General features: G+C 31.5%; 5 protein-coding genes across 8 annotated transcripts in view; 3 read left to right on the top strand and 2 right to left on the bottom strand.

Annotated features, from left to right (window-relative positions):
• LOC143082742 (uncharacterized) overlaps nt 1-20,135 on the top strand; it is a 26,783-nt gene extending 6,648 nt beyond the window's left edge. The window contains exons 5-14 of the mRNA XM_076258578.1: nt 148-210; nt 1,312-1,372; nt 3,141-3,386; nt 4,456-4,956; nt 6,240-6,346; nt 9,907-11,148; nt 14,027-14,057; nt 14,615-14,901; nt 17,658-17,685; nt 19,489-20,135. Of these exons, the coding sequence (XP_076114693.1) occupies nt 148-210; nt 1,312-1,372; nt 3,141-3,386; nt 4,456-4,956; nt 6,240-6,346; nt 9,907-11,148; nt 14,027-14,057; nt 14,615-14,901; nt 17,658-17,685; nt 19,489-19,847 (2,925 nt within the window). The 3' untranslated portion in view covers nt 19,848-20,135. The remainder of the gene's footprint in view (nt 1-147; nt 211-1,311; nt 1,373-3,140; nt 3,387-4,455; nt 4,957-6,239; nt 6,347-9,906; nt 11,149-14,026; nt 14,058-14,614; nt 14,902-17,657; nt 17,686-19,488) is intronic.
• A 3,773-nt stretch (nt 20,136-23,908) lies between these two features.
• On the top strand, nt 23,909-47,034 carry LOC143082740 (uncharacterized). Of its 2 annotated transcripts, none has more exons than XM_076258575.1 (14): nt 23,909-24,002; nt 27,134-27,285; nt 30,357-30,432; nt 31,503-31,614; nt 33,355-33,502; nt 33,923-34,240; nt 35,243-35,473; nt 38,037-38,179; nt 38,530-38,598; nt 38,788-38,889; nt 39,276-39,359; nt 40,233-40,447; nt 41,219-41,691; nt 42,245-47,034. In XM_076258575.1, the coding sequence occupies exons 2-14, from the start codon at nt 27,145-27,147 to the stop codon at nt 42,338-42,340; spliced, it is 2,208 nt and encodes a 735-aa protein (XP_076114690.1). In that variant the 5' UTR covers nt 23,909-24,002; nt 27,134-27,144; the 3' UTR covers nt 42,341-47,034. The 2 variants fall into 2 exon arrangements, with proteins under 2 accessions (XP_076114690.1, XP_076114691.1); XM_076258576.1 differs by lacking the exon at nt 23,909-24,002 and adding an exon at nt 24,095-24,176.
• Nucleotides 47,035-55,077: 8,043 nt separating this feature from the next.
• Nucleotides 55,078-66,431, bottom strand: LOC143082746 (uncharacterized). Its single transcript, XM_076258586.1, has 3 exons — nt 66,143-66,431; nt 58,514-58,858; nt 55,078-57,633 (listed from the first exon to the last, which is right to left on the bottom strand). The coding sequence occupies exons 1-3, from the start codon at nt 66,331-66,333 to the stop codon at nt 56,985-56,987; spliced, it is 1,185 nt and encodes a 394-aa protein (XP_076114701.1). The 5' UTR covers nt 66,334-66,431; the 3' UTR covers nt 55,078-56,984.
• A 69-nt stretch (nt 66,432-66,500) lies between these two features.
• LOC143082745 (cytoskeleton-associated protein 5-like) lies at nt 66,501-122,796 on the top strand. Of its 2 annotated transcripts, XM_076258584.1 has the most exons (46): nt 66,501-66,586; nt 67,986-68,060; nt 68,546-68,739; nt 69,525-69,651; nt 73,527-73,606; nt 74,428-74,599; nt 75,081-75,216; nt 75,636-75,733; nt 80,564-80,677; nt 83,892-83,996; nt 85,776-85,865; nt 86,406-86,570; nt 88,137-88,265; nt 89,182-89,325; nt 89,844-89,873; nt 90,628-90,714; nt 91,168-91,278; nt 91,882-91,974; nt 92,444-92,629; nt 93,699-93,790; nt 94,200-94,257; nt 95,095-95,220; nt 95,637-95,773; nt 96,722-96,896; nt 98,742-98,855; nt 99,341-99,469; nt 100,061-100,255; nt 101,221-101,448; nt 101,878-101,988; nt 102,681-102,830; nt 105,070-105,273; nt 106,380-106,515; nt 106,827-107,017; nt 107,413-107,543; nt 108,168-108,341; nt 109,561-109,687; nt 110,572-110,751; nt 111,178-111,365; nt 112,112-112,187; nt 112,663-112,851; nt 114,895-115,020; nt 115,502-115,594; nt 117,009-117,165; nt 117,722-117,849; nt 118,901-118,966; nt 119,755-122,796. In XM_076258584.1, exons 2-46 carry the CDS (start codon nt 68,004-68,006, stop codon nt 119,866-119,868), a joined length of 5,913 nt encoding a protein of 1,970 aa, XP_076114699.1. In that variant the 5' UTR covers nt 66,501-66,586; nt 67,986-68,003; the 3' UTR covers nt 119,869-122,796. The 2 variants fall into 2 exon arrangements, with proteins under 2 accessions (XP_076114699.1, XP_076114700.1); XM_076258585.1 differs by lacking the exons at nt 66,501-66,586; nt 67,986-68,060; nt 68,546-68,739; ... (1 more) ...; nt 73,527-73,606; nt 74,428-74,599 and adding an exon at nt 74,628-74,759.
• Nucleotides 122,797-122,912: 116 nt separating this feature from the next.
• On the bottom strand, nt 122,913-130,419 carry LOC143082747 (uncharacterized). Of its 2 annotated transcripts, XM_076258587.1 has the most exons (7): nt 129,877-130,418; nt 129,369-129,458; nt 127,697-127,765; nt 127,059-127,142; nt 126,068-126,130; nt 124,717-124,779; nt 122,913-123,745 (listed from the first exon to the last, which is right to left on the bottom strand). In XM_076258587.1, the coding sequence occupies exons 1-7, from the start codon at nt 130,058-130,060 to the stop codon at nt 123,207-123,209; spliced, it is 1,092 nt and encodes a 363-aa protein (XP_076114702.1). In that variant the 5' UTR covers nt 130,061-130,418; the 3' UTR covers nt 122,913-123,206. The 2 variants fall into 2 exon arrangements, with proteins under 2 accessions (XP_076114702.1, XP_076114704.1); XM_076258589.1 differs by lacking the exon at nt 127,697-127,765 and having other exon boundaries at nt 129,877-130,419.
• Nucleotides 130,420-144,179: the final 13,760 nt, after the last annotated feature.

The raw sequence follows: 144,179 nt of genomic DNA, 5'->3' as shown, positions 1-144,179 counted from the left end.
ACATTTATCAAACGCACAATTATCTTTTATTGAGTTGATACGTTTGTATTCGTGTAATTACGTTATTTGTAATTAGAAAGTTTAGGTCAAATGAAAAACTGTATTTTCATGTAGTGAAATTAGCGTATATAATATTCATAATCTTAGGGAAAGACACCATATGATCTGGCAGTAAAATATAGACACGAACAGGTGCAAACACTGATTCAGGTAATATTTCCTATATCATGAGGTATAGAAGGAAACATAATACATCGCATTTATTATATATGATTGATTGGTTTATGCTTGTTTGTCTAAAAGAGGCAATTGTTCCGTGTATATTAGGACGAAACAAAGGACAAGGTACGATAATCATCAGAGTACGGCCCCAATCTATTACAATATATGAATACTGTAAAGTAGTCTTACTTAGATGAAATGCATAGATAAGGAGGTATGCTGTATAAGAGCTAGAGGTAGAAAGTTAGCGGAGGTTTAAATTGTCCAAAATATTTCGATGCGTATTACTGGCCAAAATAGTACAAATAAATGATAAATGTCATTCAAAATATTTAAATTTTGGCGTATGAGTTTATGTATTGCACCTACCATACGAGTTTTTCAGGTTGTAAAGGTTTTTTTGTATTGCTTTTTTTCAAATTAGAAACAATGATTTACGCATGAAATCTTTTCGTTACAATCGTTAAACCAGAAAAGTGTTATGACGAGACGATTTACTATAAATCTTGCTACCTAGGTGACAGGTAATTTTGGATCGTCGGTAGTTGCCAAGATTTTTCGGAGGCTTTAAGGTAAAAAATAAATGTAAACCACTTCTACCGTTTCATTAGAAATAGTAAGTAATCTCCCTTCACAAGCAAGTTAAGGTTGACATTAACCAACAAAATCGGTTGCCAGTATAAGTTGGATACTTGTTGGTTTTTTAAATATCTAATTTTGATCGTAATCGCTAAGAAAGTAGTATTTATAATACTTCAATTTAATTTCGCGTCGAATTGCTATTATGTTTTACTGTGAACAAGTTCATGTTACTTAATAGTCATGTACATCAGTAGATATAAAACCAGCTGTGGTTTAATCCATCATTTTCTACATACGAAATGCATGCACCAAGTCATGAATATGACAGTTGTTTCCCGTTCGTGTGATGTGTTAACTTTGAGTTTTTGATTTTGCCATTTGATAAGGGACTTCCCTTTTTGAATTTTCTGTGATGTTCTTTTTTGTTGTTGTTTTACTTATTGCTTTTTGATCAATAATTTGTATATATATTACACTTTGATATTTTTGTTCTTGTACTGTATACAGGATTTTAAGAGTAAAACAAAGACAAAATCAGTCAATTCAGCCTCAAACACGCCAACCAAACGTAAGTGTATGACTAATAAATGAATCTTCTGTTTTTAAGCTGAGTGTGTTTATTAAGTTATATAATGATTTCTGCAAACACACTTTTAAGACACAATAATGTAGACTTTAAAGAGAAAGACATTTTACTTTCATTTGGCGGAGTTGCTAATTGTCGATATACAACCTATTGTATAAACAACGTTTTTCATTGATAATTTCAAAAAGTTTTTTTTCAAATCAAAGATTCACTTTGAAATAGAAATGCAAACACCAAAAACCATTATAATGATAAGTTTAATAGACGTCGTATATGTTAATACAAAGTTAAGATGTAATTATGCATTTCTCTTATGGATAGAAAACTAATTCAATACCTTTAGAAATAAACGTTAAAGTGTTTTGATTAAACTCGTTGAGGCCTGGCCTGGAGTCGGGTGTGTCTATTCTGTGTTGGTCATTGCATTATGTATTCGTGTTTGTTTTCTGTAATGAGTTAATACTTCAGTTTCATTATGTATATCTGTTATATTCATTTGATAAAATTTACTGTTTGCAATAGCATTAATTGTTCTAAATAATAAGGATGTTCTTATCCCAAGCATAAAAACATAGCCGTATTTGACACAGCCTTTTTCAACTTTTGATCTTCAGTGCTGTACAACTTCGTACTTTTTTTCGCTTTCGATCTTTTATATCTGGGCGTCACTAGTGGGTCTTGTGTGGACGAGGCGCGTTTTTGACATATTGAATTTTAAACCTGATGCTTTTTGTTATTCATTAATCATGTGTTTCTTTGTCTAATACGTTCTCCTATTTATTTGTATTGTAGTCCTGTAATATTATGTTGTCATTTCAATGTTATATTCAACATTGCCATTAAAGTGCGAGGTTTGGCATGCCACAAAACCAGGTTCAACCCACCATTTTTCCTTTAAAAATGTCCTGTACCAAGTCAAGAATATATTATTGTTCGTTTCTGTGTATGTTACATTTTAACGTTGCGTCGTTTGTTTTCTCTTATTTTTGAGTGTAATTTCACATTGCGATAAGACGTGTCACGGTACTTGTCTATCCCAAATTCATGTATTTGGTTTTGATGTTATATTTGTTATTCTCGTGGGATTTTGTCTGATGCTTGGTCCGTTTCTGTGTGTGTTACATTTTAGTGTTGTGTCGTTGTTCTCTTATATTTAATGCGTTTTCCTCGGTTTTAGTTTGTTACCCCGATTTTGTTTTTTGGCCATGGATTTATGAGTTTTGAACAGCGGTATACTATTGTTGCCTTTATTTACGTGTGTTTCGTCTACAATATTCTGTTTTTAAAATAAATTAAATTAAATACTTGAGAATTTCAAATAAAGTCGTAACTGATATGGGGGAAAAACCTATATTAAGTCAAAAACAACAGACAACATCGTGGGAAAAACATAACAACGAAAAGACTAACAACAATAAAACATTTCACACATTACTAAAGATTGGACCAGTATCTACTCCACTAGTTTTACAAATCTTCTTACTCATTGAAAAAAAGTAAATCGTCAATCAAGTATTATTCGGTGTTAATACTTTAGAAGAAGTTTTGTAAGTATTAAGGTTTGATTGAAAATAAAAATATAGACTTAAAAAAGTTATGATTTTATAATTTTGATTACAACCTATACCATCTTCCCGATATCTTTGAATTGCTATTTTGAATAAATATATTTAGTTAAATTTGTTTACTCTAGTATTTATTCTACCCTTGTTCGATTCAAGAGCCATCTAATGTAAAACTATTTTCACAGATTTTCCGTTTCCTGGAATGAGCGATGAAAAGGAATTTATAAAGCTCATTTCTAAGGGAACATTTGAATCTTACGAAAATAGAGTTTTTTTGGCGGGTCCGTGTAATTCCGGCAAGAGTAGTTTGGCGAGCATCTTGATAGGCGAAAAAGTTGTAACCAAATGGCGCTCCACAGATGGTTTGATAATTTACTTTGGAAGAAATGGTATTTTGCTGAGCAAAAGGAAAATGATACCTTTACAAGAAGGTAAGAAATATTGAATTTGACTATTATGTAAATGTATAAAGTAAAACAAAAAAGAAACCTTTTATTTATACGATAAACTATTATAATTATTCGAGTGCCGATATCAGGTTGTATTACTCTGAAACTAGTTCTCCAGTCATAGCTGGGATTGGCACAACATTCTTTTGACATTTTGATTTTCCAATTCAACATTCTTATTTAATTGGTATACACATTGTTTGATAAGGGCACTATTAATGAGTAATATGTAAACCAAACACAGAGTTTTCTTTTTCTTTTACTATATTTTCTATTTATTTGTTTTCAAATATTATGTTCAGGTTAAAATGTGACTACTTTATAATTCACATACTGGACAATTAATTCATGAATTTCGAATATCACTTTCGTTCAGTTACAAACTAACGCGAATAGTTCAGTCGTTATATTCCGCTCAATTAGGATTATTTCATTCGGAATTAGCTCGGTATTTACCTATATCTCGATACAATTGAGCTGATTGTTTATTTGGCACCTCTTCTACACGGCACCAATCAAAATGGAGGATACGTGAGGATTTTTTTTTCGCGTCAGGCCCTCGCATATAGGAGAGATCGATTTCGGGTAGGGACTGAATTATTTGGGTTAGTTAAAAAACATGTGTAAAACAGGTAAATTGCGGATAACGCCCAACAATATACTTCGATACAAAATTATTGCATTAGAATTCATTAACATTTTTTTTTGTAATTCAACTAGTGTTACTTGACATCAAATTATTACCAGGTTAAAAATAATTCATGATTTGAATAATACTTTTATAAATTGCAAATTTTGAGTGTAATTCTACAGCAGCTAAGGGTACAACTCCCTTCTGTAATGTTTCCCTTAGAAGTTTTTTGTTTTCGTTGCTTGTTCGGTTTCTGGTGTCATTTCTTTAAAATGTCTTATATCATTAGCGTATTTGTCATATATGTTCATAAAATACATTTAATTTCATCTGATTCTCGTTAACTCATTTACGTAGTTTTACATTATTTGAATATGTGTTGTTGTTACTGATTGAATTACACTGTACGATGTATTTTAGGTAAAAATGAAATTATTTTGAAACTGTTGCGTGGAAAGCCAAATTTAATCATTGAAGATACTTCAGTAACACACGATATTTCTAGTGCTTATCGAGTTGATCATGTGAATACAGTACAGCCAAACGCAACTCAAATGCATACAGCAGATTTTATCAATGCAGACATTTCAACTGTAACAGAGATAAATGATACAACGAAATTAAAACAACAAGAAGTCAGTAAACCGGAAGATGAACACAGGAAAATATCACAACGGCGGCAAAAATCACATTATACAGGTGTATCTATCCATAAAGACGTCTTAAAACAGCTTAAAAAGGGGAAATTTAAAATGGAAATTGCTCCATCTGACCTTGTAGACTTTGGTGGTCAAAGGTCATTCGATATGACTCATCAATTATTTATTCAGCACAAAGGAACTTTTGTCTTAATATTTGATGGAAGCACAGGTTTATATGAACCACTGAAGGAATACCCACATGGCAATTTCACAGCGGCATGTACGTTTAACAACATTATTGTAATGTATTATCAAAAAAGATATTTGATATCTAGACGTTACTGAAATATTCAAAGATATTTAAAACAACTTTAAATAGAAAATATCTTGTAGATGTTAAAGTTTATAATTTTCATATTTTTTTAGGAAACAACTGCTAAATTCATGATTTGTCTTGATAATTCAACTCATTTATAAAGAATGTTCTTCCATAAAGCCTCGGTCACACCTTACCGGATAGCACGAACGGACGCCTAACGGATGAAAAGAAAAGTTGTCCGTTGACTAAATTGTTATCCGTTGGGAGTTCGTTGATGTGATGACCGAATAAAACGGACGTGTAACGGATGCATAACGGACACACACCGGATATGCAACGTACGAGAAACGGACACGTACCGGACAGAATGGATGTCGAACGTACATCCAACGGACGAGTAACGCATAAAACGGACACTTAACGCAAACGTACCGGATAAAACGGATGAACAAGATATACGGAAAAAGCAAAGGCGACAATAATAATACATGTAAATCGCATAAATATTCAAAATGTTTCTGTGTAACTGCTTTTTGGTTTGTTCTTCAAAATTTCGCCACAGGGCAGTGTCTGGCCTGAATAAGAACTGCTTCATTGTGAAGACGTGCCTATACTCTAAGATCGATTATGAATAATAAGAATTCATGAACCTTAAGAAATCTGACATACCAATAATTGGCATTTCTGACGCGAGATTTTCAATTTGCATTTATCCGTTTCAGATCCGTTCATCGTCCGTTTTATCCGTTTTACGTCCGGTAGAAGTCCGTTTCTCATCCGTTCAACATCCGTTTTATCCGTTAAACGTCCGGTAGAAGCCCGTTGGTGAATTTATCTTCCAGACCTCCAACGATTGTATAATGGACACGTAACGGATACAAAACGGAAAAGAAACGGACGAGTACCGTACAAAACGGACGCCTAACGGGCGTTCAACGGACATTTTATCCGTTGGACGTCCGTTCAAAGTTTTGAACATGCCCCAAATTTTCCACCGGACAGAACGGACGTCCACGGATAAAACGTACGCTTAACGGACATGCAACGGATATGGACGGACGTCTAACGGATAAGAACGGACATGAACGGATTGAAAAAAAGTTATCCGTTAGGCGTCCGTTCGAGCTATCCGGTAAGGTGTGACCGAGGCTTAAACTTCCATCATCAACTGTAAGATCATTTGAGGCAGTATATTGATAAAATATTTTCCCGGTTTTTTTTTATTTGCTTCTACTTTATTTCAGCAATACTTACTCATTGGGTCAATTCAATCCTTGCATATTGTGGTGACAGTGATGACAAAATGCCAATGATAGTATTCGCTGCTTCTCATAGCGACTATTTCAAAGATGTTTGTTAATATTTTTGTACCAAAAAAAAATTATGCAATTAAATACTTGGACATTCTAAAAAAGTTAAACTTTGTTCTAGCTATTTCGATACTGAGTTATAAACATTTAATAAGGCGAAACAAACAGATACAACAGAAGTTATACAAAAAAACTACAATATATTTTCGACACTCTTTTGGGTACAAAATTTAACATGGAATGAAAGAAACGATTTCAATGGCTGGTAAGTTAAGTTTGCACATTTTTTTATATATGATAATTATTTTAAAAAGCTGTTAACCCACTTGAGAGATGCGTCTTTTCTTCTTATAAGTCCCAAATAACTGTTATTCATCAAACTAAATAGTGTTCCATAAACGAGCTAGGTTTGTATATTAAGATATGCAATGTATATATACTTTTTAGTTTGTTACTTTTATATCGGCACTTATAATAATGTTACACTTTTGTGGAATGCAACTTTATTTAATGTATTGGCAGATGCGGTGAATTATCGTATAATATTTATATCGGTACCCTATTACTCATGGACTTATTCAGATGTCGAAATTCGGCTTCTCAAGGAATCAATCTATTTATGGTTATGTGTTTGCAGTTGCATATAAAAACGTCTTCTGATCACAGAAGAGAGGGTACGATGTTCTATGTGTACTGTCTTAAATTATTTAAAGTATTTAGTTTTATTCTGTGGTTAAGATGTCGAAATGTACTATTATATTATTTAATTGTGTATTTCTCTGTTCTGAATGTTCTTGCATTTATTTGTACTGTATTCATGTGTTATGTTGTCATTTTAGCGGTATGTGTAACATTGCCATAAAGTCGCGAGGTTTGGCTAGCCACAAAACCAAATTCATCTCGCCATTTTTGTTCTTCAAATATCCTGTACGAAGACGGGAAAATGGCAGTTGTTATCTAATAGTTCGTTTGTATGTATTTTGTATTGTCGTTTGTTTTTTGATGCATTTCAGTGTTTCTGTTGTTTCATTATTTTCCTTTTATAGTTGCTGTGTTTCCCTTTGTTTGAGTTTGTAATCCTGAATTGTTTTCTCTCAAACGATTTATGAATTTGGAACAGTGACATATTTCTGTTACCTTTATTTGTTGATTTGAGTCTATTAACGAAACGTTTAAAGATCAGTTTCTAATAAAAAATTATTACTATTTGTACAATTTACAATGTGGCAATATCAAAAAGGTGTATCAAATCAAGTGAACAATGCAATACTTATGTTATCACATTGTTTTTTAATTTGTATATATTTAAGATGAATTTGTGCGCGCTTTATTCGTATTGATTTACTTAATAAATATTTCTTGTCCTTGGCAGCCGTAGTTTGTTTTCATCTAACCATGGGTTGGGCGTTTATATGTGTTTACTTTATCCCGAGTGTAAGCGTGGTGTTAAATAGGAATATAAATGCCCAACCCATGGTTAAAAGAAAACAAATATATGGCTGCCATGAATTATTTTGATTATCATATGACAATTACGGTGCTTTTGTTAACCGTGAAAACCCTTTACACACATTATACTGTTTAGATGTTTCGTTTTACGTATTTAAAAACAGAATTAAAAAAAAAGAAATTCTTGAATATTGTAAGAGTGTACACGTTCATCTGATTTTTATTTTATTCAATTGTTGTCTAGTTTCATAATGTTTATTTTTTTTAAGGAGTAAGTCTGTCATACGTTGTTGAAAAGTTCGCCCAAATTTTTTTCGTTGCAACCAAATAAATATTTTTCTTTGATTGGCATAGTAAAATATTGAAATATAATGAATTCATGTTAAATAATATTTGTTAACAATTTTAATAATTCTAGTCAGTCAACTTATACAGTATAATGATAAATGAACTTACAAATCCTTTTTATGTTTTACAATTCGTACATATACAATATAAGGTTAATGTCAGAAATTTCTTTTTTTATTATGAGGCTGAGAAACTTTGGAGCTTTTACCGAGCACTTCCCCAGTTTTGTGCCAATTACAAACAAAAATTATATTTTGATGCCATCGATCTGTTATTGTTTTTATACTGAAACCTTAAGTAATGCATTAATAGAAGCTATTTTTAAAACTGTTTAACTTGGTTCACATTTCATCCCTTAATGAACCCTTGATAGTAGAAAAAGTGTTCCAAGATGAAATTGACATTGCACACAATATCAGTGTTACTATATTTAGGAAAAACACAGCTAGTTGCAGAATACATCATTTCAAGCTTGCTTTGATTTTCCTTTAGCATGCAACAGACGATTGGTACATACATACCAAAAAATAACAAAAATAATAATGAAGTTTTTATTAATTTATTATTTTACCATATTTGTTTTACAAATGAATTCATTTTTTTGTGTGATAAAATAGAAAGTAGGTCGTTTAAAAGGGACGTAACGCGGAACAGCCAATTTTCTGGACTGCGTTTGCGCTAAAGATAGGTATATTGTGATTATACTGGTTGACGATAATAGGTCGTCATATTAAAAATAGTGACAATTACGTCTGTCTCAGGTGTCGAAACCGATAAAAAAGAATTACGAGACCAACGGCTCCCAAAAAGAGATATTATACATTTACTGCCTTTAATGAGGTAAATATGTGGTTTGATTGACTTTTTCAAAATTGATCTTCACTGATGCCATCGGCCGAAGTGAATATATTTTTTTCAAAAGTCAATTAAACCACATATTTACCGAAACAAAAGACAGTAATTGATTTTATTCCATATTCTATGAGAAATGTATGTATTGGAAGTTATTTATCAAAACCAATTGTACGTCAAACGTTTGTTACCATAATGATACACGAAAAACACGCGACGTTTTGCGCGGTAAATATACTTTTTCCGCAGGTGAATATTCTTATTTATTCAAAATCCCATTCTTATTTATCTTTATTCTTATCCCATTGATTATATTATTCCATATTGTTAGAAATTTCATATGGTTTTCTATATAGACTGGATCTTGAATAAAAAGCATATTCCCCTGCTGAAAAAGTTTATTCACCGCGCAAAACGTCGTGTGATTTTACATGCAGAATTAAGGTAAAAACGTTTGTTGTAAATTTCATTTTGGTAAATATTTCTCTCGGAATATGGAATTAAACAATTACTGTCTTTTGTTTCGGTGAATATGTGGTTGTATTGACTTTTGTAAAAATAATACTCACTACGGCCGTTGGCCGCAGTGAATATCAGTTTTTCAAAAGTCAATAAAACCACACATTCAACTCATCAAAAGATTGTAATTGTATAAAATTTCACGACAATTAACCCCACCAACTGAATGCTTTGTACAGTTTTTGTGTCTTTATAGAAAATGCATCTCTTTGACACATTGCCGTGTAAATACCATATGTTGTAGCAAAAATTGAACAAGTCTCCTTAAATTGACAATTTTTTCATAGATGAGTATCTTAAAACGTAGTTTCTAAGCAGTAAAAGCCAAACCATTGTTACTGTAGAATAGTCTCTTTGATATGGCACTTACAATTTCCTAAATAGCTTGACAGAGAGATGCTCTTTTACCCTCCAAAATTTCGTATATTTTCAGAAAGAACTGAAACGAAAAACAAAAGAGTATACAGAGGAACTGACAAAAATGTTTAGCATCCATAAACATAGCAAACACATTGTATATGGCAGAGTATTTTTTATAAATGCTACTAATTCAAAAGATCTTGAAATTGAACATCTTACAGATCATTTGGTTGAAATTGCATTTCAACAGCCAACGTGGGGAGAGAGGAAGCCCATAGCTTGGGTTCCGTTAGAGTTGGTAATTTCCGAAATGAAATCGCGTGATGTCAAACTAATGACCAAAGCGGAAATGAAATTGCTTAACGAATCACACAACGATTTCGTACTGAATGATATTCAGTTTGAACACTTTCTAAAAATTCAACACTCCCTTGGCAAAATTCTCTATTTTGCCCTTCCTGGAATTGATGATTTCATTGTCCTGCAACCACCAGCTATGGTTAATATTCTGCGGTCGTTTGTCACAGATGAATGTTTCTGGCCAAAGCAAAAACATCTAGCAAAAATACACAAGGATCTTCATGATAGTGGTTCCATAAAGAAAAGTGATCTTTTCCAACTGTGGAATCAGAAGCCATTTACTGAGATAATGCCTGATGAGAAATACAAGGAATACATTCTGCAGGTTCTTATTCATCTTGATATTCTAATTGAGCCCAAACGTCAAGCGGAAAAACAATCTATAGCAAATGAATACCTGGTACCTTGTTTTGTCAAAGCTACAGCTCCAGCAAACTTTCTCGACATGGACGTTTTCGGAGATAGAACACTATGCATAGCATATGAAATGACTGATCTAGCTGTCCCGTCTGCCTTATCGTTCAAGTTAATTGCCGCAGCGTTAGTGGTGTGGCCATTGAAAGAAGAAAATGGTCGGCCTTGTCTATATTATCAGTCAGCTTTGATGAATGTTGATGAACGCAATGAACTTCGTATATTGATTGATGGACAGCATGTCATGGTGTATCTCACAAATGCAGAATCAATACATTTAATATCCCCAGATTTGGCGGCAAGTATTCAAGAATGTATTACATTAGCCTTGACCAGCGCTCTCAAGTTTTACCTTCATAGTTTTGGAAAGGTTACAGTCAACCTGGATGTCTCCCGCTTTTTCAACATTAAAGTTGGATTGATTTGTGACAGAGATGTTTGCCTAGTACCATTGTCAGATATTAAACTACAGAAAGAATGGACATGTAAGCACGAAGTAAAGCATTTAACGAAATATCCAATGTACTGGATATTTGACAAGGTAAATTATGTAATTGCAGTCTCACTCATTTTCTTCATAGTCAACAGGCTGCTTTAAAAATATTCAACCATTTCGGAAAATCGTTTGACAAAGTAATAAATATCATTAACAATCTACTGAATCAATATTCTAAAAACTTTTTTTACAAATCTGATACCGCCATCGGCCAATACAAGTGTTAATGATATAAATTTAGTTCGAGGCGTCACCATGTCATGCTTTGTTTCTAAAATGTAAAGCAGTTAATGTTAGTGTGCAATACATATCCGAAGACATTTACCAATTCCGAGAACTGTCCTTTGCTGCTTCCACGTCTGTTCATGTTTGTCTCGGTCATGTGGTCCCATCTTTTATGTGTTTGTTTTGCATTGAACATATGTTACTCCAGCGTAACTGTTACATTGTCGAACGGACCAATTGTCCTTAGGATTTTCTTTAAGACTTTCAAACCAACGTCAAATTTTTACTTGTTCTCAAAGGTCAGTTTGGATTTTGTCATCATTTTAAAACATCTGTCGTCCGCCTGTAACCATTTAAAAGTCGTCTCTTGTAAAAGCTACAATCAATTGAAATCAAACTTGTTCATAACAATCTTAGACTCTCCTGCACCAGTGCTCGATAATTTAACACTGCTTTTTACTGTTTATCGACAAAATCATACAAACTAATTTCTGGCCTTTTGTTTAATCAAAGTTGACCTCATTTGAAACAAAAAGACCTGATTAGTCGTTCAATTCTTATTATGACGTCACCTTGAGTTGTGTAGATTTAGATGTGTCATAGTATTCCCTTCTATTTCGATCAATTATTTGTGCAGATGTTAAAAAAATACATCATAAGAATTAAACTACAAGTAAAATGTAAGACACTGTTAATTGTAAAAAAATCAATTCTTAGTTAAATGTAAATGATTATATTCCTGCAATCAAACTTAAAAACATCTACCTACTAAGGTAGTTTTAAAATTATCTATCATTTTATGTTTAACAAAAGGTATATAAGTAAAATCATAAACTTACTGAACTCCGAGGAAAAAATCAAAACGGAAAGTCCTTGAACAAATGGCAAAATCAAAAGCTCAAACACATTAACATAAAATTGAGAATGGAAATGGGGAATGTGTCAAAGAGACAACAACCCGACCAAATAAAAAACAACAGCAGAGGGTCACCAACAGGTCTTCAATGTAGCGAGAAATTCCCGCACCCGGAGGCGTCCTTCAGCTGGCCCCTAAACAAATATATACTAGTACAGTGATAATGAACGCCATACTAATTTCCAAATTGTACACAAGAAACTAAAATTAAAATAATACAAGACTAACAAAGGCCAGAGGCTCCTGACTTGGGACAGGCGCAAAAATGCGGCGGGGTTAAACATGTTTGTGAGATCTCAACCCTCCCCCTATACCTCTACCCAATGTAGAAAAGTAAACGCATAACAATACGCACATTAAAATTCAGTTCAAGAGAAGTCCGAGTCTGATGTCAGAAGATGTAACCAAAGAAAATAAACAAAATGACAATAATACATAAATAACAACAGACTACTAGCAGTTAATTGACATGCCAGCTCCAGACTTCAATTAAACTGACTGAAAGATTATGATTTCATCATATGAACATCAGGCACAATCCTTCCCGTTAGGGGTTTAGTATCATACCATCATAACATATATGAGAAGAACATAACCCGTGTCATGCCAACAACTGTTGCTTGACAGTCGCATCAAATTTTATTATATTGAAAACGATGCGTGAACAAAACAAACAGACACAAAAAGGTGAAAATGTCAAAAATAGGGACACAGCAGTCAACATTGTGTTATCACTATTAAAACAAACAAATGTAACAAAGAGTCACAAAAACGCATACATTAAATTTAACAACCTCATCTTGCTTTTTTCTTATACGATTTTATTAATAAAATTAATGTCAAATCCACCAATAAAGGATTGAAAGATTTTAAGTACTAGGACCGAATCCTTACCCTGACAGTGAAATGGTTAGACTAACATTAACTTTGACGTAGAATCGCGCGATTGACGTCACACAGGTAGAAATAGAATATTTTTGTCGTTCAATGTATGACGGGATACATAAGAACAGAGTCGCGTTAAATGGATATCACAAAAAAAAAACCCGCCTAAACAGTAAAAGTAATATTAAAAAAATAGACAAATAAACGAATATTATAACACGTTATAAAGATGATAAAGAACGTCAGTATGCATAATCTATACTTTAATTTTTATAATAAACCTCAAAGGAGTGTAATTGGTCTGGCGTGGGATTTGTGATATACATTCTAAATGCCGTGTTTTTTTTCCACATTATCTTAAAGACTTGAATATACGATCAGGATTATAGACAATTTACCAAAATATAAGCAACTGGAACAAATAAGAAGTTGTTGTCTTTAATAAGGCGATTTTGACAAGTTTTAGCGCTTTCTCTTATATAACTGTAATCGATAAAAATAAAATAAACTGTCTCTGTAAAAATGACCTTTACAGCCTACTTGAGACATCCATTTGCTTCTAATGCTACTGAAGGGAATTCACAATTATGAAACTGAAATTGTCATAAATTGTCAGAAACAATTTGTCATGTGAGATCGTATGCGGTTAATAATTATTGATTGTTAACTGAAAATGACAAGAAATCTTTAATTGTTTTGCATGTGTTGGACTTTCTCACAAGTTCGTTGGGAAAGATAGAACGTTTGTAATTTTTATAGATGTCTGTTCCACAAATATTTGTTGAACAACCTTGGTCTTAATCTTTAATCATCCAGAAGTAGAGTATTACTTTGTTTTATTAGTTAGATATTGTAGTACACAAAATGCAAGAATTTCTCATTTGTTTTAAATTTCAGAAAAATGAACTTTGTTCTACAAGTTGTAGAGGTAAGATTTCTCTATGGCAGATAAAACTTGCATCACCTCATTTGTCTACTCACAAAGTGCAATCCTTTGGTTTGGTATATTCTGTCAGTCATCCGTCAAAAACTTTTACAACAATAGTTTCCTCTGAAATCCCAAGGCTAATTGAAAAAATTAATGATGTCAATCATCCTTAATTCAGTTTTCATATGTGTTTACAGATGATCAGTTTTTACTAACGATAAATCGAAGTGGTAAAATAAAGATTAGTCACAAAGGATAAAGAAAATGTGTCGTTTCGTTTATGTTAAATTGCTCAGAATGTAGATATTTACCAATCAGCTATATCTACCAAAGTTTTCAGACGACTCCTTTTGAGAGTTATTCTACTTACAGGCTTGTTGTTGGTCCACATTTTCCTCCTCTCATTTCAGAGATTCTCTATCATCCTGACATTACACACACAACAAATACATAAACAGAACTTTTTCTTTAAGTTTACCATTGATAATCTATTGTCAAGATAAAGGGTAAAGAAAAGTATTTGTAGCTGTATAGTTTCAGCTGTACTATATTTTTAGGTCTTGAAAGTGATGCCCTTAAATTGGCTCCAAAAGATCAACATTTAGTTCGATTAGCGAAACAAATAGAAGATAGCGTGTTTGAACAATTCCTGATTCACCTAGGGCTGACTTCTGCGGAATGGGAAGGAGTTGTATACCAATATGACAGAAATGGGGAAGTCGGCAAGAAGCTTATGGCATTGTACGAGTGGAAGAAGAAGAGAGAGGCAAAGCTTCAGTCAGTTGAATTGGAGCTAGTCTCTAAAGCTTTAATAGAAGTTGACAGGCAACATTATCTTTGCAAGGTTTGTGACATTTTTTATGCCCCCGCCATAAAAAACAATTCCAGGTCACAGACTCAAATCGAGGGAGAGACATAAACTTTAAGAGGAAGTTGGTTTCCGTTCTCTTACTTAAGTTTGTCTCAACCAAGTGTTATGAAACTTATACAAAATGTTGTTTGCAACAAAAACCGATCAAGTTTTAATTTTGGTGATGTCTATTTACCCGTTCTAGATTCATGCCCCTTTACAAATGGAAAAATTGCTGAATTGTTCGTTTCCGTTCTATAATTTTTTAATAAGTTAGCCTCAATAAAATGTTATGAAACTTATACAATTTACTAATTACCACAAAATACAGATAAAATTTGAATTGAAAGTGAAATGTCACTTTTACTGTTGTAGAGTTATGTTCCTTTGCAAATTGAAAAATTGCTATTTTTTTCGTTTTGGTTCTCTTACTTATGTTTGCCTCAACAAAATGTGTATAAACTTATTGACACTACTTTTTACCACACGATTTAGATCAAGTACTGGGTGGCATCCCTTTACACGTTCTTTAATTATGTCCCTTTATAACGTTATATGATATGCATCATCTGTACACATTCCCCATCTATAATACTAAACTTACGAGGTCCGATTTGTCAGCTGTCATCACGTAAAAACAACGAATCAAAGAATTCAACTTTATATACAGTTGGAAAAAAGTATTTCAACACCAAATTGAAATTGAAATTAAAAAAATACTTTTCATTTTATTGGGATATAATTTGGTAAAATAGAACTAGTTAAACATTATTTAAGTTTACCTGAGTTTAATCAATAAATATCGACTCAATATTTTTTTATCTGCACATGCAGCTACTGTACCCGTAAACAGCAAAACAGTTGTTTTTATCCTCTTTGTTTTCAACCCTTTAAATAACCAAATTTTTAAAGTTATGTGATTGACACCTTATAATGGGTCCTTGACAACTCTTAACTGCAGCCAGATGGCAGATTATCAGCACAAGGGAAGCAGGGATGTCGATGTAAAAACTGCACGTATTGTTGGTCATCACCATTTCACTATAAGTCGTTTTGAGAATAAATCAGGCAATAAACGCTGTTAAAGACATTTCAAGATAATGAAGACCCCCTATACCATTTGCTAAGGAAAATCAAGCATAATGAAGGTTGGTAAGAAGGAAACCCATTACATACAGGACAATCCTAAAAAGAGAGTGGTGGCCATACAGGAGCTTTTTAACAAGAACTGTTCGAGATCGACTCATCGCTACTGGTGATCGTGCGATAAGACCATTTCGGAGACCTTTGCTAACGAACAGACACACAGTTTTCCGTATACAATGTAGTGCAGAGCTCGCCAAAGTTGGAAATTAGCATCGTGGAGGAAGATTCAATGTTCAAATGGAATTCGGTTTATCTTCCATGGCACGATCGTAGCCCGGATTTCAACCATATCGAGCATATTTGGGACACTATTGGGCGGAAAGTGCGTGAAAGGACACCCCAGTTCAAACACATCATGAAATAAACAATGCCCACATCAGAAATGGTTGCTGCTACCTTAGCAACAAATTAGTCGATTTATGGCAGGATTCAGAAGACGTTTAGATGCGGTTATCCGTTTGAATGGAGGCTGCGCACAAAGTACTAATTCTTTGGCGTATAACGGTCAACCATGATATGAACAGTCATCTAAGGATTAATTTTGAAATGTCTGACATTGTAAAGTTCGACTACAGTAAAAGTTGTAAAATGCATTTTTTGGTACAAAAAACACTCCATTTTGGTATTAAAATTGTGGTTATATAAATCATTTTTTTTTCAAACATTTTTTGTTCGTTTCAATGCCAATGTTATCATAAACTATGTTTCAATAATATTGTACACATATTTTATTATATTTCATCCAAAAAAAGAGGCTCATTTTTCAAATTTTAAAAAATCAAGGTGTTGCAATACTTCTTTCCATGTGTATATATAACTAATATAGTACAAAGGTGTAGATTAAAAATTACACCACTCCAGGCCCTTTTGTTTTCCACGTAATTAATATTGCTAATAATTAAGAAGTTCCGGGTCGAGTCCGATACCGATACCAATAGTATATTCACCTGTTACCGATTACCTTATCTGTACGTTCCACATCTGACAGGCGCACCACCAAACGGTGTATTCAGGATTGATATGCTATATAGTAATTACACGGGTCATAATCACAGGGTTGACACTACTTAATTGTCAAATTTTATTTATAACTAATATAGGACAATGCTGTTGATTAAAAAATACTCCATTCCAGGACCTTTTGTTTTCCAAATAATTAATATTATCAATAATTGATAAGTTCCAGTTCGACGGGTTCAAACAGAAAGATTTGAAAGCAGAGAAAACTGTGTATCTTATAATCGGCATGACTTTATCAGATGACAATACTAATACTAAAATAAGGCATGCGCATAGTTATATACTTTAATTCAGTCACGGAACCGCGATATCACGGGTGTGTTCTAGTTTATCTAATTATTGCAAGACCACGAAATGTTCAAAATGAATGGAATCGACACTTTACGCCTCCGACTATCCGCCAAAGACATAACATATATGTAAGCAAAACGGCTGCTAATATCTCGGCTTCGAGATCCCAGTAATTATTTTTTGGAAAGATTTTAAGAACTTCACATTTTCACACATTCAATTATCACTGGTATTAGAACATTCTTAACTGGTTACGTTTATCACATACCTTTTGAGTTAACATTTTGTTTTAGATTGTGAGAGAAGATACCTGTCTTATAGGTAAGTTTTGTAAATAAGTTGTTAGGAAGTAGTAGACTACTTAAATGATTTATGGTTTTATACAAAATCCAGTGAAAGTTGAACGTCGCAGCGAAAACTATATCTTATTTTGGTTGGAATTAATATCCGAGTTCATTCATATTCTTTTCATAACACTGGATTTTTATCCGTTAAATGAATATAATCGAACGATGTCAACATGATGACCGTTTCTTCTGTTGTAATTTCGGGTCTGGAACTGAAAATTTATATATTTCTATTTTATAACCCTTATTGAGGCCTTGTATATGACATTTAAACGGATGATACAAAAAAAAAATAATAATCCAAAGAAATTATGTGTAATCTTAAAAGACTATAGTTTAGGAAAGGAATACAGGGTATCTCTAAATGACAATGATACATTATGGAGCGTCCTTATATACGCCGGTCCATGTAATGTATTCAAAATCTCCGTATGAATAAGACTGTTACTGACAGCGAATTACAATCACAAATCAAATTGATCTTCGATCTTATACTTATCTAGCTCATTTCTGTTTACTGGTTGCTATTAATAGAACGATGTTTCTTATATTTATACAGAAAAAGAAAAAAACCCTTATAGAATCATTTTTCACGAAAGATCTCAGCATTATTAGATTAAAATCAAGAAAACTGTTACGCTTAATTGACACTTTTGTCCATTTAGACATAAATTGTACCACAGTACTCTTGCTGAATCAAGAAAGGAGTAGGTTCAGTAAGACCCCTTTTTGGCCCCAAAATATAGCAGTTTTACAAAATTGTTAAAATGTAAACCTTTAGTTATTTATTGGACAGTAGAATGCTTCTACTACATAAATATGGGCGGTTTTTGACAATACAATGCACATATATCCGGTACTAGCACCATTAAGTCATGCTAAATTACTGAAATCCTCATAATTCTCGCATTTTAGTTAAATTTTAGACGGTTTTCGTGTAAAACGAAAGTGGCCGCATTCGTGTTCATCCTTAATATTGAAATGTAAGGTGTATTTTATGATATAACATAACATATATAAAGGTTGAGGATGAACACGGATGCGGCCACTTTCATTTTTACCAAAAACCATCAGAAAAGTGACATTTTTCGGCATATTAGGTAGATTTTTCATGTTTGAGCTTGAATCGGATCGTTTTTAATGACTAAATCTGTTAAAATCTTTCACATAAACTAATTAATTCAAATAAAATAGACACTTAAGTGTTTAAAAAGTGGTCAAAATCTTTCGTCAGATGAACCTGAAATTTGAGGCCAAAATCGGTCCTTACCGGACCTACTCCTTTAAAAGAAGTGAACATAAAACGGAACAAACTTTGGCTTCTAAAGTGCAATTGAATTTGTCTGATAAGTTTAGAAATAAAGATGTCGATTTAAAAAAAAAAAAAAAACATATTGTGTAAAAGAAGTTATGTTGGATATGGACAGAAATCATGACGTACATCTACGGACCCATCACATAATTGTCGTTAAGTTTTTAAACGTGCAGCTGCATGTCTCTAGCTATCATAACATGAAGATTCCTCTCGGGCTTAGAGGTCTGCGAACCTGAAAAATCAAAACGAAAATAAGTTGTTGCAGCAGTCACTATATAATTAACAAATAGCGGAAAGGGGGAAAAAGAGGACAACATTGCAGTCGAGGCACTTAATAATAAAATAAAATTGAGAATGGAAATGGGGAATGTACCAAAGAGACAACAACCCGACCATAGAAAAAAAAACCAACAGCAGAATGCATTCTATATTTCTTTAATTCATCATAAATTGGCATTTCAGACATTGCAGACAGTCGGTTACAAGAGATTCCTGCCGATGAAGTTCTAAACAGACTGCCAAAACACATAGGAAACTGTGTCATACAGCTTGGTATTGAGTTAGGACTCAGTTTCAATAGTATCGAGGAAACCATGCACAACCACTTTAAGGATATGTATAGTCAGATATATGACATTTTGAAGAAATGGAAACAATCAAGTAGAATAAAACCAACCATATATCTATTGATGGTTGCCCTCCAGCGTACAGATTCTGGTGGATTAACATTTTTAAGAGACGAATATTTCAGTGCATCCCTAAACAGTCTTTTTTCGGAGAGCAATAACTATGCTAGAACAAGAGGACTGATCATAGTGTAAAATGATAATTTATAGATAGTTGTTTTCAATAAGAAACATATTCAATCATTTTCCATCGATCATGGCAGGTGATGCACACAACACTAATTTTAAAAATCGTTTTCATTAGATACGCTCAAGACAAATCAGTATGACTGTACAACATTGAGATGCGTTAAAAGGTGGGTCTCCACAGATCAAAATGGTCTTATTGTCAAATTGGGATAAAAGTAATCTTAGTATCAGAATTAACAATTCGGTATCATTTATTTTTAAGTACCGGTATATTCAACAAATGGAAGTTTTTAACTACCTTGACTGGCTATACAGCCCTTGCACGCCGGTATATTGACCATTGTCTACACAGCGGATGATACATACTACTATCAGCAACATAATCAAATCGTGTGATAGAGATGCAGACCTTTGTTGCCAATTATATGGAGGCCCTTAATTTTCAGTAACTACGGCTTCTGCTCAATAGTTTAAGAATCTGATTTGTCAAGATATAAATATAACAATGTTGCGGGATATATGTCCCAACTGTCTGAGCAAATTTTAATAAAAGGTAGTGACGATTTGTCTGATGATACTGATTTAGAGCTGTATGAGTGTGCGTATCGATGTATCAAATCTTTAAACAGATTTTCTCGATAGCCCAATAGCTTATTTGCACTATCTTTTTCTTTGTAATCAAACATATTAGGTATGAAAAACATACATACACTTATATTATTTAATTTTTAATTTTTATTCTTTTTTCTTTTTTCTTTCTTTCATTTGGCCTGATTGTACTTAAAATCGTCTTTGCATATTTCTTATTATATATTGCTGAATCCAACATGTTTGTAAAGTCGTGTGCATGTGAGTAAGAATGAGCGAGTGATTGGATGGGTGTGAAGTCAAATTACATTATTCGTATGTCTTGCCCTGTACACATCGTCTTGTCTTGTCTTGTGTTAAACATGTTTGTACTACACTCAAAACTCTTCCAGTTAATTGTGAATCTGTATATATCTATGTTGAGGATATCCACACGTAGCCTCTGGCTGTTGGCAATTCTCTTTAAATAAATTAAATTTTCTCTATTTTTGTTTACTCCGTTTACAGGCGGACGATGTAGGACGACACTGGACAGATATAAACACACGTAAAAGGAGTAAACACAATATTTGTATATCTCATGCTTGTCAATGCTTTTATCATAATTAAAAGTTTTAAAAAGTGTGTTTTTGTTTTGTTTGTAGATTTTGCATTGAAAAACTATAGGCCTATTTCCATTTCAAACGGAAATGTCTTTGGGTATAATAATTATATTATGAGTAATTGATTCTAATATGACGTGCTTCTTTCGCTTTGTGAATAAACCCGTGATCTGTATCAGGAACATATATATTGACTATTCCCAGTCTATATCCAATAAAAAAAATTGCACATGCGTATATTGACTACTGCAGAATAATGAATTTTATCAAATTGGCATGCATTTAATATATTTGATTTTAAAAAACACTTCTAAACTCTTAAATGATGCACATGTTGTTACTAATTCATTTATTATGACTGTAATGTGTTGCATTTGGAAATTGACATATAGTTGACCTAGATACGACAACCGTTCATGCTGGCTTGTTCAACACTCCTTCCCCCCTAAAATCACAGTGCCAGTCGTTTGCTTCTTTACAACAAAAAAGGGAGGTTCATGGAAGAGCCTATTTCACTCCAAATTTGGTCTAGTTTCGGCATCCCTTTTCAAAATCCTACATTCGCATCTGGTGGCCCCACTCGATCAGGCGTACAAAAAATCTGCATTTTCAATTTTCAATTTGGATAATGCAAAAGTTTTTTTTCAAATGGAAAAAAGATGTTTGTAGCACAAATCCGTTATTACCAATATTGTCTTAGAGTAAGTAAGTAAGTAAATTTTATTTAGAGTCGGCATATATAATACATGATATACAAATACAAATACAAATATTTTATTGGCACAAATACAATAACAATAATTGGCAAAGGCCCATATATCAGTGCATTACAACAATGAATACAGCATAATAGTAGTTAAATATGTTATAGTGAAGAAGCTAAAATCTCGTTTCTATATACCAGACATTCATATATATAAGAACTAGTCACTTTCAGGACTTTTAAAGAATTACTATTAATATAATACATCATTTTGTAACTTTTCATAATTTAGCATGATATGTTATCATGGAACCTTTCATTCTACCATGTCAATTATTATAGTTGTATGTAATGCCATATAGGTCTTAACCATTTATTGTAAAAATATTTGTATTTGTATTTGTATTAATGCTACTATTAATATTTAGCTGATTTTCACTACAATAGATATAGGAAGATGTGGTGTGAGTGCCAATGAGACAACTCTCCATACAAATAACAATTTAAAAAGTAAACGTTAACATGTAGGAAGTATATTTAATATAATATTTTTAAAGTTAATTCTGTAGTTGGAAAAAATTTCACATTTCAGTAAAAAGTTATTTTCATCTCAGTCTACCTCACCTGATTTACATACATAACAAACTCGTTCATCGGTGTGTAATCCTAAATATCGCCCTTTTTCAATAGCAAGATTGTGTGCACTCAATCTTATTTTACACAGAGATGACCTTTCTAATATATAATTATTAGAATTAATCTATAATACATGTCATGCATACATACGGCAGTCTGAAAACATGAGCTCTTGTGAGCTCTTTAACAAGTGCTCTTTAATCGAGAAATTTACTTAAAAAAATCATGCAGTATCATGCAAATACTTTAAAATTGAATGCTCTTTTTTGTAAATTTATTGGGGTGTAAAGGTGTCAGACCACCAATTACTCCCTCCAATTTAGAACGTATGTAAAAGTAGTCCTACTTTGACACAAAATAGTGCTTTTGATGTCATTGTTTACTTAAACTAACAAACAAATTTGCAGAAATGAAACTTTTGGTGAAAGGGAAATATATTTAGACCATTTTGAGCCAAAATTCACTTGTCTATGAGTTTGCATTAAAAATTCAGGATTAATGCGCTACATAGTACACTAATTTAAGATTTCCAGAAAACCGGGAGTTATTTTGGTAGTACCTGTCTTTTCAAAATCAGAAATTTGTTACAAGACTTTAAACATTGGTTGAAAATTGGCATGTAGGAAGGTGATACATGTACAATTCAGGATATACCTGGTTTCCTTGAAGTTAAACTTAAGGTAAAATATTTAGAAAGCTGTGAAAATTGCAAAATTTGGTTGAACAGATAGGGATTTTTAATTGGTGGTCTGACACCTAAAAGCGTTGACCGAAGTAAATTTTGTATGAAGTGCGGAAGCGCTTCATACTTAAAATGTGCGCACGGTCAACGCTTTTACAACCCTATAAAGTTACAAAAAAAGCATTCAATTCTCTTTTTTGTAAATTTATTGGGGTGTAAAAGCGTTGACCGAAGTACATTTTGTATGAAGTGCGGAAGCGCTTCATACTTAAAATGTGCGCACGGTCAACGCTTTTACAACCCTATAAAGTTACAAAAAAAGCATTCAATACTTATAATTACATTTTTACCTATAGGATCATGAAAACACGCCTTTTATCAAGTTTTTATTTTATTTACCTGTGCACTTTATTGTGGGACCTCGATCGTGTCATCATGAATGAGAAGTTTTATTGAGTGATACAACTGCCTAAGGAATAACACATGATGTGCAGTTTGCCAATCAGAATAACGTATTGTAATGAAACATACATCTAATGTAATTATTAATAAATAAAAATGAAAAAGCATGCAAAAATAATGAAAGCCAATCAATTTTATGAGCCTCCGGCAGAGTCACTGAAAGCTCAACCCAGCAGAGACAACAACCGAATGATTAAGTCTGAAAAACGGCAAAAGAAACCATCAAGTAAGTGCCATACATTTTAAAAGATCAGTGCTTGGAAATTATACATAATAACATTAACAACCCCTATCTCGAAAATAATCCCTAAAAAATAACTATTATGTCTATTATCCCATAATCCCGACTCGAACTTGAACTCGAACGTTAACTTGATAGTTTAGTGCAGATTACGCACGTGATTGGTAAATGATTGGTGACCTTTGTGTGACCTATCTCTTATTTATCAAATTGTTTGCAGTTGTCATGATTGTGTTCATCCAAATTTGTAAGTAGACTGAACAGACAAAATATAAATTGGAGGGAGGAAAAGATAGGTTATTGATCACAGTAGGTCACGTGAGAATAAGTTAAGAATGCGCACTTTTACAAAACACAAAATTGCGCCATCGGCCATTATTTTCTACGATTGCAGACACATGTAAATAAACTGAAGAAAAAGGTAAACAATGATTTTATCGCTAAAACAATGATTTTATCGCTAAAACAATACAAACCTGCGAAAAATGATAAATAAATCTACTAAAAAGTTAAACATCGCAAAGATTGAGAGGAAGAATAGAATTTTTTTTTTTTTGGTGACAAGTCGAAAACAATTTTTTTCTTTCAATTTTAGCATTATATAGTGGCAGCTGAGGATTTGTTTTTGATCGGTTATTTATTTTTGTAAACTAAGAGGACAGGTTATTCATTTTCTGCACTATTGAAGCAAGATTTTTCATTTTCATTAAAGCAAGGGACTGATTATTTATTTTCACAACTATATTAAATTTTATGATACTCTAAAACATAATTTTAATGTATTAAAGTTTGGTTGTAACTAGCCTCTTTTAAAAGTATTGGCAAACATATTTTGCAGAGCGAAGCGAGGCAATTTTTTTTTTTGTAGGGTTTTGAAGCCACTGAAGACCCAAGAAGCTATAGAACAAATGACGCAAAATTATGCTTTCTGGGTGTTCCGAAGACCCTTTCTTAATCAGAAAGTGCAAGTTTTGTTTTAATAATTTTTTGACAATATTTTGGTCTCAAAGAAAAATGTATAAATTCAGTGTAAGACTTCAGTTTCTAGGGACAACATCAAAAGACCAATGTGCATCTCACTAACATGTTTAACCCCGCTGCATTTTTGCGCCTGTCCCAAGTCAGGAGCCTTTGGCCTTTGTTAGTCTTGTATTATTTTAATTTTAGTTTCTTGTGTACAATTTGGAAATTAGTATGGCGTTTATTATCACTGAACAGAATATATTTGTTTAGGGGCCAGCTGAAGGACGCCCCCGGGTGCGGGAATTTCTCGCTACATTGAAGACCTGTTGGTGACCTTCTGCTGTTGTTTTTTTCTATGGGCGGGTTGTTGTCTCTTTGGCACATTCCCCATTTCCATTCTCAATTTTATGATAAAGCAAAAATGGAATTCACATAGTTAAGTGTGTGGCTGCTGTTTTTTTTTTTTTAAACTCGTAATCAAGTTCAGAACAAAATTAAAATTACAAGATTACAAAAGGAATGCAACACTAACAGAATACAGAAGGGCAATCAATGAACAAAGACAAATAAATAAGAAACATTGATCCCGAAAAATCAGGGCTACGTCTGAGGGAAAACAGAACTTGCTTATTGCAAGGCACTCGCCGTGAACACAATTTGATATGGAGACAAGCGTTTGGTTTTGAAATTTCCTACATGAGGCATTTGCCTCAATGTAGTTACGGCCCTGTTAAAATAAGAGTGAGGTAAGGTTTCCTGAGACAATATACTTTAAGTTAAATGAAAACAATTTTCAGACATTTCAAGTATATTTAAATAATATTTATACTTTTATTATTTAAAAAAAATGGGAAGTGTTTCCTGATTTTTTTTGGGGAAAAAAATGAATTTATGAAGAATCTGATGCCATCTAATACTTTCGATTAGACCTGCTGAGTAATTTATTTTCAATACATTGCAAGTCAGGTATTAAATTTATTTTCAAACTGCCATAGAACAAACCATTTATTTTTGTGATTATCCAGGCTGAGTTATTTATTTTCAAAATCCTCCAGGCCCCCCCCCCCCCCCCCCCCACTGTGAAATTCTATCTGGGTAGGCAAACTATTGAATAGTTATTAAAAATATTTAATCTTTACAAATACTATGAAATAGAAATAGTGTATTTGAATTAAAGCTAAATTGTTAAAAAAAAATGTATTTTAATGGGAAATAATTTCACATATTGTCATTGAAAATGATATCCTGAAATATTCAAGTAAAAATCATTCTTTTAAAAATGAAATTATCATAAAACATATAAAGGAAAACCAGAAGTAATTTCAAAAATCATAATTGTTAAATATCATGATTAATTTAATACATATAAGATAAGGTAAGTAGGTAAAAGTGAGTTGTTTTCAGATCTCAGTACAACTATAAAATAAAAAGTAAAGGTAGAAATATAGTTGCGTTACTACTGTAAACAGTATTATGGAAGAATTTGAGTATGATTATATTTTAATTTTATTTTATAGTTTTGTCAGGGGACAAAGGTTTATTTGTTGATAATATGGATGAATCATAACAATATATTGGAACAAACGCAATTTCAACAGCTGGATAGTATTTTCCTGTGAAATATTATCTGTCATATTAAATCATGTTTTAAGTCATCTTTTTATATAAATGAATATAAAAAATAAGATTCAATGAAATATATCACTATAAAATAGATGCTGGAATATAATATTAATATCTTTAAAATAAAAATTGCTCATAATTACCTCCCTTTGATTGATAAATTATGCAAATTTGTTCTACCTTTTTGAAACATTTATAATCATAGTCAGGTATATATTGATTGCGAGTAACTAACAAGGTTCTGTGAAATATGGAACGGGTAATATATACCGGTACATACTATCCACATAACACAGATAGATTTTCACTCCTCTGGAAAAAATTTAACTGTGAAATACCATGTCTGGAAAAAAATTACTGGGACAAATTATCCCAAGGATAAAATTTAATTTTGGCACTTTCATTGGAGGCACCAAAAAAAACCAAAATAAAACTACAACCAAAATAACCCAATTTATGCTATACAAAAATCAAAATTTCTTATCGTAGTTATTGATCTAAAATGACAATGTTTTTTTTTAATTTGTTTATTATCTTAAACTTTAAATAGATAAAGAGATACTATTGGAGCAAAAATATTAGGCAAGACAAGCTGATCTATTAAAAAGCAACACAGTTGAAATGTCAGACCATTCCTTATTGGAGCTATTGCCCTTAAACATGTTGGATGAAGATTTAACAATTTTTTCAATTTTACCTATTACAAAATGTAGTAATATCTTTAAATCATATAATGATACAAACTTAAAAATTTTGGTTTATTTACACGTACCCTGTATGAATTTATTGCAGTTTTGAACTAGATGCGAAGAGAATCATTACCAATGCGTGTTAGAAGACGTCAATCTGACGCCAAATGGAGGGCCAGTGTTGCTACTTGCTATGAAACACTTAAACATGTTATACCAGATTGTGATAAAATATCAAAAAGGAAAATTTCAAAGGTAAGATTTTAATTGATAAACTATAGATCACAGTACAGCCTTCAACAATGAACAAAACTCATACAGCAAAGTAAGCTCTAAAAGGCTGTGAAGGGAGAAATGTAAAACAATTAAAATGAGAAACAAACTGCCTAATTTATGAAAAAAACAATACATGAAAAACAAATGTGATATACAGCAAATAAGGCCTAAAAAAAAAAGATATGTGTTTCCGGTATCATCATTTTGAAAAATAGGGTCGGTAGGTCGGAATTCTTTTTTTTTTTTTTTTTTTTTTTTTGACATCGTAAATGAAATCCGGAAAATTATCATGGTTTTTCCAAGTCCGGATCCGTAATTAGTTTCAAAAACCGGAAGTGTGCCATTTGCAATGTTTTTGAAGCACCTGCTGTGCAAATTTCTTGGATTTTAACCTATTTGGAATACCTTTTGACATTAATAAAATGTTTTACTGGCTTTCTATGCAAGTAGAAGTAAGAGAGAAAAAATATTATGTCATCTATCAGAAGCCTGTGTCAAAAACGGGGTCGGTTGATACAATTTTTTTTTTTTTTTTTTTGAAGATCCAATAAAAAAGTTAGGGTCGGGGCTAAAAAACAGGGTCGGTCGGGTTACCGGAAACATCGATCTTTTTTTTCTCGGCCTAATGAAAACCACTGAATTACATGCGCCTGACTAAGAGGGACAGGCACATACAGAACGAGACAAGGTTAAACATGTATACTATTGTCAAAACCTCCCCTAACTTGGGACATTGGTGTGCAATCATGTCCAAGATATACCCAGATGTCGATATTGTTGATATCAGCAATGTTGACACGATATCAATGTTTCATTAAAACATCCATGACACACAAAGACATACCAGTGGCGGATCCAGGGGGAGGGTTCTGTGGGTTGGAATCCCCCCTTTTTTGGAAGATCAATGCATTTGAATGGGGACATATAGTTGGAACCCCCCTCCTTTTAAAATGGCTGGATCCGCCACTGCATACTCAGATGTCGATATCGATATCAGATCAATATCGATTTTTGCTTAAGGGGGTTCGCGGGTCTAAATCATTTATATAGGATTTCTCTATATTTTTCTATAAATGAACTTCATCTTATAGTTAATAGAAAAATAAAATAAAAAAGTGGGGTCACCGTCCATTTGCGCTCACAATCTGCCTTCGAAAGAAGCATACATTTTTGTAAAGGTGTTTTTTTTCTGTTGAAGTAATAGGAGAAATAAAGGTAATATCGAAATAAAAAAAGAAATTTATTACAGAAATAGCTAAAATTTTACAGTAATTTAGTTTAAGTACAGCTTATATGGAAATTATATTAAAAAAGATAGGTCACCGATGAGTTGAAAAAGATATTTCAATTTTAGAGCCAAAAAATGGCATTTTTCCACCAAAGGGAGATAATTTGGAACTTTTTCAATAATATATACATTTTGAAAGTCAGCTGGGGCCAACACGAATTGATTGTTTTGAATGATTTTTGTACCATATGATAAAGTAACAACTACAAAAGGAAATGAATAAAATTTGTAATGAAAAACAAATGTTTGATTTTTTTCTGAAATTTTTATACCCTCGAGCCTCCTTAAAACATAAATGAAAAACCAAGAGTTAGACATACATGTCGATATTTCGGAGGCAGGTTAACAGTAGATTTTATAAATGGACATTGGGATGGAGTGTACAGAAAAATACTTGATTTGGAGTATAACTTGAGGAGTATAGGGACGCTAAGGAGAATAAGGAAAATATCTTGTGCCCTTCAAAGAAACAGAAAACAGTTTAAGTTTATAGTTTAGAGTGGTAGAGAACTTATAACAAACATTTTCATTTGTATATTGATTTTGAATTTATGATTTATTCACTATATATATATATATATATATATATATATATATATATATATATATATATATATATATATATATATATGATCAAGATTATGAGTGCTGAACACAAAATAAAACTATTTGATTAAAAAACAGAAAATGTAAATCTGTTACTGAATTGATTATTTAATGCATTATGAAAAAATTGGTTTAGAAAAGCAAGGGAATTTAAAAAAAATATAGGACAGTTCTTAAATAATGATAAAGACTGCAACAGAAAAGAGTCATTAACCTAAAAAAATATCATCAATATAATACTCTTACAAAAAATGCATACAAATGAAACAAATTAAGATATAGAAAACACGTTTTCATAAATAAAAAGAATAAATTTAAAAGGAATTTTCAAATGGTGATTTTGGGAGATGAACTAATGTACGAAAAATCTACACTTGCTTAAAAGGATTGCAAAGTAAGCATATTGAGAGAAAAAATTAGGAACAAAGCGAAACAAAAATTCTGATTTTGAATCAATGTTGTTGAAACTGACACTTGTTTTAAATGAATACAATTTATGAAAGTTAGAAATAAAAAACACATTACAAGGGAGTATTTAAATGTCTATATCGTATTCGTTATATACCTCATGGTGTAACTGTACAACTTTAAAACTAACCATAAAAATCAGTTTTAAAAAGGTTCAACTGATCAGATTAATACAAAAAAAAACCAAATAAGCCTTATTTACTGAAGCACTAACGAAATTATTGGTCTTCTTTTCTCTACTTGACAATGTATGGCAATTATTATACAAGTTCTTTAAAGCCTTCAGTGTCAAGTTGGAGTACATTTTTCTTACTCTTAGACAACTTTAAGTGAATGTTGCTTATAAATGTTGTGCTGCTAGCAGAGAATCAATAAAAATTGATGTTTACATCCTTGAAATTACCTACTGTGGTTTCATAATTAATATTCATTGGATATCAATTTTCGTGGATTTCGTGGTATCCAGGGAACCACAAATTCAAATGTCCAACAAATAACAAATTTTGTATAGGAATTTATGCAGACTTTTCAAAATCCATGAAATCAAATATCCACAAAAATTAGTACCCACCTAAATGAATGAATCCACAGTAACATTAGATTAAAAAAAAAATAGATTTGAAATATTAAATTGATAGACAGACAAAATAAAATCTGTACTTTAATTGTTTACTCTTTATATTTACAGGCCTTGATTTTGCAGGAAACAGAGAAGCACATAAATAATTTAGAAAATGTTCTTTCAGACATACTATCTGACAAAGGTAATATTCATGAATAAAAAATAAAATTAATCCCTTCATTGATTTATGATTTTCTGATGAATTATTATTCTTATGGAAGTATTTTGACAATCTTTTGGAGTGCAAATGATTGCATATGATACTATCAGATACATACTGAAGTTTTAATACAGAAATGCAATTCATTTGTGTGCATTTTCTTTAAGATATATTCATATAATTTTCAACCTGGTGATAATCTTTTATTTTTACAAATATTGAACATTTTTTGGTGAATTGAAAATTGAGAAGGGGAGATAATTCAGCTAATTTATTTATTAGCATGTACCTGCACTGTAAATTTATCTAGTTTGTGCTGTCAGAAGAGAAAACTAAGTCCAGTAACCACATGGTAATGGACTTAAATTATAACTTATATATTTGCTGTTCCAATGCATTTTGTATAAAGGCCTTTGTCTCATGTTTTATTTTATTTTAAAAATATTATTTGTCTACTAGCTCTTCCATGTAAACAAGATAGAAAAGTTTTGCCCCCCACATATTGTTGGTCTACCTTACATACACATTTCCAGTTTACATAAGATTAAAGTGAGATTGGGGTGATAAGGCAAAAAAGACATGTTTTGCTCCTATATATAGGGTCAACTGTAGAATAGAACTTGTTGTTCATGTTGTGATTTCAACTGGACTGTTTCTAGTATTATATAGGATAACACATACATTTCCTGTTATCTACATGAAGTGTGCAATTCATCATATTTAGGGACAAGGGACAAAATGCTGATTATTTAAGGTGGGTTTGATAGAATCTGTCTTAATTTTTTTCTAAAATAAATTGTTACAGTTACAACTGATATATTGATGAAATTTTTTTTGAAGAAATTGTCATTAAACATTAGGGTTTAGAATCTGTTAGAAACCCTGTACACACAACCTTTTTTTGTTAACCTACTCATAATTCTCCTAATAACTAGCAATACCATTTCTTTGTGATGACAAAATTCATTTACATTGTTTTAACTGTTTGCAAATAATTTGTTTTATTATGAAAAGCAAAAGGGTAGATAACTGAATATATATATCTTTTCCAGCTCGGTCTAGAGGTAAAGTTGTTTTATATCAGACAGAACAGGGACTTGTAGAAGCTAACATGGCTGATGTACAGCAAGACTTAGTCTTAAAGCAGCAGAATATGTATCTACAGTAAGTTTTCTCTTTAAAACTTTTGTTTTTGTTTTGTTTATTAAACTTTTTGAAGAATCTTTAGGCCAAATAAAAAAGTATTTGTGATTCCATGCAGTAACATCTGGAAAAAAGTTATGATTTTTTGTCGAGCCTGCAACTTTTGTTGCAGAAAGCTCCACATAGGGATAGTGATCCGGCGGCGGCTACGGCGGCGGCGTTAGCTAACTTCTTAAAAGGTTTATATTTTAGAAGGTGAAAGACCTGGATGCTTCATACTTTGTATATAGATGCCTCATGTTACGAAGTTTCCGTCAGTCACATGTCCAATGTCCTTGACCTCATTTTCATGGTTCAGTGACCACTTGAAAAAAAAGTTCAGAATTTTTGTAATGTTGAATTCTCTCTTATTATAAGTAATAGGATAACTATATTTGGTATGTGCGTACCTTGCAAGGTCCTCATGCCAGTCAGACAGTTTTCACTTGACCTCGACCTCATTTCATGGATCAGTGAACAAGGTTAAGTTTTGGTGGTCAAGTCCATATCTCAGATACTATAAGCAATAGGGCTAGTATATTTGGTGTATGGAAGGACTGGAAGGTGTACATGTCCAACTGGCAGGTGTCATCTGACCTTGACCTCATTTTCATGGTTCAGTGGTTATAGTTAAGTTTTTGTGTTTTGGTCTGTTTTTCTCATACTTTATGCAATAGGTCTACTATATTTGTTGTATGGAATGATTGTAAGGTGTACATGTCTAGCGGGCAGATGTCATCTGACCTTGACCTCATTTTCATGGTTCAGTGGTCAAAGTTAAGTTTTTAAGTTTTGGTCTTTTTATGTAATTTTATATGCCAAAGGTCAGCTATATTTGGTGTATGGAAATATATTATGATCTATATGTCAGTCCCGCAGATTTATTTGACCATGACCTCAATTGCACGGTTCATTGCACAGTGTTAAGTTTTTGTGTTTTGGTCTATTTTTCTTAAACTATAATAAGTAATAGGTCAACTATATTTGTTGTATGGAAGCTTTGTTAGCTGTACATGTCTGCCTGGCATGGTTCATCTGACCTTGACCTCATTTTCATGGTTCATTGGTCTTTGTTTAGCTACTTGGTTAATGTTAAGTTTATGTGACAGTTGTAATAAAGCTTTATACTTAGGACTATCAACATAATATCAATGATTAGTAAAGAAGGCGAGACATTTCAGTGTGTGCACTCTTGTTTTATTATTTTATGGTTTTTTTTTTACATTTAGTCTATGGAAGCAACATTGTGACTTTAACAGTGCTTAATCAAAAATGACAAAAATATCTTTAGGGTTTGCTGTTTTTTAGACAAAATAGTAGGGTAACTGGAACCACACATATTTTTATTTGGCCTTACATCAACTTCTATATATCAGTTCACCCTATATAAGTTCTACAATTGGAATAATTCGGAATTTAAAATAAGAATGTGTTTAATCTTTGTTTTCAACCTTCCTTTCATACACATGTAAGTTATACGAAGTAATCATTTTCTAACAGTTTCACATTATCATTAGCAAATATACTAAGACTTTCCTTTAATAAAAACTTTTCATTTCTTTAAATGACATTTAATGAAAGGATTCTAATACACTGAATATGTGTTAAACATACTATTAATATTTCTAATATCAAAATAAAAATTGCCATTATATGCTATCAAGTTTCATGAACAAATTGTCAGAATACATTTTTTTTAAATGATGTACATGTATTTTATAGCAATTTTGGACAAAGAAAGAGAAGTAACATTCCATCGGATATAGAAACCGGGATAATTAACCTCAGATCTACATACTGTCCTCTGACTGTTTTACCTACTGAATGTCTACAACAACAAGTTGTTCCAAGTACACCTAATGATGAACCAGTAAGAACTCAAATATTGTCAGTGGGGCATATAGGGTATAGGCCCACCTTCAATCTATAAAAACGATCTGTTTTTGGCATAAAATTGTCCAATCAAAACTTTATGTTCAGATTTATTTGTTGTTTTTTTTCTCGATTTAACACAAACAATTATACTATTTTGAATCTTTTACGAAAGCCTTAATTTGTTTATACTTCTGAAAATTACCAATATTGGACTCTATTGTTAATATAAAACTAATAAATTCTGTTCCTACTAATATTTAAATGTTAGCAAGATGCTTAAATTTTGCTCCAGTTTTACATATATGCAATAAAATTGGTTTGTTTGGTTTATTAATTCTTACAAAAATTAATTTAAAGCTTAACTTACGGGTTTAGATATAAACAATTTTAGTACATGTATGTGTATTATTTTCAGAATAACAGGCAGTTAGAAGAGAACAGAGAAAATATATTTATACCAGGCTTTAATCCTATTGTAAAACCCACAGAAAGAGTACATCTAACACATTTTCCATTCGAACATCTCCAGACTGTTCCTCAACAGGTCTCATTGCTGAAAACTCCAGTAAAATCGAAGTCAAGAACAGATCATGCTTCATCATGTGTTAAGAACTTTGAATACCATGCCCCAGGGGAAGTAACTCCAAATAAAGCTTATTCTTACTTATCTAGGACACCAAAGAATAGTCACAAACGTCAACATTACAAAACACCGGGGAGAATTTCAACAAAGGTAAATTTAACCTTTTAGGACAGCAATTTAATTTTGAATTAACAATAAACATATGTGTATTTATTGAGAGTCACACACCAATGGTCTGGAAATTTTCACTTACAATTTCTGTCATTTTTCAGCTTACTATAAATTCTAGCTGATTTTTAGAATTTTTGCCTGAATTTAAAACATGAAATCCCACATGTGTGAATGATTTTATAGCCTGAACAACATTTCGATTTGGTTCCTGTTTTTATCCAAAAAAATAAAGAATAATATCTGTTATGCAACAATTTAAAAGTAAAATAATTCATTTTGAATTACTTCGAATTTCATTCTCCTTATGAATTTGTGATGTGATTTTGAGAAAAAGAAATATAAACTGAAAATTGTTTGTTGATTATAGATTTTAAATGTTTTTAAAATCATCACCATGATTTAGCCTTTTTGTACTAATGTGGCATAAAATCAATCAATCATTTAGATTTTATAGTGCAGGTTTATTCTGATGTAAAAATTGCAGTAAATGACCAATATTTTCTTTAACAGTGTCATTTGGAATGAGATAATCACATACTATATTATTTTACTTGTTTTTGTTAAAATAGGGGACACTTATATGCATGCTTAGTGCATGTTAAACGAAAGCATGTCCCCCCCCCTTCCCCCCAACAGTAACAAATAATTGTGTAAGAAAAAGAAAGAAAACTTTTTACTTTCTAACCAAATTGGTGATAGCCATTGCTTAAAGTTTATCCATAAATAATTAATCTGATCAATATATAAGCATGTAAGTTGTCACCATGGGTAGCAATTAGGACTATGAAAACTAAAAATTGCAGGTTCTCACTCTGAAAAAACTAAGAACAATAACTTGATTGAAAATATATTTTTTTTTTTAGTTATATGTGCTTTTAACTGCTCAAAAACTGTCAAATATTATTGTATAAAAACCTTTGACATATACAAAGATTAAGATATCCCTTTCAAATATAAAGTACTATTATTTCTTTTATTCAGTTGAAACCTGAAACTTGCAGTAGATTTACTCCAGTCAAACATCCAGGAGAACTGGATCATGGTACACCTCAACAGCTTCCAAGTGTACCTACTGGTTTTACTCCCATAAAACTACCTACAGAATTTGGTACACCAAGTCAGTTTTCAGATGTCCCATTAGGATATACTCCCATCAAAATGTCAGTGGATTCCATGTTACCTGAATCACCATTCACATCTATTTGTATGAAGGTATATCAAATGTAAAAAAAAAACTAACATTATTACTTATAGTACAGGGGCTGCTCTTGTTCCAAAAAAGTTTAAGCCAAAAAATAAAAAAAAATATATTTTGCTCTTAATTTTTCTCTAAAATAGGGTATTGATGTTTACCTATTAATCCTGCGCTATAACTGGCTATAACATTGGCTCTAAAATGTTCCCTAGTTGTTTTGAATTTTTAAGTCTCCCAAACAAAGTTTGGAGACTTATTGTTTTTGCTCAGTTCTTATTATTTTTATTATTCTTCTTCTTCCTCTTCTTCCTCTTCCTCTTCTTCCGCCACTTTAAAACTAAACTTGTCCGCAGCATTTCTCTAAAACTACTTGTCAGATTTACTTAGGGTTTCATAAAATGTTAGACTTATATGTCTAGGTGAGCCATCAATCGTTCATTTGTGCATTGGGGTCTATAAAGGGGTATTTTGGGGGGCAGAAAGAAGGGAGGGGTTTACTATAGAACCCTATGGGATTTTATTTTCTAAAATTTTCAAATGAATATAACTTGAAAACTGTAAGTGATTGATACATGCAGTCTTCAGAAATGATTAAAGGACAATAAAACAAATCACATGAAATATAGGGGGAGTCCCTGGGGGGGGGTCATCCCTACCCCCTTCAATTCGAGAATATGCTTTTAACTTGTAAACGGTCCAGATCCCCACCCCTAAACCATATATATTCTTGTATGGGACAATAAAACTAATCAAATGAAATTAAATAAAAGTTCTTGGGGGTCACCCCCATCCCGTTCAATTTGAGAATGTACTATTATCTTGTAAACGGTCCAGATCCCCACCCATAAACCATATATATTCTTGAATGGGACGATAAAACAAATCAAATGAAATTAAATGGAAGTCCCCGGGGGTCATCCCCACCCTGTTCAATTTTAGAATGTGCTATTATCTTGTAAACGGTCCAGATCCCCACTCCTAAACCATATATATTCTTGTAGGGGACAATAAAACAAATGAAATGAAATAAAAGGAAAGTCCCTAGGGGGTCACCCCACCCCCTCTTGTTTGAAAACTTGTAAACGGTCAACATCCCCACCCCTAAACTATATATATTCTTGTAAGGGACAATAAAACCAATCAAATGAAATTAAATGGAAGTTCCTGGGGGTCACCCCCACCCCTTTCAATTTGAGAATGTACTATTATCTTGTAAATGGTCCAGATCCCCACCCCTAAACCATATATATTCTTGTAGGGGACAATAAAACAAATGAAATGAAATAAAAGGAAAGTCCCTAGGGGGTCACCCCACCCCCTCTTGTTTGGAAACTTGTAAACGGTCAACATCCCCACCCCTAAACTATATATATTCTTGTAAGGGACAATAAAACTAATCAAATGAAATTAAATGGAAGTTCCTGGGGGTCACCCCCACTCCGTTCAATTTGAGAATGTACTATTATCTTGTAAATGGTCCAGATCCCCACCCCTAAACCATATATATTCTTGTAGGGGACAATAAAACAAATAAAATGAGATAAAAGGGAAGTCCCTAGGGGGTCACCCCACCCCCTCTTGTTTGAAAACTTGTAAACGGTCAACATCCCCACCCCTAAACCATATATATTCTTGTAGGGGACAATAAAACAAATAAAATGAAATAAAAGTGAAATCCCTAGGGAGTCGCCCCCACCCCACTCTTGTTTGAAAACTTGTTAATGGTCAACATTCCCACCCCTAAACCATATATATTCTTGTATGGGACAATAAAACAAATCAAATGAAATGTAGGTAAAGTCCCTGGGGGTCACCACCACCCCCTCCTGTTTGAATACTTGTGAATGGTGGAGATCCCCACCAGTAAGCCATATATATTCTTGTATGGGACAAAAAATCAAATCAAATGAACACGGGACCATATGAATTGCGAGTTATGGGAGCTTTGTTTGGGAGACTTCGTAACAGCATCCTGTTACAATTACTTCTTGTTTTGCTTAAATCTCCTGCATCCTGAAAGGCATCTGACATCAATAATAATGGGTTGTGGTGTTTGAACATTTTTTTCACACAATAAAGCATTTATTTTCCTATTTTGTGTATTTTTCTTTCGATCTTATTTTGTGATAAATTTTCATATCATTATAGCTATTAGATATTAAAATTTATCTCTAGAAAGTAAGGGCACATGTGAACATCAACAACAAAATAAGGAAAATAGTGATTAATAGATTATCAATATTCAAACACTAGGCCTCATCTCAGGGCTGTCACCCTTTGATCAGATTATTGATGAGAAATACCCTCTTGTTTGAAAAACCAAAGATTTTCTATAAAATTTAACAAAAATTGTATGGAAGGGGTTCTTCATAGGAAAAGTGACTACCCTATTCATTTGATTTTGGAATAGCGGTAAATTAGCCTTTTTAATAACCGAAGTTACTGATTAATAGAGGAGATGTAAAAATTAAGAAACTCAAAATGTTCAATTTATCAGATATGGTAGAATTGTGTGATATATTTAATTTGAAAAGATGGGATTAACAAATATTTTAATCTTTAAACATTTATTTATTTTAGTCTTTAAGTCCTGATAGTAAGGAACGTCTTGACCATGAGTATGCCTGGTCAGAGCAGATGGGATTGACCAGTTTGTTATGTGACGAGACAATTGATCACATGGATCTTGGTGATGAAGATGATTTAGCCGAGAAAAATTCCAGGTAATTGTACATTATGTTTAAAAGAAACTTGATTGTCATTTGAAATAATTTTAAAAGTTCTATTCTAGGGAAAATCTACATACACCTTGATATATTGGATATTAGAATGCAAGTTCTTAATTATTATTGAGATACTTTGCTGGTCGCATTATTCGAATTTATCAAAACCTTGCAATGATATCTGAATTAACAATATTCATTTATTTATGAACAGTATCTGAATTTGAACTCGATAGGTAGCTTTAGACCAGTGGATAAAAAAATGAAATGGTATAATTTTTACATTTTCTACATCTTTGTATTTTCTACATTTCTACATTTCTTTATACTTAGCTTTTCAAATTTTTTAGGACACCTCAAAACAGTATTAAACCAAAGGAGAAAAGACATAAAATAGCTGAGAAAGGCAAGAAGTTCAGGTAATGGTTTGAAATTGTTTTATATACATAGCTAGAAACATATTTTGGTCTCTTGTGGACATGTCTCATTGGCAATCATACCACATCTTCTTTTATATATATATATATATCAATCTCTAAGGGTTGTGAATTGATTATCAGAAATACTGTAAATTAAATGCAAATTAAATGAGTATTGAAAAATTTCAGGTCATTGTCAAGTTCATCAAGTGGAGGTAACTCTGTCCAGACAAGCCACTCTGGAGGAAAAGGTAGAAATACAGAGGCTAAATGTAGAAGGCAATTAGAAAAGTAAGTTTTGATATTTTAGAAAAACAAGTTAATCTACAAATTTTTGTTTCTGACAAAACTATTTCTCTTTGATAAAGGTTTTGGAAATTGGAATACAAGTCAATAAATTGAAAACAGTTCTTGTTTATTCAATTCTATTTATAACAAATTTTTATTTATTTTCAAATATTTCAATCAACAGTATAAGAATATGTTACAAATAAGATTTATATTATTTAAATACTTTGCAGGTAGGGATAAAAAATATTGCTACTTTTCTTTAAAAGTGAATTATAAAAAAAATTAAATTAAACATACATTTTGTTTTTGCATTTGTTAGCTAAGAATTATAAATGCCAGATCTTTTCAATGGGAAACGTTGCATAGATGTTTTCTCCTATTTTCAGGTGCTTTACAGCAGAAAAAGACAGTCTGCCAGTCATTACAGGGGTTTTTGATAATACTGATACAAATTGCCTAGATTTTGATGGGTATGTCTCTTTTCCATTTTATTTTTCTTTCAAAAACACTGAACTAAGAACTTTGCTTTTGTAGTCAGGGGAGATAACTCTGCAGTAAAAAATCTACCAAAGGAATATTGAGCCATTTAGGTATAGAAAACATAATTTGGAAAGAAATATTTCCTCACATGTCTAATCCAATAATTCAATGTCTTACCAATTACATAAGTCATAAACCATTAAATGTTGCCTAATAAACTTTATTTCTATTTTCACACAGGAAACTGTTTTTTTTGGTTTTCTAATGGACATATTTATTGTGGTTACTTATTTTTGTGGTCTCTTGATTTAGTGGTTTAACACATTTAACTGAAAGAAAATCAATAGAAAATTTGTATTTTGTTGAACCTTTGAAAGTCATGTTTTACTCCAAACACAATCCATGAAAACACAAGAAACAATGAAGAAAATTCAATTTAGAGGACTTTAAAAAAAATAAAATCCAAACAACAAAAATTTTCCTTGAGCATTTTTAAAAATTGTAAATTCAGTAATGTTTGTGATGATTTTATTACAGCAAAAATTGTGACAGGAAATTAAAAAATCTCATTTTATATTGGATAGTATTAGTATGTGGTATTTCCTATTATCGCAATGATGAATTTCATTTTTGCTAATTGTTCAAGCAATATTTTCCAATTACAGTATATCAAATGGACAAACTGCAAAAAATGAATAAATAGAAAATGAATTTGTTTTTGTTTAAACTGCTAATCTATCTTAAGGAATGGCATTCATAGATATATAAGTTAAAATATTGAAGTAGCACACACCTAAAAATAAGACAGGTCAACATGGCTACTTTGTGTACATAGATATATAATATTTTTCGCTTCTTTTCAGATATTTCCTGTTCTATCAATTTGTAGCAGGTGATAAGGAGGAGACATTAAAGGGTGAAATGGCCAGTGAGGTATCACAGATGTGGAAGGAAATGCCTGAAGACACAAAAGATACATTTATTGCCATGGCAGCATTAGAAGGGTCACAGTCAGATTCTAGTCACCTTAGCGATGACCTTATAGAACTTGATGTCAAACCTTTTGATAAAGATAATGGTAAAAAATATCACTATATTGAAAGCATGTAAGCTGAGAATAATTCATTCTAGATTACCAGACCAGCACATAAAATATCACTTTATTGAAAGCATGTAGGCTATTATTCATTCTACTGGATATGAGGCACTGTGTAGCAAAAGATAATAGGAATCATAGAAAAAAAACTTCCCAGTACAACAGACCACATCAACCACCAACACCGAACTCTTCCAACAAAACTGATAAAATGTAGAATGGAAATGGGTAACATGTCAAGGCCTTTTATAGCTGACTATTCAGTATGGGCTTTGCTCATTGTTGAAGGCCATACAGTGACATATAGTTGTTGATTTCTGTGTCATTTGGTCTCTTGCGAAGAGTTTTCACATTGGCAATCATACCACATCTTCTTTTTTATTTAAACAACAAAACTGCTTGAGAAACACGACTTTACAATCTTCTTCTTTGACGATACTACTGTTGATTCATTTATTAATTATGGATACCAATTTTCATGGATTGAGAAAATATTAGTATTTTCATGGATACTTGATTCAGTGCTTAATAAATGCTGCATATAGTCTATAGAATATTTATTGTGTGTCGAACACTTGTTATACTCATCCACCAATACCATGATACTCTAAAAATAATTATAAATTTACAGTAACTTGTGACATTGTGAAGGTGTATGTAGTTAAAACATTTTTGATAACAGTCATAACCCAACAGTGCTATGATATATCATGAATTATTATTTATTTTCCTTGAAAACTCTTTCTATTTCAGATGATGTTCACCACACATTCCACAATGATGTTCACCACACATTCCACAATGAAGAAGTTAGACCCAATCAAGTTATGTTTTCAGTCAAACAAGAACCACAAATTCTCCTTCCACAAAGACCTATTCCCAAATCTTATCATTTCCTTTTACCAGAACATAATGTGCAAGAAGTTCCTCTTGGAAGAGTTGTCTTACCCAAGTTATGTGAGCAGATATTAGTTCCTGAGATTTCGGAGCAGGTAACTGTTCCAGATACCTCAGAAGCAGCAGTTGTTCCAGAATTCACAATGAACAAACCATATTATACTTTGAGTAAACCAGTTATGCAAATGCCTGAAATGGATCACATGATAGGACAAAATGTTGAGGTTTCTGCAGAGATGGGAGATTTTCAGATGGTACCAGAAAGCCAGTTATGTCACTTTGACAGGTCAAGAGCTAATGACCTTGGGTTCATTTCATTATCAAATGAGGTAAAAATTGCAGAAGAATTTAAGATTTCATTTATATGGCTAGCCTTAAAGCAGGAGGTGCACTAAGGGCTCTTTGTTGGTCTAAAAAATATGGCATATATTTTTAAAGTTTTGCACTTTTTCGTGTGCATTAAGTTCAAGTTAATGTGACCATGTCATGGTAAACTACCTAAATAAAACTGGGTTTAACATGATTCAGGGCAAATGAAAAGACTGATACAGACCATTGTCATCATGTCATAAAAAATACTACCGTAAATAGCCAATAGCAGTGTCCTTTTGGATGTGAAAACACATTTATATAACATCTTACTGCAAGAAGCTGTATTTTTACCTTTATATAACCATGATAAAAAGTACTGTGACTTGACATCTCTTGATTTTTGTTAAAATTGGTTGTACATTTAATAGTACTTGAATTATATTATTTTAATAAAAGTCGGATGACTGATACATTGGCCTCTGATACTTAATTCCTTGGGACAGATTGATCATGTATACATTACACAAGTGTTTTAAGTTGATTACATCAAATTTACATTATTTTTTACAGAACAGTATGAATGAAGAGTTCCAACATGTGTTTAGTCCACAGATTACAACAGAAGATCTGACAGAATGGAAAGGACAGATAGTGCCATTAGTTTGAAGTCATTGATTTATAGAAATGTTTGAATTGTATGGAATAAGTTGTACAATATTATGATATGCTAAGTGCTTAGTGCCGTTATCTTGAAGTGATAAATTTATAGAAATTTGAATATAAAACATACTCTATCATTATATGCTAAGTGGTACATTAAAATGTGCTATAATACATTACCATGCAAATTAAAAAAAAACCTTGATTATCTCCCTTCATTAGTGGTATATAAACTGTTCAAAGTAGGTCATAAAATCATGAATACTTATTAAACTTGTTAAAGGTTGTGAATTTGTCAAATTTTCTCATAAGGGTTGAAAAATATTTTTTTGTAAATGGGAGACAGGTAGGGGTTCAGAGGTATGGTAAAAACAAACATATATACTATTAATATCACTTTGAAAATCAATCTGACCAAACGATATCTCAAAATGTCAATCCTTTAACCATGAATTACACATCATTTCAAGTGCTTCATTATAAATCTTTCCACTGAAGTTTCATTCACAGACATGGCCAATATGAAAAAAGACAAGATAACACAAAATTTATTAATGATGAGAAAAATAAAATTATAATTATGAAAAATTGCTTTTTTTTGTATTTAAAGGACTTATAGATTGTGATAGGATTATTTTGTAGGCTATACTATATTGATCAGAGTTATGATATTAATGTGAAGATTTTTGTCTGAATATGTTGTATTTTATGAAGTAAATGATCATGCAAAAATCCACTGTGGATGTTGATTTTATTAAAACTTTATTTGTTACCTGTTGTATCAAGTTGATGTGGTAGTTTGTTTGTTGATACTAGTTTTATAAAACATCTGAAATTATTCTTGTAAATGACCATTTGTTAGAGATCATTATCAGGTTTAAATTTAAGATGCTTTAAAACTGAAGAAGACCTTTAGAAGGATTACGAAAAGTTGGAATATGTTTTCATTATAAAGAAGTGGACAGATAAATCCATGCTAGAATGCTAAGGAAATATGTTTGAAATTAAGTTTTTGTAAAGGGAGACTATCACTATCCCTATGTCGAGCAAAAGTTGCAGGCTCAACAAAAATTAATTCTAGAAATTTTTGGCTCCTCAGAGGTGTACATCCTTAAGTTAAGATATCCAATAGAAGTACTAATGTATCTTAGGACATTAAGAACAATCAGTCCTTTTGGAACAAATCATTGCTGAAGTGGTTTTATGCATAACAGCCCTGTTGCTTATAAGACTGAAACCTCTTATCTTACCTTCTCCTTTTAATTGTTCTTGAAATAAAGTATTTTGTTAAGTATTCTTTAAACAACTTGTATGTAAATAGTGAATCTTAGACTGTATAGAATTTGAAATTGTAAAATATATGAAATTGAGTATATTTTTTTATAGTTGAGAAAAGGAAGACATTACCCTAAGTTTTAAGAATGATAAAAAAAATGTATATTTTATGATAGAATTGAAGTTTACCCTGCATAAATTGGGTGTTTTACAAAAAGCATGCTATTAAAGAAGAGTATACTATATCATTAGAACTGTGATTTTCTAAATATTGGTTCATTTAAAAACATATCAGCTTCTGATAAACTGATATTAAAGCTTCCAACTCTACAGAATTATGTTTTAAAATTAGGATGAAAAAATATAGAATATAGATTAATTTCTATTATTTATCATGTTTATAGATGTTAAATGTTATATTAAACTATTAAATGAATTATATTGAGCTTTTTATTCTCTGAATAACTGTTTTTTTTTAAAAGCTTAGAAAATTTAACATTTACATCTTAATCAAGATATTATGGTCCATGGACACAGTTATCTGCCTTTGGTTTGTTATCTACAAAAAAAGTCCCTAATGTAAAAAGTCTATAACTTGCAAATTTTTTTAATGCACTTTCCAAATTTATTCTTGATATTTCATGCATGAAATATCAATTAAGGGGATGAAATTACATTTTAAAAATGTAGGTGCTGAATCCTTATGTTAAGCAGTGATTAACAGGTTTGGTCTAGTTAAAAAAGTAAAAAAATAGTATGTCTGAAACTGTCAAACTGAATTTTAGACCCCCTTAACGCGTAATTGTCAATATTCTGAGTTAGAGCTGTTAGACTTTACACCATAATTTAATATTATTTGTCCCAATAGTAGTACATTTTACTGTAAAAATATTTTTGAGATGGAGCAGGTGCGATTATTTTAATTCAAATTTATTGTCGAAAAGAAATGCACTATGAAATAACTGTGTTCTCAGGCCTTATAAGGGAAAAACAAGCCAATTAAGACACAACTATAGGCGACCAAGATATTTTTTGGAATCAAAGATAAGGTAAGCTAATATTGTATAAATGTAATATAGAAAAAAATAAGGGTTTTATTTAATTTTTGATAAAGTTCAAAGAAGGCTTTGTTTGTATATAGATTTTGATATGGGGAGCTTTGGTTAAAATTGATGGTTATATATGTTTTTTGTCTTTGACTTTCACAGTTTAGGCTGACTCTGACTTTTACCATATATTTGCGTTGGTATTACTTAGGTCTCAAATAGAAAGAAAATAGAACTAGAATCTACTTAAATTTTGGTAAATAACCTTTCATGAGCTATTGAAAAATGGGTGTTATGGGGCAAAATATTTTCCCCGTAACATAGGGGAAAAAACATAATATCTGACAAAAAGTCTTAAGTATATCCTTAAAATATGATAACAGGAATTACAAAAATTATACAAGGTAACCTATCAATTTTTTATTTTTTCATTATTTATATGGAAAAGATTCCAAGAATACTTGTTTTTAAATTGCATAAGAAATATTGATAAAGAAACAGAGGTTGACTGAAATGAACTTGATCAGTGTAATCTACAGACTTGTAGATAATGGCAGGTTCCCGGGTGAGAAGATGTTTTTGTAGAATGGCATTGTTTGAAGAAAAGCAGGCTATTGTTTGTTGTTATATCTGTTTGATACTAGATTGATTTTGATAGAAATTGTTGGTATAGTTATAAAGGGTGAAATTATTTGTCCAAGTAATTCAGGATGAAATGGTTGAAATTTTAGTACTGTTAGGTGTATTTGATTTTGAGATTCCATTATGAATGAAATAATATAGCACAAAATGATTCTCTTTGAATCATTTGTGTCACCCACTTTGCCAACTTCACGTATCAATAATTTTATTGTTGTGCACTTATAATTTAAGTACGATTGTATGATTGTACTCAAAATAGCAACCTGTGTATGTATCTTATAAGCTGTATTGCTTTTTGAATTACAGCCGATTCCATTGAGTGTGTAGGCAAAGATACTATCTTTGGTTAGCTTGCTTGCAAGCTGAACAGTGAAGTCATTATTAGGTTAGATTAACTACCCTCCTTTAAGAGTAGACTAGTTCAACTAGTCTTTAGGACTAGGCTACTTCAAAAAAGGGTAGTATACCTTATCTAATAATGACTTCATGGTTCAGCTAGGAGGCAAGCTAACCAAAGATATTATCTTTGCCTACACACTCAATGGAATCAGCTGTAAGTATTATTATTGTAAACATTTTCTATGTTAAAGATATTAGCTCACTGAAAATTTGGAAATTATTGCATGCATATATTATTGCTATTTTTGAAGAATGAACAGAAATGAGAGTTAAGGGAGTTGGCTTCTCAGTTTCAAAGTAATTAACTTTTCAACACACTAGTTTATATAGATAGGGAATTAATAAAGAAATCCAAAGAGCAAACAAAATATATAGGTCACTGTGCTTGTTTTCAAGATATAAGCCATTGAAATTTTGGCGGGAAAATATTCTCTCTTGACTTTTCATAGCTTTATCTGCCATTGACAGGTTGAAGTTCTCAAAAACTGTTAAAAAGTAATTAAAATTTTATAAGACTTTTACAGATGGCATATCATTATACATGTAAAAGATTTACAAAAAGAAAAATGGGGGTCACTGGGCAAATTTTTCAAGGCATTCAAATGGGTAAAACCAGAGGATTCCGAAAATCTGACAAAAAATCCAAAACGTGACAAGCCAGCTTCCTTAAATTATTGCAATTTTAGAAAAAGCTACATATAGATATCAGAATGTGATTTCTTTATTTTGCAATACTTAAGGAGAAGCATTATTTACACTATTGAAAACCTTGCTATAATTTCTAAATTTACAGTATGTAGTTTCAAATTACTTATTACATAGAAATACATGATCATGTATGAAATATATTGTTTGCTGTCAAAGTATTATGTGAAATAGAATCAATTCATATGCAAATTTTGTATATTTATATGTTAATAATAATGTACTTTCTTCTTTTGCTATACATAAACATGTATGTATTTTCTCTCCTGTTACACAGTTTCTGAGGCTGGGCTGTATTTTGAAATAACAATCTAAACATCATCACTGTTCAATAGCTAATTCATTCATTTTTATCTTATGTAATTCAGATTTATGAATACAAGTCTAAAGGTACAGTTCATTGTTATATATTTCTAACAAGTACATCTCAAGTCAAAATTTGAATAAAAAACTTATTTTTTCCTGTATTATTTGGATGATAATGACTGTTATTGATAATCAACAGGATTGTTTTTATTGTTAAGTTTGTTGTCTCGGCACTATATTAGCCAGTTATATTTTTGTTAAATATTTGCATCCAAGAAAATGCATTTGTTAGTGAGTTATATTTGAAATAAACATTGTTATGATTTAGACAGTATTTGTTTGTTGTATTTTGAAGTTGGTGCATGGTTTGTGACTGAGTTTCTTATTCTTGCCACTGTCTAACTTTCAAGCCATGTCATCTTGTGCATTATCAGTTGAATTCTTTTTTTGAGTATATATTACATGAAATATTCATGAAGGATTTTAAAGAAAGCTTCATAAATGAAATTGCTAAAAGGTTGGCTGAAAGAGAAACTATTATCTGCAAAATAAGTTGGTTTATAATACAATGTATACCCTTGATATTGTGAGTTGGATATAAAAAAGAATAAATGCAATATGTAGTAGTCTGATATTTGTAAACTCATCCTTTTCACAGATGTTTCATTTAGATATAAGAAGATGTGGTATGAGTGCCAATGAGATAAAAGTAAAACCATTATAGATCAAAGTATGGCCTTCAACAGGGAGCTGTGGCTCACACCAAACAGCAAGCTAAATATTTAGTCTTCATTTTGGTATATATTAGGGACGCAGGCACATGCCAATTAGACTGTAAACGGATGCAATTTGTCTTTATAGATTAACATAACTAACAAGTGAAACTGCGAGCTACTGCTCACTGATGATACCCCCGCCGCAAGTGGATAATATTAATAGTGTAAAAATTTGCAAGTGTTCTGTAAACAGGAAGTTGTCGAGTGATGAATCTGAAAACGCATCACACGGTATAGCTGACTTATATAAATCCTGAAACCAAATTTCAGAAATCATTGTATTGTAGTTCCTGAGAAAAATGTGACGAAAATTTTCAACTTGGCTATCATGTGTAAAATCATACAAGTGTTCGGTAAACAGGAAGTTGTCGAGTGATGAATCTGAAAACGCATCACACGGTATAGCTGACTTATATAAATCCTGAGACCAAATTTCAGAAATCCTTGTATTGTAGTTCCTTAGAAAAATGTGACGAAAATTTTCAACTTGGCTATCATGTGTAAAATCAGACAAGTGTTCGGTAAACAGGAAGTTGTCGAGTGATGAATCTGAAAACGCATCACACGGTATAGCTGACTTATATAAATCCTGAAACCAAATTTCAGAAATCCTTGTATTGTAGTTCCTGAGAAAAATGTGACGAAAATTTTCAACTTGGCTATCATGTGTAAAATCAGACAAGTGTTCGGTAAACAGGAAGTTGTCAAGTGATGAATCTGAAAACACATCACACGGTATGGCTGACATATATAAATGTTGATACCAAATTACAGAAAGGGTGGATGTGTAGTTCCTGAGAAAAATGTGACGAAAGTTTCATGGGACGGACTGACTGACGGACGGACTGACGGACGGACGGACGGACTGACGGGCGGACGGACAGACAGAGGTAAAACAGTACGGACGGACAGACAGAGGTAAAACAGTATACCCCCCTTTTTTAAAGCGGGGGTATAAAAATATTAAAAAAAGTCTTAAAAGTTGGCTCAACTCAACCAAAAACCAAATTAGTAAAGCAAAGTTGATTTTTGAACCAAAACTACTGGAAATACATTTTTTGGGGGGCTTCTATGAAATGGAATGATTTAATATAAAGTCTACAGCTTCAGTATGATTATGTTGAGTTGCAGGGATTAAGCAAGTTTTATATGCAGCAACCCAGGTTCCAGACGTGGTATTCTACATTGTACAGTTAATGAGTGACCTTGACCTGTTCACCCAAAAACCCATAGACATCTTAACCTTCCCTATTTCAAGTATATTATCAATGTCTATGTATCTTTAAATAAGAAAGGACAACTGAAGCTACCATCAAGAAGTATGTTTTAAAAATAACTTCTATTTTTAGTAACAGTGATCTTGATAAATGCTAAAATAATCAGTTTCTACCCATCTGTATTAGTTTCATTTGTATCAAACTGAAGTATAAACCATCTGAATTTTTTTTTTCTATTTTCACTTAGTAAATTTAACCTGTTAACCCCAAATCATTGAGCTATTAAGTTAGCTCAAAGAACCTTCTGGAATCTTAAAAATACTATATAACATAAGTGACCTTGACCTGGTGACCTTTAATTCTAAAGGTTTATGTCCCTTCCCTTTACCATCCATCTGTACAAGTTATATTTCAAGCAAGCAAGGGAAACTACTATCTGAAAACATTTTTTACAAGTTTTCATTTAGTAACAGTAACCTTGCCCTCAACCTGAAAATCAATTGGCCTCTTCCACTTCCATTTATCTTTCATCTGTTTACATTTCATTCTATTTAAGCAATGCATTCTCAAGCTTTCATCCAAAATCCATATGTTTTTGGATCCACAGCCATATAGTGACTATATCTGCTTGAGAAACTTTCAGGGAATTAAAGAAACACAACTTCACAAAATTTGATGTCCAATCCATGATTAATTCCCTGAACTGACTTGAGTAGGGGTTCCATCAACCATCTTCTCTAAAACAATTTTCAAATGATGCTAGAAAATAACACTCAAGATGTGTATCTTCTGGCTTTTAGTGTTGCTTTCTTACAGACACTACCTTTATTTATAACCTATAGATATAAGAAGATGTGGTATGACTGCCAATGAGAAAACTCTCCATCCAAGATTCAATTTTTAAAAGTAAATCATTATAGATCAAAGTAAAACCTTCAACACTGAAGCTTTGCTCACACCAAACAGCAAGCTATAAAGGGCCCCAAAAAATGACTAGTGTAAAACCATTTAAACCGGAAACCAACAGTCTAATTTATACTACAAGAGTGCACACGCTTAAATGTCTCGCTTTCTTTACTAATCATTGATATTATATTGAGCTTTATTACAACTGCCACATAAACTTAACATAAACCAATAAACTAAACATTGACCAATGAACCATGAAAATGAGGTCAAATTCAGATGAACCATGCCAGGCAAACATGTATCAATTCATCCATACAACAAATAAAGTTGACCTATTGCTTATAGTTTCAGAAAAACAGACCAAAACAAGAACCAGTCTGATCAATGAATCGTAAAAATTAGGTCAAGGTCAAATAAAACCTGCACAACTGACATATAGGTCATAAAATATTTCCATACACCAAATATAGTTGACCTATTGCATATATTATCAGAAAAAGAGACCAAAACTCTAAAACTTAACTTTGACCACTGCACCATGAAAATGAGGTCAAGGTCAGATAACACCTGCCAGCTAGACATGTACACCTTACAATCATTCCATACACCAAATATAGTACACCTATTGCATAAAGTATAAGAAAAACAGACCAAGACACAAAAACCTAACTATAACCACTGAACCATGAAAATGAAGTCAAGGTCAGATGGCACCTGCCAATTGGACATGTACACCTTAGAGTTCTTTTCATACACTGAATATACTAGACCTATTGTTTATAGTATCTAAGATATGGACTTGACCACCAAAACATTAACCTTATTCACTGATCCATGAAATGAGGTCAAGGTCAAGTGATAACTGTCTGACGGGTAAAAGACCTTGCAAGCTACGCACATACCAAATATAGCTATCATATTACTTATAATAAGAGAAAAATTAACATTACAAAAAATCTTAACTTTTTTTTCAATTAGTCACTGAACCACGAAAATGAGCAGAGGCGGATTTAGGGGGGGGGGCCCAGGGGGCCCGGGCCCCCCCTTTTTGGGAAAAAATTTGGTTGCTTATATAGGGAATCACTGAAGCGTGACAGGAGTGGGCCCCCTCTTAGGTCAGTCAGTGGGCCCCCACTTATGAAAATTTCTGGATCCGCCACTGATGAGGTCAAGGACATTGGATATGTGACTGACAGAACTTTGTAACATGAGGCATCTATATACAAAGTATGAAGCATCCAGGCCTTCTACCTTCTAAAATATAAAGATTTTAAGAATTTAGCTAATGCCCCCGTAGCCACCGCAGGAACATTATCCCTATGTCAAGCTTTCTGCAACAAAAGTTGCAGGCTCTACAAACTAGAGGCTCTAAAGAGCCTGTGTCGCTCACCTTGGTCTATGTGCATATTAAACAAAGGACACAAATGGATTCATGACAAAATTGTATTTTGGTGATGGTGATGTGTTTGAAGTTCTTACTTTACTGAACGATTTTGCTTCTTACAATTATATCTATAACGAACTTTGCCCATTAGTAACAGAGAACTATATTTGGTAAAAATTTACATAAATTTACCAAATTAATGAAAATTGTTAAAAATTGACTATAAAGGGCAATAACTCCTTAAGGGGTCAATTGACCATTTAGGTCATGTTGACTTATTTGTAGATCTTACTTTGCTGAACATTATTGCTGTTTACAGTTTATCGCTATCTATAATAGTATTCAAGATAACCAAAAACGGCAAAATTTCTTTAAAAATTACCAATTGGAGGGCAGCAATCCAACAACCAGTTGTCCAATTCATCTGAAAAATTCAGGGCAGATAGATATTGACTTGATTAACAATTTAACTTCTTGTCAGATTTGCTCTAGATGCTTTGGTTTCATAGTTATAAGCCAAAAACTGCATTTTACCCCTATGTTCTATTTTTAGCCGTGGCGGCCATCTTGGTTGAATGGCCAGGTCATCGGACACATTTTTCAAACTAGATGCCCCAAAGATGATTGTAGCCTAGTATTTTCAGTGGAGATTTTGTAAAAGATTACTTAGATTTATGAAAAATGGTTAAAGATTGACTATAAAGGGCAATAACTCCTAAAGGGGTCAACTGACCATTTTGGTCATGTTGACTTATTTGTAGATCTTACTTTGCTGAACATTATTGCTGTTTACAATTTATCTCTATCTATAATAATATTCAAGATAATAACCAAAAACAGCAAAATTTCCTCAAAATTACCAATTCAGGGGCAGCAACCCAACAACCGATTGACCGATTCATCTGAAAATTTCAGGGCAGATAGATCTTGACCTGATAAACATTTTTATCCCTGTCAGATTTCCTCACAATGCTTTGGTTTTTGAGTTATAAGCCAAAAACTGCATTTTACCCCTATGTTTATTTTTAGCGGTGGAGGCCATCTTGGTTGGTTGACCAGGTCACGCCACACACTTTTTAAACTAGATACCCCAAAGATGATTGTGTCCAAGTTTGGATTAATTTGGCCCTGTAGTTTCAGAGGAGAAGATTTTTGTAAAAGATTACTTTAATTTACGAAAAATGGTTAAAAATTGACTATAAAGGGCAATAACTCCTAAACGGGTCAACTGACCATTTTGGTCATGTTGACTTATTTGTAGATCTTACTTTGCTGAACATTATTGCTGTTTACAGTTTATCTCTATCTATATTAATATTCAAGAAAATAACCAAAAACAGCAAAATTTCCTCAAAATTACCAATTCAGGGGCAGCAACCAACAACCGATTGACCGATTCATCTGAAAATTTCAGGGCAGATAGATCTTGACCTGATAAACATTTTTATCCCATGTCAGATTTCCTCAAAATGCTTTGGTTTTTGAGTTATAAGCCAAAAACTGCATTTTACCCCTATGTTTATTTTTAGCGGTGGAGGCCATCTTGGTTGGTTGACCAGGTCACACCACACACTTTTTAAACTAGATACCCCAAAGATGATTGTGTCCAAGTTTGGATTAATTTGGCCCTGTAGTTTCAGAGGAGAAGATTTTTGTAAAAGATTACTTTAATTTACGAAAAATGGTTAAAAATTGACTATAAAGGGCAATAACTCCTAAACGGGTCAACTGACCATTTTGGTCATGTTGACTTATTTGTAGATCTTACTTTGCTGAACATTATTGCTGTTTACAGTTTATCTCTATCTATATTAATATTCAAGAAAATAACCAAAAACAGCAAAATTTCCTCAAAATTACCAATTCAGGGGCAGCAACCAACAACCGATTGACCGATTCATCTGAAAATTTCAGGGCAGATACATCTTGACCTGATAAACATTTTTATCCCATGTCAGATTTCCTCAAAATGCTCTGGTTTTTGAGTTATAAGCCAAAAACTGAATTTTACCCCTTTGTTCTATTTTTAGCCGTGGCGGCCATCTTGGTTGGTTGACCAGGTCACGCCACACATTTTTTAAACTAGATACCCCAAAGATGATTGTGGCCAAGTTTGGATTAATTTGGCCCAGTAGTTTCAGAGAAGATTTTTGTAAAAGATTACTTTAACGAAAAATGGTTAAAAATTGACTATAAAGGGCAATAACTCCTAAACGGGTCAACTGACCATTTTGGTCATGTTGACTTATTTGTAGATCGTACTTTGCTGAACATTATTGCTGTTTACAGTTTATCTCTATCTTTTATAATATTCAAGATAATAACCAAAAACAGCAAAATTTCTTCAAAATTACCAATTCAGGGGCAGCAACCCAACAACCGATTGACCGATTCATCTGAAAATTTCAGGGCAGATAGATCTTGACCTGATAAACATTTTTATCCCATGTCAGATTTCCTCAAAATGCTCTGGTTTTTGAGTTATAAGCCAAAAACTGAATTTTACCCCTTTGTTCTATTTTTAGCCGTGGCGGCCATCTTGGTTGGTTGACCAGGTCACGCCACACATTTTTTAAACTAGATACCCCAAAGATGATTGTGGCCAAGTTTGGATTAATTTGGCCCAGTAGTTTCAGAGAAGATTTTTGTAAAAGATTACTTTAATTAACGAAAAATGGTTAAAAATTGACTATAAAGGGCAATAACTCCTAAACGGGTCAACTGACCATTTTGGTCATGTTGACTTATTTGTAGATCTTACTTTGTTGAACATTATTGCTGTTTACAGTTTATCTCTATCTTTTATAATATTCAAGATAATAACCAAAAACAGCAAAATTTCTTCAAAATTACCAATTCAGGGGCAGCAACCCAACAACCGATTGACCGATTCATCTGAAAATTTCAGGGCAGATAGATCTTGACCTGATAAACATTTTTACCCTTTGTCAGATTTGCTCTAAATGCTTTGGTTTTTGAGTTATAAGCCAAAAACTGCATTTTACCCCTATGTTCTATTTTTAGCCGTGGCGGCCATCTTGGTTGGTTGACCGGGTCACGCCACACATTTTTAAAACTAGATACCCCAATGATGATTGTGGCCAAGTTTGGTTTGATTTGGCCCAGTAGTTTCAGAGGAGAAGATTTTTGTAAAAGCTAACGCCGGACGACGACGGAGGACGGACGCAAAGTGATGAGAAAAGCTCACTTGGCCCTTTGGGCCAGGTGAGCTAAAAATGAGAAACACTTATGAACTGATCCTACAAACAACCACTAAACAACAGGTTCCTGACTGTTACGTGTTTGATATTGTATATTGAAGTTTTTACCAAAGCTCAAGGTATGTATTCTGTTATTTTTATTTTCAGTTTTGTTTCATGAGATAGCTTGACATATATGGTAGACATATACTATAGTGTTGATATTTTTTTTGGATTTTTGAATGTTGTGCTAGTATTGGCTAGAGGTATAGGGGGAGGGTTGAGATCTCACAAACATGTTTAACCCCGCCGCATTTTTGCGCCTGTCCCAAGTCAGGAGCCTCTGTTAGTCTTGTATTATTTTAATTTTAGTTTCTTGTGTACAATTTGGAAATTAGTATGGCGTTCATTATCACTGAACTAGTATATATTTGTTTAGGGGCCAGCTGAAGGACGCCTCCGGTTGTGAGAATTTCTCGCTACATTGAAGACCTGTTGGTGACCTTCTGCTGTTGTTTTTTTCTATGGTCGGGTTGTTGTCTCTTTTGCACATTCCCCATTTCCATTCTCAATTTTATTTTAAGTAAATAATCTATACCCTATTCACTTATTTGAAGTGCATTTCATTTGGCATTTTAGAAGCCATTTATAGCTTGCAATATGGTATAGGTGTTGCTCATTGAGGAAGTCTGGAAGGCCATAAGGTGACCTATAGTTGCTAATTTCTATATCATTTTGTCTCTAGGAGTCCCTTTGGCAATCATACCACACCTTCTTATTTTTATATAAAGCTATTACAGGATGTATTACCAATAAACATTGCCAAGATTTTTACCATCTATTCTCCAAGGACTTTAAAACAACTAATCTATAAATTGTCAATATCAAAACAGAGCAAACTTTTATTAGTTATGAATTGTGACATTGCCAAAATATTTCAGGTGTTTTTGGGAACAAAGACAAGTTATCATACAAATTGTTTATACTACCTGTCAAAAGTCACATAACTGTAAAAATTTGAAAATCATCACTTGATTTTCTTTCTAACATCATGAACATTCTGCAAAAGTAAAAATTCATATGGATTCATGAAAACATTGTCAGGTTATTGTAAAAGGTATGAAAAATAAACTTGATTTGTTGATTTTATATGTGCCTTATCTCTTTAAAGACTTATTTAAAAATATTTAAAATTAATAATTAATTTGTATTAATACAACCAAGCATTGTGATAAAATTTTGGTATCAACTTGTTTCAGCTTAATTAAGTTATTACAAGGCATAACTCCATTAAAATTATTCAAATTTGCACGGATTCTCAAACACATCCAAGACCTTACTGGTATATGCCTTTGACACAAGGCTAATAAAGATCTTGCTAGAATTGTACATGAAACAAGATCAGACAAACATCCAGGGTTTCCGCTGGCGGTCGCCATTTTCGCAATTTTCGAAAAAATAATAATTGTGGCGATAAAAATTCGTCATTTGCGAAAGAATTTGGCGAAAGAAATATATATAACAATTTATTTTCCTCCATCTTGTTTATTTACTTATCGGACTTTACCCGATCAGACAATATTCGGAATTCACCTTGACCTCATTAAGATTTGGACAGAAAATCAATAATCAGCTGATTGCATTTTATAGCTATCGACAACAAAGGACTAATTATTAAAGGTGTTGATTGAATTGTTTGACAAAATGGCTTCTGCTTAATGTCACATACAGAATTTATTTACCACTTTGCAACGCACGTGTTTGAAGGAAACTTTTGACGTCTTCTCTCCTTTTAAAGATAGTTTTGAAAAGAAAGCTGTTTTTGTGAAAAAATGTTCAAAAGCAAAAAAAAATTCCAATTTAAAACTTTAATATCCTTTGACTTTAATATAGGTTATTGAGTAGGGAGACTACTTTAAAGTCGTTTGAGTGACACACATGTTTCAAGCAAAGTTTTACGTCTTAACCTTTTCATTTAAAATGGTCAAGAAAAGAAAACTGTCTTTATGAAGAAATCTATCCAAAAGAGAACAACCCCTAGAATGAGAGTAACCCTTCAATGTAATGACTACACATGAAATGAGAGATCAATTTCATGTGATAAAAGCTTTTGTCTTGTTACAAACCACTTCTTAGTACAAAAGGGCACATCTGTATTTTTCTTTCAAAGAAACTTTCCCTACAACTATACTGGTGTTATATAATTAAAACATATCCATTAATTTTGTTATATTCCAGCAAGGATTTGTATACAAATCCTTGATTCCAGGACTTCTATCTTCTTTATTATTAAAAGTATAGTGGCCCCTCATTTAGAAAAGTTGTTTAAAATACAATGAATATTTTTTAAGTTAAAAAAAATTCTGTTGTTTTAAAGTAAAAAATTTAATGTTTGGTGTTTATTCATTAAAATGTAGTCTCTAAAATAAGTTTGAGAGAATAATCATAGACACAATGTGGCAAAATAATCTTATTTAAGGGAAGGGGGGGGGGGGGTAGAAAAAAAGTTAATTTTTAAACGAAAAATAGTTTTGTTACTTGGCGAAAAAAATATTGATGTCCAGGTAATACAATGTAATAAGAAAGAAATCACAGATATTTACATCATCATTTTGCCAAATATTTTGAAGTATGGGATACTTAAATCTGAGAAGACCTTGATCTGTTCACTATTTAGAAACATGATTAATGATGAAGACTAAAATTAATCATGATTTGTTGTTATATTAATTCATGTAGTCTTTCTCAGAATAAATCTTTTAATAATTATTTTTTAATCAGTTTAATAGAATTACATTCTTTCTTTTTTAATCTTCTTTTTAGAAGAGACTGTAAAGTCTTGACTATCATCTATATTAGAATGTCTTCTCTTTTTCTTAGAAATTTTCTCTGATGATAATGATTCATCTATACGTTCTTGTTTTATTTTCTTCTTTTTCCCAGTTTGATAATCAGTAACAAGATTGGTTTCAGGTATATGTTGTAAGTCTGATTCACTTTGGTTCAATTTTTCTTGCTTAATTTTTTTTCGTTTAAAACTACCGTCATTCATACTTTTGGACAAGAATTCATTTTCATGATCATTATTGTCATGTTTATGTTTCTTCTTTTTCTTTTTTTGACTGGTACTGTCTTCATCTGTTATATCCAAACCATTTTCGTATAAATCTTCTTCATTTTTGTGTTTCTTTTTCTTTTTATGTTTTGGTGTTTCTGAATCATTGTTATTATCTAAGTTATTGTTTGCTTCTTCATTTGTGGTCTTTTTCCTTTTTTGTGGTTTTATAAGAGATATATCTCCAATCCCACTATCTCCATTTGAAGTATTTGAATCTGATACAAATCCATCTCCTTTACCAAGGTCATCCTCATTGTCCTTCAAAGAACTGTCTGCTGTCTCTATACTTTTCTTTTTAGATTTCTTTTTCTTTTTCGGTGTTCTGAAATGAAATGAAAACAAAATTTTTCAATTAACTTAAATATAGTTGTAATCTATTATTAGGTATTTTGTAATATTGTTTTATTGGCCTTATATGTGTATAGTACACTATAAGGGTCACAAGTGTTATATATTAAGTACATTCTAAGACAATCATTAATACAATAATTAAGAAATTGAAAAATAATACAGTATGATACAAGGCAACATGTCAACACATCATCTTTGACTAAGTGATTGTAAAAAGCAATATTGTACATGTATATTAGAAATGTTCTATGTAAAATAGTTTTATTTTCACCCCTACACATACAAATGTACAATGTATATATATATAATATGTATGTACATGTACCTATATTTATGATGGCTTAAATTTAAAACTGTTAAAGTTGTGTGTATGCAGTCATCTTTTTGTTACTGTCCTATGATTTGATTGACTAGGAAAATAATAACTATCATTGACTATATTGTGAATGTTACTTTTTCAATAAGTAGTCCTATGAACTCATTTATTTTCGTGGGAAGTAACTTTGTGGACTGAGGAAAACATGCATTTCTTGGCTATATGATTTGGTGGTTTTGTAAAATTATGCATTCCTTTCTTCATGTTCTTGTAAATCGTAAAACATTAAAAACATTAAAATTCATGGTTCATTTGTACCCATATGCAACAAGTAAATTGATATCCAACCAATCCAAGATGTAGTCTTAAGCTACATGGATGTAAAGAGAAACTTAAAGAACATTTGATATTCACAAAGGAAAATCTGAAAATATGGATTTGAAACTGTCAATAATATGTTTTTAATTAAATATCACTCGATTTACACATCAAATACTTAATGTCTTTAAATATATTGATATAATTTAAAACTTACTTCTCTATGTGAATATTGCCTCTTAGTGATAATACTCCATTATTAGTATAAATGTTCGTCACTTTGAAAATAAACTCCTCTCCTATTTGCAATTGTGTGCCTTCCCATTCTGACTCCAGATCTCTTGGTTTATGTATGGAAGCATTAAAGCACTGATGAACTAAACAGCCAACATGATAAGTACTCTTTTTGTTGACAATTCCCTTTAACAAACACCCAACTGCTGGTCTGAACATGATAAAGTCTGCATTTACATTAAAATGGATGTAAGGAGATTCATCAAATATCCTTCCGACTGTTTCCAAGATTTTCACATTGTTATAGGCCATAAGTACTCCATCTGTCCTATTAATAGAAGGTTACACAATGTAAATAAATGTATGGAGTATTAATCTATGTTTGCTATTTTAAACTCTAAGAATGATAATTGAAACATTTTAAAGAAATTATCAGACAATTAAAGCATCATTGATAAATGTCTTTAAATGTTAAACAAGTTTTGCTACTTTTTTGTTTTTTTTACATCTGGAAAACATACTCAGGAGGGTTAGGCGAAACCATCATTCTTTTTTGCATTGCCTAACTAGAAAATGCTATAATGTGATCTATAGTTGTTCACTTTATGTCATTTAGACTATTGTATTTAATTGTGTCTCCTGCAATCATATCACATCATTTTATTTTAATACATGTACCTGTATGTACATGTTGTAGTATTACTAACACAACATCTATAACTCATTTTATTAGTTGTTGAACTACTTGTGAGCTATGTGTCTACTTCTTTTTCAACTGATTTGTAGTTTGTTCATATATAATGTGCTGTATATACACCACTGTTTGAGAGCTGGCTGTTCTACTCTGTTGCATTCATTTCGTATGTGCCTGTTCTTAGTCATGTTCATGAGTCTGTACTTTTTAATAACTCAGTGGTTGTCATTTGTTGCTGTTTTCAATATTTGGTTAATTTACATGAATGTTGTCGGTTCTTGTTTGATTCTTTTTACATTTGTCATTAACATTTCCAGTGCCTTTTAGCTATAAGATATTGGCCATGTTTTTGTCATTGTTAAAGGCCATACAGAACCTTTAGTTGCTTTCTACCTTATCATTTAATCTCTGGTAAAAACATGGCAATTGTACCACATGTTCTAATTGACTGAAAAAACTCAAATTGTTGCCACTTAAATTCATTATTAGCGAAAGAAATATGACAATATAACTTAATCCATCTTGTTTACTTTTTACAGGATTCTCGGATGTCACTTTACCTAATCAGACAATATTCAAAATTCACCTTGAATTTGTCATGAGTTTGAAAAAAATTCAATTATCAGCTGTTATAGTTTAATTTTATTTTTTCTGTGCACTTATGCAATGTAATCTAATAATTGGGGACGAAAGTGTATTAATTCAAATGGACATCTTAGTCCCATATTACAGTAGAAAAATCGATAATTTTTTTTTTTAAATCAGAACTCAAAAGCGTTAACTTTTTTTAATTCACGCATCTGCTCAGAAATTAAAATTCTTCTTCCTTTTTTCGGTCTCGTTTTCGTGGGACTTTGAGTAAAATATATTTTTCAGTCAAGTAAAATATAGGAAGGAACTCAATACCAATTTCATTTTTAATAGTTCTTTGATATGAAAAAACGTTACCTGATGATTTCATATCTTTGTTTACATTGAGTATGAGGTCAAATAATGTTACAACTAAAATCCAAATCAACAGAACCAAAATCAGAAAAGTCAAGGTATTTCCGTTTCTTTTTTTGAAAACAGATTTTAAAGTTAAACATGTTAAAAATATGTTTGAATTGAAAAAAAATCATAGACTTCATCCCCTTTCACAGGTAATGCCTGCCTCAAATTAGTTAAAGTTGTGACTGAGTTCGGAAATACGAAGATAGATTTACCATGTTTCTGGGACTATCATACTAACAGGACTGGAAACCATTACACCAATCAGAATATCTAAATCACAGTCGTTAGAACGAGACTTTACCTGCGCTATTTATGGATACGCCATATTGATTTGACAGTGACAGCGTGCCTTGATCTTATAATTTCTGAAATTATTTTTTTTATTTTATAGTTATTAGAAATGATAATCCTTAATATAAACATGATTACTGTGAAGTTTGTTTCCAGATCCCACATTTTAATATATCTGTAAAATTCATGAATAAATAGCTTTAAACTACAAAAAGCAATATTTAAAAAAAACTAGAGGCTCTAAAGAGCCTGTGTCGCTCACCTTGGTCTATGTGAATATTAAACAATGGACACAAATGGATTCATGACAAAATTGTGTTTTGGTGATGGTGATGTGTTTGTAAATCTTACTTTACTAAACATTGTTGCTGCTTACAATTATCTCTATCTATAACAGTACTTTCTGTGGAAAATGTTATTGAAAATCTTCAAATTTTAAGAAAATTGTTAAAAATTGACTATGAAGGGCAATAACTCCTTAGGGGGTCAATTGATTATTTTGGTCATACTGACTTATTTTTAGTTCTTACTTTGCTGTACATTATTGCTGTTTACAGTTTATCTCTATCTATAATAATATTCAAGATAATAACAAAAAAACAGCAAAATTTCCTCAAAATTACCAATTCAGGGGCAGCAACCTAACAACCGATTATCCGATTCATCTGAAAATTCCAGGGCAGATAGATCTTGACCTGATCAACAATTTTACTTCCTGTCAGATTTGCTCTTAATGCTTTGGTTTTTGAGTTATAAGCCAAAAACTGCATTTTACCCCATGTTCTATTTTTAGCCATGGTGGCCATCTTGGTTTGTTGGTCGAGTTACCGGACACATTTTTTTAACTAGATACCCCAATGATGATTATGGCTAAGTTTGGTTAAATTTGGCCCAGTAGTTGCAGAGGAGAAGATTTTTCTAAAAGATTACTAAGATTTACGAAAAATGGTTAAAAATTGACTATAAAGGGCAATAACTCCTAAAGTGGTCAACTGACCATTTTGGTCATGTTGACTTATTTGTACATCTTACTTTGCTGAACATTATTGCTGTTTAAAGTGTATCTCTATCTATAATAATATTCAAGATAATAACCAAAAACAGCAAAATTTCCTTAAAATTACAATTTCAGGGGCAGTAACTCAACAACGGAATGTCCGATTCATCTGAAAATTTCAGGGCAGATAGATCTTGACCTGATGAACAATATTACCCCTGTCAGATTTGCTCTAAATGCTTTGGTTTTTGAGTTATAAGCCAAAAACTGCATTTTACCCCTATGTTCTATTTTTAGCCATTGCGGCCATCTTGGTTGGTTGGCCAGGTCACCGGACACATTTTTTAAACTAGATACCCCAATGATGATTATGACCAAGTTTGGTTAAATTTGGCCCAGTAGTTTCAGAGGAGAAGATTTTTGTAAAAGTTAACGACGCCGGACGACGACAGACGACGGACGCCGGACGCCAAGTGATGAGAAAAGCTCACTTGGCCCTTTGAAATGACCACTACTATAATTTTGTTGGTACGCAAAATAATTTTTTAATTGATGACTACTTATCATATATATACTTAATGTGACATTTTTAGTGTTCAGATACATTAACTTTCATTTTAGTGGGTAATTACTCATCAATTGAGGTGCTCCTTAATTGGAGAAAGATTCTAAAACATAACTTTACAGAAAGAATGAAAACTGCAGTTTGATATATCTATATCTCTCCCCAATCTCAATAGGTATAAACAAGGATTATACAAATCCTTGGTATAAACTACAAAAAGAAACATTTTATTTTTTTTATTTTTTTTTTAAACCATTTCAATAATTGTTGGTACACAATTTTTTTTTATATAGAAGACTACTTATCATATACTAAATGTCACATTTTAAGTGTTCAGAAACATTTACTTTGATTTTAAGGTATAATTACTCATCAATTGAGGTGCTCCTGAATTGGAGGAAGATTCTAAAAACAGAACTTAACAGAAACAATGAAAACTGCTGTTTCTCTCCCCAATCTCATGTATCCCCATTGACATTGTTTACCGAAAAAAGTTGACCTATAAATTATCTGATTATAGACTCAGATTAAAGATTTGCATGTTGGTGTGTGAATCATCTACACTACAGCAAACATCATTAGGTTTACATTTAACAAATACGGATTTTAAATTAGTATACAAATACTGTGAATGATTTTTATAATGAATAAAGGATATCCCTGTGTAGTGTGGCATTCCAACAATGACGTCACTAGGTTAGATATTTTTAGAATATTTCGTAATACTGATTTTTCCGGACTGTAAAAGAAACGTATATAGTGTAAGGGAAAGCTCAATATACGATAATTTCACAAGAAACAGAAGGGAAATGTGTAAAAAATGTTTTTAAAGTCAATCTGTTCTCCTTGTCATCAATTTCAGTATGACATTTTGAGGGGGTTTCCAAACTATCAAAACAAAATGATTGAAGTGAGGGAATGATACTCTGGCCAATCCCTTTAGGGAATTGACGGCTTCAAGCCGTCTTTCCCCAAAAAAACAAAAAAGTAGGCCCGATGATGCACAGCCATATTGAAATTTTGGTGTAAACACGAAGTTCTCAAAAGTTTATAACAATGTGGCTATATTTTCATGAGACCAGGGTAACTTTTGTTATATGAATTAATTAGGAATTGAAATTGTCAACATTGTTTTTATTGCACACTTATTGTTTTCATCAGGATTATTTATGATCTGACAACCTTTGACACGTTGTTATCTTAGCGGTCAAGTAAAGTGCTGCATTTCGACTATATCTTGTTTATCATGTTTATTTTCAACATTACTATATGGACCATAATTTGGTATTCGGCCTTTGGTTTCTTTTTGTATCCTTTTTTATAAGTTCTAAAACTTTAACTTTTATTCTGTGGGTTGTGTTGGTGTTATAATAGTATTAATGGAACAATTGAGTTTTTCAAGAAAAAAATAATACATTTTGATTCACCGTTTACGTGACAGGAAACCAAACAGGAAACCAATCTTTATTTTCTTTATTTTGCACAATATATTTCAAAAGACATAAATGAACACCATTACTAGTGTTACTTGCTTCATTTTCATATTTAAAATCTATTTTTAATGTTAAATTAAAGTTTTTTTTAAACGCGACAGGAAACCATAAGAAACCGAAAGCATTTTTTAGTTTTATTTTATTGCAAAACCTGCTTAAAATAATCTGAACAGTATACTTTTTCTTAAAATCCATCTTATATGTAACAGTATTATAAAACTCCTAAATATGTGCTTGTTTTGAAAACAATTAGTACAATTTATTCAGAAATTTCCATATTTTCTTCATTGATACAGGATACCATAATCGTTGTATCTTGATGTTTTAGCCAAAAAAATGTATTTATATTTGGTTTTGAAATTCCAGTTATATACAATTTATTCCAAATCATTGGCAATGTAAAATTCTTTAAATCCAGTAAAGAAAAAAACTTTTAACTTGGAATTAAAATATTTAAAATAGGCACCATGTGATACTTGTGACCTGTACACCATCTACATGGTTTCCACATTTTAACCTACTTTAGTAGGCTAAAATCAATAAAGTACTTCCTTTCAAGTCATGCATGGTAAAAGTTTACTTCTCCTTTGACAAGTTTATTGCGTTTCTGAAAAGTGTTTGCAGAACATGAATAAAAAAAAATAATTAAAAATTGTGACAGAGATACCAACTTTGTACATTCCAAGTGTAACGGTATATTAACATGTATTTTTTATTAAATTATCTTTATTCACCTAAAATATCCAGTAATATTTACTGCTGAAGCAAAATCAATCTAACGAGCATCGGCACAATGATAAGAGACGTAATGTCTATTGAATTTTCCAAGGACCCTTTACATCGTTATCAGGAAACAAAGTGTGTTATAACGTCTGTCAAATCTGAAATCGATTTTGTCAAGTCATTGGGCATTTATTTTCACACAAGATCGTATGTAACATTATGCACATAGGAAAAATCTCTTTGAAAATTGTATTTTCCTTTTTTAAACAAGACGAAACAAGTCTACAGATTATGTTTGCTAACATCCCGTTGGAAACAAAAACAATGTTTAGACCTAGTATTTCATACATCCAGCCGTATGGGCGTGATCACATGTTAGTCACATGTTTCACGTATGACCGGAAATGATTAGAACTTAACGACAAAAACAATTTCAATAAAAAAAGGAAATAACTGGACTTCTGTTTCGTTTGAAATGTAACGCATAACGATGACGTCATTTTCTAACTTAATTATTACGAAGAACAAAACTAGAATGGAAATCATCTCTGATTTACCTGTTTGAACATCTCGCGAGAGTTCATATTTACATATTGTTATAAATAATTCTATTACAACAAAGCAGATTACATCATCTAAAATTTGCATTACTAAATTGGAAACCAAAGTAACGCTAGTGTTCTTACACCTGCTACAGAAATACTTATAGTTCTCAGCATTTTCTTCTGACTATTCTTATTGGTCAATGTTCTTAATTATTTGAAAGCAAAAGTTACGAATTTGCCGGTGAGGATTATCTATAAATCAGTCAGCGTTATGCACTTCGGAAGCGAAAAGTAACGCGAGAAACAACACAAAAATACGGTCGTATAATCTTTAAAATTTGTTAATTTCAATTTTTTTTCTAGGGAAGAGTAGCATACACTTGTATGTTGATAAAAATAAAGGCATCTTTAGATGTAGTTACAACTTTTCTTACAGTAATACACATTTTTATCACTTTTCTATAGTTATAGGAAACGAGCCCAATAGCAAATTATGGTCCATATTGACTACTTCTTAATATTTTTTCGTAAACAATATCTGTTTTTTGTATTAAACTAATTAGTTTATTACAGGGTATGAAATTAGCAGGGGCCCACAGGCCAATAGCCCCTCTAATTTAGTGTGGGCTGCTTTAATTTCTGCTTTTCTTGTAAATTACTATATTTCTATATTGACTATATTTGGGCTACAAAATTTAAGCTGTGGGCTACAATTGCCAAAGTCTTAAGTTCTATCCCTGTTTAATAATTATTCTTTATTTCAAGTCCACCAATTTTAACTGTTTTTCTATATATATGCTGACTTGTTCGCCGAAATCTATTGTTTACATGTACCGAATGCTAATTTACTACATGCCACAAAAAGCTGTCAACCAAAACAAAAAATCAATAATCTGCTATTGGGGCAATGAAATCTCAAAAGATCGTTAAGTTTCCAGACCCTTAAGTACGGTATGATAAATTTATAATACACCTTATCGCTATTTGTCCGCCATTACTGCATATCACACAGGTTCATGTAAAATTTTGACCTCATCAAACAATATATCTGACGCAACAATGGAAAAGTGATTGATGTATGCTCAAAAGTTCAAGCGGCCGGGTCAGCCGGGATTAGCAATAAGATGTATAGTCCCAGCCATGTTTACATTCGTAATTTGGACTCTGTAAATTCTTTTCCACTTTTACAGTCTAAATTTTAAGGTTAAAACAAGTTGTAACTGTAGAAAATTTCATTGCAAAAAATAAAAGTGGTCCACAGAAAATTCAAAAAAAAAGGGGGGAGGTATTCAAACCACTTCGAGTTCTTACCAGCTTGCAACTAACTGCAGTTCTGAGTTGAGATGTTCCCTCACTCCTTGTAAAATACTGTTGAAAAACTTCGGGGGTAAAACAACATGTCGCTTAGATGAAACTGCTTCAAGGTGGGAAAATGAGCTCTTTGAAATTAGTGATTTTGCCTCGGAAAATGTCAATCGTGTATGTTCCATGGAAGCTGCCATTTTTTTTCTAGAGTTCGCGAAAGTGTGTGACAAAATTTGGCTTTGTGAAAAATTTGTCAATGTTGAATATTTTTTTTTGAGTTAAAAAAAAACTAAGAATATTGATGTATAAATACTATTCTGAACTAATTAAAGTAAAATGATAAGTAATCCAAGTTTATAGATGGCGCCACGAAACTTCCGGTTGACCGAAATATTTACCATTCAAATCCAGCGCTCATATGAGATAACTAAATATTTTTATTGCATATATGTAAGTATGCTTTTGATTTGATCCCTACCAAATCACCACTTGAAACTGTTAGGATAAATTGCTTTGATATCCCCTTTTGTTTTTGCAGGTCCCCTTTTTTCTTACTTGTAAAGTTGCCAACTGTCATAATCTGATGTCAGTGATTCATAATATTTGTTTACTGTCAGATCATGAAATGAAATAAACTCACAACATTTGCAAATAGCAATATATGTTGTATTTTCTCCTGGAGAGGTGTTGACCTGATTTGTTATCTGCCTTATCATACAGTCTATAGCCTATACTATAGTCTATACACCTTATTGCTATTTGTCCACCATTACTGGACATCACAAAAGTTCTTGTAAATTTTTTACGTTATAATAGAAAATATCTGATGCCACAATGGAAATAGTTTGAGCGAGACAGATTCTAGGTTCAGTCGAGAATAGCAATAAGGTCTATTCCCGGCTGAACCGAAAATTTGTATTGCTTGAACAATTGACGTCATACAACAATTACTTTTCCATTGTGGCGTCAGATATTTTTATTATGATATAAAAAATTTACAGGAACCTGTGTGATGTCCAGTAATGGCTGACAAATAATTATGACATCTTGAAAGGCTATTATACTTTTTCGCTTTGACGCCTTGCACATTTTGCATTCTCATTGCTTTGCTGGGTTAGACATGGGGGATTCAAATGAATCTGAAGGAGAGAAGTTTTTTTTAGTTTTAACATTTTGAGCCTTAGGCGCTGTTCCCTTGTTTAGCCTCAAGCTAAGCAATCAAAATTCCTCCTGAGGTTTAAATGATAGAGATAAAAGCAATTATAGTTAACTTATTTATACCCTACAGTCTACAGAAATGAAAAAAAAAACCTCATACTTTATATTCATGAAAGGCCTAGACATAACAGATACAGAACAATAAAACTTTAAATTATAATAATATTAATGTGTACATGGTATACTGTACAATTTATGAAAAACAAATAATTTGAAATATGAACCAACAACAACCACTGAATTTAGGACTCAAACCTTGAGACAGTATAAACATAAATAATGTGGTGAGGTTAAACATGTTTGTGAGCACACAACCCTGCCCATGCCTGGTGTTGCATCACAACATAAGAACAAACTGTAAAAAATATTTTACTTAATAAATCAATATGAAGCACAAATAAACTGTAAAAGCACCTAGCATTGAAATACATGTACCCTCCCTGATTTCATGTTCTGGAATATGTCAGTCTTATTGACATATTGATTATTAATCACAGAGTTGTGTCATTGAAATCTTAATATTTACAAATTAAAATAGAATCATATTAATTACATGTAAATATCAGTATATTCCTTCAAAGCAATATTTTTTTCTAACATGTGTAAACATTCATGACATTGTATTTTCCAGGAGTATTATTAATCCATAATGGGAGATGACAGTGAATGGCTGAAACTTCCTGCTGAAGAAAAGTGCCAGCATAAGGTAAAATTAAACTTTACAAAGATATAGGTCATGTAGGTTATGCATGTTATATATACATATAAAATTTATGTTATCCCAAACTAAAACAAAAATTAGTGCACATTCAACAGAGTTAGAGTAACGACATCAAAAGCAATCTTAGAACAGTATAACTTGGTCATGTTAGTGCAATGCCAGTCTGCACCAAATTCTTTTCCAACTACAAGTCAGATGACCAATATTCAGACAACTTTCTTATGTTTATAAGCAAATATTTACAAATACTTACTAGTCAAAATGATATTCAATTAGTCTTGGACATTCATCTAGTGGTTAACACTAAATGGTGCAGACTGCAATGCCAAAAATATAAGTATCATTTTACCTTATGAAGGATTCAAACTGGCTTGGACCTGAGTTACCTACCAATTAGGATTGCAAGGGAAGTGTAAATGGAAGCTTTAGTGTTACAGGAGGAAATTAACTTATTTGTTTTTGTATTATAGACATGGAAAGCACGTCTAGCAGGATATGAAGAAGTTACAAAGATATTTAGCCAACAGACTGATCCCAAGTCTCCTGAATTCCAGCGCTATGCTGGCCTTATGAAGAAGTTTGTCACTGATACCAATGCTGTGGCTCAAGAAAAAGCATTGGATGCTGTTCTAGCATTTGTAGAGAATGCTGCTGTAGCATCCAGGTTTGATCATTTTTGTATAACTACAAGATAATATTTAGTTTTGTATCACCATCCTATGGTATCATGATATCTATGGATTTATTGCGATGTTTGATAGCTGTCTTGTTGACGAAGGCCCTAAATCTGAAATATCATAAATACTAGATTTCAGTTCAGAAATTATTTTGTTTCATCAATGATTGGTCAAATTAGTATCTTACAAAATTTCTTTGCAAACATATTAGCATAATTTCAGGACTTAGACTTTTACTTCGAGCATTTTAATCTATAGATATAAGAATTTGTCGTATGAGTGCCAGTGAGACAACTCTTAATATCCAATTCACAATTTGTAAAAGTAAACCATTATAGGTCAAGATACAGTCTTCGACAAGGAGCCTTGGCTCACACCTAAAGTAATGGTCTTATCTATTTAAAAAACTAGAAACAATTATGAATCACTTCAACAAACAACAACCACTGAACATCCGGTTCCTAGCACTAAATAGGATCCATATTCTTATTCTAATACATCTACACTGTTATTGACACAAAAATCTTTGCTTAAATTAACTGGATAATATTTTGTCTACTGTATTTAACATGATATAAAAAAATTGCAATGTTTGTTGAAGGTGTCAAGGAAATTAGTTGGTTATAGGGATTTTGGTCCCTACCTGGGAGTGTTAATGTTTTAATGATATTTTTATTTACAATTGGATGCATTTTTCTTTTGGAGACTATAGCATAACTATGAATGTGCGATAGTGACACAAGGTTTACAATATTTTACATTTTATTTCCAGAGTAACTGCTGATGTAGTAAGTGGTGTGATAGCTAAATGTCTGGGTGCACCAAGGCAAAAGACCAAAGATAAAGGAACAGAAATTGTGCTGATGTTTGTTGAAATAGAAAAACCAGATGTTGTTCAGGTAGTTACATACAAGAAGGCTATATTACTTTGATAAATGATCACTGATGATAATGATAAATTAATGCATGGTATATTTTATGTCCAGAGTTTGTCATGAAACATTATTTTGTGCACTAGTACCATTATTAGACTTAGACATTATAAACTTTGATTTGAATATATATTTAACAGTATATCATGTATATATTTTGTTTTTATTTCATGATCAGCAGTCAGGGGTGCTACTTAAACAAGTGATTTCATTATCACCTATTTCAGTGATTTTTTGGTGGAAGAAGACGTCAGGTCTTCTGAAGACCTATGGGACCGACTTTAAACTCATTGAACCTCCGTATGCCGCATTCGTTTCTGTGTATTACAATTTCATAACAACTTAAGATTCCTGACATCGATTTTTACACATGAATAAGCATCTGAATCATTTAATTTGTAAATTAGGTTTGAAAAACAATCACTATCGTAAATATGACCTTTTTATTTATGTAAATTAATAGATTTCATCCCATCCACATGAAATCCATGAACGTTATTTGTTTACTTGTAACCAGATGTTTTTACTGTAGATATTTGTAGTACGCATGCGTGGATTTGGTATCGGGACAACTCGCCCTGTTTACAAGTTCGTCCTTGAAGTTACGAATTTGCAATTTTGCAGACAAGAAGATTTTGTTTTTAATAAATAAAAAGGATCTATTTCTTATTAAATTGGTGTCTTTATTCATTGTTTTCCTTGTCATGTGAATTAGATGCCTTTCTACTTCAAATGGTTTGAATCTATTTATAAAATTATTCAAGACTCAGTTGACAAGAGCAGTACGTTACTGTTGGGAGAATTTGATTAAACTCTAAATGCTCATAGAATAAGAAATATAATTGAAACTGAATGTACCTCCTTCTGAATAATTTATTGCAATATAAATATAAATCCCTTTTGACAAGAGAAATCTGACTTTTGTCAGAAATATTTTTTTCACATGTGCAAAGGTAATCACGTGTGGCGGCCATATTGGTTTGTTTACAAATATGTGAAGAAGCCTGTAGAACCATGATCTAAACATAAATGGTCTCTGAAAGCGTAAACTTTATGCAATACTTTTTTTACCAATCATGATTATTTTCATAAATTTAAATTTGATTATTTAAAGAAATAAAATTATAACAATTACGATTTTAGATAAGAGATTCTGCTCAGACATGCTGTGATCTATTTAGTTTACCTGTGTGAAAATGTAAATAATTTGTTTACTAAACAAGTAAAGACAAACTATGGATGGAAGATAATAATTAACATAAATATTTCAGGACATTTGATTGATTGTAATAAATATAGGATTTAAAAACTGCAAGTGGAAACGAATTTAATCATTAGCTACATAATCAGCTGATAATTTTTCTCGCAAACACCGTGGTGATACAACTGATAAAAATCACTCCATCAATCCTCCAGCCCTTTCACATATTAAGCAATAGATCTACTTATTATTGTAGAATATTCATTGAATATACATTCATCGTCTAATTGAATATATCGGGTAATCGGATATTTTTAGCTGAAATTTTGGGTATCCGATTGTCCGGAGTCTACTGTACTACCATAAACATGATAAAGATAGTAAATAGTATTTTTTTTCACTAATTTATTGACATAATACTGGTTGTAACATATTTTATTTTTGTATTCAGGTTGGGACCCCCCCTCCCCCCCCCCCCCCCCCCCCCCCCCCCCCCCCCCCCCCCGCCCGCCAATTATGAGTGGTGTCCCTTTAATTAAAGGACTGTTCCTAAAACAAGGGGTCATTTTACTGTTGAAAATAAAGAAAGAACATTTTTAAGATTTTTATTAAACTCAAAAGTGGGAAAATTCTTATATTTGGAACAACTTTTCTAAATGAGGGGTCAAGTTAATAAAGAAGATATAAGTTTAGAAACAATAGAAAATTCTTTTGACATATTTTGACCATTTAGTACTTAATAGATGCATAGTTCTTGGGGGAAAGTTTCATCAAATAATATGAATAAAAATGTGCTCATTTTTTACAGTGGGTTGTAATGTTCTTCCAATAAGGTTACCCCTCATTTGGAGTGTTGTTCCCAACCTGTTAAAGGTCCATCTTTGTGTGCATAATTCAAAATTGGAAATTTCAACAAGCATCTAATATTCTTACGCAAGAAAATAAACACTGATCTGCTAGCTTCATCTCTTCTACCGATTTAATAACTAGAATCATGCAAACAGACTTAAGAAAAAGGCATGTAAGTTCATCATACAAATATGACACTTTTTCTAGACAATCCAGATCGTGCAAAATACTTCGCTTAAAATTGTTGTTGTGCACTAAAAACCCCTATGGGAACTTTCAAAAGTTGGCGGGTATGTAACAAGCCTTACTATTTTTATGCTCCATTTATGGGCATTATGTTTTCTGGTCTGTCCGTTCGTCCTGCTTCTGGTTATAAAGTTTATGGTCGAGGTAGTTTTTGATGAAGTTGAAATCCAATCAACTTGAAACTTAGTGCACATGTGTTCCTTATGATATGATCTTCTTAATTTTACTGCCAATTTAAAGATTTTACCTAATTTTCACAGTCCACTGAACATAGAAAATGATTGTACGGATGGGAAATCCATGTACTTATGACCTTTTCTTGTTTGAAGAAAAAAAACCCCATCATAACGATAATGGATCAAAGCAGCCTTGGTAAGTGGGGCTGCTTTTGTGGTAATTCAGGTATCTTTTATTCACCTTCTTCCACCTCAGAGCTATCAGCTCTTTGATTATATTTAGTAATCACCTATTTAAGGGACGACATCAAAAGTTCAATGTAGGATAAAAAACTTAATTCACATAGTTTTTTCACTTAACTATCAGACAAAAGTCAACAATATTAGGTGACCTGATTGGTTTTCTTTAGAATTAGAATGATTTATTTGAAGGTTAAGTTTTTGCATATTCAAATAAATTGTAAAAACTGGCAGGCTTATCAAGCAAATGACAATTTCTGCATGTACATAGTTGTTTTTTCATTGGAATTCTGGTCTTTTTACCAGTAAAAAAACCAAGCTTATGGGAAAAATATCCAAAAAATGTTATAAACACTTATTGAAGTGATTAGATTTTAACTTCTCAAAATACTTGTTTCAGTGATTTTGAAAAGTCTGTGCAAAAATTTTAAATATTTCACAGCCAAAATCACTCAAAGAAGTGATTTTGAAATCACTTGTTTAAGTACCATCCCTGATTGATCAGAAAGTACTGATTAATTTCTGTTCAAGGCAAAAAATGAATAAAAAGTTTAATAGAAATGGTGATTGGGGGTTGCTAAACATCCATTGTCATATGTTTTGTGCCTAATACTAATAGAGGAAATGTTGCTTTTCATGTTAAATTTTTTTGAAAAATATTATAGATCTATCAAAATAATCATTCAGATGTTTAGGAAGCATTTATAAGACAAGCCCCAGGTCAGTCAGCATGTGAACTAGTGCATTAAAACTTTAACAAGTACATAGAAGGGTTCTTATTTATATCTCATTAACATGTTCACATTCTAACTAAAGACATCTAAATGAAAAGATTTGGTCTCCAAAAATAGGCAGATGTCAATACCAAATGTCGACTGGAGTCTAAACTGACTGTGAATGATTTCAACAGACTTATCCTCGTGTATACTTAACTTTAATGAGAGAAAGAAAAAAAACCACCTACAGCCACTGACAAGTTTTATTTATTCTGGACTGAAGAGTTCAGTGGCAATTTACTTGTAGGTTCGTACTGGCCTTGTTAACTCTGCTCTAAAAATCATAAATAATAATAACAACAACTGTATGTGTTATTTACGGTCTAGAATGTATCTTTTTTATTTATCTTACAGGAGTGTTTATTGCAAGGAACAGAAAATAAAAATCCCAAAATAGTTGTTGGATCTATACAGTTATTGAGGATGGCTCTTCAGTAAGTTGTTGAAATTCTTTCCAAACAAAGGCAGATTTTATAGGTCCATTTAAAAAAAAAAAGATGCATTCTTCATCCACAAGGTTATTTATAAACTATCACTTGTACTTATGTTAAATCTTATGGATGCAGGAGAGCAACATTGAATACATCTATATTCTAAAGAGAGTTAATAAATAATTGATTTCTGACCCTAAAACAAGGTAAACATACTGACATATTTTGTGAAGTGTAATTATAGATTATCCTTGGTTATCTCAACGAGATTGATTTTTACCGCTTGAGCCGGTCACGGCGAAAGCGAGAAAACCAATCGAGTTGAGATGACCAATGATAATCTGTTTATCGCTATTTTACCTATGACGACGTTGTCAATTTATGTCAATTTCATTAGCAACGTCACGTGGCTCCTTAGTTTCTAGCGATAATTACCATCTCAAGCGAGTAGCATGATATGAAAAATTATCACAAAAAAAGATCAAAGAAAAAATGCACAAAATAGCGATAAAGATTATATTAGCCATGCAGATTTAAACATGTGATTCTCATATAACTTGTTTGATTTAAAAGGCATTTGATTATATTATTTATGCATTTATTTGAAGACAGTTTGTGGATTAACCAACACAAAATAAACTTGGCATTTTTGTCCATATGATGAAAATTAATTTTGAAAATTATGTGTTCCATTTTTCTTTCTGAAACTTGATCTAAAGTTTAAAAAAAAAACTAAATTTGTAACTTGTGTAAACCTTACTGAAGACTTGAAGCTGACATTACAGAAACAGGACATGATATGTAATAAATTTTGTTTCTTTCAGTGATTTTGGTTATAAAGTAATGCCAATTAAGCCAGTGATGAAAATTTTACCTAAACTATTGGAAGACCGAGATAAGAACATTCGTGAAGAAACAAAGCAGCTTGTTATAGAGATATACAGATGGATTGGCAATGCTATCAAACCACAAATGTCACATTTTAAACCAGTACAGGTCAGTAATAAGTTATAGAGATATACAGATGGATTGGCAATGCTATCAAACCACAAATGTCACATTTTAAACCAGTACAGGTCAGTAATAAGTTATAGAGATATACAGATGGATTGGCAATGCTATCAAACCACAAATGTCACATTTTAAACCAGTACAGGTCAGTAATATTTAATCAATTATTCAGTAAAATAAAGGGATGTTTCCTGTCTCTATATTATATTTCCAGCTTTTTCTATTTGTGTTAATGTATCTTTAATCATTACAGGTGACAAAATATATGTCTTTTTGATATCCTTTATGCATTTGTCAATAAGGTTGATTTTTACTTGGTTTAATTAAATGATAAATATATACCAACATTTAATAGATTTTAGCAATAAAAAATTCTACATTTGCCTGTTTATTTCATTTAATGATGTTTTTGAAGGGTTAAAGAAAAATGAATTGATCTTTCAAATTTCTGAACTTTTAATGATAGGTGACTGAGTTAGAAGGCGAGTTTGAGAAGTTAGGGAATGAGAAGGCACAACAGCAGAGATTTATGAGATCTCAACAGGACCTGAAAGCTAAGATGGAAGAAGCTGCTGCAACAGCAGGGGAGGAGGGAGGAGATGGTAAGGGCAGATAAGTTAGATACATGTTGTATTTTTTATCAGGAATTTATTGAAGGTGTAATGATATTATCTGAATTAATCACACAGACACAATGGTGTTCAAGCATAAAAAATCACTTGTAATAGAAGATTTCAACATCTAACTTTAATGAAGACTTCAACATTGAAGTAATGATATTTCAAGAAAAGTTGCTGGAAATTGCATTTCAATATTTGCACAAGTTTGACATTCCCAGAAAGATATGTTAATAATAAAAGAAGATGTGGGTAGAGAGCAATTCTGAAACACAAAACAGCCACACATTGCAACTGTCATCTCTTTTGGAGACTAGCAATAGTAATTACCACTCACATTTAGTACTAATATTGAACTGAGTTAACTATGACAATATAAAAGTGAAATGAATGATTATTTACAGATGGTGGAGAGGAAGAAGAGGAAGCTATAGATCCATATGAACTGATGCCATCTGTTGACATACTCAAACAACTACCAGCTGATTTCTTTGATAAAATTGTATGTTAATAATATAATTTGTATTTATTGGTCAGTTAAAGTTATAAGAAATTTCAAATTAAAAAAAAATAATGCATATATTTTTTTATAACTCAATGGATAGTTTTCATTGTAAAACTTATGTACATATATACTTTTTTCTGAGGAAAATTCTTTAATTTGTTCATATTTAGAAGAAGTTTACTTTATTTTAATTGCTTCCTTCCAGTAATTCCCCGACATATTTTCCGTATGCAAAGTGACCTCAGTGTGACCCAGTGATGTCCTCAAAATAAACTATTATCTGCTGATTGTACATGTTAAACACATGCTCAATATCCATGTTTTTTTGTTGATTGTTGACAAACAGGTGACAATCTTTAAACTTTTGCTTCAAAACACGAACTTTAATTACCTGCCATATTTTCACAACACTGACCGATTGAAAAAAAATTGATGAATATACGAAATTTATGCGAAAAAAATGATAAAATGCGCAGAGAAGACTAAGTTTATGATGTTTGTATGCATTGGTTCAAGAATTGGAATAACATTATTTTTCACCGGTCACTTGTTTCATATGACTTTAATATGCTTAAAGGGAAATTCCGCGATTTTTTACTTATCATCTAATTTTGTTCATCTTAACATAAAAAACACATTTGCAAAGTTTTAAATTTATATTCCTTCTAATAACGGAGAAAATCAAGTATTTGTAACTTTTTTGGTTGAATTCTCGAGTGGGTCGTGACGTTTTAGCCCGATTTGTTGAATTCTGGGAAAAAATAAAATCTGTTTAACTCTTATAGCTTATCGACAATATACGTAATTAAAAGCGCACAGCTGACGAATGGTCGTAGTTATTAACCACAATATAAGAATGAACGAAAATGAATATGCATATACCGTTTTGTATTGATTGAATTAAACTCCTATAAAATTATCTCTAGTAAATGTTTTCGAATAAATTTCATTAATTATTGTTGAGATTTTTTTCATAAAATATTTATTGAACATTTTTACTGATATTGAACGGAAAATATTTCAGTTCTATTTACCGTTATTGTTTTGATAATCATTTCAATGCAACTAATGTGTGAGCAGAGTGTGTACTATATTATTTTGTAAAGGTCACTGTATATTTCTCGGCTTGAGGTCAATTCGTTTACCTTGTAGCTATTTAGCCGCAGGTGTGAGTTCAAGCGTACACAGGTATGAATGTTGTTATTTGGAAAGGATAAACAGAAAGGATTAGAAAGAGAATACACTAAGATTTAATACACGATGAGAATAAAGATACAATAATTAAATTGTGTAAATTAATTGAAAATAAAATTCAGATTCATAATTCCGAAAGTGTATAAAAATAAAAGGAAACAATTTTGAATTACTTTCTTAGCGGCAATTGGCGTAAAGATTCAAATATGAAGTAATAAATAGTAGTTTTAATCTTTAATAAAAACTAAATGCAATATTTCCCAATTTGATATACCATTGCACATCTGTTTGATATCATTGACTTTACCGGAATTTCTTAACTTGTATTCAAATCTGGCTGTGTTTATGCTCATAAAACTATCGCAATTTTAAAGTTTTTAATTGAAAAAAAATACAACATACAACATGCATGATTTTTTATTAGTTTCTTTTTAACATTTCATTCTTACATAATTAAATTCATTTGACAATCATTTACACAAACTTTTTGTGAAAAGAATACCAATGATCTAAGCTAAGGCATTATTTTTTTTGAGGATTTTTGTACATTTTTTTTTTAAAAACTATGATAATATTTGTGCAATGTTGAACATGATAGCCGTCATTAATCCAAATAAGTAATACAGTAGTTGTAATAAAACTTATATTTTAGTCATGCATAACTGATACTGACGAATTTAGAATAGTTCGTCCATACATCGTTGTTCTTGAAACAATCATTATTAGTATACATGTAAGTTTCCTGACGTATAAGCGGAAATACAACCACTTGTACAGATAAACGACAGAATTACCATACAAGAATTTATAGTCAACACAACCAGAAAGAGTTCCCATCGTTGGACGGGGAATATGAAGGCTTCCAAGAATGAACAAGTGACATTTCTAACTCTGAACAGTTAGAAAACTGACTATCGACATCGACCGCTTGTTCTTGATATTTGAAACTGCATGCATATATACGTATACGTTAATGATGGTGATGAGTTCTTGCGTCTGACAAAAACTAAATTCCTTCATGGTTATATCTTGCCATACGTTTATATTGGTTTGTAAGGTGATTACTCAAAATCGTTATTTGAAGATGTAGATTCATTTTCAATACAGAAATTTCGTCTATTATATTAATTTTCACAAGTGTATACCACGGAGAAGCTCTGAAGGTACATTACTCCCATTTTGTTTGGGTGTGAACCATCGATGTAAGATGATGATGGTATAAAGAACTATGGGCGTCATGTGGCAAATATTACATGCATATCGGACCATGAGTTGTCAATCTGTATGAAAAGATTTCCAATACAACCATATTATTGAGAAGGAATGTTTACATGCTATACTCTCGTACTAGTATTACAGGGTTATTGTGGCGTCCACCTTAGACACACATCTTTTTAACGATGTTTAAAAAAAAGACAGAACCAATTTAATGTCATATTTCCCTTGAATACCAAGAAAGAAAAATAAATCCCGAAATTAATTTGAAACTTTGATACTCAATAGTTTCCCAGCAAAATATTCACATTCCTTGGGGATAATTAGTGTTCGTCCAGTGGCATATATAACAATTGTGATGACGAATTCCTTCCTTTGTTCGAGAACAATCTTATTGAAATATAAATCTGTGATTTTACTATGCCCACAACTTCGATGAACCAAAGCAAATTCTACATCGACCTGTATTTAAATCAAATTGGTTCTCTTCTTCTTCTTCTTCTTCTGGTATACAATAGTCTATCGACATTCGATGATTACATACTGTTGGCATACGTGGACTAGTCTATTCACAAAACTTTTACCCCAATTTATTCAAAATATATGTTTTTTTCTTAATATGTTCAATGTATACATGTATATATTTTAAATTGCGCTATAGTTCCGTAACTTTCTACCCAGTCGTATAAACGAATCGTCGACAAGTGCGTACATTTTTTTAAATCAATATTTCTGGTATGTTCCAATCTGTCCTTCACTATTGACAATGAGTATATATTACATTTTCCCAAATTCACCCTTGGAAAAAATATTTAAATAGATTTTAATTTCATCAAATCTTATTTTTTGGGTATTATTTATATTTTTATGAATAATATTCTTTACACCAGAAATGTAATTTATAAACAAGCGTATGAGTTTAGTAATGACAAGTAAGACAGAGATGTATATTATACATCTGATAGTTCAAAATGGAAAGTTATAAGTTATCCGCCGTGTACACTGATCAATACCTGCAGAGGTGAAACGATGCATGAACTTGCAAGCCCGACAGGAAATCGCTTGAATACCTGGACGTGTCACCTCACACCCCTAACAATACCTTTGGAAGTAATACCTTTAGCCATGCTGGTGATCAGATGAGGGAAGATCAGAATTTATTTGAAAAAAGTTTATTACTTTAAAGAATTATGAACAAATTAGATTTTCGAAAACATTTTTCACGGAACACTTATTTATGATTTCAGCTTTGACTTTTTACCTAATTCCAATATCAACAGTTTAAAAACAACAGACCATGGTAATTTAAAAAAATAAGAATATTTTCCGTATCAAGTTAGTTAGTCGGATAAAACAACCGTACGATTGACAAGATATCAACACGCAATTACGACTACATCGGTTACTGTAGTTTTGTTCCTTTGTGGTTTATAGACATATCGTTGTTATAAATCGGGAAAGACGACAAAATGACCGAACGCAGAGAATTGATACTCTAAATTTAAAATCGATGGTGATCGCTTATCTAGCGGAATTAAACTTTAATAACTATGAATTTGAGCATTTTTATACTGAATGAACATAATATCAATTTTTGATTTTTTTGCGCAGTTTCCCTTTAAAGACAATTTAAATATGTCTTTTTCCACAATCGTCAAAGAACAGAATTTACTTTGGAACTGGTGTGGGAGTTTGTGTCCATACTTGTTGAGAAAACATTTTATGAAAAATTACACAAATTGCACATATCAGTGCTTTTAAGAACGAATCAATCGGTTCTATCTTAAATTTTGTACAAAGGGAAGTAACTGAGTTCACAATATTGCTAAAATGTTGTGTTTCGTTGCTGGGCTTCCAAAATGTTGTAAATTACAAATTTTTCAAGAAAAAAATATCTCACAAACAGGCTTTGAAAATTTTGACAAATGCATGCTTCCAAAATGTCGTATGTGAACTTGAACATTTTTGTAAATAGCAGTGAAATAAAAACTTTGACATTTCTGGATTATATAAGAACTTAAATTATTTTCACAGAAATAAAGAAATGTATGATTATTTTATTCCCAAAGCCATTATACAACGATTTCCAAGTTTTCATACAACATTTGGGAAGTAAACTTGACAAACAACTGACATTGGCAATTTAGTAATATGTCTTATTTCAAACTTTTTGATTGGTCTAACTGTATGCTATTTTGTAATACCAAAGATTTCCTCCCGCCCAGACCATTGGCGTCAAAAAGTATTTTTAGCAAAAAAAGTCAACATTTTGGAAGCCCAGCGACGGTTTGTTTTATACAATGCAAATGTTTATTTTAAGTTCAAGTTTATATTAAAACAATTTCCTTTGTAAGTTCTTTCTCTTTATAGTCTTTGTTATATATGTTCATTTTTTAAAATTAATTATTTTCTTTACAGGAGGCAAAGAAATGGCAAGAAAGGAAAGAAGCTTTAGATGCTTTACTGAAATTAGTGCAGAATCCCAAAATAGAAAATGGAGATTTTGGTCCATTGGTGAAGTGTATCTCAAAGGTAAAACTTTTATCAGTCAAAATTTTGTTACTATGGAATTTTTTATTTTCTTCTTTTTGAATTTTTCATTCTGCCGCAAATTTTTTATGTACATGTAGATAATGAATATTTTATATATAGTATACATACACATTTACAAACAAAGGGTCAAATTGAACAAAGTACCAGTCCAAATGAAAGGGTTTGTGTTGCTTTTCAGATGCTTGTCATCTACTTTTATTTTCCTTCTATGCGCTTGTGACTTTTCTAAAACTGGTTTTGTTATTACAAAATTCAAATGAAGACATCTGTCAAACTGTCTGACCATTTGTTGATAGATCATTATATTGAAGTTTTACAGGGGATCACATAAATGTTTTTAACTGAACATGTGTATAAGATACTCCAGAATTACAAGTGAGACATTTATAAATATTGTGACAATAAACAAGAGCTGTGTATATCTGCTGAGCCTTTAATTAATGCCATGCTTTTATTCTCGAAATAACAATGATAATGATAATGAAAAATGTACTAAAAACATTTTTGGATTCTTAAAAAATGATCTGTTTTTGAATTGAAAAAGTATGTGTTTTTAAATGGGGTTGATATTTGAAGTAACAAAATTGGACCATGAAATTCAGGAATATTACATATAGCTTAGCTACTAACAAGGCTCACGCTACCAGGTGACTTGGGCGAAGAAGTCGCTTTCCCGACCGTCATTTCGCTTTCCCCGACCCTCAAAAGCGAAAACAAGTTGCCCTGTTGTTTCAGATACTCGCTTTCAGTCGCTTTCGTCATTGGATATTTTAATTTTTACCAAGTTAGTGAAACATCAATTTTTTATTGATAATTAAAGAAATTCAGACAAAAACGATTCATTTTCTTAAGAAAAGAGGTTGAAGCATTGTCTTTACAGTGTGTAGCAGGTTATTTAATAAAAAGACAACTTTTTATCCCTTCGTGCATTTCCGGTGCTTGTTGCTCAAAAACGTACATCAACCTAACTTTTGGCAGTAAAATAAGTTTGTTTCTTCATTTAAATGTGATAAAAGTTGCCTCCAGTAAATGTTTAATACATTTATTGCATTAAAAACGTAATGTTCCTTTCCAAATAGCTTGTCAAACATCGTTTATTTTTGTAAACTTTCTTGCATTCGTCCGCCATTGACCGTTTCTAACTACGGATCGAAACCGGACCAGCTATGACCGAAATCTGTATTTTTACAATAATAACTAGGAGGCATGGATGCAACATCTGACAGAAGAATATTGATCCCAAAAGGAAAAATTACGCATTCCATACCAGGCCTGGGGCCATTACATTGCAATGTAATGCATTACATTACAATTACTTTGTGATTCTTCCATTACAATTACAATTACAATTACATTTTTTCTCACATGTAATGCATTACATTACAATTACTTTGCCTGTGTAATGCATTACATTACACATTACTTTTTCAATATAAAAACAAAAAGCATTTCAAAAACAGAGGTATATGTACATATGTATACAGTGTTAGGGACATAGACTTCAAATACTGGTTAATTAATATGTCCATTGCACTTTATCATCATAAGTGGTTTAAATGTGATGCCATTAAGAGAACAGCGATAAGTTCTGTACACCTTTCCGGCAATACTTAAAAGCCTTTCTACAGGAGCTTATGTGTGGGAAATGGCTAAATACTTGATAGCTGTATTAACCAAAGAAGAAAGGCACACTGAATTTGACTTCCATTATTCCAGTGCATTGATTGAAATTTCTTCACATGGCTCAGACAAGTAGATGTTAACATCATGTACTGCACCTTACCTGTGTCTATACCCTTTGATTGAGTAGTAGGAGGCATGAAACTGAAAAAGTCACTTTTAAGTTTCTTAGGTGGTGGTAAAAAATAAACAAATTATCATATAATTTTTTTATTAACATTGATCACTTAATCATTAAGACATCAAGGATTTCAAAGGGATATAATAAATGTGTCATTAAAGGATTATCTTGTGAAATGCCTAAGGGTTCTGTGAGGACAAACATAAGTTGAGAAGATTTGATTGCAATAAAAACATTGTGATATTAATTAGGTGAAATAACAACACAGATAGGACCCAAACCACAGTTTGGTTTAAAAATGTTGTTTGATATATTCAATATTTCATTGAAATACATGTAAGGTGTGTATAGAATTATGTAATTTTCATCTTCATATTTTATTCATTGATCTATATAGTTTTGTTTGATAATTTTTTTTATAAGATTTTTCAAAGACCACCTAACACCAAAATATTCCCATATCATATTAAACAAATATCAGAAACCAAGATCAAAGACTTGATATTTTTTACAATTTTATATTTCTTACCTTAATGTGTGTTTTAAAGATTGATGTAATTTATTTAATACAGTAATTAACTGTGACAAAAATTTTATTCCATACTTTCTTTTGTTTTTGTTAATATTTTATTTTTATTATACAATATTCTTCAGTTTTACCAATTTGTAATGAAAAGTAATGTACTGTAATGGAGGCATTACATCAATTTTTAACTAAAGTAATCATTACATTACATGTAATTGTAATGCAGAAAATGTGCATTACAAATTACTTTGCATTACATCCAAAAAAATTAATATTACAATGCATTACAATTACAAATTACCATTACCCCAGGCCTGTTCCATACGCATTAAAAGACTTTTGGTTACATCTAATTGATTGGTGTATATAATTCCATATAATTCATACGGATTGTTTCAAAAAATTGATCAAAGTCAAACTCTGAGACTATTGTGCTAATAATAATATCAATATATTATGGCCCAGCTTAACTTTGTATATCTTTTGATGAGAAACAATGAATTTCATATTTTAATCAAATTGTAATTGATATATTATAATTTCTTTAACTTTTTTAGTGCTAGATATTTAATTGGTAGTTTCTCACAAGAACCTAAACTTAAACAACTTTGAATTTGAACAGTTACTTTAATTGTATACTTAGATATGAATTGAACAATATAAAAAGAACTTTATTTACATATGACCCTTTATACTATAGTAAAATATAAAACATTGTAGTGCAGCTCGCGAAGGAGCACTTTCAAATCCCACCACTTCTCCCTATCAGTTTTGAAAAGAGAAGTCACTTATCCCTATGATTCTGAAGTAGTGTGAGCCCTGAGTGTATTACATATAAGTACAATTGGCATTTTTTGTTTATCCAGGTTATTGCCAAAGACACCAATGTTATATTAGTTGGTATTGCAAGCAGATGTTTGACTGGATTAGCCATTGGTTTGAGGAAAAAGTTTTCACCTTATGCACTAAATGTAAGTGTGATAACAATATTTAACATATTCAGATGACTTGTCGTGGCAGGTATTTTGCAGCTGATAAAATCTAATTACTCACTTGGAATTTCTGTTCAGGGGGATGATGCTTCTGTGTTGAATAGGCTGAAGATGACAGTTACAAATTGAACAACTTGTCAAATTGTTTTCACTTTTTACTCACAATTTGATAGGTTTAAATTATATTTATTATACCCCATGCAACGAAGTTGCAGAGGGTATAATGTTTTTGACCCGTCCGTCCGTCAGTCCGTCTGTCAGTCCTGTTTCTTGTCATCGCAACTCCTCTCAAACCACACAACAGAATTTAACGAAACCTTTTCAGATAATAAGGACATACTATGTAGTTGTGCATATCGACGGGAAATTGGGATTCAATTTTTTTTCTAGGAGTTACGCCCCTTTGAACTTATTTACTTTAATGTACTACTGCAACAGTTTGTCATCGCAACTCCTCTCAAACCACACAACAGAATTTCACGAAACCTTTTCAGATAATAAGGACATACTATGTAGTTGTGCATATCGTCAGGAAATTGCGATTCAATTTTTTTTCTAGGAGTTACGCCCCTTTGAACTTATTTACTTTAATGTACTACTGCAACAGTTTGTCATCGCAACTTCTCTCAAACCACACAACAGAATTTCACGAAACCTTTTCAGATAATAAGGACATACTATGTAGTTGTGCATATCGACGGGAAATTGTGATTCAATTTTTTTTCTAGGAGTTACGCCCCTTTGAACTTATTTACTTTAATGTACTACTGCAACAGTTTGTCATCGCAACTCCTCTCAAACCACACAACAGAATTTCACGAAACCTTTTCAGATAATAAGGACATACTATGTAGTTGTGCATATCGACGGGAAATTGCGATTCAATTTTTTTTCTAGGAGTTACGCCCCTTTGAACTTATTTACTTTAATGTACTACTGCAACAGTTTGTCATCGCAACTCCTCTCAAACCAGACAACAGAATTTCACGAAACCTTTTCAGATAATAAGGACATACTATGTAGTTGTGCATATCAACGGGAAATTGTGATTCAATTTTTTTTCTAGGAGTTAGTCCCTTTGAACTTATTTACTTTAATGTACTACTGCAACAGTTTGTCATCGCAACTCCTCTCAAACCACACAACAGAATTTAATGAAACCTTTTCAGATAATAAGGACATACTATGTAGTTGTGCATATCGACGGGAAATTGGGATTCAATTTTTTTTCTAGGAGTTACGCCCCTTTGAACTTATTTACTTTAATGTACTACTGCAACAGTTTGTCATCGCAACTCCTCTCAAACCACACAACAGAATTTCACGAAACCTTTTCAGATAATAAGGACATACTATGTAGTTGTGCATATCGACAGGAAATTGCGATTCAATTTTTTTTCTAGGAGTCTCAACTCCTCTGAAAACACAACAGAATTTCATGAAATTTTGTAGATAATAAGGACATACTATGTATATTGACAGGAAATTATTATTCAATATTTTTTCTTATACAATTTTTTTTCTTATACTTATTTAATTTCTCCAATGACAATGTGGGGACATGGGGTATGTGAGCGTGCTCACTAAGGTTCTTTAATTTTTCATGGTTATATTTGACTAATTGATTATTACTGATGTTGAAAGTATAGGGAGAAAATTATTTAATATTCATTTATTTATGTCACAGTACTACTACACAGTTGTAAATACAAACATATGGTGAGAAAAAGTTAATATATATTTGTTATTTATTTACAGTGTATACAGATGATATTGGACAAGTTTAAAGAAAAGAAACCTGCTGTTGTAACTGCACTGAGAGATGCTAGTGATGCTATTTACCCTTCTGTAAGGTTTAGTTTTAAGTTATACCTTTTACATTGAAGCTTGAAATAGTTGAGTAGGTCCAAAACATTTTTCATCAAGTCAAAAGGCTTTTGAACTGGGACCTACTCATGTGTGAAACTCTTTGTGTAAAAGGAAAATAAAAAATGATCAACTCCGTACACTACTGTTGAAAGAAGATATTACATACCATGCATACTGGATCTTAATCGCCTTAAGAACAGTGAATATGTATTGTATCAGCTTTATTACATTAATTTAAATGTCTAAATAAAGACCTGAGAAGCCTCAAATCATGCAAATTGTCTTTTCTGTTGTTAACAGCACACGGAAATCTTATATTCTTTGATAGTAGTCCTTTTATATGTTTGTTTTATTATAATGTGAAGCTAATTTGGTATAAAGGAAATATATGAATGCATGTAACATGTAAATCTTTTTAAAAATAGAAGATTTTGTCAATAATCTATATTTATAATGCTTACACGATTATATTGCCTTTATTAGTTGAGAAATATACAGATGACGTTTATATTTTCACAGACAAATTTAGAAGCTATTTCTGAGGATGTGGTGGCAGCACTAGACAACAAAAATCCTCAAATTAAAACAGAGACAGCCTCGTTTTTATCTCGATGTTTTTCTAAGTGTACTACAGCAACTTTACCTAAGAAAATGCTCAAGATGTTCTGTACAGCTTTACTTAAGGTAGGTCAAATATTTTATTGCAGTATTACATGTATAACAATCTTTTTTTGGTTTTCAGTAGCATTTTTATATAAATGTAAATGCTGAGGCTTTTAGTTGCATAAATGCACAAATAATATTCTTTTTGAAATTAGAAAAAAATATACTTTGATAACTTGTTGATTTCAGAATTTGAACTCTTCCAATGTGAACGTAGGAAAGTATCTTTTTCCTCAAAATAGAAACGTTTGCGGTTCTCAGTATTTCATAGTAGGTTTTATTCATGTTTTGGCCAACAGACCTCTTCATACTAATGTGTCTAATATATTAGAGGTTTTCTGTCTTATGAATAATAGACATACATTAATAGTAACAAGGAATTTATTATTTAGAATGATGAAGGTATTTTAATGTTAGATTATGCTGTACTGGTTTTAAATTAGAAGTCCTAGAGATAATTTTTTTTCTTGCATTGAATTAGCTTACATTTGAACTTTAACGTTTTGATCAGTTATTCATATTAACACCAACACATACATCTTTTTCCTTGTCTATACCTTTTATTAACACCAACACATACATCTTTTTCCTTGTCTATACCTTTTATTAACACCAACACATACATCTTTTTCCTTGTCTATACCTTTTATTAACACCAACACATACATCTTTTTCCTTGTCTATACCTTTTATTAACACCAACACATACATCTTTTTCCTTGTCTATACCTTTCATTAACACCAACACACACATCTTTTTCCTTGTCTATACCTTTTATTAACACCAACACATACATCTTTTTCCTTGTCTATACCTTTTATTAACACCAACACATACATCTTTTTCCTTGTCTATACCTTTCATTAACACCAACACACACCTTTTTCCTTGTTTTATACCTTTTATTAACACCAACACATACATCTTTTTCCTTGTCTATACCTTTTATTAACACCAACACATACATCTTTTTCCTTGTCTATACCTTTTATTATCACCAACACACACACATCTTTTTCCTTGTCTATACCTTTTATTAACACCAACACATACATCTTTTTCCTTGTCTATACCTTTTATTAACACCAACACATACATCTTTTTCCTTGTCTATACCTTTTATCAACACCAACACACACATCTTTTTCCTTGTCTATACCTTTCATTAATTATAGTACTTGTATCAGAATTAAAAATGCTACTGTGGATGCATTAATATGGGGCAGGGATTACCCGTTTGATACTGCCCAAAAATGTAACTCTGCCTTGATAGTATTGATAGTATTTTCAATGTGAATACATGATCAATTTAGTTCTATTTTACATGTTATTTGCATCATTTTTGTGGTAGACTTCTTTCACTTTGTCTCTTGTTTTCATGTCATCATAGAGCAGAAGAATATATTAAGAATGTATTCATGTACACTGAATTATCATGATCAAAGGAAGTAAATAATACTATGAGAGAGTTGTTGGACATACATATTGCATGTGCATCTACAGGATTATTTAAATAGCTCAATTGTGAGATCTAATTTCTAATGTGGACATAGTTACAAAGAGTCTTGAAATATTTGTTATTGTAGACAATAAATGATACAACACCAGAAGTAAGAGAGGCTTCGTATGCAGCACTTGGTATGGCCATGAGAGTTGTTACCGAAAAAAATATCATGCCTTTTCTACCAGACGTCGATGCTATCAAAATGCAGAAGGTAATTTCTTACAGTAGTTTATGATAGAATTGGATCAAAATTTTTATGCCCCATTTATGGGCATTATGTTTTCTGGTCTGTGCGTCCGTCCATCTGTTCGTCCGTTCATCAGTCCGTCTGTCCTTCCGTTCCTCAGTTCGTCCGTCTGTCCCGCTTCAGATTAAAGTTTTTGGTCGAGGTAGTTTTTGATGAAGTTGAAGTCCAATTAACTTGAAACTTTGTACACATGTTCCCTATGATATGATCTTTCTAATTTTAATGCCAAATTAGAGATTTTACCTCATTTTTACGGTCCATTGAACATAGAAAATGATAGTGCTGATGGGGCATCCGTGTTCTTAGGACACAGTCTTGTTTGTGGAGGGTTTTAAAGGGCTTGTCCATTTCAACATAAAAACACTAGAGCGGATTTATTTAGTGGTGTTTTTTTTGCAGCATGTCCCGAAGATATGCATTCGATAAATTCAACAATTGTTAATGAACTATATACACAAAATATTCTTACTCTTTAGAATAAAACAACCACACACACATTTAAGAATGTGTGTCATACAATAGTTTAAAACTGGAATGGTTTTATTCACTGGAAAAGCCAATTCCTTAGGAATTGATCATACTAGTTATGATTTTGAGAAAAGTAATGTTATCTGGATATTTAAAGTTTATTGTAACTTCCAAATGAATCTGGATTCATGATCCGGTTTCCTCAGACTCACCATTGTCAATAATTCTACATAATCTTAAATTAAGACTTGTAAAATTGTTTTGATATGACTGATAATGTTTCAACTCACATATTTTAAATGGAATAATTGCATTTAAAGACTAATTGGTGTATGGTGGTTTTTTTTTTAACAGTTCTATAATCACACAAACACAGATACATTTTCAGTAATATATGTATACTTGATTTCAGATAAAAGAAAGCTGTGACAAAGCTGTGCTTCTGAATGCTAAAGGAGAACCCAGGTCTGGTGGTGGTAGTGCAGTCAGTAAACCAGCTCCAGCTAAAGTTCCAGAACCCAAACCTGTAGCTAGACCTAAGACTACAGCTAAGTCTGTAAGTACTAAGTTTAATGTAGATTTAATTACTGTTACAAAATAACTGTATTCTCTTTGTGAATACATCACCATAACTAAGTTATGAACAAAGCTAGAAAATGTGTTCATTTTTTTTTGGTAGATGAACAATGCATTCCGTATTTGATATTTTGACATGTAAATTCATATTTGAATCATTAATTAAATCAGATAAAACTAAAAATTTACGTCAAAACCTGTTTTGACATTAATTTTTTTAAGAAGTTCAAGTTTTAAAACAATTACACAGAAATATTAAGAAAAAAAATTGAAATATAATGTTTAGTGTGGATGAAGTACATTTCTGGTTCAATTTTGATGTACATGCTCATAGACCAAATCATGGTGTATTCATTAGAGGCATAGAAAGATGTTGAACCAAAAGTTGACTTACAAGACTAGCCAAAACCATCTAGCTCAACTTGAGGTCTCAATTAGCTGTGAATTTTAGAAAAAAAATGTATATAATACTTATATTTTTTTCTTCTATATTTTTAGGATAGACCAAAAACAGCCCCTGCAAAATCTGTAAGTATGAAGACTAAATGTATAATATTTGATTTGTTTAGCAGCGAATCGGTATTCATAGCTTCATTTTGTACCTGATGCTTGAAAATGTTAAGTATTTTATCTATACTGTATCTGTATCATTGCTTGTCATAGAATATCATATATTGGTTGATTAGGATACTTTTCTGAGTCAAAGACAAATACATAAATGAGATATATCTGATGTTCTTGTATACATGGTGCATAATAATTTCTGTGCAAGATAAAAGATTACAAACATATTATTATATACAATGAATAGTGTCAGAAATATCAAAATACTTCAAAATGAATCACACAGTTACATAAGATCAAAGTATCTGTAAGAAACTGCTTAATTTCCTTATTTACAGCAGACAAACTTACATGAGTAAAAGAAACTGGCACATATATCTCCATGCAGATGCTGCTTACATTACTTAGCATGGACAATATCTAACAGTTGTCCAAAGAATCTATGAAATTGCCAGAAGACGGTGTTATTCGCCAAATAAAAAGAGTTATGGGGTGTATTTAAATAAGATGTGAATGAGACATAAATCCAAAGACAAAAAAAGGCAAAACAACCTATTGGTATAAATCATATAGTTTGCAGTAATAGATCGCTTTCTATACAATGTCTAAGCTCTGAAATGGTTCATCAACTTAAGCAAAGACACAGTGTATCCCCATCCTCCAGATAGACTTATTTCATATTCATTTATATTTCAAGATGTCCTATATTTTATTTTAGACATCAAAGAAAGATGCTAAGGGTAAAGGTGGAGGAAAGAAGGGAGGTGCAGCAGCTGGCGAACTTCCTACAGAAAGTGTTCTCTCAGTAAGTTCTGTTTTAACATACCTATTTTCTTGGAGAAATCATGGATTTGTATCTTTTTATTTTATACTTTATGAATATACATGTTTATGATATGAATGGGTAATTTTTAATTTGACTGTTATTTACATTTGTTGTGAGGTTAATAAATAAAATCCTGAAAAACTGGTAGTCTTAAAAAAATTAGTAGTTATACAGTATTTAAAAAAATTAGTTTAAAAAAAACACTTATTGAATCATTTAAATTACTGAAGCAAATAGATAATCTTGGAAAGTATATATACAACATGGAAAAATGTTGGAATGCAGATTATTTCAGTTTCTCTTGACCATATAGTTGTATTTGTGTGATTATGCAAATTATTTTCTGTCACTATAAAGTCTTATATTCAAATAGTAATAATTGAGGGTACTAGGCAACACATGCACTAATATTATTGAATTTCAACAAATTAGGATGAAGCTGTAGAGGATAAAGCTGGTGCCGTGTTTCCTGGGGATACATTGAAACAGTTGACAAGTGCTAATTGGAAAGATAGGCTGGCTGCCATGGAAAATATCACACAGGTTTGATAAACAAATGTCAATATTTAATGTTACTAGCCAAAAAAGTGTTGTTTAAAATTAAGTTGTAAACAAAATACAAAAGATAGTATTCCATAAATGTAAATATGCTTAAGCATATTCAGTTAATACGTCTATCATTAAAAATAAAAAGTTTAACTATTTTTAAAAGAGGAAACAAATAAAAAGGGTTGATAAGTATAAACAGTTTTAAAAAATACATGTAATGTTATAAAGTGGAAAAGGATTAATATAAGTTGTCATAACTTGTTTCCCAATCCACTATCAATAAATATGTCTAAACTAAATAGTAGCAGAATTTTGAGTTAAGATAAAATTGATATACACACTGGGTTGTAGTTGCATATTTGATTTGGGAACACTTTTCTACTGAGGACAGTGTAACAGAAGCTTGATTAACCAAACAGATATTTTATGATACACACAACACACAAAAACCCCCAGTAAATTTGAGTATATTATCAAAAATGTTCATCAAGATATAAGATATACGACTTCTGTTAACTTGAATTAGCATCATAATAATAGGATACTTTCAAACCAATGTTGATGTTATAATATAAAGACGATTGTTTATTTTCGTAGACCATGAAGGGTATGTCTAAAGATGAAATACCATGTCAGGCTGTTGTCAAAACAGTTGCTAAGAAACCAGGTCTTAAAGATAACAATTTCCAGGTTAGTTCATCCCTTTTACAAAGTTTACAACTACTTACCTGATACACTTTTCAGCAATGTCTAAATTAAGGAGATTTTGAAATGAATATGAATTATGTTATTGAAATATTTAGATAGATGTAGTTGAAAAATTAAATCTTGAGAATCAATAGATTTCCAAAATGATACCTGCATTTTGTAAGTTGAGTTTTACCATTCTTGGTACATCATATCAAAAGAGTGACTTCAGTATCAAATATATACAAATCCAGATGTAAAATAGTGAATGATTCAAATACCTAAATTCTTTGATTTGACACAAAAATACCTACATATATTTGGAACTCAGCTCTAGTGCACAGCACACAAAGTATAAAATTTGAAAAATATCATATTCAAAGCAATCTAAAAATCAAAAATACTATTTTACAATATTTTCATAAAAAATTATGGTAACATAAATTAATTTTGCGAAAAACTTTTTTTTCAGGTTTTGAAGTTACGAATAGAACTTATAACACTTCTTGCGAAGAATGCCAAGTTCACAAAAGTATCTGCAGAATGTGTTTTATCAGACCTGGTTGATAAGATCGGGGATGTAAAGCAGGGCAAATCTGTACAGGAATGTCTCAGTTGTATTGCTGAGGCTACATCATTAGAATTTATTTGTAAAGAGGTACAGACTTTTACAGATAAAAATAATCATGAGTATAATCATGAGGATTACGTATGGAATATGCCCGTCAGCAATATTATTTTAGATAGGAACATTAAATTTCACACTTTGACTTCAAAATAATACACTATTGACAAGGTAGAATAATTAAGGAATGACTGTAATATTTTTTCTGTCTATGAAGAAATAACCTAAAAAATTTGGTGCACACTGAATAACGCGCGTAGCGGGTTATTTAACAGTGTGCACCACATTTTTTATGTTATTTCGAATAGACAGAAAAAATATTACAGTCATTTCTTATAATTTAATTCTAAATTCCATTTTAAACCGTAGAAAACCATGAAAAAACGTTGACAACGTCACTGTCACATGACTAAATTATGTCTATGGCCTGATAACAAAATAACGTCAGCCAATCAGAAGACACGTTACATCCAAAATTAAATTATATCCTGATAAGCAGTTATCCACAAATTTACATATACCCCGTTTCTTTTTTTCTCTATCCAAAAAAATTGAAACCCTTGAAAATAAATGAATTCACAGTATATTAAGTTACTTTAGGGAGAAAAGAGAAAACATATAATTTGTTGATATAATGTGCAAATCTCTATTTATTTCAGTCCTTTGTATATGATTTTCATTTCAAGTACCCTCAGGTGTATTTCAGACCTGACGTCACATGTCTTGTTTAGAAATACTTGATCCATTTGGTGATGTTTAGAGAATATACTGTGTTTTCATTTATATTTGTTGGATACCAATTTTCGTGGTTTTCATGGGTACAGATGAACCACGAAATTAAGTGTTCAAGGAATGATAAACAGGCTTGTATACAGACTTCAGCAAAACCATGAAATTAAATATTCACGAACATGCAAGTTTTCCCTAATCCACGAAAATTGATACCCACGAAAATAAATGAATTCACAGTAATGGAGGAGATTGTTTCGTAAATGACAATTTTAAACCTACCTTAGTGTGTTCAGTTTAAATGTATTAAATATGGTTAGGTTTTGAGAAACAACAATCCTTAGAATACATTATAAATGTTCTTCTATTATAGGTAATACCTCTAGGGTTTGAGAACAAGAATCCTAAGAATACAGCTGAAACATTAGTGTGGCTAGCTCAAGCTGTGAAGGACTTTGGACTGAAGTAAGTTTGAGAATCTATAAACATAAAAATAATAGAAAACAATTTTACTTTCCAACTTTATATTAAACTTTAAATAAAAAAAGTATTTGGACTAAGGACCTTTAAATATGATGTGGTAGAGTATATCAAGAGATTATCATAAATAAGTATTATAAATAAGAAGACCAATCTTTATAGTCACTATAGATTTTACATTGGCACCTTTAATTTCTCACATATATGAACCTAACTATGACAATAACCCTTGTCTGAACCATATGGCTTGTATATATTAAGTTCTTTGAAGGAAACAAAATATATTGTATATTATATTGAGTTGTTGTCTGTTTATGTCTATTCAGAACAACATAGAACAGAGTTTTGATAGACTTTTACTATAGATTATTTCAATTGTTTCAAACATTTTCAGGTTGAGTGTCAAACCATTAATAACCTATATAAAGAAAGCTTTTGCAGCAACTAATCCAGTAAGTTATGCTTAATATTGAATTTTTAAAAATGTTAAAAAAAAAAATTATATTCAGGACTGTATTTTCATCACTATTCTTATATTTTCTTAAAATGCACAAAGGTATTTATTTTAAATGCCAAATTTATGATAGAAGTTGGGCATTATGTTTTCGAGTCTGTGTGTTCGACTGTCTGTCCCGTATATGGTTTAAGTTTTGATTTAGTGTAGTGAACCAATAAGTTTAATGAGATAATTTCAACTTGAAACTTTAACATTTCATTAAAGTATACATTTTTAAAATATATGTCAAATTTGGTTTTCACTAAGATTAGTGTGAAAAGGGCATGATGTCCTATGAATACATATTCATGTTTAGGATACTGTTTCATTTTCAACACAAAGGACTTTTTGTATTATGTATCATAATTAACAATAGATGGCTTTACGCAAACACTTGATTACTCAACTTAATTAGGACAGTCATAAGTGTCCCTGAACTAGAATATATTATTGTTCAGAGGTCAGCTGAAGCTTCATGGTGCGGGATTTTTTTAGCTCTGTTGAAGACCCATTTGAAGAGTTGGACTATTGTCTGTTCTTTGGTCTGGTTGTCTTTTTGACACACATTTGAAATTTTAGCCATGGGTTGTGGGTTTATCTCATTAATTCCATGATTGCTTAAAATATACGAAAATATTCCCTGCAGGAATAGTATTTATAATGCAACAATTTTGGAGTGAAGTGCCTACTTATTGTTAAATTCAACATTGACCCATGAACAAACGTTATTGCATTGAAATTGCAAAAAAAACACCAAACCTACAAAAATGTCAGTGTCTAATTTCTGTTTCAGGCTGTGAGAGCATCAGCCATCACTGTAACCTCTGTCATCTATATGTACATGGGACAACAATTTAGGATGTTCTTCGAGGATGAGAAACCAGCTTTGTTGCAGCAAATTGATGCAGAGTTTGAAAAGGTTAGATTTTGTATTTTTTTTAGAAATAAGAGTTATTTTTGTATGATAAGTTTAAGCTGTAAATGTGAATATGTCCCATCAGAATATGATTAAAAGATCAGCTGAAGTCAGTTTCAGTAATGTGCAAAAATACATGTTCTGTCTGAATGAAATAGAAATATGAGATAACCTGTTTTGCTGTATGTAGATGTCTTTTTTTAACCTTTTTAGAGGTAAATTAATTATTAAGAGCACAAGGTACTGTGATACCTGTTTGAGGAAGAAAGATATGTTTGTTGAGTAAAAATTTATTATTTATCTTTAAGCAAGACAATTTTCAGAAAAAGATCATGCTGCATATATTTATATTATTTTTACAGTGATATATAATTTACCAACATAGCTGTGGTGCATCAATTTTTTTTCTGATATTTCAGGTGAAAGGTGAGAAGCCTCCAGCACCTACTAGAGGTGTGGTAGCAGGAGGTGAAGTGGAGGAGGAGGAGGAAGAAGATGAAGATGCACCTAAAGAGGAAGTTAATATGGCAGATCTAATTGATAGAAATGATATAGGGTACTGTCATCATAGACATTTTATGTAAATTCAGATATGACAAAAGTAATCATGGAACATTTACTCCTAGAGTCATAATGTCATCTAACTTTTGTGCATTTGGTGGTTCAGTTTGAATTTAACCCAGAACTAAAAATGTTAGCTGACTTTATCTTAAATTTACTAAATTTGAAATAGGTTCCATATTTTCTTATTCTTAATGAAGTATTTTTGTGTAATATCACAATAGTTTAATTGAAGCAGATGACCTAAAGATTCTATAACCTGCATTCTTTCACAATGTCGTTGATAAAACTAAGAGGAAACACATCATCAGTGGCACACAAGGTTCTATATAGTCAGTGAATGCAACTTAGCAAAGATTATGAAGTCAATGCATTTTGTCTGTGCATATAATACAGTATAAAATTTTTTTAGGTTTTGGTTATAATCATATTTCATTTATCTAAAAAGAGTCAAAAAAACAAACAGGTATGAGTTTTGAATAATATACAATTACTGTCTTTTGATGAGGTAAATATGCGGTTTTATTGACTTTTGAAAAACTGATATTCACTGAGGCCGACGGCCGAAGTGAATATCAGTTTTTCAAAAGTCAATTAAACCCCATATTTACCGAAACAAAAGACAGTAATTGTTTTATTCCATATTCCGAGAGAAGAACATGTATTTAAGGAATAACATATACCAAAATAAATTTAACATGAAAAATCTAACCATAACAAAGCGTGTGACGTTTAGCGCGGTGAATAACACTTTCTCAGGTGAATATGCTTTTTTATTCAAAATCCAATTCATATAGAGAAACCTACTAAAATAATACCAATATGGAATAAACTAATTTATTTAACAGTGAGACAAAATTTGAATAGTTATCTTTTGGTACATCTGCTTAGGAGAGTTTCTTTTAGTTCAAGCTATTTAACAGTTGCTGTCTTCTTTTTTTAGTGAAAAATTCACTCCAGAATTAATGGAATCATTGGTAGATAAAAACTGGAAGATAAGGAAAGAGGCTTTAGAAAAAATATCAGTCATATTAAAAGAAGCTAAGTTTATAAATGGAAACCTGGGCTCTTTACCAGAAGGGTTGAAAGTTCGACTGGGTGACAATAATAAAGTTTTGGTAAGTATGCTTAAAATATATTAAAACCATAATCTAGTAACATACTCTGATATCACTAGTTACATCAAAAACTTTAATTTCCTATAAAGGTCATGTTACTTCAGTAAACGAGTGTGGAGAAGGTAATTAAAGTTATAAATATACAGTTAAACCTGCTGTAAAGATCATGTTACATGTACTTCAGTAAGCAAGTGTGGAGAAGGTAATTAAAGTTATCAATATACAGTTAAACCTTCTGTAAAGGTCATGTTACTTCAGTAAACGAGTGTGGAGAAGGTAATTAAAGTTATCAATATACAGTTAAACCTTCTGTAAAGGTCATGTTACTTCAGTAAACGAGTGTGGAGAAGGTATTAAAAGTTATAAATATACAGTTAAACCTGCTGTAAAGATCATTTTACTTCAGTAAGCAAGTGTGGAGAAGGTAATTAAAGTTATCAATATACAGTTAAACCTTCTGTAAAGGTCATGTTACTTCAGTAAACGAGTGTGGAGAAGGTAATTAAAGTTATCAATATACAGTTAAACCTGCTGTAAAGATCATGTTACATGTACTTCAGTAAGCAAGTGTGGAGAAGGTAATTAAAGTTATCAATATACAGTTAAAGCTGCTGTAAAGGTCATGTTACTTCAGTAAACGAGTGTAGAGAAGGTAATTAAAGTCATCAATATACATGGAGAAGACGTTCTAAGTTGCAAAACTTGTGTCTAATCCTATTGTCATTGTTTTTGGACAATAAAATATGTTTAAACTATCAATATACAGTTAAAACTGCTGTAAAGGTCATGTTACTTCAGTAAGCGAGTGTGGAGAAGGTAATTAAAGTTATCAATATACAGTTCAACTTGCTGTAAAGGTCATGTTACTTCAGTAAACGTGGAGAAGGTAATTAAAGTTATCAATATACAGTTAAAGCTGCTGTAAAGGTCATGTTACTTCAGTAAACAAGTGTGGAGAAGGTAATTAAAGTTATCAATATACAGTTAAACCTTCTGTAAAGGTCATGTTACTTCAGTAAGCGAGTGTGGAGAAGGTAATTAAAGTTATCAATATACAGTTAAACCTTCTGTAAAGGTCATGTTACTTCAGTAAACAAGTGTGGAGAAGGTAATTAAAGTTATCAATATACAGTTAAACCTTCTGTAAAGGTCATGTTACTTCAGTAAACAAGTGTGGAGAAGGTAATTAAAGTTATCAATATACAGTTAAACCTGCTGTAAAGGTCATGTTACTTCAGTAAGAGAGTGTGGAGAAGGTAATTAAAGTCATCAATATACAGTTAAACCTGCTGTAAAGGTCATGTTACTTCAGTAAGAGAGTGTGGAGAAGGTAATTAAAGTCATCAATATACAGTTAAACCTGCTGTAAAGGTCATAGCTTTTTAGGGAAACCTGTGTTGACAGGTCACTTTCTTGTTTTTTCTGTAGTAGCGATAGTTATTGATTTTAAACCTAATTTTTAGGAATATAAAAAAAGAAGATGTGGTATGATTGCCAATGAGACAATTCTTCACAAGAGACCAAAATAACAAAGAAATCAACAACTATAGGTCACCATACAGCATTTAAAATGATCAAAGCCTATACCACATATTCAGCTATAACAGGCCCCCAAATGACAATGTAAAACAATTCAAACGAGAAAACCAATGACCTAATTTATATATGTATTATAGGAATACTTGTATTTAGACATATTAAGGGATTTTAAATATAAATGTTGTCATACATATCAGTATGACAATTGTCCAGTGATAGTTTTCTCATTTGAACATTATGGCTGTAATATTTGCCACTGTACATTAATAACTAGAAAGCATCAATCAATCTGTTTATCTTTTACAGGTTGGTTTGACCATAGGTATTTGTGTTACATTAGCTACAAACATGGGGCCACACTGTAAAGCACATATAAAAACAATTGGACCAGCCCTGCTTGGTTGTTTTGGTGATATGAAGGTATGTAATACTATCAATTACAATGTGTGTACTATAACAATCATGGAAAAACATTAATGCTTGATCAAAATGATAAGATTGATTTGTTTACATTGATATTTTAAGAATTACATTTTATGAATAATTGAATGAAAGATGTTTAATATATGTAAGAAGTTAGAACCATATTTTATAATATCCTTAACAAACAAATGAGGTATATAGAAATTACTCTGTCCTTCAGTCTGTCTATCCATGTGCCTTTTCAGTACACCTCCTGCTTAAGGGCTTGATGGATATTGATGAAAGTTTTCACAGTTTTTAGAACACAACCAGAAGTTGTGCACATATGAATTTAATCCAAGCTAACCATGTTAAAAGGAAGATAATCAAATATATAAAAAAAGAAATGTATTCTTTTGTGTGTTCAATCTTAGTTCTAGTTCATCTTAATCTGTATATTAATGATTTATTATAAAGAATTGAGATGTATATTTGTTTTACAGCCCCTCTTGCGTCAGCAGGCTGTGAATGCTTTGACATTGTGGACAGACCAAACATCACTGTTACCTTTAGTAGAATGTGAAGCACTCATGGATACACTCAAAATGGAAAATCCTAATCTTAGGATAGAGGTATACTTACTTTTATTTTATGATTGCTTGATATCTTTTTTATATTCCTTTGTTCTTGGTTACTAATAGAATGTCACCTTTTGTCTTTACAGAGATTTTAAAGTCTACATTTTACAGTTGAATACAGCTACCTAGTTATGAATTATAATTATATGTTAAATGAAATGTTAATCTTTTTAAAGGCTGAATGTCTAATTTGTTGCACAAGTTATTCAAATTCTGCTATGTTAAAAGTGATACTGGAAAAAATACAATTTAAACAATGTTTTATTATATAGTAACTCTTTTAGCATTAATATTCAATCAGATTCTTGTCTGTTTTATGACTAAAAATATGCATAAATATTAGAAAAATTAAGAAGGAATATTCATCTTGTCTTTTTTAATTCAATGTTTTAAAAGTTTGTTTCCATCAAATATATTTTCAAATTTTTCTTTTATTCATTTACATAGCAGGTTTTTTTCATGGTAGTTTTTTTTTTCACTTTGAAAGATCAAATAATGATTTAAGACTGTCTATTTAAATCAAATGCAAGTGATTAATCATTATTCAGTGTATTAAAACTCTCTTTCTGTCTATGATTAATACAGTTATTGGGATGGTTGACAGAGAAACTGCCAGATCATAAAAAGTTACCTGTAGAATTTAGAATGTGTATCCCACATCTCCTGTCGTGCCTGGAAGATAGGAATGGTGAAGTGAGGAAGAAAGCTCAGGATGCTGTTGTTCCTTTCATGATTCATACAGGGTATGACAGTGTCTTCAAAGCTACATCTAAACTCAAGGTAGGTCAAAGTACTTATATCTCCTATATTTTGTAGAAGGAATAAAACTGAAAATAGAACCAGCTGTTAACCGTTCAAATGACTAGAATTAATGTCATAATATAAAAAATAAGATGTGGTATGATTGCCGATGAGACAACTTTCTAAAAGAGACTGAAATGACACAGAAATTAACAACTATAGGTCACCGTAACACCTTCAAATAGAGTAAAACCCATACCACATAGTCAGCTATAAAACGCCCTGAAATGACAAGCATTTTTTCCTACTCAAATAGGATTCTAAACACAAGGTTCTTGCTATCTAACTATAATTATACTATATTTAAACCTTTTAGACTGTTTTATATTAGATATGAGAAGAAGGGGCACAAATAAGTACTCTTTCATTTTCCTGTGGCATGTCAATATTCTACAAGACCAACCAGAACCAAACGTAACTTTGTATTTAGACACTAAACATATATTGTTTTTATACTGAAATCAATAAAAAAATTGAAAAAATAAAAAAAAAATATGTAACAAACATTGTTAAAAAAAAGTGTTTGAAATTTCCCTCTTGGGGTACCATTTTAGGGTATTTCCCTATGAGCGTAGTCCAGGCGGTAAAACATTGACATTTTAAGAAATTAGAAAAGGAAAATGAACTTAATTAATAACATTTAATAAACATGGTATATAAATTACCAATTTGAAGACATAACAAGTTTAAATTCATAAAAGTTTGAACTTTGTTACTACATGTTGTCATGGTTGTGACGTGACGTTGTTGATGAAATACAGTAGTTCCGGTAAGTAGGCGGGGCTTATAGGTTAGTTCAGGTCATTGATGTATAAAGCTAACGTTTATACGTATAGCTTTATTTGTATAGTAAAATAGCTGATTGCAGTATAAAAATTTAAGTTTATTTTATTTGAATTATTGTGTTGCACTCGTTTCATATTGACTATATTTATTTCATGTAGCCTGCCTCTAAGGATCAGATTATGGCTATAATAGAGAAAGCCAGAGGTAATCTACCAGCTAAGCCAGTGAAGCAAGTCAAGAAAGCAGCTTCATCATCAGCTGCCAGTAAACCAGTCAAGGATGATTATGATGAACCAGAACCAGCTAAATCTAGACCTGTGTCTGCTGCACTGTCTGATTCAGGGGATGCCAAACCAGCAAAGACGGTAAAAGGGAAAGGAAAGGCAGTAAGTCACTATCACTTAAAATCTTATATTATTTTTAGACTTATAACAAAAAAATATTTTAATCTGAATTTTTATAAGGCAAACTTATATCTCCTAAATTCACAGAAAATTTATAATTTTTATAGCCTTTCCATGAGGATGATACAGGAATATATATCGCCCTGAAAAAATGCAGATATAAACTTGATTGATTGTTATGATTATGTCACAAAGTATTTAGGTTTTATTCTATTTTTTATTTATAGATATTTTGAAAATAACTGCAATATCACTTTTCTGTCTGCCTTTTTCAGTCTACCTTTGAAAATACAGTTGAACATGTGTGACTTGGTTCTAAGTTATAATTTAAGAAAAATTCTTAATATGTACAAAAGTAAAAAAATTTATTGGACCAAATTGACTAGGGAAAATAATTGTGTTAATTTCCAGGCTCCTCCACCAGCAACCAGTAAAAAGAAGAAGGCTGATGAGGATACAAGTCCATTGATGACACTTACTGAAACTAAAGAAAAGAGATTTAAAGAGGAAAAAGCTCTGAAGGTAAATTATTTTTCAGCTTATTCTGTAAGATTGAATTTGATTTTGAAACAATTGTCAGAATATTACTGTAGACCGTAAAATCAGAAATTTGCTTGTCTTTATTATTGCGTTTTTGAAGAAGGAATAAAAATGTGAAATTCTTTATATTTATTACAATTTCAGAATTTACTTTCAAAATTTCTAATGCTTGTTTGAATTCTTGTGATACCTATTCCTTCACAATAATAAAAGTGTCTCAAAAGATAAAAATTTATTTGTTCAAGACTTTTAAATATAGAAACCGCTATAAAAGATTGCAAGCTGTGACTAGTATTTCTATCCTGTTTCAAACTGAGTACTAGTAAAATTTTTGTTTGAGATAATGTTTTGCTGTTTATATTATACTCAAACTTATAAAACTGTTCTCTTTGAAATATTTTGGTTAAAAAAAAAAATTTGAAATTTGTAATATAGGACTTCAAAATAAAGACTGTTTTCAAACATCACAAGTAGAACTCTCTGTAAACACATTATCAACATTACAAACGATGTCTTATACAATAAGTGACTGTATAAAGCCAATATTTATACAGTCAATGCATTTTGACTGTGCACATAAAGTTTCAGTAAAGTTATATTTGATGACATTATTATGGAGCAAATCAAACATTTCTTATATAGTATTGTTGTTAATTTAATCTATCCATGCATAGGTACTCAAATGGAACTTCATTGAGCTGAGAGGAGAATTTATAGAACAGTTGAGGACTCAGATGGAGAAGAATTTTAACAAAACAATAATGGACCAAATGTTTCAAACTGATTTCAAATTACATATTAAAGCAATAGAGAGTTTAATGAAGGTAAATAACAAAACTTTCATTTTGCTTAAGTTTTTATTTGACCGCAAATAAAAATTTGGGATCGTATAATCAGTCAGGGGTGGTACTTAAACAAGTGATTTCAAAATCACTACTTTGAGTGATTTTGGCTGTGAAATATTTAAAATTTTCGCCCAGACTTTTCAAAATCACTGAAACAAGTAATTTGAAAAGTTAAAATTTAATCACTTCAATAAGTGTTTATAACATTTTTGGGATATTTTTCCCACAAGCTTGATTTTTTTATTGGTAAAAAGACCAGAATTCCATTGAAAAACCAACTATGTACATGCAGAAAATTGTCATTTGCTTGATAAGCCTGCCAGTTTTTACAGTTTATTTGAATATGCAAAAACTGGAATAATTTGTAGATCAGGACATAACCTTAAAATAAATCATTCTAATTCTAAAGAAAACCAATCAGGTCACCTAATATTGTTGACCTTTGTCTGATAGTAAGAGTAGTTAATGAATATTTGATTACAGAACAATTCCCAAGGGTACTTTTAAAAGCTTTAGCGCACTAACTTACTGCCCAAGTGCACTGGTGAAATTGATATCCATAGATAAAGGGATAATTGATTTATGTAGGAAAATTATAGAAAAGTTTGTGAAAATATGGAAAATCAATGAAATTAGCACTTGAAGATCAAAGAAAACACCAAAATCACTTTAATAGGTGATAACTGAATATAAAAAAATCACTGAAATAGGTTTATAATGAAATCACTTGTTTAAGTAGCACCCCTGACTGATAAAGGTATGACGTTGTCTGTGTCGTCCGAAGATACATTTGGTTTCCGGACAATAACTTTAGTTTAAGTCAATGGATCTCTATGAAATTTAAGAAGAAGGTTCAATAGCACAAAAGGAAGGTTGGGATTGATTTTGGGGATGATGGTCCCAACCGTTTAGGAATTAGGGGCCAAAAAGGGGCCAAAACAAGCATTTTTCTACTTTCAGGTTAATAACTTGTGTAAAAGTGTTTTAATTGCTCTAAAATTGTACCACAATGTTTAATACCACCAGTAGAAGGTTTGGATTCCTTTTGGGGGTTGTGGTGCCAAGGACAAAAAAGGGGCCACAAACAAGCATTTTTTATAGTTTCTTGACAATAACTTGTGTGTAAGTTCCATATCTCAAAAAGAAGGCTGGGATTGAGTGTGGGGGGTAATTGCCCAATTCGTGCAGGAATTAGGGACCAAAAAGGGGCCAAAACAAGCATTTTTAATACTTAAGAGTATTGATCTCTCTGAAATTGTACTACAAGGTTCCATACTACAAAGGAAAGGCTGGGATTCAGTGTGGGGGTAATTGCTCCAATGGGGGATTCAAAAGTTTGGGGGTTCTAATTTTAAGAGGTTCTCAAATTTTTTTGCAAAATTTGTCAAATTTCAAATTTTTGAAAATTATAAAGGAGAATCTTTAATTGTATTTCACAATAGATTTGTAAGATCTTGACATTTATTTTGTGTCAGAAACATATACTATGTCAAAATTTGATCACAATCCAAATTCAGACAGTGTCAAGCTTGAATATTTTGTCCAAATTTGCCCCAACTGTTCAGGGTTTAACATCTACAGTCATATCATGCTGTGCTCAGCAAAGCAATTTATTTTCATATTGTAAGATTTATTGGATTTGATTAAATGTAATCAGTAAACTTTGATGGATTTCCAATTTTAGCAAGTTTATGTTTTAATTTTTTCAAACAATAGTCATCAGAGGAATAATTTTAAGATGACTTATAATAATATCAAAAATGAATTAATAGTGGTCAGCATAACTTGATGGTAATTCCAGAAAAAAACCCAGAAAAAATGTATAAATTTCTGCAAAATATTGAAATTCTTTCTGAGAGACATGCAATATGATTTTCTCTTAAGGGTATCAGGGGTATCTCACTAAGGCCAGTCCATGAGTCTGCATTTTCAAAACTGGTGAGTCCACAGATGCATCAAGATTGAAATATTTTGTATTAACTGAACACAAATATCATCATTTTATAGCAAAAGTTTATAAGGGATCCAAATTTAATGTCATTTCATTGCTCTGTTAGGAAATAGAGACTAAAATATTACATTATATGGCAAAAAAATATTTTCTTCAAAAATCCTTAGCAAGAACCCTAGTGTATAAACATATACATATACATGCAATATGATTTCCTTTTTAGTATATAAACATATACATGTACATGCAATATATTTTCCTTTATAGTGTATAAACGCACTACATGACGAGACTGTTGGTAACCTTGACCTGATATTGAAGTGGTTCACCATTCGATTCTTTGATACCAACCCTAGCATGTTAAACAAGGCCATAGAATATTTACGTGAAGTATTCACTATGTTATCAGATGAAGATTATCACTTGGTGGAGTTAGAAGCCTCATCTTTTATACCATACCTCATTATAAAGGTAAACTTTATTTACAAACAGTTGATTATAATTAATCCCCCCACTTTAAAAAAAGTAGTGGGATATACTGTTTTACCTATGTCTGTACATCTGTCAGTCAGTCTGTCCCATGAATAATTTTCGTCGCATCTTTTTCAGGAACTACATCATATGGATTTCTGAAATTAGTTCATAGTTTATATAAGTCAGCTGTACTGTGTGATGGGTTTTCAGATTCATCACTCAACAATTTCTTGTTTACTGAATACTTTAATACATAATTTTACATTATTAAAATTATCCAGTTGCAGCGGGGTTATCATCAGTGAGTAGTAGCTCACAGTTTCACTTGTTTAGGTATTATAGATTCATATTTTATAACTTATGCTTTATGCTTGTAACACACTATATAACAAAAATGATCTGACAAGCTGACCCATGGTAACTGAAAGTAAACAAATAAACGTTAGTTCTATTTATAAAAAGTCAACAACATTCTGGTTACCTCAAATTTCCAAGGAGTTTCCTAACTTGATACTTTTCCCTACATGTGTGACTATTATACATCTCACAGTATATCAAGTGCAATTGGAAGCAGTACCTTCTTCAGAGTGAAGCCATAAGAAATGGTGCAGAATGTCCAGTGAGGTGTTGTCAATTTCGGAATTGAATCTGACAATTTATTATTAATTTTTACTTTCATATTTATTTAACAATAATTGTGACATAACTTCCAATTGACCTTCCTGTAACTCTGAATGAAACTCATTTAATGTACATCAGTGTTTGTAGCCCATCTTTGTATTGTTCTGAAGATACCACTTGAAGTGGCTAAACAGTATGACACAATAAAAGAATTTCCTTGCTGTAACCTGGATGTTTTCTTTTTTTATAAGATTTAATATTTGTGAGGTTTAAAACAGCTATAACACACTTCGGTATCCATCAAGATTGCTTTTCCAGCTTGTACTGCAAGAAGGTGTTCATTCACTTGACTTATTTATAAGTAAACTTTAAATAGTACAAAAGCTTAGAAAGAAAGTGTGACATTCCAATTTGATTAACTGCATGTATGTATTAAATTATATAGTTTCACTGATACATGTATGTGTATTTACTGACTGTAGGTTGGAGAGAATAAAGATAATGTACGGAGAGAAGTTAGAAGTATATTTAAATTGATATGTAAAGTGTATCCTGCTAGTAAAATGTTTACCTACCTTATTGATGGTCTCAAGTCTAAGAACTCCAAACAAAGAATGGGTTAGTACTTCATTTATTAATCTACACCACTCAATGTGTGCAAATTGTATAATAAGATAAAAGGAGAAATTATATTTAGTTCAACAAATCTAGCAAAGAATGAAGAAGTTAAATGGACTTTTTTAACAGGAGGCATATGTTGTTCAAGCATAATAGATATTTATTCAATTGAAACAAATCTTCCTTCAATATATTTAGTCCTTATTAGATCAGACTTGTTATGTTGTAGAATGTGTTGATAATATTTGATGTGGATTTGAAGTTTTAGCTCATGTGTTATTTAATTTATAGAAAGTTTTTTTTTTTTGTAGAGTGTTTAGAAGAATTAGGCTGTTTGATTGAAAGCCATGGTATTAACATCTGTCAACCCACTCCAGCTCAGGCTCTTAAAACAATATCTGGCAATATAGGTGATAAGGATAATGGCGTGAGGAATGCAGCACTCAATACCACTGTTGTAGCTTACATGATCTTACAAGATAAACTTTTTAAATTCATCTCAGTAAGTAGATATAAGTTGAATGCTGGAACTCAAAATGTTGAGAGGAGTATAATGTTTCATTAAAAGAAATTGGATTAATTTATTTGATATCAATGAATGCAGGAAAAATAAAGTCAAAACGAAACATTTATAAGAAAAAAAAATATATGGATATTTGTTTTATTAAAACCAAAAAACATGTGGCATTACCCATTTAAAACATTGCATGTTACAATGAAAGCCATATTTTTTTAAATAACTAAACTGTTCCCCTGTATTCACAAAAATCCACCAAAATTGAAATCCCAAAAGCAAAATAATGAATTCACAGTAAATATAAACTGGTGTTGCATATTTTTTGTGAATATTATGATGTCTTGGAAGAAATATATACAATTCTTTTTAAAAAATTTCAGTTAAAAGAAAAAGACCAAAGTATGTTGGATGAAAGAATAAAGAGAGCCATGAAGAATAAACCTGCTCAAGCTGTTGTTGAGGAACGACCTCGTACAGCTCCACAACAACAACCTCAAAAAGCTCCTTCACAGTAAGTTCAGATTCACTCTGTCGAAAATAAGATATAGTCAAATAAATTATTTGGATCTATTATAGTTTTGTTGATCATTGATTTGGTATTGCATTGATTCCAGTTTATGATTTAAACTTGAGAAACTAGTTATGAGAATATTATCTTGCCTTACACATGATTATTGTCCATATGTGTTTTAAAGGAAATATTTACAATTTCTCATATACAAAGAAAAGACTTTCACGCCTCTGATAGTTTGGTAAAGTTATCAGTGAATCAGTAATGCAGAAAAAATTACTATGAAATGTTTCTTGTAAACTTGTGAAATGTTTTACTTAAAAACTGCTAGAACATTAAAGGGACCACCCAACAATATTTGGGTAAAATAATAGTTCCTCAAGTTTTGTCTACTTATTTAGAATTGTTGACTAGGATAAAGAATGTGTATTACTTCATTAAAAAATGTCAAGAATCCTGTGTAAATGTATAGGATAATGAGTGGATGTAATGCAGGGATTATATAACATCAGAAACAGATTTTAGAGCTTGTATTAGCTGTATTTGATTCTGTGTTACTGTTACATGTATTGTCATGAAGCACACTTTCAGAATTCATTATTGCTGAATCTTCATTTATTTAAGATCAAATATGCAGAGGCCACACACTGCCATGCCAAAGTCTGCCTCATCTAACTCTGTGAAAAAAGAGTTTGCTTTAGAAGTTGACGATGACCAAATGTCTCAGCCAGAGATGCCAAAACTTTACCAGTATGATCTGGATGAATTGTTTCAACCTGTCTCACTGCCGTCTGCTGGGTAAGATATAAAACTTTACCAGTATGATCTGGATGAACTGTTTCAACCTGTCCCACTTCCTCTGCTGGGTAAGATATAAAACTTTACCAGAATGATCTGGATGAACTGTTTCAACCTGTCTCACTGCCATCTGCTGGGTAAGATATAAAACTTTACCAGTATGATCTGGATGAACTGTTTCAACTTGTCTCACTTCCATCTGCTGGGTAAGATATAAAACTTTACCAGTATGATCTGGATGAACTGTTTCAACCTGTCTCACCTCCATCTGCTGGGTAAGATATAAAACTTTACCAGTATGATCTGGATGAACTGTTTCAACCTGTCTGGCTTCCATCTGCTGGGTAAGATATAAAACTTTACCAGTATGATCTGGATGAACTGTTTCAACCTGTCTCACCTCCATCTACTGGGTAAGATATAAAACTTTACCAGTATGATCTGGATGAACTGTTTCAACCTGTCTGGCTTCCATCTGCTGGGTAAGATATAAAACTTTACCAGTATGATCTGGATGAATTGTTTCAACCTGTCTCGCTTCCATCTGCTGGGTAAGATATAAAACTTTACCAGTATGATCTGGATGAATTGTTTCAACCTGTCTCACTGCCGTCTGCTGGGTAAGATGTAAAACTTTACCAGTATGATCTGGATGAACTGTTTCAACCTGTCCCACTTCCTCTGCTGGGTAAGATATAAAACTTTACCAGAATGATCTGGATGAACTGTTTCAACCTGTCCCACTTCCTCTGCTGGGTAAGATGTAAAACTTTACCAGTATGATCTGGATGAACTGTTTCAACCTGTGTCACTTCCATTTGCTGGGTAAGATATAATACTTTACTTTTAAAATACTTTGCATTACTTTTTGATAGATAGTTGCAATAACATTAACAGTACCAATTCAAGGCCAAAATATTTGAAAATCAAAAGCTTATTAAAAAGATAAAGAGCTATAATCCAAAAAAGATACAAAAAGTATAGCAAAAGCCAGGCAATTATTCAAATTGTTAAATAATACTTTTTTCTGGTCACAAAATTTGTCAACACAAGATTCCTGTATGCATTATTTTACAAATATATTATTTTATGGAGTTTTGTTGCAACTGGATAATATATTATCTTGGTGCTATCATCAGAGACTGAGGCTGATTAAATCTATTACATATAAAGTGATTTGAAGTTTTTAATATTTTACACTTCTTTATCTGTTTTGTAGAAATAGAGCCAGACCAGCTTCACCTATGAGAAATATGAATTCCCAAGATGCATCATCTGCTGTTGCTATGGTGATCTCCCAAATAACTACATCAGATATAACAATGTGCATACAAGCCTTGACTCAGGTATTTTACTTACTCTCAGTGTTGCATATCTTAATTTAGATATAATTGTGCTTGTTCTCATGTTTATACCACTGCCATTGTTATCTTAATTTAGATATAATTGTACTTGTTCTCATGTTTATATGTTTATACCACTGCCATTGTTATCTCGTGATATCATGCTTGTCTTGAGTATCTATAAAAGTTGTGGGTTTAATCTCTGGAGTTGTTCAAATTAAATACATTAAAACGTGTAGTTGTCACTTCTCAGCTAAACATATAGCATTTATGAGTAAGAGTTAAAATAATGTATGTGAGTTGTGTAAGTTACTCCTTCAAACTGTAAATTTGCCAGAAATGTAACTTGCCATATTTGTAATAATACAAGACTGGGTTCATGAACACATGTTTATATTATCTCCAAAATTTGACCAAGGTGCATGTACTCTTTGCTGTTGAATAACTAGCATCAATCAATCAAACCACTTTCAGAATATGAAAATTGAAAAGTCTCAGAATAGAAATGGTTCTATAATGCATTAGGGATGGAGTGGGATTTTAATTTGATAATAGTGAAAAACAATAACTTCCCTTGTTCAAATGTAAAATGACTTACTGGGGATTCATTATAATTCATTGGATACCAATTAGTGTGGTTTTCCTGGGTACAGGTGAACCACACATTTAACTGTTCAACACACACCACATATTCTATCAGGTTGTATGCAAACTTTGGCTAAACTATGAAATCACATATCCAAGTAAAGACAAGTTTTCTGCACGAAAATTGGTACCCACGAATATAAATAAATCAACAGTAAAAATTATCAGTTGAGAAAATCTAAACAAACAGTTTTAGAGCTTTAGTTATAATGATATGACAACTTTCTGTTGATATTTCACAGATAGATGAGGTTCTTAAAGATGAAGAAAAGGCAGAAGTATTAAGTAACCATGTGGACCAGCTGTTACTGTCAATGTCCATGCAAATAAAGATGGTCTACTCTACACACATGAGTAGTGAATTTACCAGTAAAGATGATGTAACTCGGTTGTATAGGTGTTTACTTGGCACCCTATTAGCAGTAAGTCTACTCTACTCACATAAGTAATGAGTTTTACTAGTCAATAGGAGTATGGTGTATTAATGTGTTTTGCACTGTTAGCTGTTAGTTATACTGTAATTGCAATTAGAAATAATAATTCATTCTATTAAATTGTTTGATCACTATGGTAATATTAAACAGATAGGGTCATACATTTATAAGAAGAAATTAATTATCAAACTGAAATGGGCAATACAAAAAATTTCTGATATAGACACGAGTGAACCAACACCTGGTTAATCTACTATACAATATAATGCCTGAAGTCTTTGTAAAAAGCCATCAAATATATTTATTCATTGTCTTCCAAGCATGCTCCAATTTACTCCTTTGTTATTTTTTTCTGATGAATTTAAATGCCTCCTTTGTAGTTTCATATTTTCAAAATTTTGTTATATATCACAGATTTTCCAGAATTCATCCCTGGCAAAGAAAGCTTCTAAGGATGTGTTAAAAGATCTAGTCAATAGTTTAATAACAATTCTGTTAGATAATAGACTGACTAGTTTAGAGGAAGGAGCACAGGTCATACGTACTGTCAATGTTATGGTTGTGAAAATTGTGGAGCATGCTGATCACACGAGTGTACTAAGGTAAGTAAGGTCAGAGGTGATTAGGTCAAACATACTTATGTTTACCATTAATCATTTGACTAAATTTAAATTTGTGCTTAGGTTTGTGCATCTATCATAAATTATTTCTGCTCTCTAAAGTTTAAAAATCTTGTAGTTTGTAATAAGACTTTGACATGATCATTCAGCACTACTAGAAGATGTGTTTAATATGTACATGGAAGAACAAAAACATAAAAAGTCAGTAAAAAAATTGTTTCAAATGAGATTCAAAAACATTTTTTGCACAACCTTTAAACTTAGAAACTTGAAATTCCTATTCAACATTACTAGAAGGTGTTTCACATACATGAAAGAAAGATATGTTGATGATCATTGGTAAAAAGCATATATGTATAAAAGGGATGTATCAAGTTCATGGTGAAAAAAAGCATGTTTCCCACACTTTTTTGGTGAATAGTCCAATAACAAACTTGGTGCATGATTCTATATAAAAATCACCAAATTCTATTGATGTATCAGTAAAATTTCTGCCTCCTGTAGGTATAAGCTAAAATGTAAATGAAATAACTCTAACTACTTAAAAAAAATCATCACAATTTAGTTTTTTTCATGCTGCAGAATTTTTTGTGATTACACTCATCACTATTCGCTTGTTGTAATTAAGAAATCATTTTCTATAGCACGACTAATTTATATTGTGATCTACTTTTAAGGAAAATTGATGAGTTATTTACATCTTTACATGGTTATGTTTTTGTTTTCAGTGCATTGATCAGACTGTTACAAGATTGTGTTACAAGTGAAACATGTACTGTGAAGTTTATAGAATTAATTATGAAGGTATAGTGTTATAGCATAAACATTTATATATTACCTTCAAAATGACAATAAAATAATATTTGAGAAAGGAAGAGTATTAACATAAACACTATATAAATGATTGTTAATAGTTCTTAGCATTAATTATTCCGACATTTTGATGCCCTGACTACAATAGATAAGGGCATTATGGTTTCCTGTCTTCATGGTCAATCGTTCCATATCAGGCTCACGTTTTGGTTTAGGAGGCTTTGGACACATCAATTTGAAACTTAGTATACACATGTTTGGTATGTATTGAACTTTTAAAAATATATATGCCAACTTAAGAGTTTTTTACAGCAAATATCAAAGTTTTCTTAACATTTGAATGTGATAGTATGAGCAATTTATTGTGGCCTTTGAACACATATTCTTGTTTGTGACAGTCTTTTACAAATAATGATTTTACAAATAATGATAGATCAGTATTTTAGCTTTAGTTTTCTTATTTCAGTGCGTATGGAAAATGATTAGAATGTTACCAGATATAATAAATGATCTAAATCTAGACAGAATCTTACTGGATACACACCTCTTTCTTAAAGAATTCCCAAGTACGTCATGGAAGAATCGACCAAGTGATCTGCCATTGAGGACAGTTAAAACAGTATTACATTCCTTAGTCAAGTTAAAAGGGGCAAAAGTAAGTACACTTTGTAGATATTAAGTAATTAACCAAATGATAAAAGTGTGTTTAAATATACAATATTAGGCCAATGAAAGAAAAATATAAACTTTTTTGTATGAGACTGAGAAACTGGGGAAGAGCGAGGTTCTACCGAGCCCTTCCCCAGTTTTGCACCAAGTACAAAAAAATGTTTATTAAGTCTCCCAAACAAAGTTTTGGAGACTTATTGTTTTTGGTCAGTTCTTATTATTTTTATTATTCTTCTTCTTCCTCTTCCTCTTCCGCCACTTTAAAAAATGAACTTGTCCGCAGCGTTTCTCCAAAACCGCTTGTCAGATTGACTTAGGATTTTGTAAAATGGTAGACTAATATGTCTAGGTGAGCCATCAATCTTTCGTTTGTGCATTGGGGTCTATTAAGGGCTATTTTGGGGGGTAGAAAGAAGGGAGGGTTTTACTATAGAACCCTATGGGATTTTATTTTCTAAAAATTTCAAATGAATATAACTTGAAAACTGTAAGTGGTAGATACATGCAGTCTTCGGAAATGATTATAGGACAATAAAACAAATCACATGAAATATAGGGGGAGTCCCTGGGAGTTCATCCCCACCCCCTTCAATTTGAGAATATGCTTATATCTTGTAACCGATCCAGATCCCCACCCCTAAACCATATATATTCCTGATTGGGACAATAAAACAAATCAAATGCAATTAAAGGGAGGTCCCCGGGGGTCATCCCCACCCCGTTCAATTTCATAATGTGCTATTATCTTGTAAATGGTCCAGATCCCCACCCCTAAACCATATATATTCTTGTAGGGGACAATAAAACAAATGAAATGAAATAAGAGGGAAGTCCCTAGGGGGTCACCCCACCCCCTTTTGTTTGAAAACTTGTAACCGGTCAACATTCCCACCCCTAAACCATACATATTCTTGTATGGGACAATAAAACAAATCACATGAAATTAAATGGAAGTTCCTGGGGGTCACCCCCACCCCGTTCAATTTGAGAATGTATTATTATCTTTTAAGCGGTCCAGATCCCCACCCCTAAACCATATATATTCTTGTAGGGGACAATAAAACAAATGAAATGAAATAAAAGGGAAGTCTGGAGGGGGTCACCCCACCCCCTCTTGTTTGAAAACTTGTGAACGGTCAACATCCCCACCCCTAAACCATATATATTCTTGTAGGGGACAATAAAACAAATGAAATGAAATTAAAGGAAAGTTCCTGGGGGTCGCCCCACCCTGTTCAATTTGAGAATGTGCTATTATCTTGTAAACAGTCCAGATCCCCACCCTAAAACCATATATATTCTTGTAGGGGACAATAAAACAAATCAAATGAAATGTAGGTAACTTCCCTGGGGGGTCACCACCACCCCCTCCTGTTTGAATACTTGTAAATGGTGGAGATCCCTACTCGTAAGCCATATATATTCTTGGGACAAAAAATCAAATCAAATGAACATATGAATGGCGAGTTATGGGAGCTTTGTTTGGGAGACTTCGTAACAGCATCCTGTTACAATTACTTCTTGTATTTTTATGACATTAACCTGATATTGTTTTTAAACTGCAACTTAAACTAATACATTGATAGCTTTTTAAATCGTAACTCAAATGTCAAATTTATTTTCATCCCTTAGTGAACCCCTGATTGTGGAGAAAATGTTCCATGATGAAATTGACATTATACTATAGCTACATGTATGTTACTATATTTAGGAAATAAACACAACTACACAGGCAAAAAAAAAAAAAAAGATGGACTAAACTTTTTTTTTTTGTCCTTGTGAAAGGAAATATTAGTATATTTCATATTATTAATTGCGGATCTTTTGCCTCATAATATCTGTGAAAAAAAATTTGAAAACGTGTAGTTTTTTCCTGCTTGAATAACATTTCAAACCTATACTTGGAAAAATGGAAGATGAAATATTTTAGTTATATTCACAGATGTGCTCAGTATATATAAAAATAAGAAGATGTAACAATCCAATGACGTTGGGTAATTAATTTTGTAAATGCACTCAATCCTTTCAGATCATACAACACATGGGCTCAATTGAATCTGCTGAGAATTCTGAAGTAAAGGCATACTTACAGAAAATACTCCACAACGATCCTAACGCCAAGAATGAATGGAATGAAGAACAAAAAACTCCTAGGGTGGGTAGAAATATGATTGATTTATTGATACCACATGTTATAGAAGATTTATAATTATTGTAGAAAATGTAGATAGAAAATATGCAAAACTGAAATGAAAACATAAAATTCACCAATGCATGGTGTACAACTTTCATGTTATCAAACATGGGGACTGATATATTTTATCTGTTTGTCCAATACATATTTTCGTAACACTTTTGTCGAGTTATACTGGAAAGATTCATATTGTCTTCACATTAATGAGATGTAACTTGTGTCAGAGCATTTTTGTCTAGTGAAATTTATATGTTTGTCAAACATTTTTTTATGTACTCCTATACTTGTTCTTAGATACTTTGAGTTATGAATCTTGGTATGCGTAGGATGAAAATGCATGCAACCAGTTATTTTTCATTTATTTAAAAATTTTGAAATTTTTATTTATAAATGTGATTTTATGGTCTACATGGACTGAAGTATTTATGATATTTCATTACAGAGTACACAAAAACCAAAGAAATTGAATAAGAATACTCACGATATATTAGCCGAAATATTTAAAAAGATTGGGTCCAAAGAAAATACAAGAGAGGTAAGTTTTATAATAAAGTAAAGACTAGTCTATTTAAGGTGGTACCCAACACCTTGACTAAAATTAGTTTGCCACTTTTAATTATACCCCACACACGGATGTGGAGGGTATAATGTTATTGACTCGTCCGTCCGTCCGTATGTCTGTCCCTCAGTCCTGTTTCTTGCCATCGCAAGTCCTCTCAAACCACACAACAGAATTTCACAAAAACCTTTTTAGATAAAAAGGACATACTATGTAGTTGTGCATATCGACAGGAAATTGTGATTCAATTTTTTTTCTAGGAGTTACGCCCCTTTGAACTTATTTACTTTAATGTACTACTGCAACAGTTTGTCATCGCAACTCCTCTCAAACCACACAACAGATTTCATGAAACCTTAGATAATAAGGACATACTATGTAGATGTGCATATGGACAGGAAATTATGATTCAATTTTTTCTCACTAAAGTTCATTAATTTTCATAAAATTTTGACAATATATTTACTTTGACTCTTTAGAAAAAAATATAAAAATTTCAAAACAAGTGAACTAATCACTTTCTGGGGAAAAATTGGTTGGATACATAGCAGTTTGACAAACACTAGTTTTGATCATTGAGAAGTTAAATATTTCCTTAACAATACAATGTGATTAAAACGTTTCACTGATTTTACAGAGTTTTCTCCCTGTAGTGTTAGGTACCACCTTAAGGATACAGGGTGAAGATTATAAATTCTTTGCCAAACTGTGAAATTAGAAAATTTTGTAATTAGTTAAAATATATTATTTGTGGACCTACAACATTTGCATAAATAGTTCTATAAAAAACTTTTTTCTTCATAAAATGCATATTATATATACACCCAAATGGAATACATTTCATGCTGTGACTACTATATGAAAAGCTGTGGAAATTTAGAAAAAAGGGAAAAGATAATTTATTAATCGAACACTCAGTCAAAATATAGATCTGATAAGAGTATTCTTGGTAGGGAGATCTAATAAGAGTATTCCTTGGCTCTCGGTCATAAAACTTTACTCAGTACTCTGAGTACAAAATAAGTGCTTGAAACACAAAATCCAGTATTTTGATTGGTTGATTCTTGAGTCTGAGTACAAAAATCGTGCTCGAAAGTTTTATGACCACAAGTCCTGGTATTAAAAATTTGTCATGCATTTGAGTAACTGACTAATTCTCTTTAAAAAAATGTACATGATAATGACTGAAGAACATAGTTACTGCTCTTAATGGTTTTGCATGGACAGATGTAGAGAACATATCAACAACATAACATACTACATGCACAAAAATAGGGAGTTTTTATCTTAATCAGTTTACTGTTAAACACATAACTGAAAGCAGCAGAAAACCTATTTAAGCATGTGTATATCTCACAAAATTTTTTATCTATATTTAAATCTGTTTTAGGGTCTGAATGACTTGTATGACTTTAAGAAGAAGTATCCTGATGCAGATCTGGAACCATTTCTGAAGAAATCATCCAATTTCTTCCAAAACTATATAGAAAGAGGTCTTAAAAATATTGAACAGGAGAGAGAAGGAAAAGTGCCATCAGATTTTGGAGGTAATAACATTTATTTTCTCAGTTGAAAAGGGAACCTATAGCAGATTGAAGAATAAACTTATGAAACATTTGTAAAGGGTTCCAACCAGCCCTTCTATTATGATTTTATTTTTTCATTTATTTTAAATTTTAAAAAGCACTTAGTTGGCTTTAAAACGACATGAAAAATATGAAATATTTCAAACCAAAAAAATTAAAGTTTAATTTATTACAAAAGCCAAATATGACAGACCTGAACTAACACCAATCACTGTACTACTGGCTATTAACTAACTTGGTACAGGCACATAAAGAATGTAACATGATAAAAACATGCTTGTTAGTTCTCACCCCTCCACTAACTTGGGATTGTGGTGTAACAGCTCAACATAAGAACAAACTGTTAAAATCATTTGCACTCGGCTTAACTGAAAAGAGTGGTACACGTTACAAAAAGCACTTACATAAAACTATAGACACAAAGAACTGAAGTAAGAGAACTGGTAGAAATTGAAAGCTAGTTGAAAGCCAAATACAACTTTGATGCACAAACTTGATGTGTTATTTTTTATTTTAGTCTCAGTGAGATCTGACAATCTACAGAGTACCAATGATTCATCAGTAGGACATCAAGAGAAACAACAGGTGGATTATTACAGGGAACGTCTCAAAACACTAAGAGCTAGATGTGGATTAGATAATGAGGTATGGAAAACAAAGTCTTTTTAAAAGGTCAAGTCGTGTACAACTAAAATGCACATGCAGTTTTGCACTAAATGGTAAATTGCCATCAATTGAATCAAAATTTTATTAATTATGCTTTCAAATTATTTTTTATTGAAAGGCAAAGGATTTTAAAAATACATATTTGACATTGAACACTGTTATTTTTTTTTTTTTGCAAACCCGATTAAGTTTTAAAGATGTCACATAAAGCTTTTTAGGTTTTCAATTGTTGGTAGGTATGATCAAATACAATTGTAACATTCAGTTGTAACCAGTATTTGTTCATAAAAATAATTGTGTGGGAGTGTGGTGTTTTATTTATTAAGCACAATGTACTGTGGATTCATGTTTATATTGGGATATTAATTTTAGAGAGTAAAGGTTTAACTTAAAGTTTCTATAGGCTTGTATGCAGACTTTGACAAAAGTATGAAATCAAATATTCAGTAAAATACAATTTTAATTCAAACCACAAAAATAAATGAATTCACGTTATATTAAATGTTTGCTTCACAAAAATTATTGCAACTGATCTTTGTAGAAATTATAGATAAATAGAGAATATCATATGGCGTTTTCAATATCGCATCCGTATCAACCCGAGACACCAATATAATCCCAAGAGCTCTGCTCCAGGGATTATATTGGTTGAGGATTGATACGGTGTGTGATGTTGAAAAAGCCATATCATATACACTTTACTATATACATATACCTCAAGAAGATGTTTTTTTTTATGTGACATGAGGTCATACAGATAAGGTTTGAAATGACGTCATATAGATTGTAGGTTTGACATGACGTCATACAGATTAGGGTTTTGATAAAGCCTTTGCAACAGTGACTGCAATCTATGATGTGACGTCATACAGATTAAAGGTGTGATAAAGCTTTTGCAACCGTGCTGATATCGATATCATCATGGGTGGCTGATACAGCACGCTTGCCATTGATTGTATAACACATACAATTTATCTGTATTTACTACTAAGTATATAATAAATGACTATTAGATGATAAATTGTTATAGGGCAAGGTAGAAACAGATATTACACCAGTGATAACAAAACCTCCATCACCAGAACCACATATACAGGTAGTATACTTTCATATCCTACATTTTTGAAAATCAACTTAAAAAAATCATGGTACAGTCGAAGCTGCCTTTATGGTCATCTTGTTTCAGTGGTCACCTTGCTTTAACAAGCATTTTCAGATCTTCTATAATGTTTTCTCTACACAATTTAACTCTTTTAAGAAGTCATATAATTTTAGCACTAAAACATAATTTCAACTGTAACCATTGGTCATATTCATATTTTTAACAATTAGAATATAAGCATGATGAAAATTATATGTATTTGACTTTACTTTCATGTATAGAACAACAAAATTAATATTTATGATACTTTTTTTCCTAATGCAAGTTATAGATGTAAATAATTAAATAGTAGTAGCATAATTGTTTTAACAAAATGATAAGTGGCTATCTTGAAAAAGAAATTCAGATAATTTTTGTACCAATTATCAGGTTTTCTGCATATTGATATGCAGATAACCTGATAATCGATTTATCAGGCTTGTTTGCGTCTTTTTAAAGTTCTCTTAGTTTCAGCAGCAAGCTGAAGTTGACTTAGTAAGTTCAGGTCAAACTTATCAATGACTAACAACATTATGACGTTGCTGATATGTCTGGGTCAAAGTTATTAAAGCCTAGTCAATGTATTTGACGTCACAAAGACATGATATGCAATTTTATTAAGAGCTGAGCAGAGTGATATAGACATTGGGACGACCAATAAATTATTACATCAGTCCATTATATGGATTTGATACAAAGATCATGTCAAGAGTTTTTATTTCATTTAAATCAAATATTTTCAGGTTGAAATCCAGGCTGCAGAGAAAGAGCCAGAAATGCCTCGATCAACCTCAACAACAGATGTGTCAGAATTAAAACAAAGACTTGAACGAATTAAAAAATTAGCCAAAAGTTGAACAACTATGATAAGATTTATAATTTCATTGCCATATTCATGCTGTTAAGTTCAAGTAACATACATCTTAGTGTCTGTAGCCTCAGTCTATTTATCATGACATCTATACATTTCATGTTTTCTTAAAGCTACAGTGTTTCCTGCAATAGTGAAAGTATTGACGAGTGTAATAATTCAGCTGAGTGCTTTGTCTGTGCATTGTGTGTGTCTGTGCTAATTTCAGACTGGTGTGCTGTAAGGTGTTTCTTAAATCTAGACATTATTTTATATGTGAATGAAAGGTATATGATGTGTGTGTGTGTTATGTAAACCTTCAAACACAATCATGGAGTAGGTAGATTTCAATGCATTCTAAATAATTTCAGTTCAGCTATATAACAATTGAAACCTTAAATTATGTTAATTATTATTTACAGATTTTGTTTTGGATAGTAAGATTTTCAACAACTTTTTCAAAGTTTCAATACTCATTTAAAAAGCTGTTTTGGAAATCTTCAAATGAGTAAAAAATAGTATTTTATTTGATCACTCAGTAACCAACAGCAATGGGTGTAAATCAGATGAGCTTGAAAAACTGAAGTCTTTAATTATTTATTTTGTACACAATTTTGAATTATTTCATATTTTTAGGATAACCTTTAGAATACAACCCGTACATGACTGCATCTATGATTACCAATTTTTTTCAGTATTACACACATTTTTGCTAATTTGTATTTTTGAACATGTCAATATATTTGAAAGTTAATGTATGATTGCTGATAGATTTATCATTGCTTCGGGTATAACATATTGCCTTCATTTCTCATTTTTATAGGGGAGGGCCTTCTACAGTAGATTTTTCATCAATAGATGATTTTCACTTGTTTACAAGAAAAAACTGCCAAATAAGCATAGCATCAATGTAATATTCATGTCCTTGTTATATAAGTTCTACATCAAACGACATTCTTATTTTTCATTATTATTCTGATTGCCAACATTTAGCATCAACAAATTAAACATCCAACTGGCACTAAACTTGTATTCATTTGTACACACATACACATTTTAATGATTCAATAAGGTTTGTGGTAGAACCAAAGATAGCTTCTTATGATGATATACCAGTGACTAGCAACTTTCTGTTATTGGTTTTTTAAAAAGGCATTCTTACATTTGGTATTACTTTTTCTACTAAGTATTAGAATAAATATTTAGTTGCAAATGGAAAATATTTTTGTTATATGTTTGTTCTTATTATACTCTCCATTAGATTTTGTGCTTAATTTAGCTAAGACTTCAGCTCTTTCTAATTCATTTTAATATGTCTGTTGAATGTTTTAACATGGTACACATCATTCTACTACTTTTAGACCTTAAATGTCATATAACTTTGGCTATCTAAATGTAGTTTGATCAATAAGGAAATGTGCAATACTCATTTCTGATGCTTGTAATTCCCAGTGAAATTTTTTGCATTGACCAGGGATCACACAATTATTAATTTATAGCTCAGTAGTGTTGTTTCATAATTGTATCTCTCATCCTGAGTATGCATTAAGCATTAAATATTCACTTGTGACTAATAAACAAATAAGAATCATTTATAAGGTATACATGGTTTATATAAGTATATTTTCCTTAGTTTTTCAGTTAAATGAAAAAGGAAATTTCAATTAGATTTTTTAAAGTTGACAATATGTAATTTGAATTATGGTTTTAAAAAAATATGATTAAAAGTTTCCAAGCAACATATTGTGCAAAATTGTGCTGTTTTGTTAGGATTATACATGGAAAAGGCACTTTTATGTTAAAAGGAAAAAAAATCTAGCAGTAAGCATTTAAAATATGCCAGGAATTAAAAAGGAAAAAAAAATGCTGTTACATAAAAAATAAATAATTGATTGTACATTCCTTCATAAATATAAGTTTGATAAGTAAAATAAAAACTCCATTTGTAAATAAAAAATACAAGATAAAATCCTATACACTTTTTCTTTCAAAAGAAAGTCATTTGAGATTAAAAAAAAGACATGATTATTTTTAGCTTAAATTCAATGTTATAACTTTGTGTGTTATTGTTCTTCAGTTTTCTCCTCTTGCAATTTTGGCATTTTTCGTTTCGGCATTTGATTTATAGATTTTTCAATGCATTTGTGTTGTAAGGTGTTTCAAGAGGATTTTTTTCAATTTATTTTATAAAACTTTACAACCTTTTCACAACAATACAAATTTGTAGAATGTTAGGTAAACTTTTATGAAGTAAAATGTGAATATAACTGCATGAATATTTTTTGGCTACTGGTTCTATCTTGTTATATTGTTTATGTAAAACGCATGTGTTGAATAAGAAAAGTTTGAAAAAAATGAGTATTACTGGTGAGATTTTTAAATGATAAGCTCAGTGTATGATGGAAAAAATAAATCCTATTATATTTACACTTATGTTTTGAATTTGTTTTTTCTTTCATATGCTTCTTTATTGTTGTATGAAAGCAAATTTTTTATGCGTGAACATATTGTAATTATAACACAAAAACTATGTTTTTAATTCTATATTGTTGTGAGGCTTGTGCTGTATGATACAGTTGATGTACAAAACTTTAAAATTTGATAGAAATAACCCCCAAAAATATTATTGCTTTTCTTTCTAGTTTCACTTGAACAATCTTTCCTTTCTTTCCTGTCATAGATAGTGCACGGTATATGAATATATTATTATAATTAAAAACACAGGTAGTACGAATCTCCTCTCCATATTGGAGATCACTTATACTAAAATGTCACTTGTTTTTTTGTTTTGTTTGTTTGCCTTAATTGTATTTAAGTGCTATGATCAAACTGTACAGTTTTTGTTTTTTATTTTAATTTAATGAAATAATGTTCAAATAAATTCTTCAAGATGAAGAACCTGCAAATTATGTGATATTAAAATTACTAAGTTCTACTGAATTTTTTGTTTGTGTATGTAGCCCTATGTGGAGATTAAATTGAGCATTTATTTCTGTACTTGCTCTTCAGTTAAATGCTAAGTTCTTTTCTTTAAAAAAAAACCCAACATAGTTTAGTATTAAAACTTTAGATTTATTTCACAATTATATGCACACATTATACATAATTCATCAATAACCTTGTCACAATAGACCCTAAAAGGTTGTCTAGAGTATACAAATATTGTAAATAAGGCTTTTCTACCGTATAGCTTCTAAAGATGACCATCTCTGTGGAGTAAGAAAATATGCAGCCATGTCTCCAAATGTCTAAAATAGGGAGAGAGGCATGCTATTTGAATTGAATGTCAATAAACCTTTGCAACAACTCTTTGAAGTGATCTGTAGATGGTCTGTTGCAAGGTAATTAGCGCAAAAGAAAAGTCTGTAACAAAGTTTTGAGAAAGACCAATGAACATAAACAAATCAAAAGGAAACAGTAGATAGAGATCAATACAGCATAGGAAACAAAGAAACAAATTAACGTAAATAAAACTAAAAAGGAAAAAATTGCAAAGAAAATTAAGAAATGTAATATGAAAAGAACAAAATTTACTACTTGACATGCCCAATAGACAGTTATTTTGTAATCAAAATTTTGTACATCTTTGCTGTAATATGTGCTTGCCTTCTCCGCAATGCTATGAGTAAAATTTGTTATATAGTTTATACCTGCTGGAGGATATGTGCCAATACAATAATCGACATAATTTACTGCTGATAAAAACGTTGATGATATAAAAGCACTGCTTCCACTCAAGAACCCTAAGTGTCGCACTACTACATCTTCTAGGTAATCTGGTTTTTCCGAAAACCATTCAGAAAATATACATACACCAAGATATACGAAGCAAACCGATGTGAAGATCAGAAAGATAATTGTAGCAAAATGGGCTACACTATTATCTGGAAGAGAAAACAAAGAATTTCAATGTCAATATTTTGTAAATGCAAGACAAACTGGCAGCAGCAGCAGCAGCGGCTGAAACTATTTGCATAAAGCATTATATTTCGGTTTCAGAAACCCAGATTCTTAATACCTTGTATACATGTGCATTGTGTTACGAATTTTACGTCTGTCAAATATCCATTGTACTTGACATCTTTTTTATGGTTCAGCGACTGCTTTTTTGTGGTGTGAATTTCTTATTATGATTAATAGGAAATCTATATAATTTGGGATATGGGAGCCTTGCGTACGTTTATCAGTTACTATAAGCGATAGGTCAACGATATTTGGTGGATGGAATGGTTGTAAAGTGTACAAATCTGTCTGGCCAGATTCATCTAATCTTTTAACTTGCCTCTTTTTTTTTTTAATATTTTATCGGTCAATAAGTTAAGTTTTCTTGGTTAGGTCTGTTTCACAAATACTATATAACAATAGGTAAACACTATTTGATGTAAGGTATGTTTGAAGTCGTACATGTTTGTCTGACATGGCTGATCCTACCTTTACTAGTATCTCCTTTTACTAAATTATGGATAATATTAATTTCTGTATCCATTCAACATAAATTCAATCCTAATCAGTACATTGAAGCAGGCCAGATATTTCAGAGTGTGTACGTTGTTAATATTGTATTTGAACTCATAATGGCGTTTTCCTGGTATATACAAATCTTTTTGATAGTTTTGTTTTCTTGTATACACCATCAAGTTAATATATAGTTGGATGTAATAAATTGCTACTATAATGTTATCACAGTCGTCATGCTTTCACAATAAGTTAACATCACCACTTGACTATGTTGTTTAAGGTTTTGATTCTTAATTTAAAAAAAATGACTACTCACTTTTCTACTATTCTTTACATAATGGGAATATAATCGTTATAAAAAAGGGGACACAGATACTCATAATTAGTTTTAACTTACCTTCAATGAACATAATTGAATCAAGGACCTTTTTCTCAATTAAGAAAATCATCCGTCTGAAACCTGAAAATTTAGGTAAAATATTCATATACATTAAAAAACATTCTGCGCTGAAACGAAATAAAAATGATACTGTTATTTTGGTTGTCATCTGTAATAATTGTTTCCCGGCACGCTTGAGTCAGGAGTTCGGAAACCAAATGCACATAAACTACATAGAAAATATATCTATTTCCATATCCTGCAGTTTTTGTCTCGCTTGACGGAGTCAAAGCAAAACATAGGTATGCTGTTTCTGGCTACGACGACGGCGGCGTCAACAATGTATTAGTTTGTGATTAGGTCTAGTTTATGGTGAACCACTAGTGTTAAGTGAAAGATATTTGGTGTGTGGTTGTATTAGTATTGACACATTTCATTGCCATGGAGATTATTTTGCCCCGCCCCCTCTATTGACTTTGCAACTTTTGCTTAGTTTTCATGTATTAGTTTGTGATTAGGTCGGATTATGAGGAACCACGAGTGGTAGGTTAATGATAATTGGTATGCAGTTGTATAAACATTAGCGTATCTCATTTCCATGAAGATTATTTGGCCCCGCCCCCTCAGTCATGATTTATTGACTTTGAAACTTTTGCTTAGTTTTCATGTATTAGTTTGTGATTAGGTCGGATTATGGGGAACCACGAGTGGTAGGACAATGATATTTGGTATGCAGTTGTATTAGCATTGGCACATCTCATTACCATGGAGATTATTTGACCCTTCCCCCCATTCATGGTTTATTGACTTTGAGATTTTGTTAAGTTCACATGTATTAGTTTGTGTTAAGGTTTGAATAAAAGGGAACTTTTTATGACAAGTCAATGGTAAATGGTATGCAGTTTTATTAGCATTGGCACATCTCATTTCCAGTGAGATTGTTTAGCCATGTACTTTCAGTCATGGTTCATTGACTTTGAATATTTGTAAAACTTTCATGTTCTCGTGTTGCTATTTTAATTTCAACATTTGCATTATCAAAATTACAAAAAAGCGAGACATGATATATCTGTGATAACAGTTTATTTTTTTTTTATTTTTTTACTCTATTAAGTCACGTTACATATTTTTTGCATTAAATCCTCAAGAATCCTGCCTCCTGAATTTGAATATGGTATATCATTATTTAAATTTTCTTGCCATTATTACTTCAACAACATACTCAACACCTTAGTGTTCTATAAAACCAGAAACAGTGAAACACAAAGCATTACAGCAAGCTTACGCTATGGTACAAATATGTAAACCGTTATCCAAAAATGTATGAAATTTTACAGGTTATTTGATCAGATTATATATTTATTCATACCTTTTGCAGTTGCAGTAGATCTTTTCCGAATATTGGCTCGTTTAAGTTCTAGATTCAATACACCTGTAACACAGTTATGATGATATGAAGTTAGGGGAACGTTATACGTCGAATGAAACACAATTCACAAAACAAATCTGTGATATATAACTATTTCTCATTCACGAATACAAAGGTTTTGTAGAAATATACGACGCCTTCTTCTCAATAACAATAATTGTCTTTGAAATATTAATTTCTTAAAAAAAACCTTACAATTTCAATCACCCTCTCCAATTTTCGTACATGAAAGTTTACAGAACAAGTCTATATGATTTGAAAATGGCCTGAGCATGCAGGCATGATCAATCAATATCATTATGGAGTTTTCCTCATTGTAATTCGAAAATTCATTTGTTGCACTCAGATGTCAAAGAAGCTCAATGATGTGACTGGTAGTTGACATTTTACGATATTTGTTTGTAGAAATACGAAAAATATCTATTTATACTCCACACCCTTTTCAACAAATTTTGTCAATCGGATTATGAAATAACCCCAGTCCTTTTTTCATAGATATGATGTGAAGCAAATTTTTAGACAAACTATATTTGATAAAAGTGTTGCATGGTTAATAAAGGCAGTAGTATACCTCTGATCAAAAGTCATAAATCGATAAGAGATAAAAAAAAAAATCCGGGTTACAAACCAAAACTGAGCTAAACAAATCAAATATAAGAGGAAAACAACGAAACCACAGAAACACTGAAGTGTAACAAAAAACAAAACGATAGTGCAACGGACACATAAACGAATTATAACATAACAACTATACCAGAACATTGCTGCACCTAGGTGTCCTTTTTCTTGATAAGTTATTGAATACACATCATCTGATTCATAAGAAATTATACACTGATTCGGAAACCAAATGCACATAAACTACATAGAATTTTGAATTTGAGAAGATGGTTTTCAATCCCAGAGACCAATGTTAACCTTACAATCTTACTATTTTGAATTTGTAGACTCTGACAAATTGCTTCTGCTCTTTCAAAGTTGTCTTTCATTTCCTCGAACTCTATCACCTTCTGGTCTAAACAAACATTTACCAGGAATTAAAAATGTATTAAAAAGATTGTTTCACGATAATGAAAAAAGATGTGGATCAATTGTGAAAGTATAATTGTGCTGCCCGTGCTTGCTTCAGATTTATCTCAAGAAATCACGTGAAATTTATAATGATGTGTTTAGAACAGCTGAATTTGCATTGTTTCCTTTCTTCAAATGGCAATGCATTATTTATTTTCCTTAGTAAATGTTCAGTTATACATTATAATCAAGCTTTTGGCCTTTAGGAAAATCAAACGCTACTCCTCGAATATGTAATAAGTTTAATTTTAGAGTCTTTTAGATAATTTCCTCATTTGCAATTATTCCACATCTCATTAATTTTTAATTGCTTACATTACAATACAGTTTGTAGTGTCCTTGGGCTGTTTTCTGTTTTTTGGTCGGGTGAAAATGTCTCTTTGATGCATTCCCCCTTTCCATTCTCAATTCCATTTAGTTTTTCTATTTGTTTTGTATGCTTTTGTGTATCTTTCTTTTTATTGGTATACAAGAAATAATATTGATATCTAAACTTACCTATATCACTCAACAATACTGCGTTTAAAGTCTGTACCTCTTCTACTTCAGAATGTAAATGGTGATTGCCTGGTTTAGACGGATGTAAAAGTCGGTGATTATGACAATTATTATAATTTACAAATAAAGTAATGGAAGTAGAGGTTAAAAGAAAGTAAATATGATCACAATTACAAGGGAGTATAAATGGTGTGTCTTTTTTTTCTTAAACGATTTGCATATCTTTTACCATGAAATAATTTTTTTTTAATTCAGGAAAGACTGTTTAATTCATCTGTTCCTAAAAAAAGCGAAGGCCAATAGAATGCTAATCCAGTTGCTAGGAAATGTATTTATAAAGGTTACTCGGGAACACGTGTATTTGTTTACTTTTAGCACGTGTGTTTAAATCAAAAAATGTTTATGTTTAATTTGATTGGACAATCAGTAAGTTAGTACCGGTTTAAATTATATCAATCATGATAACTTCATGTTAGAATTTTAGCGCTAAAATTATAGTAAGAAAGTCTAGAATGGTCTTTCGAGGTTCGATCCGACAGTAAAGGTTCGTTTCCCACCCACCCAATCTTTTTTAAGACTTCATAGGAATGTAAATAGTATGTTTTGTAGTAACTAGTTTATAAGATACATGTATGCATTACTGTAAAGATTTGTTTAACCAACTTATAGAACATTTTTCTATTGTAGATTGTGTTTATATGTGATGGCAGCGGTCGATGACAGCAAATTGAACATTTGTTTATTATTTCTATTAAAATAAGCTTTCGGTGCTGTCAGGGCGAGTTTTACTTAATAAATGCTTTATGTTCGTTTGAAGTATTGAATAAGAACATTATACATTTTTTTCTTCATATGGTAAACATGGTAAAAGAGCCAAAAAATCTATATCATATAAAACCAATAATATGTATTTACCATGTGAAATATTTCTGTTGTCCTTGTCTTCATATGTTTTTATCACGGGGTATGTTTAGTACTCGTGAGTTATAATTCAATTATCTTTTATATAATCATCGCAAGGTATAACTAAAATCATGCTCTTTGGTCGGGTTGTTGTGTCTGACATATTCCCATTTCGTCTACAAAAGACTTATCAGTGACGTTGAAAGGTCACATAAAGTATGAAGTTGAAGAGCATTTGATTGAAAATTCTTAAAGTTTGCCAAATACAGCTAAAGGTAATTCAGTTCTGTAGCCTACACTTTGAAATTTTTTTCTGTCACTATCAGTAAAAGGTCAATTACATCGGATGTATATATCATTGAAAAGTCTTCATGACCTTCTGAATGGGTGCATTTAATCTTGTTTGAATTTAGCCGGGATCAGTGCTCAGTTTTTGTGAACTACTTGATGTCCAAGACTATACATACAATTCATGTCATAATAAGCAAAACAGGCAAGGCATTTCACCGCTTCCACCTTGTTAAAAGATTGACGGTGTAAATACCCTTATGCATGTTGGTTTTAGTTTACAGGCATAAACAGAGATGTTTTTAATGGTACACAACAGTTAAATCTGGTACAATACTGCGCTACCCATTGTTAACACGAAAACAAAATATATAAACAAACTCTCCGTTATAATGTAGGTAAAACACGAACAAGTTTGCATACAGTCACATTCTTTTGGTGAAGTATACAAAACATCATTGAATATCTTCATTTCACTTACCTTCATTTGATGGATTCTGCCGCAAATTTTCAATAGTTGCTGTTAGTTCATTAACAGAATCGTTTAGTCTAGTCCTTTCAACAATCAGTCCTGTAAAGTATATCACAGAGTCTGTATTAAGGACTATAAACAATGAATTAGTTCAGAAAATATTTGAACCACTACGTTATGTCTAAAATTAATCAGAAATAAAACCTCTCTATGTCAACAATAATATTATAATAATGATATGTATTAATAAAGAATTGCAAAGCTTTGATGTAGATCCGTCGATTTGACAGAGATGCGAAAATGCGATGTAAATGTCCCTAATGTAAAAAAAGAAGCAGAAAAAACGAAAGGAATAAAAGAAACAAACGAAAAAACGTCAGATAATAATAGATTAACAACACTGTGATAAAAAAGGAAATTTAATAAAAACAAACAATGCTCTATAAAATATTAAATGAATAACTAAGACTAAACAAACCAAAATCCCTTTGAAAACTGTTTAACTTTGATAACTAACCTCTGATGGATTCGGTGTCTAAGTATATAGACTGTACTGTTGTAAATGGTTCCCTGCACTCTGGACATCGACTGTTGTGTCCATTTCTCCAGTCACTGATACATTGATTGCAGTAAAGGTGTCCACAAGGAATACAGCACACTGGTTGTTCAAGGTGTTCAAGGCAAATAGCGCATATTGTCATTGTGACTTTTGACCTTTTCGACTATTTAAATTGGTGCATGGAATAAGATAGTTCCATAATATAATATTTCAAATTTACTTTAACATGTTTAAAAACAGAAAACAAAAGTATGCTTTGCTAGTTACAATCTAACAATCTACATAGAGTTAGGACAACAAATGCTGTGATTCGTATGTGCCAGACACAAATGTATTTTTCAAGAATCATCAGGTAGATCGGCTGTCGGTATAAACGTGGCTGCATACATTCTATCTCGCACAGTGAGATGAACGTAGGTACAAGAGATAAATGGATTCCCCTTACACTTTAAAATATCACCTTATTCATAGACCATTTTGTGTATTTTAACTTCCTGGTGTGATAATTTAAAAATAGATATGTCAACATGGTCAATGTGCCTTTGGTTAAACGTTAGGATTCTTCTCAGGGATTCTTTCCAGGACCAGTGTTCATTTCTGGATTATTTTTGTACAGGTTTCAGACACTTTGTTGAGGTCCCTTTTTCATAAAGCTACTAAAGTTTTTTCCCTATTTATACATACTTTGATAAGGCTACAGATGGAGTTTAAATTTGGTTCCGTTTCGCTGATTTGTGCCGAAAATACGAGACTTTGAACATGTCGCGAAATAACATTTATATGGACTTTAGTTCTCAGATTTCTACTACTGGCGTAAAACCCACAAGGGTAGTCGCCATTTAACTCTATCAAGTAGTAAATATCCACTCCTAAAGTAAATATATTTTGTTTTTCTTTTGAGCGTGGACATCAACAAATCTAGTTTATCATGTTTATATAGGTTTGTTTTCAAAATGTGTGAAACTGGTAAGTTTGTAAATGATAGCTCGGAGTATGATAGAAAAGGTAAATGTTATATTTACAAGTAAGTCATGAAATTGTTTTATCTTTCATGTGATACTTTATTGTTTTTAGAAAACAAAATTCATGATTCTGTCATTAACATATTGTAATTATAACGCAAGGACTGCATCTATAATTTTATATTGTTGTAAAACATGTGTTATCAAAAATTTAAAAGTTGTTATGCATATGTATAAAAATGCATAATATGTATAAAACTTCACTATTTTATAGAAATCCTAGACTTTCCACATAAATCCATGTGGATTTAGTAAAATTCTGTATATCAAATGTAAATGATCATTTCTCCTCTTTCTAATTTCACTTAAATTATCTTTCTTTTTGTCGAGCCTTCGACTTTAGTCGAAAAAGCGAGACTAAGCGATCCTACATTCCGTCGTCGTCGGCGTCGTCGGCGGCGTCAACAAATATTCACTCTGTGGTTAAAGTTTTTGAAATTTTAATAACTTTCTTAAACTATACTGGATTTCTACCAAACTTTGACAGAAGCTTGTTTATGATCATAAGGTAGTATCCAAAAGTAAATTTTGTAAAAATAAAATTCCATTTTTTCCGTATTTTACTATAAATGGACTTAGTTTTTTCTGCGAGGAAACAAAACATTCACTCTGTAGTTAAAGTTTTTAGAATTTTAATAACTTTCTCAAACTATCCTGGGTTTGTACTAAACTTGCACAGAAGCTTGTTTATGATCATAAGATAATATCCAGAAGTAAATTTTGAAAAAATAAAATTCCATTTTTTCCATATTTTACTTATAAATGGACTTAGTTTTTTCTGCGGAGAAACATTACATTCACTCTGTGGTTAAAGTTTTTAGAACTTTCTTAAACTATCCTGGGTTTGTACCAAATTTGGACAGAAGCTTGTTTATGATCATAAGATAGTATCCAGAAGTAAATTTTGTAAATAAATAAATCCATTTTTTCCATATTTTACTTTTAAATGGACTTAGTTTTTCTCCAGGGAACCATTACATTCACTCTGTGGTTAAAGTTTTAAAAATTTTAATAACTTTCTTAAACTATCCTGGGTTTGTACCAAACTTGGACAGAAGCTTATTTATGATCATAATATTGTATCCAGAAGTAAAGTTTGTAAAAAGATTACTCAGTTTTTTCTGTAATTTACTTTTAAATGGACTTAGATTTTCTTGCAATCATAAAATAGTACATGTAACAAGAGGAATATTTTTATTGATTTTTTCCCTCATTGTTGTTGAGTCTGCAATTTACAGCAAAAATAGGCGAGACACTGGGTTCCGCGGAACCCTTACAAATTTTTTATCTTGTCATAGATAATGCACGGTATAAGAATATTTTATTTTATTTGAAAACACAGAATTAGACATAATAAGCATGATAAGTAAGTATCTCCTCTCCATAATGGAGACCACTTATAAATACTAAAATGCCACTTTTTGTTTTGTTTTGTTTTTGCTTGCCTTAATTGTATTTAAGTGATATGATCAAACTGTACAGTTTTTGTTAATTATTTTAATTTAATGAAATAATGTTCAAATAAATTCTTCAAGATGAAGAACCTGAAAATTATGTGATATTTAAAATACTAAGTTCTGCTGAATTTTTGTTTTGTTTATTTAGCCGTGTCTAGATCTTTTAATGTCGAGCATTTACTTGCTCATCATAATTAAAGTTCTATGTCCACATGGTCCATGTCCATTTCTCATAAAACACATACTTTAACCTTTCTTATATTTCACTACTATAGTTATACAATATCCATAATTCAGCAATAACCTTGTTACTAAAGCCTCAATAGATTGACAAGAATTTAGACTTTTCCCTAATCAGAAAATAGAAGCTGATTGCCTCGTTTTACTGCGAGGATATACAAATGTGCATCCATGTTCTTTGAAGACAATGCCTCAAAAATATCCAGATTGCCGAACTCTTTAAATGTATAACCTGTGCAACAACTGTTTGAAAGGATCAGAAAGAGTTCAGTTTCAAAGTAAAATTTCAGACCATATAAAAAATACCCTCCCATTCCTGTGGCAGTCTAAAGTTTTTGCCCTCCATCCCAACATGCAATGCGATTTTATGTGGTTAAGTGATCGTTATGCACTAATGTACCAAAATGTGCTCGTATTACACTTAAAATTGAGAAAGGAAATGGCGAATGTGTCAAAGCGGCAACAACCCGACCATAGAGCAACAGCCGAAGGCTACCAATGTGTCTTCAACATGTTCAATGTAGCGAGAAACTCCTGCACCCGTAAGCGTCCTTCAACTGGCCCCTTAAAAATATGTATACTAGTACAGTGATACTGGACGTCATACTAAACTCCGAATTATACACAAGAAACTAAAATTAAAAATCATACAAGACTAACAAAGGCCAGAGGCTCCTGACTTGGGACAGGCGCAAAATTGCGGGGGGGTTAAACATGTTTATGAGACATCGACCCTCCCCTATACCTGTAGTTAATGTAGAAAAGTAAACGCATAACACTACTCACATTAAAATTCAGTTCAAGAGAAGTCCGAGTCCGATGTCAAAAGATGTAACAAAAGAAAATAAATAAAATGACAATAATACATAAATAACAACAGACTACTAGCAGTTAACTGACATGCCAGCTCCAGACCTCAGTTAAACTGATTGAAAGATTATGTCGTCATCATATGAATATCAGGCACAATCCCTCTCGTTAGGGGTTTAGTATCATACTATCATAAAATATATGAGAAGAACATAACCCTGTTTTTTTTTTTAAATAAATGTGTTTAGTTCCGATGCAAAGACCCTATAAGTGAATCAATATTAAAGCCAAAATATGCAGTTTTTAATGACCTGACAACAGAATCGTATCTATATCCCTTCTTAATAAGTCTGTTTAAAGGTTTTGTAAGCTTTTGAATACTGACATTTATGTGCTTTGTAAAGAATATTACCATAAAAGTTTGGATGTGAAATGCCTGAACGTAAAAGATGTCTGTATGTTGAATTATATTTACGAATTATTTCCTTATACCGATGATAAAATTTAGTAAATGTTTTGACTAGTTTGTGATATCGAAGACGCTGGTGTAATAATTTTTCAGTAATACATAAATTTCTCTCGCTGAAATATAATACGTTGTTACATACACGAGCGTATTGTACAAGTTGAGATACATAAACACCATAAGATGGTGACAAAGGAACTTCACCATCTAAAAATGGATAATTAATGATAGGAAATGAAAAATCATCTCTTTTATCAGAAGTTTTTGTATAAAGCTTCCCGTTAATGATATAGATATCAAGATCGAGGAAAGGGCAGTGGTCATTGTTAGTATTAGCTTTATTTAAAGTAAGTTCAACTGGATAAATTTCTTTAGTATACATACTGAAGTCGTCATTATTGAGAGCCAATATATCATCCAAATATCTAAAAGTATTGTTAAATTTTTGTATCAAATGATGTTTCGATGGGTCTTTGCTAACTTTAGTCATAAATTGTAACTCATAACAATACAAAAGCAGGTCCGCAATAAGTGGTGCACAGTTAGTCCCCATTGGAATTCCAATAACTACACGATATACGGAATCTCCAAAGCGAACAAAGATGTTATCAAGTAAAAATTCAAGCGCATATATAGTATCAAAGCATGTCCAATTGACATAGTTCTTTCGTTTATTAAAAAAAAATTACCTAAAAGATTTTGAACATATGTACTCGCATTCTGACTTTTTAAATGCCCAGTTAATTAGGGATGTGAATTTTTTCTTAATAAGAATATGAGGCAAAGTGGTATATAGGGTAGAACATTAATTCCACTATTTTCAAAGGCCTTATTTGAACAATTCATTATTAGGTTTTTTATTGTACCAAGTGTACTAGTAAGTAGAATAGACAATTTAGTAGTGGAACAATGGCTTGAAGATGAAATAAATCTATATTTGTAAGGTTTTTTGTGTAGCTTCGGAAGCCAGTTCATAGTTGGGACTTTCATCGTATTTGGTTCTGCTTGTAAAGAAGTAGCTAAAAGTTTGCGTTTGTTACAGATGTCGTTTTCTGAAAATAAAGTCAGTTGGAATGCTGGTGAATTCGTGATTTCCTTTTGCAGAACCTCAATATAAAATTTACGTCAAACAATAATGATATTATGCCATAAATGTATTCGGAATTACTGCAATTACATGACATAGGTGTATTTTCAATGATATTTACATCTTAGTTACTTTGTTCATATATCGGAAGATAAAGGAGCTAAATAATTCATTTCACACGAACCTAGTAAGTAGAATAGACAATTTAGTAGAGAAACAATGGCTTGAAGATGAAATAAATCTATATTTGTAAGGTTTTTTGTGTAGCTTCGGAAGCCAGTACATAGTTGGGACTTTCATTGTATTTGGTTCTGCTTGTAAAGAAGTAGCTAAAAGTTTGTGTTTGTTACAGATGTCGTTTTCTGAAAATATAGTCAGTTGGAATGCTGGTGAATTCGTGATTTCCTTTTGCAGAACCTCAATATAAAATTTACGTCAAACAATAATGATATTATGCCATAAGTGTATTCGGAATTACTGCAATTACATGACTTAGGTGTATTTTCAATGATATTTACATCTTAGTTACTTTGTTCATATATCGGAAGATAAAGGAGCTAAATAATTCATTTCACACGAACAGATGCTTTTGGGTCTGGCATTTAAATCTACCATGCACCAGTCGTCCTTCACCTCAGTTTTACAGCCTCATGACTGCACATAAAATTGTATTTTATCAGTATTGATTAATAGGAAAACTTTCATTGGAATATATATATTAATTGCACTTTTCTGGATTATTCTTCACCAGGAAGACTGTTTCATGAAAAGGTCCATTTCTCAGATACTAAAAGTAAAAGGACAATTATAATAGCATGGTTTTAAGATGTACATGTCCACCTGAAAGAATTTATCTGGCCGTAATCTTATACTTTGGTAATTGATAAAGTTGTATCTGAACATTTATCTTAAAGACTCAACATGAAATTCAATCAATCAGTTTGGCAAGTGAGATGTGTCTGTGCATATTATCTTGTTTCAACTGTTAACCAGTCATTTTCATTGATTTGACCTAAATATACGAGGTTAAATGCTAATATTTTGAGATTTTTTTCCTTCAAAACATGTTGAAAATGAACGAAAAGACTTGCATGATCTTACAATGCTTTTCTCTTTTCACCAAAGTATCAGACAACCTTTTTAAGTAATTATTGTCAATTTTTAACAAATCTCATAGGACTGTATTGTCTTCTTTTTTTGAGAATTGAAATGGGATAGAAAAGGCATAGACAGCAAACATTATCAAAGGTTAAAACCTGCAAATATGTGATTGAAACCATCAATTGACTCCATGTATTGTCCTTTGGGATAAACAAGAGGCTCTAAAGAGTATGAATCACTCACTTGTAATATTTTGCTTACATTTTTTATCAATGATTGTTTTTGCTTTTTTATATATAATAATGAGTGACTTCAAATGCCATTAAAATGTTTTTGTATCTGTCATATTTTCTTCAAAAGCAAATACATGCATTGTACATGTTCCTCTTTAGCCATAGTGGCTATGTTTCTGGACGTATAAGGAAAAAAAATATATACTAGATACTTTGAAATTCATTCAGCTCAAGTTTGGCTGAAATTGATTCAGCAGCTTCAAAAGAGAATATTTATCTTAGGTTAGCAAACTATATGAACAAATTGTGAAAAATTGTCTTTCAGGGATAATAATTCGTAAAGGGTTCAATTGACGACTATTTTGGTCATATACACTTATTTTAGTCCAGTCAATCTGCGTCAAAAATAGCCTGACCGAGAACTAATTGCAACAGACAGTTTTTAGTGTTTATTCAATAGTTTAAGGTGTCCTTGTTCACATATTAAAAATCGCCATAAATCCAGGCAGGCATTTAGTGATTTTTTTGGGTAAGAAAAATCGTGAAAAAGTGGAAAAAACATCCAACTCAATCTTCTATCAAATACAAGCAGAAATGGTTACGTCCAATCGATATAAACATTGATGTCTTTGCTTCAAACAGGATTTCTTTCAATAGAATGCAGTATTATTGCATTTTTGGGTGAAAATAACGTTTTTTGCAAAAAATCATGAAAAATCGGAAAATCCTTACAATACCATATAGTTATTCATAGAGACCATACGTGGTTTATCTGTCAATAAGAAAATTTTGGGTTGATTTTTTTTGATTTGATTTTAAACATATTTTATTCATTAAGATATGAAAAGGATTGAGCAACAGGCACAGCCTATAAAAGCTCTCTCCATATTACATGTTCAAGGTATAATTCAATTATAACAACTGTATTAAAACAATGCAATATACATGTAGTGGAACATGCATGCTACTTATGAGCACACACGAGCAAATATATGTTTACAGTGTTACTTACTAAATGCAAAGTATATTTAGGTATATAGGCAATTACTCATCATGTATTTAAGAACCTTGAAACATGTAAATATCCTTTATAAGTCATTAGAAATATATATATATGGCTTGAAAGAGACACTAAGCTTGCTTAGTGGATTAAATGAATTAATGTTTAAGTGGAGGAAAAAAAATAAAAAATAAAACTAAATGAAACAAAAAATAAGTTAGTTTCAAACAAAACGTTGAGTGTCACTGATATATTTATGAACAGATTTAAAAATAGCAATATTCATATCATATGAAAATAATCTGTTTCCAAAAAGTAATAATTCAATATTTATATCAACATTATCAGCAATGGAGTTAATGGAATCAAGAAGGATCTGTCTTACATCATTGTACTTAGGGCAAATGAAAAAGAAATGTTTGTTATCCTCAACAGGGTGATTACAGTTTGCACAAAAAGTGTTCTCGGATAAGAATTGATTAAACAGATGAGATTTTAGGTTGCTAGCATTATTTCTGAGTTGACAATGACTTATATTAAGTTTCCTTATCCCATAGTTGAAGGGTTTAAATATATCATCAGTCCTATAAAACTGTTCCAGTCCACTTCTAAATATACCCAAACTTGGGGATTTTTGTAAACTCAAAGGAAGACTGTTCCAAAGTCTTATAGTGGAAGGAATGAAACTATTGAAATAAGAGCTAGTTCTAGCAAGAGGCGGATGAAAAGTGTTATTTTCATTCCTCAAAGTATAAGGGGTTTGTCTGGGAAGATATGGCTGGACTAACTCATATAAGTATGCAGGTGTCATCCCATTTAATATTTTATAGAATAGTACAAGCTTATGTTTATTACGTCTATTCTCCAGAGTTTCTAAACCTAATTCAATATAAAGTTTTTGTCTGGAGGAATTACGTCGTAAACCTGTAATTATTCTAGCGGCTTCTATCTGAATATTTTCAAGAAGCTCAGATTCGTGCTGGGAGCAATTGCCCCATACAACATCCCCATACTCTAATATAGGTCTAACAAAAGCATAATAAATACGTATAAGTGAACTCCTATCTAATAAATGCTTAACTTGACGAAGCACGGATAGACGAGAGCATGCTTTTTTATAAATAATATCAATATGTGAGTTCCATGAAGCTGATGACTGAAATGTTATCCCAAGATGACAGTGAATATTTATTTTCTCTACCTCTTCCCCATTTATCCCAAAAAATACAGGTGGGTGTTCCCTTTCCCTTCTTGTAAATACAATATTTTTGGTTTTCTTAGAGTTAAATTGAACAGCTCATGATTTTGCCCAATTTGAGATAACATCCAAGTCATCAGTCAAAGAAGCAGCTGCTACAGCAGGATCATCATCTACTATAACAAATAAAGAGGTGTCATCTGCAAAAAGTCTAATATCATTAGAAATGTCATTTACTATATCATTTATATAAATAAGAAACAGAAAGGGTCCTAAAACTGATCCCTGGGGGACACCTGCATGTATACTTTTTAGAGTTGACGAAAAACCTTCTGAAACGACCTTTTGTTGACGATCTGAAAGATAGCTTTCTATCCAAGATAAGAGCTGATCATTTATGCCAGATTGTTTAAGTTTAAATAAAAGTCCTTTATGCCAAACTTTATCGAAAGCTCTAGATACATCACAAAAAACAAACCTTGCATCCCTCCCACTATCCATATTACTAATAATTTTATGATATATTTCAATTAACTGATTAACAGTAGAGTCACCTGGCTGGAATCCAGATTGAAACTTTGACAAAAGGTTGTTACTTCTCATATAATTATATAAATGTTAAAATAGAACTTTTTCCATAATCTTACAAACAATACTAGTAACAGATATTGGACGATAGTTTAGAGCTGAATGTGGACTACCTTTTCCTTTAAAAATAGGATTAACATGTGCAATTTTCCATAACAGTGGAACCTGTTTGACTGATAGAGACATATTAAATAACTTAGTTAATGGTTTAGAAATAAAGCTAGCAACCTCTTTTAAAATTCTAGGACTGATACCGTCAGGTCCAGCTGGTTTGTTAACATTCAAGATTTTTAACTGATCTAAGATTTCTTTCTCAGTGATGACAAATTTATTTAAATGACATGGAGGAGGCTCGTTATTATCCGGAATTTCTGGTTCTGTATCAATATTAGCTATATTAGCAAAATGATTGTTCAGGATCTCTGATTTGTCCAATGGATGAATAAAAATTTGGCCATCATGTTCCAAAAAAGGGGGGGACTCTCTATTTTTAGTAAAATTTGATACAGACTTGGCAATGCGCCACCATTTACCAGGAGGAATATTTTTGTCAATAAGTTGAGATGTCAGTTTGCACTTATAATCTTCTTTTGCCTTTCTAACTAAGCTGATAATTTCATTACGAATTTCTCTAAATTTTTTCCAGTGATCTGGATTATTTGAAGTTTTCGCTTTGTGGTGAATTCTATTACGATGTCTTATCTTGTTTCTTATTAAGTTGTTCATAAAAGGTTTATCATTTGGTCTTACTGTAATAGTTTTAGTAGGTATATATCTATTTACAGTACTTTCTAATGTTCTGACAAAGTTCATATAAACATCATTTATATTATTTGAATTAAAAACAACATCATCCCAGTCAGTATCATTCAACTGGTTTTTAAGACCTTCATAATCTGCACGCTTAAAATCACGAATTTGTCTTTTAAACGAGTGTTGTTTAAAAGTTTTAAATGAAATTTCGACTGAAACAGGAGAATGAGAACTGCATATCGGTGTAAGAACAGTTACTGATTTAATTAAGTTCTTGCGATTATTCACACATAAATCAATACAAGTTCCAGTTTGGGTTGTAAAGTTGGTAGGCTCCCAAACAACATTTTCTAAGTTTAAACGGTTAAGTAACTTTTTAAAAGAGTTACTTGTGTTTGACATCATATCACAATTGAAATCACCACAAAGGAAAATTGGCAAATTACAATCAAGTGCTTTATCTACTGACTCATTAAATAAGTCCCATATATTAGAATTAGAGTTAGGAGGCCGGTATAAAACACCAACTAAAAATTTTTCATTACTATAATTCCTCACTTCAACCCAAAGCAACTCAAGATTGCTTACAGATATGTCATTCTGTATAATAAAATGTAGACTATTTTTCACATAAATGGTCACACCTCCACCATGTCTATTTCTATCTAACCTAATAGGCTTATGAAACCCATTTAATTTAATTTGGTCATCGGTAATTGACTTGTCAAGATGAGATTCTGATATACAAATAATGTCATACTCATGTAGTTCGTTGTTAATGAGATCTAACTTAGGAAGTAAGCTACACACATTATTGTGTACTATTTTCAAATTCTTTTTGTTACTCTGATCTGGACCTGGATTTTGCTCAATTCCAGCAACCAGTAACAAAAACTGTATAATATTACTGAGGAAAAAAACATTTTTTATGATTATAGGGAGGATTATTTTGTGATTAATATTATAGTTTACAAATTTACAGATTAATGTTAAAAACATTGATCAGTCAAAACTATCAAAACTTATAATGAATATATAGTGAAACATAAGCACATGATGTACACTTTGGACAGACGTTCGAAACCAAAAGCTGGCATATGCATTGATTAACAGGACACTCAAAACTAGACGAGATAAAGTACAACACAAAACATACATGTACATAACATATATACAATAGGAAAACATTGATAAATAACAAATGTTAACGATATCAATTATCACTTATATTGTGATACTGTTGATTTTTTTTTAGCAAGGTCTGTGTTCATGCAATAATCTTTGTTTTACAGTTACAAAGATGTGGGCAGTAATTGTAAATTGTGAGACTGTGAAATGTAGAAAACAAAACAAAACAAAAGAAAAATAAAGAAGTAAAAGTAGGATACTATTTAGCTTGCATTTCAGACAAAAATTGAATAATGCGCAGTGATATTGACTAGACTAATCTATAGAATATGCTAGACAGAAATTTGTAAACTCGACTTAAATTTCAATTTACGAGTGTAGAAGTGAGAAACATATTTATATTCTCTATGTTTTAGATTCTGGTAATACTACAGTTATGATAATAAATGTATGGGACACCCTTTACTATTGCAACCATTTGTCAGTTGTTTTTGTGTAAATCTCATGTGTAAAACTAGTTACCTATGGATATAAATAATAAATATTTTATGTTTACAAATCTGCAAGCAAACCGGAAATATGAGTTTTCAAAAATTAAACCAAATACGTAGGAAACGTATATTTTCCGGAAAATAAGTATGAAATAAAAATACTTTAGAGTGGTATGAGGGACAAAGAGACAGAATGTCAACCCAAGGTTCACATTTGTGATATAAACAAAAAATAATGATAAATGAACAGGAATTATATAAAAACACATATTTGAAACAAATATTGAAAGCATGTTATTGTTCAAAGTGATTTACACACATTTTATTTTTTCAGTTTTTTGGCTATGTCGTCAAATATTTCGAACCGATGTCTAGTTCCGTCCTCGTCTGATGGGTTGATTAATAAGATGATGGTGCCATTATTTTTGTGCAAAACAATTGCCATAAATCCAAGAAGGCATTTACCGAATTTTTGGGAATAAAATGTGGATTCTGACGAAAAACGGTGGAAAACTGGAAATAACATGTGCAACACTTTCCTTTCAAAATACAAGCGGAATTGGTTAAATTAGTAAGAAATAAACTTTTCTGTCTTCGCTCCTAATATGATTACCTACATTCAAATGCAATATTATTGCAATTTTGGGTGAAAATAATCATTTTCGGCCGAAAATCAATGAAATCTGTAATTTTCCATATACTCTCTTAAAATTAAAAATAGACAGCAAACGTGAATAGAATAAGCAATTTTGATGTAGAAACTGTATTTCGAAATCATAAAATTAGTTTAGTTTACTAGATCTATTCTATAAGTTAAATTGTTAATAATATATTAAAGAACTCTTTTTTAACAAAAAAGCTAGTTTAATATTGTATTTTATCAGAAGTACTATTTCAATGCAAGAATCACGATAAGTTGATCAATCATCAGATTCTGAATCATAGATCGGTATACATCCATTACAACAAGTTGTGCCCCTGCATTCTGTACAAGCAACAGAACATTCAAGACCATGCTTCCTACAATTACATCGTTTCGTATCACAGTTACATTTGCATCTACAATAAATTGTTTTCAAGAGTTCTTCGGGAGCAGGAGGCAAGCTAGATCTAACAGGTAGGTACATGTTTCCATCAATTAACCAACCCCAGTCTTTTACATTCAAGTGAACGTCCTCGCCAATCCAGACTTTCATTTGATAGAATGCTCTTAGGATATGGAATTGTGCTGCATTCGATGTTGGGGGAAGAGTGTGTACCTCTACAAATTTGGAACTGGTCATTACTTTCGATGTAAAGTTTCTAAAGCGTAGCAGATCGAAGCTTTCATGCTAAACTCCGTTATAAAGACACACAATTACTACTTCTTATTTGTAGATCTTACTTTGCTGAACATTTTGCTGTTTACTTATTTTTTTTTATTGCAGAATTTCCTTAAAATCATCATATTAGGGACAATAACCTAACAATCAGATACTCGATTTGGCTGATAATTTCAGGACAGGTAGACATTGACCTAATGAATACTTTAGCTTCTTGTCTGATTTGCTCTAAATGCTTTATTTATCTTAGATATAAGTCAAAAACTTCATTTTAACCTATGTTCTATTTTTGGACACAACAGCCACGTTGTTTTGAGGAAACAGAAAATGAAACATAAACCTTTATTCTAGATAACCTAAGAATGATCTATCTTGAGTTTGGTTAATTTTACTTTCAGATGATAGCTTTTTAAGGTTAGAAAACATGATACAGAAATTGTGCATATTGTACTTGAAGGGATCAAGTGACAATTGTGATGATGTTTTTTTGGAATATAAAAAGAAGATGTGGTATGATTGCCAATGAGACAACTGTCCACAAACAACCAAAATGACACAGACATTAACAACTATAGTTTGCTATAGCAATTCTTTCGGCCTCTAACTTCCGGTGACAGACTATCGCAAATGTTCTGCTCCAAGATAATGTTGTACTAGTGTTTGAATACTGAATCTAGGAAGATGCTTTTGAAATTTTGAGTCATTTTGAAAGATAGCATCTTTGAATAAAAAAGGAAGGAATGTCAACCGACAATTCATGTGAATTTAACTTCATTTTGAAAATGAGTATTACATACACAACTTCGCGGATTCTCCAAGCTCTGAAGAGAAAATCAAAAGAAATCTACGCGAGACATCGTTTCATTCATGATATTTCACGAATGAACATTTTCCCGCGCAATTTCAACTACGCACGATATTTACAAATGTTTATTATCAAATATAAAGTAAAAGCCCGAGTGTATCGAAAGAATCCCGTATGACTAACATTGTTTATATTTTGACTAAGCCGTCGGATATTTGATAAGGGATAAAAGTTTGATTGAACAATTATACACAGGTGACAGAAATACTCGATAATCATATGGCTAAAACTAAAAGTGTTCGGACGACGACGACGACGCAGACGATGACGCCAACGTGATAGCAATATACGACGAAAAATTAAAATTGTAAATACCGGCTATGATAGAACAGTGCATTTTTTTGTCAAAACATCGATCGGAAGCTTTTGATGCCAAAAACATTTGAAAGCTTTTAAATTCCGCTATTTAGATACTAGGTATTTCACATTCCAATGTTGATTTAAGGACATTCACTCGTCCGGCATGATCAGTCACGTGGATCAAAATGACATCTGAAAAA

The sequence above is a fragment of the Mytilus galloprovincialis genome, chromosome 7 (genome assembly GCF_965363235.1).
Source record: "Mytilus galloprovincialis chromosome 7, xbMytGall1.hap1.1, whole genome shotgun sequence".
Lineage (NCBI taxonomy): Eukaryota > Metazoa > Mollusca > Bivalvia > Mytilida > Mytilidae > Mytilus > Mytilus galloprovincialis.
The sequence above is the reverse complement of the archived record's forward strand: the minus strand, read 5'-3'. Positions and strand labels throughout refer to the sequence as shown.

What these genes read in the sequence shown, in the direction of transcription:
- LOC143082740 (XM_076258575.1), top strand. Translation starts at nt 27,145, where the DNA reads ATGCGAAGAGAATCATTACCAATGCGTGTTAGAAGACGTCAATCTGAC. An exon ending in CAGCAGAATATGTATCTACA is followed by an intron (nt 31,615 to 33,354) that starts GTAAGTTTTCTC and finishes TGTATTTTATAG; the next exon opens with CAATTTTGGACAAAGAAAGA. An exon ending in TTAGCCGAGAAAAATTCCAG is followed by an intron (nt 38,180 to 38,529) that starts GTAATTGTACAT and finishes CAAATTTTTTAG; the next exon opens with GACACCTCAAAACAGTATTA.
- LOC143082746 (XM_076258586.1), bottom strand. Translation starts at nt 66,333, where the DNA reads ATGGCAGCTTCCATGGAACATACACGATTGACATTTTCCGAGGCAAAA. An exon ending in CTGCAGTTAGTTGCAAGCTG is followed by an intron (nt 58,859 to 66,142) that starts GTAAGAACTCGA and finishes TTCTATTAATAG; the next exon opens with GACAGATGGAGTACTTATGG. An exon ending in GGCAATATTCACATAGAGAA is followed by an intron (nt 57,634 to 58,513) that starts GTAAGTTTTAAA and finishes ATTTCATTTCAG; the next exon opens with AACACCGAAAAAGAAAAAGA.
- LOC143082745 (XM_076258584.1), top strand. Translation starts at nt 68,004, where the DNA reads ATGGGAGATGACAGTGAATGGCTGAAACTTCCTGCTGAAGAAAAGTGC. An exon ending in TAAAAGGGAAAGGAAAGGCA is followed by an intron (nt 101,449 to 101,877) that starts GTAAGTCACTAT and finishes GTTAATTTCCAG; the next exon opens with GCTCCTCCACCAGCAACCAG. An exon ending in AGTGCCATCAGATTTTGGAG is followed by an intron (nt 117,166 to 117,721) that starts GTAATAACATTT and finishes TTTTTATTTTAG; the next exon opens with TCTCAGTGAGATCTGACAAT.
- LOC143082747 (XM_076258587.1), bottom strand. Translation starts at nt 130,060, where the DNA reads ATGACAATATGCGCTATTTGCCTTGAACACCTTGAACAACCAGTGTGC. An exon ending in ATCTACTGCAACTGCAAAAG is followed by an intron (nt 124,780 to 126,067) that starts GTATGAATAAAT and finishes CTAAATTTTCAG; the next exon opens with GTTTCAGACGGATGATTTTC. An exon ending in TTCAATTATGTTCATTGAAG is followed by an intron (nt 123,746 to 124,716) that starts GTAAGTTAAAAC and finishes TTTCTCTTCCAG; the next exon opens with ATAATAGTGTAGCCCATTTT.